At 45.8% G+C, this 121,896-nt stretch overlaps 2 protein-coding genes across 4 annotated transcripts; one reads left to right on the top strand and one right to left on the bottom strand.

Moving 5' to 3' along the window:
- The first annotated feature begins 55,463 nt into the window (after nt 1-55,463).
- Nucleotides 55,464-97,761, top strand: FAM20A (FAM20A golgi associated secretory pathway pseudokinase). Of its 2 annotated transcripts, XR_009530396.1 has the most exons (12): nt 55,464-56,248; nt 84,603-84,787; nt 85,459-85,509; nt 87,083-87,161; nt 91,282-91,374; nt 92,872-92,987; nt 93,502-93,682; nt 94,600-94,709; nt 95,180-95,261; nt 95,775-95,834; nt 96,650-97,027; nt 97,122-97,205. XR_009530396.1 is itself a non-coding variant. In XM_060081607.1 (11 exons), the coding sequence occupies exons 1-11, from the start codon at nt 55,893-55,895 to the stop codon at nt 97,341-97,343; spliced, it is 1,566 nt and encodes a 521-aa protein (XP_059937590.1). In that variant the 5' UTR covers nt 55,464-55,892; the 3' UTR covers nt 97,344-97,761. The 2 variants fall into 2 exon arrangements, 1 of the variants encoding a protein (XP_059937590.1); XM_060081607.1 differs by lacking the exon at nt 96,650-97,027 and having other exon boundaries at nt 97,091-97,761.
- Nucleotides 97,762-101,495: 3,734 nt separating this feature from the next.
- On the bottom strand, nt 101,496-119,655 carry PRKAR1A (protein kinase cAMP-dependent type I regulatory subunit alpha). 2 transcript variants are annotated; one of them, XM_060081610.1, is made up of 11 exons: nt 119,552-119,655; nt 116,199-116,378; nt 110,756-110,926; nt 109,856-109,947; nt 109,585-109,646; nt 108,705-108,751; nt 107,886-108,044; nt 106,533-106,593; nt 105,326-105,447; nt 104,320-104,401; nt 101,496-103,982 (listed from the first exon to the last, which is right to left on the bottom strand). In XM_060081610.1, the coding sequence occupies exons 2-11, from the start codon at nt 116,370-116,372 to the stop codon at nt 103,810-103,812; spliced, it is 1,143 nt and encodes a 380-aa protein (XP_059937593.1). In that variant the 5' UTR covers nt 116,373-116,378; nt 119,552-119,655; the 3' UTR covers nt 101,496-103,809. The 2 variants fall into 2 exon arrangements, with proteins under 2 accessions (XP_059937593.1, XP_059937592.1); XM_060081609.1 differs by lacking the exon at nt 119,552-119,655 and adding an exon at nt 119,148-119,291.
- Between the last annotated feature and the right edge of the window lie 2,241 nt (nt 119,656-121,896).

Here is a 121,896-nt window from a genome sequence, read left to right on the forward strand (position 1 = left end):
GTGGCAGCTCGCCCCATGGCTTGGCCTGAAGCAGTCTCTACTCTGTCCACTCAGGGTGGTGGCTGTGCAGGCAGGGAACTCTGAGATGGTGTCATGGTGGCTGGCCGGTGTCTGTCCCTCAGCCTCAGTCATTTATTCGGCAAATGTCTGCGTGAGTCCCTACGACGTACCAGCACCAGGCAGATGTTAGGGATACCCAGGGAGCAAGCCAGATGTGGTCTTTACCCCCAGCCCAACCCAGAACCTAAAGGTTAGTGTGAAGAACAGACAAGCAAGTGGTTGCAATAAAAGATGATACGTGAGTGATCTCCATGGGGAAACACGGGATTCCATGGGGCCATATTGGCAGGGGACTTGGCTTTACCTGGGGAATCAAAGAAGACTTTGCTGAGGAAGTGACATTTCCACTGAGATGGGGGTGAGTCAACCAGAGAGCAGGCGTCTTCCAGGCATGAGGAACAGCACGTAGGAAGTCCCAGTGGTGAGTGGGCACAGTGCTCTCAGGCACCTGAAAGGGGCCCACATGGCTGGAGTGGGCGACTGTGTAGGGAGAAGGGAGGGGACCAGGTGAGGTGGAAGAGGCACCAGGTGCTGGGGCGGGGGGACCTCAGACACCAGGGCAAAGACTTTAAGCTTCACCCCCAGAATTGTGGGGACCCACTGATGGATTTCAGCATGGGAGAGCCATGCAGGCTTGCCCGTAAAAAGGCTGACCCTAGTTACTACGAGCAGGGAGCGTCAGAGTATCAGAGACAAGAGATTCCAGTTAGGAATCTAATGCCACAGTCCAGGTGAGACAAGTGATGACCTGGCCCAAGTCAGGGGCCAGAGACACAGTTTGGGGGTACCCTGGAAAAACCTGATGTTTGAGCAGATGTCAGAAGTGTGGGATACAAAGGTTTCCCAAAGAGCTTCTGGGTTTCTGGCAGGAGCAACTGGGTGGGTGGTGGTACCGCTTGCTGGAATAGGGTCAGCCATCCAGGCTGACCTGGGGACCCGTACACCACTGTCTCCGACAAAACTGAATCCCCAGTTCCAAGACACAGATCAAGCAACAAACTGCTGAAACAGAGCTCATACAAAAATAGCAAATAACAAGCTCCTACTATATAGTACAGGGAAATAAGTCAATATCATGTGGTAACCTAGAATGGAAAAGAATCTGAAAAAGAATAGGTATACATGTATATCTATATACATATATATATAACTGAATCACCTTGCTGTACACTTGAAACTATCACAACATTGTAAATTAACTATACTTCAATTTAAAAAGTGAACTGAAAGACAAAAACAAAAAAATAGCAAATAGCCTGTCCATTTATGATTTTGTTATATCAGGGAATTTCAAACAAGGCTATCTCTTTATAAGCATGCCTGGGTCTCACATTATCCACATCCCTGAGAAACCAAACAAAGCAGAAAAAAAAAAAATCAAAAGGCTTGCTCACAGTTTTGTTTTGTTTTGTTCCTATTTCTTGCTGACTGGAACTAAATGTTGCCATATGCTCAGAAAAAGTCCAACATTTGCATGTTGGGTTTTTTTTTTCTTATTTAGTTTTATCTGGTCAACTCACAGAGGCTTCAGCTATGAAACCCTATAATCTGCACTTCGTGACTAGCCATATAATTGAGCAATTGCAGTCACGGCTGAGGGCTGCTGTGTGGACAGTAGTCTCGGTTTTTTTCCAAATTTTTTTCTGAATGCCGAGAAAGGGAACACGTGAGTGGAATCTCAGAGCCCCTGGTTCTGGAATCTGCAGATCTTCTTCCAGGAGTAATGAAGGTGAAGAAACAGAGCCTTGGAAAGCACAGTGAATCCAGCTTGGGAGCATTTCCCAGAGTGATCTTCTGTGTTGTTTTTTTTTTTTTAATTAGAATCTTGGGAAAAGCTAAATCTGCCCAGAGCCTACTTGAGTGCTTAGAAGCGTCTTTTTAGAGCTCTGTGCCACAGACACCACTGCTTGCCATCCATGCCTCAGGGCATCAACACCAGCCCACTGTTTGATATCTCAGCACAGAGTTGGGGAGTAACATCCTCCCCTTTTCAGGTGTGCGAGCAGGCTGGCTGTGGGTTAGCTTGTTTTACATCAGGCTGTACATAACTTACAGTGACAGATCTTGAACCCAAGCCCATGTGATGCTCAAGAAGATAAAGTCTCCCATTGTACTCTAAACTTGTGGACCTGTGAGTCAAGTGCAGAGAGGTTCCACAGCACGACACCGTCTGTACTTTTGTCCCTCTTCCCAGGGTTCTAGAATTGTCTGGGTGTCTCTAAGTCCAACATGTCCCAAACTCCAAACATCACACCCCCTCCAAAGTCTTTATTCCTTCCTCCTATATTCCCTGTCTCACTTAATAAAGCTGCCGTCTACTGTTATTAGAAAAGGAAATCTTGGGGAAGTCTTAATATCTCTCTCCCTCCTCTGTGTGTGTGTGTGTGTGTATGTGTGGGTGTGGGTGTGACCCACTTCTCTTCCTTTCTAAGCATCTTTCGAATTAACTACATCCCTCATCTCCATCCTCTCTCCACTATCTTAGCTTTAACCCTCTCCATCTCTTCTCTACATTTATGAGAGCCCCATAACAATTCTCCTTGTCAGAACTATTTTTCTGAAACACAAGTGTGATTGTGGGTCCCCACTCCTCAAATTGCTCCCCTTTGCCTCTAAATAGTAGGAGCCAAAATCCTTGGCGAGTCACACAGGGCCCTTCTTCATCTGCTCCAGCCTCATCTCCTGCTTCTTCCCACCCACCTTCTTCGATTCCGCCCCCTCACATCCACACCCCTCCATGCACACTGACCCCTCTTCACCACTGAATATCCTGGATGCTCACGCTTTTCTCTACGTTTACACAGAATCATCCTTCTGCCATGACTGTCCTTCCTCTCCTTATCTTCTGGGGAACTCCAGCGTGTCCTCAGGACTCAGCTGGAAAGTCACCTTCTCTGCGAAGCCTCCTCCCCAACTCACAAGCAGGATCCGTGCCTCTATTTTCTCCGCTGTCACAATTTTTATCTCAATGAGTCGTGGTTATCCATTGTCTGTCTTGAGGACTCTGATTTCCCAAAGAGCAGCAGTGATGTATTAACTGCCTCTGTATCCTCCTATGCCCAGCCCCATGACTGGTACTCGGTGGCTACTCATTCAATGTCTTGCAAAGAAGAGGATGACTGAGCAAAAGAAAAACATGGCCCCCAGGCTTTGGAAAATCAGGTGTGGTTTTACACTAAGGGGACAGCTGTTACCAGGCACTGGAGAAGATGCTGATGAAAGCACGAGGAGACTCAGAGGTCAATGTGCCCGTGACGGAGGGGGTGCACATGGGGTGTCTGGAAGCTCCAAGAGCTACAACGGAACGTCAGCAGGCTCCCCTGCAACTGGCCGGCAGCTTCCTTAAGCGGCACCGTGTGTTTTGTGTAACTGAGGCAGGTCTACCCATCTTGTAAATCAGAGTCTGAAAATGGCCACGTTGCGGCAATCTTGCAAGGAAACAGGAGGAAGGCTTTGTTGGGAGGCCTTCCCCTGTCAGGCTGGGCAAATCATTTCCCAGGTCTCATTTTATTTCAGCATGAATAGATTGCACACCTGTTGGCGACCTGGCCTTTTGGTCTCCACTCTGATGAAAGTTTTTAAGTAGTAGATATTCTCTCTCCACTCAGGAGATTGCAGTCTGCTTGGAAAAGCCAGCATATATACCTGGAATTATTAGAAGTCACAAGACCCTATCGGATCAGTGGAAGACTGTATAAAATCAGTTGGGAGTAAAGAGGCATCTAGAGAATGGACAGGTGGATGGATGGGTGGATGGATGGATGGATGGGTGAATGGATGGGTGGATGGATGGATGGACGGATGGATGGATGGGTGGATGGATGGATGGATGGATGGATGGGTGGGTACATCAATGAATGAGTAGATGGATGGACAACTGAATATTCTCTGGACCGAGAATTGCTTTAAGTTAATCAGATACGTGAGAAAATTTTAGTGCTTAAAGGTGCCAGTCTTTCAACACTCCAAGTTAACACAACGATTTAGCCCAATTTAAAATAGTCTATATTACCTTAAGGAGTGACACTGATGAGTGTGAGATGTGAGAATTTTTGGAAAGTTGCAGGTATTGACATTTTTTTTGGTCCCCAAATGACACCTAATTTGCCTGCAGAAAATGCTAGTCCTGTCAGGAAGTCCCAGCAGCTCATCACCACTTAGGAATGAAAATAAGCAGCAAACAGGAAACCACGTTTATTTTTTACTGCAAGTCAGCCAAACTCCCACACCTGTGCTTTGCATTTCCTCTGTTGGGTGTCACTAAGTGCAGCAAGAAAATGACACTTGCCGGCTCCCTTTCTCCCGGGAAGCTGTCTTATCGTCGCCCTGTTGGGTTCAGAGAGTGTGAGAGAATGCAGGGGAGCACAGCTGGGGACAGTACAGGGGAAAATGCTCCGTCCTCCAGCCAGGATTCCTCAAGAGAGTCATTTTGCAACTCTCCCTCCCAGGGAAGCATGTAGCTCCTTAGCGATGGCTGTGCTTCTGAGTACAAGGTAGCATTTGAAAAACCGGCCCCTCCCACTGACAACATGAAAATTATTCTGTAATGAAATGATTTGGAAGGAAACAATCGACCCTGATAGCCATGGGCCATGCTCCATGTTTCTTGCTCACCAGGACAGGGAAAATTTGCCTTCGAACGATTATCTTGCCCACGATGATTCCTTCAGTCAATGTACTTTATCCCAGGGAGTCTCTTCCTGACGTGAATACCTTTTCTAAGTTAGACTGCTCTTTCAACTCCATCTAAATTACTGTTATCATGCCTCATCTTCCATAATGATGCACCTCGGGAGGCCAAAATGTCTCTGAGGTGCAGGCCTTCAATGAGGATCTTCATCCAAGAGATATAATTTGACCCGTCAGCTGTGCAGCAATCACCAGCTCAGCTGGGCCTTGTCCCCACTTGCACTGAACTTCTCTTTCCCTCTTAAGAGGCCTTCTGCTTGGCTCTCTCCTGTTTTCTCATGGCCTAGGCATCTGAGGTGTCTTTCTGCTTGGATCTGCCTGTGCAGTCTTCAAATAGCAATAGCATCATATCCGAACACTAACAGACAGATTGGAGAAATATCCTTCTTCATATTCACAGGAGTAAAAAAATCATCATCAGGTTGTTCAGCTGACAACAAAGTTGCTTTCTTTTTCTAATTTTAATTTTTTTATTGAAGTAGACTTGATTTACAATGTTGGATTCGTTTCTGGTGTACAGCAACGTGTTCAGTTATACATATACATACATGTATGTATATTCCTTTTCATTCTGGTTTATTACAGGATATTGAATATAGTTCCCTGTGCTATACAGCAGGACCTTGTTGTTTTTCTATTTTATATATAGTAGTTTGTATCTGCTAATCCCAAACTCCTAATTTATCCCTCCTGCCTCTTCCCCTTTGGAAACTGTAAGTTTGTTCTCTATGTCTGTGAGTCTTTTTCTGCTTCATCAATAAGTTCATTTGTATCATTTTTTTAAGATTTCACAGGGAATCTATCACATGGTAAATGGATATCATATGATATTTGTCTTTCTCTGTCTGACTTACTGAACTTAGTATGATAATCTCTAGGTCCATCCATGTTGCTGCAAATGGCATTATTTCATTTTTTATGGCTGAGTAGTATTCCATTGTATACATGTACCACATCTTCTTTATCATTCATCTGTCGATGGACATTTAGATGGCTTCCGTGTCTTGGCTATTGTGAAATAGTATTGCTATGAACATAGGGGTGCATATATCTTTTCGATTAGAGTTTTGTCTGGATATATGCCCAGGAGTAGGATTGCTGGATCATATGGTAGCTCTATGTCTAGTTTTTCAAGGAACCTCTATACTGTCTCCATAGTGGCTGCATCAACTTACATTCCTATCAACAGTGTAGGAGGGTTCCCTTTTCTCAGCACCCTCTCCAGAATGTGTTATTTGTAGACTTTTTAATGATGGCCATTCTGACTGGTGTGAGATGGTACGTCATTATAGCTCCAATTTGCATTTCTCTTATAATTAATGATGTTGAGCATCTTTTCCTGTGCCTATTGGCCATCTGTATGTCTTCTTTGGACACATGTCTAGTTAGGTCTTCTGCCCTTACAACAGAGTTGTTTTCAAATGTAGTTGCTCTCTACCTCACACCCATTAGGATGGCTACTACTTTAAAAAAGAAAAAACAGAAGATAACAAATGTTGGCAAAGATGTGGAGAAACTGGAACCTTTGTGCACTTTTAGTGGGAAGGTAAAATGGTACAGCGACTGTGAAAAATAGTATGGCAGTTCCTCAAAGAATTAAAAATAGAATTACCATATCATTCAGCAATTCCACTTCTGGGTATATACCCCCAAAGAATTGAAAGCAGGGTCTTAGATGTTTGTACACCCATTTTCATAGTAGCATTATTCACCATAGCTAAAATGGGGAAGTGACCAAGTGTCCATCAGTGGATGGATGGATAAGCAAAATGTAGTCTATAAATACAGTGGAATATTATTTAGTCTTAAAAAAGAAAGAAATTCTGACATATGCTATAACACGGACGAATCTTGAGGAAATTATGTTAATGAAATAAGCCAGTCAAAAAAAGACAAGTACTATATGATTTCACTTATATGATGTACCCAGATTTGTAAAAATCAGAGACAGAAAGTAACTGGTGGTAGCCAGGGGCTGGCGGGGGGAGGAATGGGGAGTCAGTGTTTAATGGCTTTAGGGTTTCAGCTTTTCAAGACGGAGATAATTCCGGAGGCGGATGGTAGCGATGGTTACACAACAGGGTAAATGTATTTAATACTACTGAGCTGTATGCTTAAAATGGTTAATGCAGTAGATGTTGTGTGTATTTTATCACACTTAAAAATTTCTTAAACTCTTTATACAATGTGTGTCTGAGTTTTTGCACATATTGAAGAATCTAGACCATTCTGACATTTTCCCAGGTACAAAAGAGTCTGAAAACTCTTCTAAGAGTTTCAGGAAAGCAAACTGCCGTTGCTTTCAGTGTAGGAAGGATCTTGTCCTGAACTTAAGCTGTGTTTCGCTGAGGACTCAGGTATGAGCAGGAATCACTAGAGGCCTCTAAGGTTGATCAAATAATGATGCCTCAATCACTGGGAAACAAGAGGCCACGTTTGGCCCTGCAGGGGGATCTGTCACTCAGAACAACCCCTCGTGGACTTAGGACTGAGTCCCGGGAAGAAAGGGGCTACAAGTAAAAGGATGGAAATATTATGGGCTCATGGAGGCCATGATAGTGATGGCTTGGAACCGAGACACGGTAACACAAAATGGGAAGAGACGGGGGATCCCGAGCAACTCTGGCACCTCATAGCCACCAGCCAATCAGCAGCGCCCAAGGCTCCAGCGCTGAGAGTCGGAGCCCCCAGAACCCATAGCTAATTGGGAAGCAGGAAGAAGCACTGGCAACTCTGGACCAAAGTCAGTGCCCTCAGTGGAGATGCCAGGATTTTTAATCATGGGCCCCTCCCACGGCAGTGCTGTGGCCAAGTCCTTGGGTATAGCTCCACGGACAGAAAATATCATCAAAGGAGACAAGGCAGAAGGGAAAGAACATGGCAGAGGCCAAATGAAGCACAAAGATTTACTTATGAGCACATATGAGGACACCCTGAGGACACCCAGGAATAATGGGTGGGGATATAGAAGGGAGCCCTTCAGCCTTCAACAGTGAGCAGGCACATCCAAAGTCAGGATCCGTTATTACTATTTTTTTTTTTTTTTTTTTTTTTTTTGCAGCACGCGGGCCTCTCACTGTTGTGGCCTCTCCCGTTGCGGAGCAAGGCTCCGGACGCGCAGGCTCAGCGGCCACGGCTCATGGGCCCAGCCGCTCTGCGGCACGCGGGATCCTCCCGGACCGGGGCACGAACCTGTGTCCCCTGCATCGGCAGGCAGACTCCCAGCCACTGCGCCACCAGGGAAGCCCGTTATTACTATTATTAATGTGAGCCCATTCTGACCCCCAGGCAGGCTGGAGATACCATGGGTTGCATTAAGGTTCTGAAATATATTTGCTAAGTGAAAAATTCTCACCAGGCTATGTGTAGAGATGGGCGTGTGGACATTTGGAGTATGAACTACCTGTCCTAGGATAGGAGCCCTAGGACACAACGCCGAGGTGGAGATACCTGTGGCTGAGGCTCACTGGTGGGTGCTCTTAGGAGCCGTACTTGTAAAGGAGGGAGGGACGTGGGATGGGGAGAGGGAGGCTTGAGCTTGGAGGCAGTTGAAACTGCAGCCTCAGTCCCCACCCCATGGGGGGTCTTGAAGCAGAGATGGTCCTTCTTTCTAGAAAGCTGAGTCTTTGGACTTCTGCATCAAGCAGTCACTGGACAGGGCTACCCCGCGGGAGGACGTGCTTTGAGTAAGGATGCTCTGTTCAGTGAGGGGGGCGCTGGGGGCTCAATGCAACCCAGGCAACACTCGGGACATCTGTAGGGACAGCCTCTGGTCCTCAAGTGGGATCTCGGTGGCATATTTCATCGTCCACTACACTCCATTTCATGTAACTTCTTTTTACTGCCGTGCACCCGTAATCCTGAGTTATTCTGAGAAGTAGAACACAAAGACCCAGCTGAGCCTTCCAGCCTCCCTCCCCCAAACTCACTTGAACTAGAAGAGGGAAGTAACGGGGTAGAGGAGGGGATATTAAGCAGAGACCTAACTTGTTGAGATTAGACTTTGGGAAGGAAAGGAACCAGCACCAATAACCCTTAGAGACCATCACAGCATCTGCCTTTGGTACCATCTGACCTTCCTTTCTTTGTTCTACCCCTCTTCTTCCTCTTCTTCCCTTCTCATTAACGATTGAAGTCCTTCTCTTGTACGGACGGGCAAGACCCCAGTCTTCATGGAACTTCCCGTCTAGTTGGAGACACGGGTAAATAATTACAGCAGGGTAATGAGAGGTTATGACTCTTGCAGCATAGAAGGGCGCAGGGGAGGGGAATCCAGCACCAACATCAGGCAAGCCTGGAGCTGGGAGGAGGTCAGGAAATGCAGGGTGAGCGTGCAGAAGGGGAGAGCTGGAGGGCTACGCACAAGCAGACAGGACAGAGGTGCAAAGACGTCAGCACACACCATCTATGAGCCCTCTACCTGAAAATCAGTGGGATGCTGTGGGCTGTCGTATGATGAAACAACACGATAAACATGTTTTAGTTGTCATGGTCTCTGTTGTTGTTTATTACATCATTCAGACTTCCATCTAACAGCCTCCCCACCCCAGCCCTGCCTTTCAACTTCAAGTTTTTCTTTTTTCTCAATCAAAACTCCCATTCCAGGAGTGTTGCTGCTGGTAACTACGTGTGGAGTTGACGGCCAGGTTACAGCAATCAATACGAAGCTGTACCAGTGCTCACAGCAAGCAGCACTGTCTACAGTAGCCAGGACATGGAGGCAACCTAAGTGTCCATCCACAGAGGAATGGATAGAGAAGATATGGTGTGTATATACGATGGACTACTACTCAGCCATAAAAAGGCATGAAATAATGCCATTTGCAGGAACATGGATACACCTAGAGATTATCATAGTAAGTGAGGTAAGTCAGAAAGAGAAGGACAAATACCATACGATATCTCTTATTTGTGGAATCTAAAAAAAAATGATACAAATGAACTTATTTATAAAACAGACCCACAGATGTGGAAAACAAACTTATGGTTACCGAAGGAGAAAGGTGAGGGGGATGGAGAAATTAGGAGGAGGTTGGTATTAACATATACACGCTGCTAGATATAAAATAGATAACTAATGTGCTTCTCTGGTGGCGCAGTGGTTAAGAATCCGCCTGCCAATGCAGGGGACCCGGGTTTGAGCCCTAGTCCGGGAAGATCCCACATGCCGCGGAGCAACTAAGCCCGTGCACCACAACTACTGAGCCTGCGCTCTAGAGCCCGTGAGCCATAACTACTGAGCCTGCATGCCACACCTACTGAAGCCCTTGCACCTAGAGCCCGTGCTCCGCAACAAGAGAAGCCACCGCAATGAGAAGCCCGCGCACCACAACGAAGAGTAGCCCCCACTCGCTGCAACTAGAGAAAGCCCGCACACAGCAATGAAAACCCAACACAGCCAAAAATAAATAAATTAATTAATTTTAAAAGATAGATAACTAATAAGGACCTACTGTATAGCACAGGGAACTCTACTCAGTACTCCATGATGACCTATATGGAAAAGAATCTGAAAAAGAGTGGATATATGTATATATATATGTATAACTGAATCACTTTACTGTACAGCGGAAACTAACACAATGTTGTAAATCAACTATACTCCAATAAAAATTTTTAACAATAAAATAAAATAAATCATAAAAAAATAAATCATAATTGTTCTGAAAAATAAATAAATGGGAGGGCAGCTTGCAATGAATCTCCGTGGGGTCCTCTTTGGGTCTGGAATTCATTCTTTGAAAAGGTAATCAGGGACTCCAGACTCCGGAAATACCCACGTGTCCCCCGGGGGCGACAGCACAGGAGGTTGTCGGGATGTCCAGAGACCCGCTGCCACGTAGAAAGATGACAACCGGCTGCAGACACTGGAACAGAGACAGGCCAGCCCGGGCATCATTGCAATCCACCACCTGGCTAGTTTGTCTCCCACCTGGATCCACTCTCAGGTCTGACTTCTCGAGCTTCTGTTTAAAACGGAGAATTTAGCACCTGCAAAGTGAACCACCGGAGACTTCAGGAAGGTTTGCCAGCTGTTCTTTGCAGTTTGTCAAAATCATACCACCTCTAACCCCTTCCCTCCGGCCAGTCTTTATCTCTTCCCGTCCCCCCTGAAGTTGCAAACGCCACATCTTCAGAAGCTAAGTAACAGATCGGTCCACTGTGATGACTGAATAAGAAATAAAGCCGTTTGCCTTGAAGGGAGTGACATCAGTGTGGAACGGGTTCAGTAACAGTGAAGCCCAAAAGCAAGGATGGGTGAGTGGAAGGTCTATCCTTCCTTCATTTAATCACCTCCCATTCTTACCACTGTCCTGAGATTAAAATATACAAACATTTGTTTAGTCGAGATGACGTTCACCCAAAAACAAAATCTCTCACCTCTTGGTCCCCTAGATATTGACCTCATATCCAAACCAAAGGAAATGCAGGATGAGAAGACAAAGACAAGGCAGGGCTTGGACCTTAATGGCCATTTCCTCTCGCCAGATGGGTCTGTCCTTAATTTCACTGTCCTACTAATTGGTAGGTCTCTGCTGTTATGGACTTGCTGTCATTCAGGCCCAGTCTGGTCTTGATTTAAGAGAAGGAAATAAGTCACAAATCTTTGTGGACAAAGATAATTGCCATGGGCTATGCATTTCCCAACCAGACTCTTTTCCTCATTGCCACTGGATTCACGAGGACTCCATCTCGCCAGCCTTGGCCACAGTTATTCCCCCAGAGTGGGCGTCCGGGTCCCTGCCCTCTTGGCTTTTAATGTAGCCATCGGCTAGTCGTTGAATTTCTCCTCTTCCACCCTCTGCTACCCATCTCCGGAGGCTTAAGAGAAGTTTCCTTGAGAGCAACAACTCTCAATTGTCCAGAGAAAGGCTTTTGTACTTGTCCATTTGCAGTCTAACTGTTTGATTCATAAATTGATGAATGAAATGGTCTATTATCTCTCCGTCTACGTATGCTGTGAACTGGCCTAAGGGTCATGCATAACTTGTAAGCTGTTTAGGGAGATCATGGGAGCTGCTAAAGAAGTTTAGGGTGGGGAAGGTTTAGCTATTCTCTTATAACCTTCCTGCCAGGGCATAAGGAAAGAAAATCTCAGACCAAAGTCTTCCAACCACATGGACATTTACTCAACAAACGTTTCTTGACAAGCAGACACAAAACAGTTCACGCAATCAGTTCTGCAGACTCAAATGAAGTCCCAACTCTCTGTCTCTTGGGAGCTTTGAACAGTTCCTTTATTAGAAAGGTTTGGTCAAGACAGACACAACAACTCCAGAAGCAGGATTCAATTCTCTCAGTTGGATTCAGGCCACTGGAAATGTTCCAGGGTGACAAGCTGAACACAAGATTCCTCACTCTAAGAGTACTGGCTACAGGCTTGCAAGATTTTCATACCCTGGGGTTAGAAGGTACAGGTGTCTCCAAAACACTTTAGCCAACACCCAAAACCTGAATACTTTCTTTTCTCCGATGAAAGCTGATTTCTAACAATCATCGTGCTAGTTAACAAGGTACTATTTTCACCAATAAAAGTAATTATAATATCACTCTGTTTCCCAGCAATGTCTGCTGTTTTCAGCCACCAGCCTGTAGTATTTGCTACAGTGGCCCCAGGAAAATAATACAACATCAAAGGGAGACACTGAGCTGTTGGCTGGCTTCATGGATCTAGAGCTCAAAAGACTAGTACACGGGCTGCAAGTTGACAACAAATGGGTCACAAGAGGAAAAGGATGAAGCTGCCTGAGGAAAGCAGGTAGAGCGAGAAGAGAGAGTGTAATGCAGAACAATAAAGAAGACCAATCCTCCGGGTCAGAGGAAGAGCGATCTGCAAAGCACAAGGACTTTGGAAAAGTAACAAGAGAGGAATGCATGGTCTTCAGTGTGTTAGACAAAGCTCCAGAAGGAGTCGGCTCCTGGAGAACTTGCAAGGTGGAAATGAGAAATTGGGTGAGGATAAATTTTCGACACTGGTGAAATCAGGGTAGGGGCTGTGACTGGGAAGATCAAAAAAATTAATTAAGAGAATAAGATCAGGGCCGGGGTGTGATGGAGGGAGAACAACAAGATAACACAGAGGATGCAGAGAGTGCAGGGGCCAGGATGCTGCAAGTGACACACTGAGAAGACTGGCTGACAACCGAACAGCAGAGAAGCACCCTCTCAGGATGTGTGCAATCACAGCAAGCCTACATCGAGGTACATGCTCCTGAAGAACCAATCAGAGCAAGCCTGGGGCCTCCAGAATAGTCATTCTTTTGCCAGTGTAGACCTTAAACTCACAGGGGTGAATGATGCCCTAGAATTCAAACTATGTATGGACTTGCAGGAAAGGCTCCTAACTCGGATTTCCCCTCACTTCTTTTCAAAATAGAATTCCTTTGACTTGACTGAAACTAATTCACCAGTCATTTGTATTAACAAGCCCACACAGATTTGGGAGTTTTGCTTTATTCTATGACAGCGTATAAAATGCTAATGAACACAGTCTCCTAGCTACTTTTGAAAAAAAATAGAAAAGAAAAAATTCTGTTGCAAACAATCCTCCTTGAATTTTGACGCTGCTCCTACAACTTTCCCTCCGGTAGCCAAAAGTAATTGTACTCAGTTGGGGCAAAGAAATCTTTGTTTTCTCATTATAGAACAGATGTTTTACAGAAGCCATTACCCGTATGCCACCTGTAAAAAATAATCTAACAAATTGATCTTTGATTTAGATAATAGCTGTGTGATTCTGCCAGCAAAAAAAAAAAAAAAAAAAAAAAAAATCTTATTAGGAAAAAAAATGAGTTGTCATTTATATGGACCAGATGTATTTCAGAGCAGCTTTCCTTGATTTCCCAGGATTCTGAGAGTCCAGGAATTGGGGACAAGTGCCTGTCACTTGACAGCTGGTTCCATGGAAGTAGGTAAGGGGGGTGGAGGTTAGGGGAGGGGGTACAACACAATTTATTTTGACAGAAGAGGTATTTCATGAACATGCTTCTGTTGGCTCTCAGGACCGAGGTCAATCTCAAGTGATACCTGCTCTGTAAAGGTAACTTTCAACAGGATCATTGTGACCCATCATTCACATAATATTCAACTTAACGGAGCATCTACAGTCTCGGGCAGGTACCACTACCCTGTTCAAGAACTTTCAGTTGTCCCCCTCTTGCCTACTAAACTAGACATTAGCGCTTCTCCTGGAAGCTGGAGACCCACTGTGGATGCTCTTAAAGTCCTTTTCCAGCCCCAGTTTCCTCTCCTCTGTGCTCCCACCAAGCTAGACCACTCACCTTTTCACCATCCCTCTCAGCTTTCCTACCCATCCCAGCTGGAGGTGGGTCCCATTGTATGCAAGGAATGTGTTTCTTCAATTCACACATCTTAGGACCAATTAACCTGCAGCAACACATATAAAGTTTGGAGTATATATTCTCTGACCAGCCAAAGCTACAAGCAAATTTGTTCTTACAGATGTGTAGCCATCAGTTTTTCCAATTTCCAAATCTATAAACTATTTTGGGACTTTTGTTAGCCACAAATATATTTTATAAAGCATCCATTTGAAACTGTATATTTCTAATATTACCCTTTTCTTCTAAAATGTGAAAATTACCTTGTATGTTGTCCAGTAGCCTCCTTTCTTTGCTTGTTTCCTTATCCACAAATACAGAGCCACCTTTTCATTGTTAACAGTTGTTTAGCATTTCAGTGAATGAATACACCACAATTTATTTAACTTTTTTTTTCAGTCTTGCCAAATCATTTCTTCGGGTGTAGCCTGGAAATGTAACTGTGTAATCTGGAAGGGAACTGTGGGCCAAATTTTATTACCAGATTTCCATTCATCCATTCTTTCAACAAATATTTACAGAGCATGGACTATGAATAAAACCTTAAGTACTGGAGATACAGTGGTGAAGATGGCAGGCACCGACTTTGCCTTCGTGGAGCATCCATTTCAGTAGGAAAAGACATAAATGCATAGACAAGTAAATATATAAATAAGCAAGGTAATTTTAGATGGAATTCAGTGCTTTGGAGGAAATAAATGGGGTTTTGTGATAAAGAGCAACTGGTAGGTGTGGGAAGAGGGATGTGTCTTTCAGGGTCAATCAGAGAAGAGGACCAGCACAGATATATATCACGAGATTTATTGCAAGAAACCGGCTTACACAATGGTGGGCCCTGGCTACGCAAGTCCAAAATCCATAGGGTAGCCTGTTGGGAAGAGCAGGCTGGCACTTTGGACATGGACTTAAAGGGCTAAGCACAGGTGAGATTTCTTTTTCTTTATGGAAGCCTCAGCCCTGCTTTTGAGGCCTTTCAAATGGTTGAATCAGGTTCCCCGAGATTATCTAGGAAAATCTCCCTGTGTTCACATCAACTGATTATGGACTTCAATCACATCCACAAAATACTTTCACAGCAGTGCCCAGATTTGTGTTTGGCTCTAGAACTAAAGACTGTAGCCTAGCTAAATTGACACATCAAAAAGACCATCACAGTGTCCTGGGTGGGATGGTTCCAAAGAGTGACATTTGGACAAAAACTTGTGGAAAGAGAGAAGCCAAGCAGGAGAAAAAATTACCTAGGCCCTAACACTGGAAAGATCACAGTGGGTTTAAAGTACTGCCAGGAGGCCAATGTGCCTGGACTGTTATAAGTCAGGAGGAAGAAAGAGCAAAATTAAATGGAGGATACCCAATTACGTGGGCCTTTTAGGTCACCGAAAAATGTGTGCATTTTATTCTAACTCAAATAGGAAGTCATAAAAAGTTTTAACCAGCAGAGTGATCCAAATCCACACCGTTTTAAAGAGATTACAAGGAAATACCCTGACGGTCCAGTGGTTAGGACTCCGAGCTTTCACTGTCGAAGGCCTGGGTTCGATCCCTGGTCGGGGAACTAAGATCCCACAAGCCACGAGGCACGGCCCAAAAGAAAAAAAAAAAAAAGAAATGTGAAGCCGTTTAAAAAAATAAATTAAAAACTACAAAATAAATAAAAATAAAAAGATAACCAGTGGCTGTGTAGGGAGATCAGTTAGAAGGGGATGCAGGTGAGAGTGGATTGCGGTACCACTGGGCTGCTGGAGGTGAGATGCAGGAAAGCACAGAGGTTTGGGAAATATTTTGGAGGAACCCCAAGACAGACACTGCTACTTAACTATCAGGGTCCATACTCCCCTTTTCACTTACGAGTCTCACTTTTGTTCGAGGCAGGAATATTGTAATGCTTATTATCCTCAGCTATGTCTACTGCTGGAGTTGTCCAGGGACCTGTAAAGGATTCTAGGAGAGCTTTTCTTAAGGACAGACTCAACTGGCTTGATTTTTGCCCTTCCACCTTCTTCCTGCCTAAATAAGAATGCAATTTTAGGTATAGATGTTATCTTGCCATGATGAATACAAAAGCCACACTCTTAGGGGTGTGCATCTGTGCGTATATCTGTATGGAGTGCTTATTTGCATATACATTAGCATTAAGAAATGGAATCCTTTATAAATGAACTAATTTGTTGAGTCTGGACTTGAGTTATCAGAGGTAAAAGTTCTAAGAAGTCTCTTCTCTTGTCTTGACAAACAGAGCATCCGTTTGTCTTTTCCTAACAGGACCCAATTAGGCCTTGATAAAGAGATGGCAGGTTGAAATATTATGATTCCATCCATCATATTCATAATTGATGCATTTGCATCTCTAAGGAACCAAATCAGAATAAACAAACTCCTGGCATTTTCTCAAATTTTGGTCTCTGTCATTTATCTGTTAATAATTTCCAGAAGATGCGTTGGAAAAAGAAGCAATGGTTCAGCCGGGGTCAGCTTCCAAGCAACTGACTGATGTTAGCATTGGAATCTTTCTTCAGTGACATCTTCAGAAGAGAGAGGAGTGTGGAGGCATAATGCGTAATCCCCACGTATCCTGAAAGGATGCAAGACACTCAACAGAGATGTTTACAATCTAGTGCTTTTGGATTTCTTTCTTTTTTTGGCTTTGCTGGTTACTTTTGTTAGGAAGATACCTCCACCTTGTTTCACTGAAGTAAATGTCAAAGTGGCCTTTGGAATAATGGGACCCAAGAGTTTATTTGTAGCATCTCTTGTTAGGAAACTAGAAGAGTGACCCTAGAGAATCATTTGCTGCACCAGATGTTTTGTTCTCACAGCTCTGGTTGCCCAACTGTCATCTTATTTACAAACGAGAGATTAGCCTGCAGAAAGAGCAAAGGCCTAGCTTTGTAAAGGTGCAGATTCTAGGGCTAAACCTCAAACCAATAAACTTCAGGGGGGGGACCTGGGAACCTGTATGTGACCCTGATAACCTATGACTCTTCCCCACTCCTAAGATTCCAGCATATTGTGATTTCTCCTAGAAGCAAACAAGAACAAGGTTGAAAGAATAATCCAGAGGCAAAGTCTTTTGAAGGTGGCTAAATTCAGAGCTGGGGAATATGCAGGAGAAAAAGCTACCAGGCTCGCCACCATTTATTGGGGAAATCAAGCCTATTCACAAGGTCAAATGTTTCAGGAGGAACACAAAGTACCACACCAACAGAAGGAAAACCAGCCATAAATGCTAAAGGTACGAGCAGTAAAAGAATAATCAGAGGTAGAAAGGGATTGTTTCTTTCAAGAAACTTAGTTTGTTTTGATATTGGGGAAACTGCACATCTGCATAAGCAATACTGATTTGGTGACAGTTATATATTAGAATTCATTATTTTCAGCCCAGAAACAAAAGCATGACTGTGTGGGCATATAGTATAGGATGTAACATTTTCCAAGTGGAGGGGAAAAGAAACACTATGTAACAATTGTGTTGAGATTTTCCATTTTGCAAAAGGAGTTAGATCCCTCCCTCATACACAAAAATGAATTCCAGATGGATTAAATACCCAAAGATAAACCACAAGCTACAAAAGCATTGGAAAAAATAGACAAACTTTTTATAGTTATAAGGCTAAGAAAGCCTTCCTAAGCAAGACATAAAACTGAGGTCTAATTGAAAAGATCTGACAGATTTGACAACACAAAAATGGAAAATCTGCACTACAAAAGATACCATAAACAGAGTTAAAATCAAACAAACCAATAACGGCCTGAAAGAAAACATGCTCAGCAAATAAAATATAACGAAATAATATCCAGAATGTAGAGTTATTGCAAATCAATGAGAAATGGGCAAACAGCACAACAGAAGACCAACAAACAAATGAAACCAGGTGAACGGTAAGAACAGACAACAGGAAAGGAAACCAAATCATGAGCAAATATGAAAAAAATGCTAAATCTCATTGAAACTCTAGCGGGATAAAAATTATTACAGCAAATACTTTTATAATATTGATGACATCCACTGTTAGCAAAAAGGCAAGATCAAAGATACTGTCATACACTGTTGGTATGACTGTAAACGCACAAATATTAATTCATTAATGCCCATGTCCCTGGAATCAGAAATTCCATTTCTAAGAGTGTATCCTCAGAAAATACCAGTGCCAGTACTACAAAGATGCATGTAGAAAACAAAAAAGTTCACTTCAAAACAAAATGATGTGGCATATATACATATAGACATACACACACACAATGGAATACTACTCAGTCATCAAAAAGGACAAAACTTTGCTGTTTGCAGCAATATGGATGGACTTGGAGGGCATTATGCTAAGTGAAATAAGTCAGACAGAGAAATACAAATACTGTATGATACCACTTATATGTGGAGTCTAATAAACACAACAAACTAGTGAATATAACAAAAAAGAAGCAGACCCACAGATACAGAGAACAAACTGGTGGGTACCAGTGGCGGTGATGGGGGCTGGGGGAAGCCACAGTACAGGGGTGGGGGAGTGAGAGGTACAGACCACTGGGCATAAGACAGGCTCAAGGATGTATGTACAACACGGGGACTATAACCAATATTTTGTAATAACTGTAAATGGAGTGTAACTTTTAAAAATTGTACAAAAATTAAAAATTAAAAAATTAAAATTAAAAAATAAGTTAAACATTAGAAACGCCTGCAAATAGAATTCTTGATCAAGGGGTAGGAAGATTTTTAAGTTCTCTATTTTTTTTTTTTTGTAAATTTACTTATTTATTTTTGGCTGCATTGGGTCTTCGTTGCTGCACGCGGGCTTTCTCTAGTTGCAGTGAGCAGGGGCTGCTCTTCATTGCAGTGCATGGGCTTCTCATTGCAGTGGCTTCTCATGTTGCAGAGCACGGGCTCTAGGCGCACAGGCTTCAGTAGTTGTGGCGCATGGGCTTAGTTGCTCCACAGCATGTAGGATCTTCCTGGACCAGGGCTCGAACCCGTGTCCCCTGCATTGGCAGGAGGATTCTTAACCACTGACCACCAGGGACACCAAGTTCTCTATTTTTAAGAGGCATATTTCAAAATACTCTGTACATTTTCTACACAGGACTCAGGATAAAAATAATTAAACTACCCTATAATTATTTGTTCAACAATATTACAGTTCTGCCACTGTAAGCTACCCAAGGGCAGAGACCATGCCCAGCCTGTGCCTGATGGTCATTATGGAATGAGTGAAACTTTCCAAGCCTTGATCAAACACCAATTCTAATGAAATAAACAACTTCAGCTATTTATGAGAGTGTGAAACTCCTAAAAGGACCCTGCTTTGTCTAATGAAGATGGCATGAAACTAGGAATTGGATGACTTAAGTCAAATCACCTTACGCAAGCCATTTCACCTCCCTGATCTCCAATTAACATGTTTGCAAAAGAAGGATAATAACTCTCCTTCTAAAGGGTTCCTGTGAGGATTCATGAAGTAACCTAGGAGGTCAAGCTCAACGTAGATCTGGAGTTTTATCAAGACTATTTTGTGCAATAAAATGAAAATTGAAAGATACTTATGACAGGTAATTGCTTCCTTCAGGAAATTGTTTCTTCAGGGAATGGTTTCTTAGAAATACTGATTTACCCCATCCCAGCACTGGTGTTATCGGCAGAGCCAAGAGTACGCAGAATGGACAACTCATCCTGAGCTCTCAGGAAACAGGGTTATGCTTCAGGAAAAGAAACAAAAGCTTGTTGTTTTGTTTCAGTCTCAAACTGGGGTTTTGACATACATCTAATCTTCACATCACTTCCTGAGCTTGTGTGGTGGATACTTGGAAGAGGATAGGTCCAGTACCCTATGACATGTCATTGTGTCCCTTTGCAAAGTCATGAGCCCCTGGAATCCATTCTGTACACGGTGACCTCAGCCCCTGGTCACAGATGATTAGTCTAGAAAGGGGTGGCTGCCCAAGCTGGTCCAATCAGAGTATCTCTTCTAGAAACTTGCAAAAGGCCAGCCTCTCTGTTGACCAAAGCTGTTAACTTTAACCCTGAAATGGTATGGCAACTTTTCTCTTTACAGTTATTAAAAGTGGGATTTTTGCACCCCACTGACTAACCTCAGAGAATTTATCAGTAGAGGTAAGACTGAAATCACAACCTGTTATGTAGTTTTGGCTTTGATCTCTCTGTCTCTCTCCCTCCCTCTCTCCCTCCTCTCTCTCTGGTCATGCACATGCACAGGGGCGAGGCGGGGTGGGGGGGTAGGGAAATTCACAAAACATTAGTACTTGTCATGTAGTTCCCCCCCACCATGGTGCAAGTTTATAAAACAGTAACAACAGTAGGCTTCCTCATCCACAGCCCCACTCTCCTCCAGCTGTTGAAATCTTATAAGTCAACAAGACAAGCTTGTGGCTGGATGAAACAGCACACAGAAAACAGACGAAGCGCTTCCTAGGCCACAGCTCACTTGGATGCATCAGAGAACATGGTGTGGCTTTTCCTGTGCACCGAGGCAGGCTTTTTGCGGCCACTAATACATGCAGCAGAAGCCATGTGATCCGGAGCACACCACTCAATATGAGAAACAACTTTGAAGAAGACCTGTGTCACCAATAGGGAAAGGCCCCAAACGAGTATTTTAAAATAATGACTTCCGCAGCCAAGTTTATACAGATATCCTCCCAAACTCCCCCTCCCCTCATAAGTAGTTTAGAAGCTGGTCTGGAGGGTGGGATGGGAGAATGAAAAAATCAGCAAGGGAAAAGTAGAAAAGAAAGAAGAAATTCTTGTTCCGGGATTTCCAGTGGCTTTCCTGCTCCTGGTTCCTTTTTCTTTTCATAAGTTACATGAGGTAGATACAGAAGCAGCCTTAAGATAAATTGCTGAAGTTGTTTTGGGTGAGGTTCCAATATTTGTAACAAAACAAGTCTACGTTTTACTGATAGATGTTACTATCCCCCTTTCTCAGTGAGGAACCTGAGGGTTAATGAAGGCAAGTGAGTTGGCCAAGGTCAAACGGTTCTCGCCCCAGGTTTATCTAACCCCCAAGCCCACGATCTTTCCATTGAGCTGATGAGGACAGGATGTGTCCCAGCCGATAGCAGCCTGAATTATCCTGAATTATCCTGAATTATCCGGGTACACTGCCTTGTTGATTTCCTTCTTGGCTCTAGGCTACAATTTATCTAACGAGAGAATCTCATTCATTCCCTGTTCCTATGCTTCCTATTTTCCTGGTCAGGACTAGAATTCCATTCCCACCCACAGCCCTTGAAATCTCTAGGTCATAGCAGGTCAGGGAGAGAGGAATCTGGGAAAGAAATCTTTGTGTACCTCTCCTCTCAGACTGGAAGCTGGAAAGGGTGGCTACTGTTTACCCTTGTATTATTTGATGGTGCTCTTAAAAATTAAAAGGCAACAGGTAAATTTAAGTCCTTTCAAAGGTCAGCTCACTCAATCTTCCTCCCACCTTGCCTTACACACAGGGATTTCTGAGAATGGCATGCCCCCCCCCCCCCCCTCCCGGGCCCCCCCCCCCCCTACAGTTGAACAGAATCGATGCCTTTGAATTTTCTTTATTTTGGCAAAAATTAGAGGGACAGAAGCATGTATCACCCAGAATCCTACCATCCTAGCAGTACCAGTGTTAAGGGATTTGGTACCTCTTTCCCATCCTTTTTCTTATGCATCTGTTTCAAATAAAGTTGTTATGAAGGGGTCCGATTTTGTAACATGTTCTTTTTTAATAAGCATTTTCCCTGTTGCTGCATGTTCTTTACAACCATAAATTTAAGGATAGACAAATTTTAAGGATATAGCATAATTAAGATGGACATTTACAGGGGGTTCTCTGCAGGGAACTGAATCATTGTAAAAATAAACTTTACTTCAATTTTTTAAAAATTAAAAAGGTAAATAAGCATTAGGGATGTAATGCACAACAGGATGACTACAGCTACCACTGCTGTATGATATATCGGAAAGATGTTAAGATCCTAAGAGCTTTCATCACAAGGAGAAAATTTGCTTTCTTTTTTCTTTTCTTTTTTTTCTTTTTTTTTTTTTTTTTTTGCGGTACGCGGGCCTCTCACTGTTGTGGCCTCTCCCGTTGTGGAGCACAGGCTCTGGACGCACAGGCTCAGCAGCCATGGCTCACCGGCCTAACTGCTCCACGGCATGTGGGATCCTCCCGGACCGGGGCACGAACCCGTGTCCCCTGCATCGGCAGGCAGACTCTCAACCACTGTGCCACCAGGGAAGCCCCTTTCTTTTTTTTTATTGTCTCTACATGAGACGATAGATGTTAGCTAAACCTCTGGTGATTTCATATATTTCACCATATATGTAAATCAAACCAGCATGCTGCACGCCTTAAATTTATCCAGTGATGTATGTCAATTATTTCTCAATAAAACTGGGAAAATATATATACAGTTAGTGAATTTTGAAAAACACACACATCTGTGTAACCACCACCACAGTTAAGATGTGGAACTTTGTCTTCATTCCAAACAGTCCTCCATGTCTACCTTCAGCCCCAGGCAACCACTAGACTGGTTTTGTCTGCTGTAGAATTTCATAGATACCATTTACTCTATTTCCTTCCATGCATCATAATGTTTTTGAGATACAGCCATGCTGATGCAGGTATAAAGTACTTTTTGTTTCTTTTTATTGCTTTATATCCACCGAATGGATATATCACAATTTCTTTATCCATTCACTATCTGGTGAACGTCTGGGCTGCTTCCAGGGTTGTTTTTTTTTTTTTTTTTTGTCGTTGTTGCTGTTGTTGTTATAAATAAAACTGCAATAAACATTTCTGTATAATTCTTTTTGTGGATGTATGTTTTCATTTCTTTTACGTACACACCTAGGAGTGAAATTTCTGGATCGTCTGGTAAGTGTATAAACTTTATGAGAAACTGTCAGACTTTCTCTAAAATGTGTTTCTACAACTTTCCATTCCCAGCAGTAATGAAGTCGGTTCTCATCTCCCCACATCCTCACGGGCGCTGCTGTTGTCAGCCTTTTTAATTTGAAATGGGTGGAGGCAGGACCAAAATTCCAAACTCTTTCTCTGGGAAGAGGTAAAGTATTATACTACTGTGCCACACAGCCAAGTAAGCCAACTTGTGCCTTACCAGATGATACTGGTTAATTTCTGTGATGCTTGTTTTGGTGGAGAGCAGGCTAGAAAGAAAAAAGCAAAGGGGGAGGTAAGGGGGCGGAATATTAAAGAAGTGAAGGGGCGTGTGTAGGTGGGCAGCGGGGCTCCAAGGAGACATCCCAAAAGGATTAGCTGGGTGACATAACAGCAGCCAACCTGAGCTGGAACTCAGAGGTTGGCAGATGTCTGTCATTCCCAAGCTTAGGTTCCTGGATAGAAGGAGTCCATAAAATTGGCGCAGGAGCCCAGAAATCACACTCGTGGCAGCAGACGGAGACTCCTGCGTATGTATGAACTCTCCGATGATAAGACTCAGCTTAGAGCTCTGTGAATTTTATCAGTCCTTTGCTCATGGGCTTGTGAACACCTGTCTAGAGTTTTGCAACTTGTGAATATCCAGCCTCAATTACTGAAATGAACTGTGTGTTTAGGGTGAAAATACCCTTTCCTTTGCCAACTCCAAAGCATGTGTCTTGCTTCTTGGACATGACCAGTCATGATGTCAACAGGTACAGCCTAGTCTTCCCACCGCAAGCATCTGCGAATGTGTTACAAGAGGCCATGCTTCAAATCTTGTATAGGAAAACCAGGGTCTTAGGTTTGCTAAATCAACATATGCTCAAAATAAAATATGTTAGAGCCATAATTCCCATGGTGAAAGAAACAATGGCTAGTGTACATCAGAGGCTTTGCCTGCTTTCAGACTCATGCACAGTTAAATAAAGGTCTTGGTGCCTCTTGGGTTTTTCCATCTTCATAAACAAGGACCAAACAATGGACCTCCTTGATGCTAACTAAAAAGGGGAAATTTTCAGAAAACCAACCCTATCTGTATGATGATTATCATAAATTAACATTTATTCTGTGCTTGCCAAAGGCCAGGCATTCATTGCACTAAGCTCTTAACGTGCATCTGAGTGACTCATTCAAACATTTAAACAGCCCTATCCCGTACAGCCGTCCCTTGACATCCCTGGGTGACGGGTCCCAGGATCCCCTGCCGATACCCCAGTTTGCGGATGCTCAAGTCCCTCATATAAAATGCTGTCCTAAGCGAGTGCAGTCGACCATATCCGCGGGGTTTTGCATCCGAGGATTCAACCAACCCGCAGATCGTAATTTCGCGATTGGAAATCCTCCATGGGTTGAATCTGCGGATATGAAACCCGCGGATACAGAGGGCAGTTGTTGTACTCTTCTTATCCCCATTTTTAAAACTGGCGAGGTGGAGTCGCTTGCCCAAGGTCAACAATGTGAAAAGCACCAGAACCAGGAATCGAGCACATGCTTTCTCACTCCAAAGCTGATGTCCGTAACTACCACCCAGTCACAGCACACGGTAAAATGAACTTGCCACCAGTACTATCTCAATGAATGGAACTGAGTTAATTAGTTTATCTCACCTTGCTACAAACGCACATAGGTTGGGCCATTAGTATAAGCCACGTTGTCCAAAGCGTAACCCAGCAAAGTTTCCAGGAGGGTTCTCTTATTCTCCTTCCTTCTCCAGCTCCGGAGCTCCCACCTCTCCAGGAGCCACACGTTTTTAGCAGACATCGGGTGAACCTTAAGAAAGAAGGCCAAACATGAAGAGTAGCTTCTAGGAGAATTATAGTATCATTAAAATGCCTACAGGGTGGAAAAAATCAAAACACACTTAGATCTACACAAATTACATGGCAGTTCACCTGGGGCATTAGATTTTGTAGCAAGGTAATATATTTCAAATACTATTAACTTGTGTTCTCTCCTTGTGGGCCCTTTTCTGTTTTTAACAGCAAAGATATTTCATGCTTATTGGTTCAGGGGATGATGTAAAGAAGGAAGCAAAGGGAAAGAATAATACTTTCCCAACTGTGATATTTGAAAAGCCCAGGATGTTAGCGCCCTGGAAAGGACTCTCAGCTTAGACACAATATTTCTTGGAAAACAACCTGAGTAAGAGTGAAGCCAGGTAGGAACCGTGCAACAGGAACAAGGAAATCCCTACGGGGACATGCTTGGGGCAATGAAGGAAGACCAAGTTGGGTGGCCGTTGTCTCATCCAGTGCCCTTGTAACCTCATTAAAGAGCAGATAAGCCCGTGGGACATTTGGTTCCCCCAAATTTAAATACAATTCTAGAGCAGAAAAAGAAAAAAAACAATTAACCGAGATTAAATGCTTTCCACTCTGGTGAAATAAGGGTTTGAAATAGAAGTTAGATTGAATTTCAAAAATACATTGTAAGTTGTTTTCCTTGTACACTCAGGCTTCTGGGCTAACATTCACACCTATGACAATTTATACAATTGAATGCAAAACAGGCGAGCATTCCTGGCAGGCTCCTGTCTCAAAGGGTATCTCAGGGAAGGATGGAAAGGAAGACTTTACAGGCCACAAGTTTGGGAAATTTCTGAACAGCAAAAGGGACAGGCCATGCTTTACTGCCAAGTCATCTCGTATTAAAGGACAATTTGTTTCTTTATAGACATCTCAGAGCAGGGACGTCAAACAATTTCGAAACACTTCTTAGGGAAAGGGCCAAAATGTTACATAAAGTTAAATGCCAATGTGTGGCCCAAGGCCCAAGAGGATTAGCGAACCTCTCCAAATGTACTAGGAACCCTGTTTCCCTGGAAGGGGCAGCCTCCACCTTTGTGCCCTGTGGACTTGATGCCACTGCTTGCTTTTCTCTTTGAGAGGAGATAGACAGGCTACATTTTTAGCCAAGAAATAAAGGAAGGGAGAAATCCACAGAAAAACAGGTGCTACATCTGGTTCCCTTCTGATTGGCAAATATCCTGAGTGTGGATCCAATTTCATGCACACTTTTAACTCAGTTGCTGCTTTACAGACAGGACAGGTACAGAAATGACAAGAGAGGCACTTCCTGCAGTCACAAAGGATTCTGGGTCTTTATATGCAAAGTGTGGTCCAAGGATCCACAGGAATAGCATCACCTGGGAGCTTGTTCCAAATGGCTCTTGGGCCCCACCCGACAGTGGAGCACAGAGGGCTTTTAGGGCCGTGAAGATACTCTGTGTGACATTATCATGATAGGTAAACGTCATTATACAATTGTCCAAACCCATAGAATATACAACACCAAGAGTGAACCCAAAGGTAAACGACGGATTTCAGGCAATAAGTTAATGTAAGTTCATCCGTTGTAACACACGTCCGGCTCTGGTGAGGGATGTGGATCACGGGGAGGCTGTGTGGGGGGAGGGGGCAGGGGGTATATGGGCCATCTCTGTGCCTTCCTCTCAATTTTATCTTAAACCCAAACTTCCCTAAAAAATGTATGAAGTTTTTTTAAAAAAATGAGACCCCCAACTGCTCCAGCTCACAGTGGGAGCTGTGTGAAACCCTATAATAAGCACAGAGACGAGTACAGGCCTGGAGGGAGTCGGCCTGAGATCGAACCCTGCCCTCTTTATTATCAGCTCTAGAGCCTTAAGCAAAGCGCTCTCTGGGCCTCAGTTTCCTAATCTGTAAAATGGGGACAATGATGCTAATAATGGAATTTAGCTTCCAGGATTGTCAGTGGAAAGGATTAGATGGAACAAAATACATCAAAAACATTTAGAACACCTGACACAGTGAGCTCTCAATAAATGTCAGCTTTTAGCATTTGAAAGAGGAGGTGTTTTGTGTGTTGATACCTAACAAAGGAGCTGAGACCATCTTGGAGATTTCTTCCCTGCTCTTCCTTTTCAACGGCAGAAGACACAGTAAATGGTTTTAACTGCTTCTGTCGGGTCCACACTAAATGGTGGGCAGTGTAGTCAACTCTAGGAAAGAATAGCTTACATCACTGTTTCTCAAACTAGTCATTCTAGAAACATCTTCATTTTTTAAAACCATTTCCATATACAACCCTTATACATTATTTTTACATAAATCAACTTACAATGAATTTGGTTTTTTTAGAAGCCACACCCTAGGCAATAAATAAGACCTATGAAATCAGTAGTTTGATGTGCTAAGTTGTATTTTTTTTCTAATCCATGTGAAAGGGAAACCATAACTATGGAAATAAAAACATTCACATATGCATAGAAGTGTGACTGAGAACTTGAGGAAGTCTCTTCATTCCTACGTGAGCATTTTATTAGCTCCCAGAGGCAGTTCTAAATGTTTTGACATTAAATCTCTCCACCCAAGTGACTTGAGCAAAACCTTCTGGCTTCCAGCTTATCCAGCTCAGCCGGGGACCAGAATCACCAATCGATTTGCCCAAGATTTACACAGCCGTTGCAGGGCGGAATAGACCACAGCTTTTCTGAAATACAGAAGGGGTGAGCATCCTTCTTTGCCCCAACAGCACTGAGACAGCAGCTGTGCCTCCAGCCCTATTCCAAGCCTCCCCACTTGGTGACTTTGTGTCCCATTCCTGTGATTGTTTAGAACGCTTTCCTTTCACATCAGGATGACTGGTGCGTTCATACTGCAGAGCTAGAAGTAATTATTTCTAAATGTCATGGCTTTCATTTTGCAGTTTTCCAACGTCTGAGGGGCCCAATTTCTTCCAGAGTCACTCATCAAAGTTTTTTTCACAGAACCAACGCAATGGCTTGGTATTCCTGCCATCCTGCTTGTCACAAAGCATATTTCAAAGGCTGAGTCTCCTGGGTCTCAGATTCCATTCTTCTTAAACATGTAAAAAAAAAAAAAGCTAGTACAAAAGGAATGTGCGAGCAAACTCCCATGAGTGACAGCCGCCAGCCCAATTATTTCTTTTCCACATTTTTTCCTCTGTGAATTGCCTAGCAATATTCTAGCGATTCCTGACAACATTAATTAGGTATGAGGAATGAGGACAAATTAGTGGTGTCTCTCTGCTCTGCTTTAGAACAAGCGTGAAAACATCCTTGGACATTGTTACCATCAACATTCAGTTCAGTTCAGTAACGATTTTTTGAGGGTTCCAGGCAAGCCACACGTGCTAAGTGCTTTCCGGTGACAAGACTTCGATGTGACATCCTGCGGTCGTCACAAAAGAGGGATGTGTCTTTTCCATCCAACAAAAGATGTTTTCAGCTTGTGTTTATCTAAATCATGCATTCTCGGTGGGAGGAAAATCGGTTCTTAGAGGTGAAAATACCTTGGCCATGAGAACGGTGCGCGGCCCTCCGAAGCTCAACTGTACCCCACAAAATCTTAGTCCCTAGAATTTCTCTCATCAGAGACGCATTTAATTTTAATTAATTGAAGTATTTAATTGCATTTAATAATTTAAATTTTTTTCTCAGGGGCAGTGATAATGGGGGAAGAAAAGGTCGAGAAACACTGAAAATGAAATGAAACTGTACTTCAAATGTACTTCTCCTTTGACCTAGAAATTCTGCTTCTCTTATCCTCCTAGAGAAAAGGTTCCTAAAAGAAGCACGGATACAAAGTTGCTGACAGCACCATCTTTTTTAATAGTGCAAAAGTACAAAAACCTAAATGTCCATTAGTTGAAATGGTTACGTAAACCAAACTCTCTGTATTATGAGAGACTATGTACTAGCTAAAAGGAATAAGGTAAGTCTAGATACAGAGAGCGAACCACGTCATATTACTGGGTAGAAAAAGCAATCTGCAGAATTCATATGTGTGATCGCATTTATATTAGAACAAAACCACAAGATCTACATGGTTTTATATGCACATGTTATATATGTAAATACAAAAGAAAGCGAATGGTAGGATACACACAAAAGTAATAAACCCAGGTTACCTCTGGGGAGAGGAATGGATGTGATGGTCGAGGGGTGGTGGAAGAGGTCCATGGGCTGTTTATTTATCTCTTGCTTTGTGCTTTGTTTTTGCATTTTTTTCACAAGAAAGAGTCGTGAACAACTTGTAGAAATAAGAATAATAATAAATATTTACACAAAAGTAAACCCTACCTCAACCACCTGACTACTGCCCTGAAGAAAAAGTTAGTCACTTTATTTCTAATAAAACTAGAAATCAAAAGCCTGCAAGCTCCAGTTGGGTTAAAGTTGTATCTGTTTAAAAAATCAAATTATAGAAAAACATGACAAAAAGATATGCCAAGGCTTTGAAAAAAAATGTTTACCAAGATTTGATTAGAAGAAATCAAAAAGTAAAGAGCTCGATTTTACTACATAAAAATGAAACAACAGTGAGCAATATTTCTCCAGGGTGGCTTGGAAATATGTATCAAAGTGTAAACCAGCATACCTTTTAACCAGCAGTCACAATTCTAGGAATTACACAAGTCTCTATCTTATTGAGAGAGCTGCTTTAGACATATGGCGTGTGATTGTTTATCATAGATCCCTTCTGTGTGTGTCGTTTTTTTTTTTTTGGCGGTACGCAGGCCTCTCACTTTTGTGGCCTCTCCCGTTGCGGAGCACAGGCTCCGAACGCACAGGCTCAGCGGCCATGGCTCATGGGCCCAGCCGCTCCACGGCACGTGGGATCTTCCCGGACCAGGACATGAACCCGTGTCCCCTGCATCGCAGGCGGACTCTCAACCACTGCGCCACCAGGGAAGCCCCGTGTGTGTCTTAATGAGAAAGAAAATATAAGACATTTAAAACGTTGACTCTGAACGTTCTAAACCGTTTTTCAATCTGAGTCATCAACATCCACATTTTTCCACACAAAATTCAGGCGACCAATGATTCTTCTCCAGGATTTTCTTCTAACACTGACACCTGTTCTCCAGCTTTTGATGTTGGTGCTTTCTTGATCATACTACAATCAATCACAACAACCTCTCATTGCTTTGAAATTTCTTCCATCTAGTCTGTGGAACTTCACAATTTCTCCTGCCTTTAATCACATAGCTTAGCAAGGGATAAAAAAAAAATCCTTCTGTGTGTATTTCCAAAATAAATAAATAAATAACGCAGCTTTATCTACTCATCGATATAGAATGAGTCGATATCGACTCACTTTATCGAATCCCTTCCTTAGGGTCTCATGAAACCGTCATTGTTTTGCAAGAAAAAAACATGGAACTGTGGTCATTTCTCCACTGATGAATACTTGCTTCACAAATATCCGATTTATGTGCCACCTGTCTGGCAATAATTGTAAGATGCATCCTTGACTTCAGAGATGTTAAACTATGGACAATATACATCCTAGAATTGATGACATATAGTGTCCTATTTGAACCTCCCAACAGCCCTGTGAAATAGTTAATGTTTTTACAGATGAATATGCAGAAATGTAACTAGAGAGAAGAACTTGTCCAAGGCCACACAATCAGTGAGACAGAACAGATACCCAACTCTAGGACCTTCTGATGCTATAACCCGAGCATATGACCTCCACACTCTGCTACGTCACGAGTCAGTAGAGTCATCTTCGTCCCTAGCATCATGGATGAGATTGCCATCACCATGTCTCTGTCATGGTCATCATCACTATCAGTCATCTTTGTCATCGTCCTCATCATCACTGTCATAGTGAGACAGGCTGGGACCTGGGACCCTTTGCTGCAGCGCCCACACCTGGACAAACGTCTCCTCAAGCAACAAAATACAAAGAAACTATAAGGGACTAAAAATAACTGTGCGCATGCCCAGTTGGGGCAAATTCTGGACGACAAGATACAAAAAGGCCAAAAGAACCCAACTGCCACTTCCGAAGAGCCGGGAGCAACAGCAGGGTGCTGCGCAGGCCCCCTGCACTCAACACCACCAAGGGGTGGGCAAAGCACGTCAGCCACCACTCCTGTCTGACCCCCGGACGCACCCCTACCCTCACCCCATGTAAAGAGCCAGCTGCCCCCCGCCTCAGCCAGCGAGCAAGGGGACCTGTTACTTGTTCTCGGTCCCCACTGCTGTAGCAGAGGCCCCAGTAAAGCCTTGCCTGAATTTCTTGTCTGGTCTCTAGTCAATTTCTATTGATTAAGGAGGCCAAGAACCCCAGTCAGTAACGACAGTAATCACCAGCATCGTCGTCATCAACACAGCTAATATTTATTGAGCATGTATTTACCCTGTGCTAGGCTCTGTGCTAAGGTTTACATGGTTTGCCTCATAACTACCCAACAGATAGGTTTTTTAATAACCTCATTCCACAAGCATTGATAGTAAGATTCAACAAGATCAAGTAACTTGTTCAAAATTATTCATCTGACACCCGAATTCAAACCCTGGCCATCTGACTATAGATACCACACTCTTAACTACTACAGGATTAAGTACAGGACGCAGCAAACTGTAGGCACTCCATCAATGACATGTATACTGTGCCTATCCCAGGGACTGGTATGCAGGAACTAAACAATCATGACAACAGTAATAGCAGCTAGCATTTACCGAGCAATTATGACATGCCAGGCGTTATGCCAAGGGCTTCATACAGTTTATTTCTTTTAGTCTTCATATGAGCCCTAGGAGGCAGGCACTGTTTTACCCTCATTTTACAGGTGAGGAAATTGAGAACTGGAGAAATTAAGAACATGTCCAAGGTTATACAACCAGTTAGTAACCCAGCGCTAAATCAAGCCCAAGAAGCCTGATTCAAAAGCCCATGTTCGGGCCTCCCTGGTGGCGCAAGTGGTTGAGAGTCCGCCTGCCGATGCAGGGGATACGGGTTCGTGCCCCGGTCTGGGAGGATCCCATATGCCGCGGAGCGGCTTGGCCCGTGAGCCATGGCCGCTGAGCCTGCGCGTCCGGAGCCTGCGCGTCCGGAGCCTGTGCTCCGCAACGGGGGAGGCCACAACAGTGAGAGGCCCGCATACCGAAAAAAAAAAAAAAACCAAAAACAAAAGCCCATGTTCTCAAGTACTACACGATATTGCCTCCTACAAAGAGCATTATGAGTGAATTTGTTTCCACTGACTCACTCCACAAATATTTCCAGGGCTGTGTGTTGTGCCCAGTGCAATGGATACAGTAAAGAATAAGAGAAAGATCGACTCTGCCTTCATGGAAATTACATTCTGGATGAAACACCAATAAAAATGAGAACACTGAAGACCGAATAGAAAGATGGTGATAGAACACTCCCATTTGCACCCTACCCTTCCCAAAACTCTGCTAAGAAGATAATGAGATTATAATGATGAAAACTAAAATTTATCATGATGTGTCAGACATTGATATGAATGTTTTACAGGTATTATAACATTAAACTGTAATAGGAAAGAACAAATCTGACTCCATATTGGATCTGTTTCTTTTACTTTAACCTTTGTACTCTATTGCTTTTGCTATAAGTTAATCACTAAAAGAATGTTGCTTAAAGAGGGAAGAGATATGGGAACATATGTATATGTATAACTGATTCACTTTGTTATAAAGCAGAAACTAACACACCATTGTAAAGCAATTATACTCCAATAAAGATGTAAAAAAAAATGTTGCTTATAGCCTGAAATATACAGGGTAGCCCATTCTCAAGGCCCTGACCTTTATAGGTATAACACTTTCTCATTCATTCATAGAGAAAGAGTTGCAGAACAGAGAATAACATTTGTCTTGTTGGAGGTTTACAGGAACATCATGACCTGCCCTATGGGGACAGCTGCAAGAACAAAGGATTCTGACACCAAGAAGTCTGCAACAACCAACCACACCCCCTCCCCTTTTAGTATAAAAGAAGCCTGAATTCTAACTCGGGGAAGAGGATTCTTTGGGACACTAGTCCACCAGCTTCTTGGTCTGCTGGCTTTCCAAATAAAGTCACTATTCCTTGCCCCAATAACTACTTTTTCGATTTATTGTCCTTTCATGTGGCAAACAGTATGAGCTTGGACTTGGTAAAAAAAAAAAAAAAAAAAAAACCTTATAACAACCTGTTTTACAGATGAAAAACATCTAAGGCTTGGAGCAGTCAAGGAATTTGTCCAAAGCCATACAATTAGTTTGTGGCAAAGCAAGTGTGAGAGTCTAGAGCTTGTGCTTTAATGCACCTCTTTACACAGTAAAGGAACAGAAATATAAATTCTCAAGGACAGAGACTTCAGGAGAAGGGATATCCTTGAATGGATCAATAGAATCTTCAAGAATGGAAAGCAGGGCAGGAGGAGTAGCTTATTTAGCCGGGCAGAGAACACCATGAATAAAAGCAGAGGACTGAGAAAAGAACCGCTTCTCCCCAGTGCTGGACTTCACAGAGACACATAAACTGGGGATATCTGATGTCACAGAGTGTGGGAGGGGGTCACAAGGAGTCACCCTAGAGTATGTGGTGGAAGCCAATATTCATCACCATCACCTTCACCTACTCCTGTGCAGGCAAGGACCCTCCCCGCACGCAGACGTCAGCAGGGAAACATACCAACTTCCGGAGTCTCCTTCTGAATGGAGATGTGACTCACTCTTGGCCTCTCCCAAACTCTCACCTGCTCCTCCCACAGGGCAAGAATGGTTAATCTGGGAAGATCTGGCTATGCTTAGTTCAGCGCCCCCGCCACCACCACTTCTTCTTGGGAGACAGTCTGTCCAGGAGACAGCATGTTTCCTTCTGATCTTCCCTGATACAAGTCTCACCATGAGAGGAGGCCTGTCTGGGTCCAGCACTGCCCATGACTGGGTATCTAAGTCTACAAATTCTAGGGTTCAGGTCACAGGCCCACTTGGCTTTCACTCTAAGCCACATCTCAACCTGAGCTTTTAATAGTTTAAGAAAAGTGGTGTTTTGATCTCCTGTCTGCCTTAGGTTTTTGTCTTATTTCTCAATTTTCTCAGAAATTTGGTTAATTAAGAAAAACAGAGAAAGAAACAAAGAGACAGAAAGAGACAAAGGAAGAAGGAAGGAAGGAAGGAGGGGAGGGAGGGAGGGAGGAAAAGGAAAGGAAAACAGAAAATACAGGATTTTTAAAAAATGTTAAATAACATCCTTGGAGAGATATGAGGAGAATGATGTATCCATAAAACAAGAATTTATTAATCAGAGAGCAAAGAAGAGTTCTCAAAAAGTAAAGAGAAAGCTCTCAAAATAAAAATTTCTCTTCATGAACTTGAAGATAAAGTTCATCCTAGTTTCTCTCCCAGAAAGAGAACAAATAGAGAGATAAGGAGATGAAAACTATTGGGTGGAGGGGAGAGAGACATGAAAGAAAGGATCAAGCCAGAAGGTTGAACAGCCAAATAATAACAGGAGCTCTAGTTCCAAACAGAAAACAGTAGGTAGGAAATATATATATACAAGGAGAAAGGAGCCTCCAGGTTGAAAGAGCATTCTAGGAGCCCAGCATCAGAAGCAAAAAGAGACCTACATCAAAGGCACGTCATCACAGAATTTTACAAATCAGGGATAAAGAGCCAGAAAAGGCATCCCTCCAACAGTGCCCCCTGTGACAAGGTACCGTGAAAGCCACACTTTGAGGTTAAGACAGCAAACTTTCAAAATCTTCACACCTTCAAACCCCTTGATTTTCTGCCACAGCATTTTTTATTTTTTATTTTTTTAGCAATTCCTGACCCTGAATAAAGCCAACCATCCATTTTCTCTGTTCCTCTTCCCAAATGTTGCTAGAGGAGGTCCTAAAACTGTGCTGATTGTGCTACAAACAGGACTCACAGCTTCCACTAGGCACACCCTCTGGCTCACCACGCCCAGCGACAACCTTCCCATCCCTGCGTGGCTGTAAGAAGACAGTCGGATGTGAGTGTATATTCACATGTGTAGATATGCTGCTTTCATATTGTAAAGTATATTACATACTATATAAAATATAAATAATGTATATAATTCTGTATTACAAACTATATTATTACACAATATATAAAATATCTAAAATATTTTACATATAAAATATCATTACATATATTACCATATATATATACACATATGTATATACCATATATATACACACACATATGTATATACGTATATATATAAAAACTCAGGTCATGATAAAGGCTGTAAAATCCACGTTCCTCCATGAACGAGACCCTCACAAAATGTCACCCTGTTCACTACGTTGTTACAGGGACCCTTTTGCCTGGACTATTCCTACCCATTAATTAATGTTCATTCATGATAGTTAGTGTCTTCGTTCAAACCTCCCTTCACGCAGAGGCCTCCTTTGAGCCCCCTACCCCAATGCATTGTGATGCCCCGGACCATGGTAGCAAATTCACAGGGAACTCTCTGGGGTATTTTTTAATTTCAAAGGAAATCCTATGGTGGTTGACATCTGTTGGACACATAATTCCTAATTCAAGGTATTTGGCAGTTTCAGCATTAGATCACTGCCTTCTTTTTGATCAAATTTGAGCAAAGTTGGGATTAGGGCAGTTGGCGTGATCAAAAAGCAAGAACCACCTGACAGGGCTTCCCTGGTGGCGCAGTGGTTGAGAGTCCGCCTGCCGATGCAGGGGACACGGGTTCGTGCCCCGGTCCAGGAGGATCCCACATGCCGCGGAGCGGCTGGGCCCGTGAGCCATGGCCGCTGAACCTGTGCGTCCGGAGCCTGTGCTCCGCAGGGGGAGAGGCCACAGCAGTGAGAGGCCCGCGTACTGCAAAAAAAAAAAAAAAAAAAAGAACCACCTGACAATCACTGTGGGAAAGGACCTGAGAGTGGTGGGGTCTGATCTGATGCCAACATTTGAGAAGTTATCCCCAACAAGCACACATATAACGTTACCAAGTAATCATTTTTCAAAACAAAATAAAAGAGTTTTCTCTCGATTTCTGTGTATTATTTTTCAGACTTCTACTAAATTGTTAGGACATAAACCCTAAGTTTTTTGGACCTGATCACTTAACAAACAGAACTTGGGTATTTCTTTTGGCCTCGCGTGCTGGGGAAGAATTACTAAGGCACTAAGGGCTCTGTGAACCCAGAAAGTTTGGGAATCTCTGTCCTAGACCATTAGATCCACTATCATCTGTCTTTGTAGGGCTCTTTACTTCCCTTCACACAACAGTCACTGTACTTTCTTTTAATATATAAATTTATTGATTTTATTTATTTATTTTTGGCTGCATTGGGTCTTCATTGTGGCACACGGGCTTCTCACTGCGGTGGCTTCTCTTGTTGCGGAGCACGGGCTCTAGGTACATGGGCTTCAGTAGTTGCAGCACGCAGGCTCAGTAGTTGTGGCGTGAGGGCTTCAGTAGTTGTGGCATGCAGACTCAGTAGCTGTGGCTTGTGGGCTTTAGAGCGCAGGCTCAGTAGTTGTGGCTCACAGACTTAGCTGCTCTGTGCCATGTGGGATCTTCCAGGACCAGGGATCAAACCAGTGTCCCCTGCATTGGCAGGCGGATTCTTCACCACTGCGCCACCAGGGAAGTCCTAGTCGTTGTACGTTGTTGCAAGTACTTGAGAAGCAAAGTACTTTGATCTACCTGCTGCTAGTACAGACCACGCATGCGCACATGCACACACACACACAGACACACACACCTCTATCTCCTTTCACATGCATGGGAGCCTCCTCCATTTGTAATTGGCATGTGAGAGACGAAATTTGGAGAACAAACCAAATGACGATGAATGAAACCGTGTCCATGCACGGGGTCCCTTTCAGGTCCAGCAGGAGGGAAGACAGTAGAGGCAGAAACCAGGGCAGCTGTTGTAAAACTATAGACAGAAAAAGGGATATTTTGCAACCTCAGGAGACAAAGCATAGACAGACACCAGTCCAGGGTGGCACCCTTGCACTTGACATTGATGCTCCCCCGAGCACAGGTTTTTCAGGCAGTGGGAATGGAACAGAGGCATGGGAGCTGGAACGGGAGGGTCCAAGCAGGACAGATGCACTGCATGGGACAGACTGGTTTCTGGACCCATCCGTTGAGAGTCCCCTCAGCATCTGGGAAATCATTTAGATGAGGGCTGAGAGCCTGCCCTCAGGGGATGGGAAGATTTTGGATCAACGGTAAGCTGTATGAAGACAAGGACAAAACCTAACATCTTTACCCTCGTGTCTCTAATACCTAAGACAGGGCTGACCCCACAGTAAGCGCTCGTTCATTTGTTTTCGTCTATGTGTGTTTCTTTGTTTACGTCTAACTCCCTGCTAAAAGAGCACAAACCTTTCCAACCTATCCAACTCAAAATATACACAGCCAAACGCAATGTCTTCTCCTCATTTGCTCCTGCCTGTCTTGGAAGGTCCTTTAACTGTCCCACGTTCTTCAATACCCACAGACCAGTCCTCCGCTATGGTTTCCATCTCTGGCCTCTCTCTTGAATTCTGCCTGAGTCAGGTCTTCACTGCCTCTTCCTTGAGCCTCTCTTCCATTCTAGCCCATCCTGCACACTCCTTCCTAAAACTCTGGCGGGGAGGAGTATGTCTGACTCCGTGTGGATCTCTTTCTTTTACCTCTGTGCTCTGTTGCCTGTGCTTAGTCATGCTGACTCTGTACCTTTTGCAAAAGAATGTTGCCTATAGCCAGAAATATACAGGACAACCCATTCTCCAGTCTCTGACCTTTAATAACACTTTTCCATTCACACAGAGTTAAAAAGTTGCAGAACAGAGAATAACATTTGTTTTGTTGAAGGTTGACAGGAACACCACGATCTGACCTATGTGGACAGATGCGAGAACAAAGGATTCCAGCACCAAGAAGTCTGCAACAGCCAACCACACCCCTCCCTCACCTGGCCTTTAAAAAGTTTTGCTGAAACCCTTTGGGAAGTTTGGGGCTTTGGGGGCAGGAGACACCCATCTACTTGCATGGCCCTGCAATAAACCATTCTCTGCTCCAAACTCCGATGTTTCAGTTTGTTTGGACTCACTATGTGTTGCGTACAGGAACTTACGTTCAATAACTGGTAACAAAACCCAACTGTTCGTTCTGCTACTCAGAAACTTTCCATGCCTCCTTAGTCCTGTCTAATAAAGACCAAATTCCTTAATGAAGATTGTGAAGGCCCCTTCTGGCCCCTTTCAATTTCAGTTTCTCCCATTTCCCTCACCCTGTATGTACTGAATGCCCTACACTCTTGCATCTCTGTATTTTTACCCACTGCATCATGCTGTATCTTCTCTCTCATGCTATATTATAAGTTCCTTGAACCCTAGGGCATGTGTTGTCTTTATAACCCCCTGTGCCCCTGCACCCAATACAAGTGCCTTGTTTGGGGAGGGGTACTTAATACACAGTCTACGGGAACAATATTCATCAGCATGATACTCAGGGCTCTCCCTTCCCCCCATAATGACTCCACCCCAGGGAAGGAGAAAATGACTTATCTGACTCATGAGTTTGGCAAAAAGATCTGAGTTTGCTCAACTCAGCACCCAGCCCCCTCCATTCTCTCTTTGAGCAGCCAGCCACCTCTAGTTAACCTGTATTCTCACTGAATTCTCATTCCTTCTTGGCCACCCAGAAAGTTTGGGGCAGGATCATTCCAGCAAAGGAGGCCTCCAGTTTTGGGGAGGGATGCAAGTTTGATCCAGGGGCGTGTAAACAAACCTATTGGCCAGATTAACCCATGCCCTACAATATAATGCTTTGTGAGTAAGAAAGGAGATATTTTTATCTCTATCTGTCTAATTCTTATGTCCATTTTCCAACTTTCCCAATTAAGGCAGGCTAGAGGGGTGTTATATTTTAGGCCCTCTCCAAACCTAGTGTCTCATACAGACAATGTGTATCCTATATGTAGCCTTGATTTAGCTGGCTTGAATTCTGTCCCAGAGACTTATTTTCAGCTTTCTCATCCTGAGTGAGATTGAACAAACAAAGCCTTACTTTATAAATAGTACAACAGCAACATGGCATCTCTCAACTGAGGAAATTGAAACATTTGGGTTTTGAGAAACATCATTTGTTATTGCACAAACAGCAGGCGGTTGGGAAAAGCCAAAAGTGAATTTTCCATGTCAAATTCCTCCTCATCTATAAATCCTCCCCTTCCCAGGGAAATTTATAGGATTCTGGCTCCCATTTCCCTTTGGTCATCAAATTTAATTTCCCAGGAGTTTTGTTTTTCCTTTTTTTAGTTTCTATTCTAAACTTGTAAAATTTTCCCGATTCTTGATGTTCTGGATCTTCTCCTCTCTCCTCAATCTGTCACTTCTAACCTATTCCTCCCCTCTAGCTCCACTCTCCACTTTTATTCCTCTGTAAATTCTAGAAATGACCAGACCTCCTGCTTCTCTAAGATCCATTTTGAGCCTTTGCGTTGCTTTTGTTAACATCTCAAAACATCCACCAACAATTTTCCACCCTTCTCTCCATTCTTTGATCATATGCCTCTCCTCCTCCAAAGCGAGCTTTTCACTTCTACCCTCCATTGAACCCAGGAGACCCACTTTTCTCCATTCCTTTTACATCCTTTCTGTTTCTTTTTCTCCCCTGGCTGCTTCCCACCTGCCTTTGAACATACCCAGATCCCTTCGTTTTGAAAACCCTCTCACTTTTCACTTCATTTGTTGCCCACCTCTGGCTGCCTTCCCGGCTCACCCCCCTTTCATTCACTGTCAAAGCTCTAAAAGCATCATTACACAGGTTCTACCTGTATTTCCACATCACTGAACTGCTCCAGGACTCCACGACCTTTTGCTTCCAACCCAAGCACTCAGTGGAAAGAACTGCTCTTAAAGTTCACCAACAATTTCTTCATTGTCACATTCTTCAGTCTTTACTCAGCCCTTTTTCCTCTTGACTTATTTGATTCATTCAACACTGATGGCCACTTTCTACCCGACCAACACCACCGGCTTACTTATCTGTCTTTTTGTCTTAGTCTCATGTTCTTTCTCTCAAAACTGTGATCCAGTCCTGAGCCTTGGTAAACTCTATAGCAAGCATTCATGGCTGCCGTGCTCACGTGACCTGACTAATAGAACGAGGTGTTCAACCCAATCACGGCAAAATGTTCCCATTTGACAGTGAGTGGTGTAGGGATGGGCATGGGACCCATTTCTGATCCATGATAGAGGGAAGACCTCTTAGGGGTTCAGGGGAACATTTTACTTCCTATAAGAGAGGCATACAAGGAGAAAAGCATTTCTTCCTGCCCATCCCCTTTTTCTTGGGATGTCATCACATGAGAACATGAAGTATCGAGCCGTGGCATTTTGTCACCCAGAAGGAAGGTCAAGAGAAGAACATAGAAGCCAAGACTGTCCCCAGACATCAAGGAAATTCCAAGCCAATGCTGAAACTTCCCATATGCTTGAATAACAATAGGTCTAGAGGTAAGTAATCAACTATTGACTGTATTTCTATTACTTGCACCCAAATACATTGAAGCATTCTTCCAAAATTCTACCTCATCCATTCTCACAGAATATATTGTGAGATCTATGCTGACCTCATCAAAATCCTTATCTCCAAATGTCTCTCCCACCCCCAGACTCCCCGAGTCCTCGGTGTTTCCACTCGGGTTTCACGCCATCAGCTTAAAGCACCATGTTCAAATCCAAACTCATCAGTTTTCCACTAAAGTCAGCCAGCCTTTTGTCATCTTCATAAAGATTGAGAAACCATTTGAGCTTTATTAGAAGAACATGAGTTTCAACCTTGCTAGAACTTCCCAGGTGGTATGGGGGGAGGGGGGAATTATGCAGACAGGTAAGACAAAATTTAAGATTTATGTCTTAATGAGGCTTATCTCTGTCTGGGTATGCTAGGTATTTCACGGTGGATATGGGTATAAAAACATGGATGAGACACAGGACACATAGCAGGAAGTGGCCAAAGATAAAGCCAAAATGAGAGCAGTCATGAGACCATAAGAGACGCCTTCCTAAAGAGTTAGGCCTTAATACTGTAGATTGTGTAAGATTTTAAGCTATGGAACAACATGACAGATTTACATTTTGCAGAAGTAGCTTCAGCAACAGCATGAAGAATGGATCAGAAGATGAAAGCCTGAGATACCAGAGCTTTTAAGGCAGTTAACTGAGCCAGGCAGCAGTTGCCAAGATCACTTCTTAGCTAAGGCAGCCCTGACAATGACAGAGCAAAGCATATGGTGCAAAATGCCCACCAACACAGGACTCCAGAGCTCTCCACTGGGCTGGTAGAGACTATCAGAGCTTCATCGCAGTCAGATGGCCCCTTCTGCCCAGTAAATCTTGTGTACGCAGCATCTGTATCCCAGAGAACCCAACTGACGCAGAGGACATGAGTTCATGCCTATTATTCGATTTGCTTAAACAAGCCTTTAATAGGTATTAAAGTAAAGGGGTAAGAGGTTAGTGATTTCCTCAACTAACCAAAACTACCAAATACAGATATTCTTATTCAAAGCAATTCACTTTCTAATTAATATGCTCAGTCCTCCCTGGTTCTTTTTTTTTAAATTAATTTTTATTGGAGTATAGTTGCTTACAATGGTGTGTTAGTTTCTGCTGCACAGCAAAGTGAATCAGCCATACGTATACATATATCCCCTTTCTTTTGGATTTCCTTCCCATTTAGGTCACCACAGTGCATTAAGTAGAGTTCCCTGTGCTATACCGCAGGTTCTCATTAGTTGTCTATTTTATACATAGTATCAATAGTGTGTATGTGTCAATCCCAATCTCCCAATTCCTCCCACCCCTCCCCACTTCTCCCTTGGTATCCATACATTTGTTATCTATGTCTATGTCTCTATTCTCCCTGATTGTTTATCTCTGTTAACCTAGAATATAACCATATTCCATCAATACTCTCTCTAAAATATCATCAGTTTCTATTGTTTTACTTTCCTCTTAAATTTTATCTTGCAACCAAATATTACATAGGAAAAATAAACAAGGATGAATTAATAAATCACGTGTAAAAGAATTCATTCAAACCCCTTTGTGTATGTCATTACTGATTATTTTCCAGACTCAGCTATCTTATGACATAAACCACAGTCATTCAACACATAACTCCATATGGCAAAAGCTCTGTATAGTAAGGTGAACTTACAAGGCATGCATTAAATCTGTTCCCAGAACATCATGGGCAGAAGCATTGCCAATAGAATTAATTGAAAAGATTCTTGTTCCTGAGAATCTAACAATTTATTTCACAAAGACAGAGGTTCATTTTCTCTTTCTTCCTTTTATACCAATCATCACTGATCCCAGATTAATCTTCCAAAAAAAGCACATATAGCTCTACAAATATGTTGGAATTTCCTTCTTACAAGAAAAGCAACAGGGACTTCCCTGGTGGCACAGTGGTTAAGAATCTGCCTACCAATTCAGGGGACACGAGTTCGAGCCCTAGTCCAGGAAGATCCCACATGCCGTGGAGCAACTAAGCCCCCGCACCACAACTACTGAGCCTGCGCTCTAGAGCCCATGAGCCACAACTACTGAGCCCACGTGCTGCAACTACTGAAGCCCGCGCGCCTAGAGCCGGTGTTCTGCAACAAGGGAAGCCACTGCAATGAGAAACCCACGCACTGCAACGAAGAGTAGCCCCTGCTCACCACAACTAGAGAAAGCCCACACACAGCAACGAAGACCCAACGCAGCCAAAAATAATTTAAAAGAAAGAAAAACAACAAAGCAAATAAAAATCCAGATTCTAGACAGCCAGTACTGTATTACTGGTATCCTATTGCAACTTTCTGATTTTTTTCTTTCAGGGGTCAGCAAACTACCACCCATGGACATAATCTGGCCCACCACTTGTTTTTGTAAATAAAGTTTTACTGGAACACAGAGATGCTGTCTGTTTATGTATTGTCTCTGGCTGCTTTCCTACTACAATGACAGAGTTGAATTAAAAAAGCATGGCATTTTCTCACATTTCAGGTATTTATTCATTCATCATTATCCATTCACAACATTTTAACTGATACCTTAACATGTTAACATCATTGTTAATGTGTCAATCTGAAATCAGCAATGATTTTTGAAGATCATAATGAAAACTCTTCTTTTCTTTTGATTAATAGGTGATTATTATTATTATTATTATTATTATTATTTTTGCGGTACGCGGGCCTCTCACTGCTGTGGCCTCTCCCGTTGCGGAGCACAGGTTCCAGACGCACAGGCTCAGCGGCCATGGCTCACGGGCCTAGCCGCTCCGCGGCACGTGGGATCCTCCCGGACTGGGGCACGAACCCGCGTCCCCTCCATTGGCAGGCAGACTCTCAACCACTGTGCCACCAGGGAAGCCCTATTATTTTTTAATGAACCTAATTTTAAAAAATCTATCACCAAGAAGACATTTAGAACCTTGAGTATAGCACTCTATATTCATCCATGTTTTAGGCTAGCTTTAAACTTCAAGCTTTAAAACAAAAAAAGATTAACCTCCACAAGAGACTGGAAATAAAACTATAGCTTTAAAAAAATTAGATGATAATTATGCCCTAACTGTCGTGTTTTCCTTTCTTTCCTTTTGGAAAGATTGCCTCTCTAAACAAAAGAAGATGTCAGCCTTTTAAAATGCCTTTTATCCCCGGATCCTTTGACATCACAGACCTTCCTATTTTAATGGTGCAACATCTTCCTAGGAATTAATCAATGAATCATAGCCTGAGAATGAGACGGAAAAGGAGGAGGAGGAGGTCTACACTGAAAGAAAGAGATGCAGGAAGATTCCAGACCTGATCTGCTGCTATAGGCGGTGAGGGCTGCCCAGGCCACAAGTCTGCTCAACTCAGGTGCCCAGGAGGCTAAGCGTGGACGTCTGGTTACCGACTTCCATGTCCAGCTTTGAGCTGGGAGCTCTTTAGGTTTGCCCTAGAGCATAAATGACAGGTCTCTGCGTGATGAACTTGCCCCTCCACCTGAGCTGCCTGATTTCCTCCCCGTTTCCTTCTCTAAGTGGGTACAGTTGTTTGGGGTTTTGTGAACTGTGGGTTCAACCATATCTTCAAGAGGATGAGATCGGCATTTCTCAATGTAGTCCCTCATTTGTCATATGCCAACTATTTTTTTACTTATTTCAAAAGTAATACAAAGATCTTTGCATAAAAATCATAAAGATACTGGTAAGCAAAAAAAGGACAAAGGAAAATTCAGATAATCCATAAATCCTACCACCCAGGGAAGCCACTGTAACATGTTGCTATGTATTTGGTCATACATGTAGTGGGTCAAATGTGCTCATCCACGTCCCCCAAAAGATATGTCAACTAGACCTGGCAACAGGAAAAAGTTTCTGAGTGACCTGATTTGGAAAAAGTTTCTTTGCAAATGTAATTACGTTAAGGATCTCAAAATGAGAGCACCCTGGATTATCCGATAGGTGCTGAATCCAATGGCTCGTGTTCTCATAAGGAGAGGAGAAAGTACAGGAAGACAGAAGCAGAGACTCGAGTGATGCTGCCATGGGCCAAGGAATGCCTGTGACCGGAGCAGGGCCCTATGGTCCTTCTTGCCCATGTCCTCCACCTGCCTTTTGTCTGTAGAAAAACTTTAGCCAAAGAATAAGTTTAATCAGAGAAGTGAGAAAATGTAGAAGCAAAGGAAAGCACACAGGGCAAAATAATAACAGTTGAGTCATTAAACAGGGTCAAGGACCTTTGGTTCCTTCTCAAGGGCTATAGATAATATTCTGAGCCATGTCCTGTGAGCTGCCTTAGAGATACTGAAACCCCACCAGATGGAAGAAGTTAACTCCATGATGACCAGACTGTAGCTGTGACATAAGCTGCCATAATTCCAAGGCCTCAAGAAAATGGGAACAAACCTACCCTGGAACTGAAGATTTAGTGTACTTAAAACAATCAAGAGGGGGCTTCCCTGGTGGCGCAGTGGTTGAGAGTCCGCCTGCCAATGTAGGGGACACGGGTTCGTGCCTCGGTCCGGGAAGATCCCACATGCCGTGGAGCAGCTGGGCCCGTGAGCCATGGCCGCTGAGCCTGCGCATCCGGAGCCTGTGCTCCGCAGCGGGAGAGGCCACAACAGTGAGAGGCCCGCGTACCACAAAAAAAAAAAAAAAAAAAAAAAAAAAAAAAACCAATCAAGATGATGCTGATGAGACATCGCAGGATCAATTTCAAGATGACTGTCAAGCTGACTGCGCTGTCTCTACATGTAGCCCCCTGCTTCTGCCTATATACCCCCTGAAGCTCCCCTTTAAAACCTCTCTCCCTGGTTGTCAGTCAGGGAGTTGGCCTTTGGACACGAGTCTGCCCTCCCTGCAGTTGCCAGCCTCAGGAATAAAGCAGACTTTCCTTTCCACCAACCTAGCTTCTAGTGCAGGGAGCAGCCACACCCCACTTTTGGTAACACCTGGAGCCTCCAGAAGTTGGAAGAGACAAGGGAGCATGGCCCTTGTTTTCAGACTTCTGATGTCCAGAACTGCAAGAGAATAAATTTCTGTCGTTTAAAGGTGCCAGGCATGTGGCCATTTGTTATAGCAGCCCTAGGAAGCTAATACAATACATCTGTTCAGTAAATATTGAACGACAGCTGTGAACTAGATATTATACTCAAGAGTTGAAGAATAAATCACCAAACCTTTCAAAGTCTTTTTCTACCCATACACAGAAATACATGTATAAATATATTTTTAATGGGTTATAATGTAAAAGTTGCTATTAATACATCTTTTTACCTAATAATATAGACACATGTTCATGATAATAAATACATAGAGCTTCATCTTACAGATTTTGCCTAAGCAGTTCTCAACTTTGAAACATTGATCTTATTTCCATTTTTTTTCTATGCTGCAATAACCATTCTTTATCTAACTACTTACGTACACATTCGATGATTTCCTTACATTTTTAAAAATGGAATTTAGAGGTCAAAGTCTGTGCCAGTTATCAATTTCTTGTCTCAGTTCCAAATCCACCTTTCTTTCCCCTGCTTTGTGACACCAGAGCTGGATGCTGTAAATATTTCTCCTCTACCAGCTGGCACAACGTGGGGCTTTGTCAACAGAAGCTGCCGTAGGAAAACCGCAAGGCAACAGTGGCAGGAAGACACTTCCTCTGGGTCCCAGGGCCTCTTTTTTTTTTTTTTTTTTTTTCTTTTTGCGGTACGCGGGCCTCTCACTGTTGCGGCCTCCCCCGTTGCGGAGCACAGGCTCCGGACGCGCAGGCTCCGGACGCGCAGGCTCAGCGGCCATGGCTCACGGGCCCAGCCGCTCCGCGGCATATGGGATCCTCCCAGACCGGGGCACGAACCCGTGTCCCCTGCATCGGCAGGCGGACTCCCAACCACTGCGCCACCAGGGAGGCCAGAGCCTCTTTTTTTAGGCAGCAAAGAGGCCGCCCTCACAGACCAGCTCCAACCCCAGGCTCAGCCACGTGAACACCTCCACACTGTAGCTGTTTCCACTGCCACCCTGGCCATGGCCTCAGACATCTGTCTCACCTTCCACGGACACGTCTACAGATCCACACGGCGTGCTGTGTGCACAGTTTCTCCCCTACCCGTGGCTGGGTTTTCCAGTAGCGGACACACGAGCTCCAAGGAGATCTAAGTCTCAGCCTTGCGCAGGGGATGGGAGAATCCTCCTCAACCTTAATTCCTTCATTGTCCACTTCTCCTCAGCCTAGATGCAAGAGCTTCTTTTCTGCACATGCTACTTCTGGATCCTTGAAAGGCGTCCTGTCATTTTTACTAGCCAACAGTCCTTTTGATTAAATCTTTCTCATTCAAATAGCCAATGTGCTTTCAGTCTCCTAACTGAGCCTGGCTGATGACCAAGTCTCAATGCACGGACGTGACCAAATTAAGCTCCAGAGCAGTTGCTCCCATGTACGATGCCTTCCCCAGGCTCTAGCCAATTCTGGATATTTTCATTCATTTTTAGCAATGACAATAGGATAAGAGAGAAAGTATCCCTCGTCGATTGCTTTCATTTGCATTTCCTTGATTACTAGGAAGGTGGAGGAAAGACTATGTGAGCATATGCTGTATTGGAAGGAGTTCTATCCAGCCAATAATATTGTCTCCTGAGAAGGGGCTGCGGTTAACGAGAGGGAGGTGGATGGGGGCCGTCCATTTATTACTCTGAAAGCTTATAGATTGTCCAAATACCATCCACAGATAAGACGGTCATGGATTACTTCTATAATTCAGCATATATCCATCAGGCTAACAACCTGCTGTCGCAACCTCTCTCTAGCTGGTACTAGTCAGAGTGGTTATATCTTCATTAGCAGAGCTGAGCGACCGACTTAGGAAGTGCCTTATCTAGACCTGTAACCTCAGGCTCCAGCCCTCATCTCTCTAAGGCTGCATCTCGAACACGGAAAGGAAATGAGGGCCCAGCATGTGTGCTTGGTCACAGAAGCTCTACTTCCTGTATTTCGGGGGATGGGACGCTGTTAGAGCACATGTGAAACCATGGGCTGGACCCTAAGTTCAGATGTTTAGTTCATGAGTTATGGTCACCATACCTCTTGGGGAGAACAAAAGGAGAATATAGAGACCAATATAGGGTCCAAGTGCCTTTTCCCAACTATGGGGTGAACACAGTTGGAGATTTTGAATCGTGGGACTTAGTCTAACCCAGAGAGAAGAGGACATGATTAGTTCTGCATAGGGATGGGCTACAGTCATCTACCTCCTTCCAAAATGATTAGTCATCTGTCACACCTTTCATCCCTGCTTCCCAATTAAAAACAAAAAACTGGGACTTCCCTGGCGGTCCAGTGGTTAAGATTCCACCCTTCCGCTGAAGGGGGCATGGGTGGGATCCCTGGTCGGGGAACTAAGATCCCACATGCCGTGGGGCGTGGTCAGAAAATTAATTAATTAATTAATTTAAAAAATGTTTAAAAACCAAAAACCATGAAGAGTTAAGATGATGGAATTGTACTTATCACACCTGAGAATTGTATAATTCTCTGTCTGATGGGGCTAAAATATGATAATATTGTGTTACAAATATTTGAAATCCTCCTTTCAGGGAGGAAAGATTCTTTTAATTACCCAGATGTTTAGAAAGGTACACTAATCATCAAAAACCCCAGTAAGGTAATTTTCACTTCTCCACCCCCTCAAAAGACATGGACTGAAGGCAGGTTAATTTTCAAAGCTTTTTGGACTCATTTCTATTTATTTCAGCTGTGTTGATGTTCTGTGGCTGAACTTTGAGCCGGAACAAGATATTTGTTTGTGTTACATTTGTCTAATGTTTGTCTCACCCACTAGCTGTGAATTCGCATAATGGGTTAGGAAGAGTGAAAAATGTTTAAAGACCTGGCTTTCTAAAGACCCCCCAAATCCCAACTTCCCATCTTCTGAAAATAGCTATGCTATCAAAGTAGCAAAAAGTGAACCAGAGAAAACACATCTTTTGTTGTTCCGTGGGATTATAAAACTCACATAACATGCACAAGTGTGCTGCTTAGAAGAATTACATGATTTGGAAGCAGCTACACTTAAGTTTATGGATTTCTTCCAATTCAAAATAGAATTTAATACTATGCAGCTGATTTAAGTCAAGATGGTTCTCACACGTATTCTTTGCCCTCTATCATGTATCTCCTTTTTAAAGAAATGGTTCAAGTTTCTTGACGGTGGATTTTTATTAACCTGCTTAATCTGAATACCAAAGCCCAACTCTTTAGCTCAGCTGTCTCTTTAAGAAGATTGAATACCCCAGGATATGAGCCACAAGGAAAATCAAGTTTTTAAGGAAATATTGTAAGTATACAAACAAGCAAGCATAGAGAATAATATGACTAACATCCATATACTCACCACCCAACTTTGTCAAATTTAAGCATTTTGTGATATACACTTCAGATCTCTTTTTCTAAGAAATAAATCATAACCAACATTATTGAAGACCCATGTAGAATCTTCCACAATCCCACTGCTCTCACTTCAATCCCATATATAACCACTATGCCGAATTTGGTAATCATCCCTCTCATAAAGGTTTTTATAATTTCACGAAATCTATATTTATCCATAAATAATATTGAGAATTGCTTTGCCAGTTTTGAAGTTTATTAAATAGCATCCTACTACGATACACACACACTCACACACACACCTATATATCATATATAAATATTCCCATCCTTTCTCTACTTGAAGATGTATCTATGTTCAGAAAATACAGTTCCTTCATTTTAACTGCTGTTTCCCATTGTATAGCCATACCACACAATTTATTTACTTATTCTCCTGTGGATAGACATTTAGATTTTTTGCACTTCTTTGCTATTATAAGGCAGGCTGCAGGGAAAGTTCTTTTGGGTAGATGTATGCATCTTTTTTTAAATTTTCTTTTGTTTTTAATGTATAGATAAGGGAATACTAGGACCAATAAAATTCACCTTTTTAAAAAAGGTACAGCTCTGAGAGTTTTAAGGCACGTGCACACTGGTGTGCCCACCACCACGATGAAGATTCAGAGCAGGTCCATCACTCAAAACAACTCTAACAGGCTCCTCCCTTGTAATCACACCTTTGTCACTGCCCCGATGCCTGGTAACCACTGGTCCATTCTCTGTCACCATAGTTTTTCCAATTCCAGGATATCATACTAACATGGCTGCTTCCTTTCAGCACTATGCCTTTGAGATGCAGCCATGCTGTAGCGCACATCAATACTTTGTTCCTTATTATTGCTAAGCAGTATTCCATTGTATGAATGTACAACACTTTATCTATTTTGCCCATCGAAGGACATTTGCATTACTTCCGAACTTTGGCAATAATTAATAAAGCTGCTCTAAACCTTCACAGACAGGTTGTTGTGCACACAGAAGTCTTCGATTCATCTGGGCAAATACCAAGCTGCGGGATTACTGGGTCTAATGGTAAGTTTGTGTTTATCTTTCCAAATTCTTGGAAATGTACAGGTATCTTTCTGTAATTGATTTCTAGTATAATTTTCTTATCATCAGAGAACATAATTTGTATGATTTTGATTCTTTTAAATTTTTTAAGGTTTGTTTTATAACCCGGGATATAGTCTACCTTGGCGTATGTCATGTACACTTAAAAATAATACGTATTGGGCCTCCCTGGTGGCGCAGTGGTTGAGAGTCCGCCTGCCGATGCAGGGGATACGGGTTCGTGCCCCGGTCTGGGAGGATCCCATATGCCGCGGAGCGGCTGGGCCCGTGAGCCATGGCCGCTGGGCCTGCGCATCCGGAGCCTGTGCTCCGCAACGGGAGAGGCCACAACAGTGAGAGGCCCGCATACCGCAAAAAGAAAAAAAAAAAATAAAATAAAATAAAAAAATAATAATAATACGTATTATGTTGCTGTTGAGTGGCGGATACTGTAAATGTCAATTAGATCCAGTTGGCTGAAGCACTGTTCAGTTCTACTATACCCTTGTCTTGCAGAGAAGAAAAAAATTGGTTTCTAGCTATAATTGTTGGATTTGTCCATTTCTTCCTTTGGTTTTATTAGTTTCACTTCAGGTTGTTAAAAACATACATGTTAACATACATCTTGTTAAAATATGCACATTAAAGATTATTATGCCTTCTTGGTGAACTGAGGTTTTTTAGTGGTCCCTTTAGGGATTACAATCTATGAATGTAACATTTCTCAATCTACTTAGCATTAATATTACCACTTCAAGGGGAGTATAGAACCCTTACTGGCTTTATAGGTTACTTTACCCTCCTCCTTTTATGTTTAGTGGCCATTAAGTCTGTAGATGTTGTAACTCCATCAGACATGCTTTCAACTATCACACATTTTTTTTAATTTATGAGGAGAAAAAGAATCTATTATATTTTCCCAGGTATTTAGCATTTCTGTTGCTCTTCCTTCACTCCTAACGTTCCAGGTTTCCCTTTGGTAGAATTTGTCTTCCATCTGAAAAACTGATTTAGCATTTCTATTAGAGCAAGCCTGCTGGCAATGAATTCTCTTAGTTTTTTTAATTCATATTTCATCATCATTCATGAAGGATAATAATTCTAAGAGGGGATTTTGAAATTGTCTAACTTAAAGTACTCATTTTACATATGAGGAAAATGAAGCCCAGAGGCATTAGATAATCTGCCCCTGTGTCACCGAGCTGCTTATTGCCTGAGCCAGGATCGAGGTTCCTGCTTCCTGACTCCCAGCTCAGTGCTCTTACGTTGCCTCAATTATTTATTTTACACTGGAAATAAAGTTGTGCAAAAAGAGCTGGATTATTGCATGCTAGTACAAGAAAAAACTGTACAATTATCATTTTTTAGAATTGAGAAGGACCTCAGAGACGACTCATATCTGTGCTTCATGTTTCAGATGGGGAAACTGAGGCCCAGGGAAGATAATTCAGCAAAGCCGTGACTTTTTATAGCAAGATCACACTTGAAAAGAGCAGGCACTGGGGTTGCTTGTTTATCTGTTTGTTTGTGTTCCCTAGTAGTGGTGATGGATTGTGCTGGACCAAACTAACTTATACCCCTACTCTCTCTCTCTCAACTTTATGACAAGTCAGAACGCCAGCCCTGGGCAATGCATCCCAGCTGGACCGTTTGGAATCAAATCTACAACTCTGTTCTCATTAGCACTATCCTCTCAACCAATGATTCCCAAACTTCAGCGTGTATCAGAATTGGACCTCAGTGTGTGCAGAACCGTATGAGCTGGTAAGAATCAGCTTATTGAAACTGCACATTCCTGGTCCCACTTCCAAAGACCCCAATTCACTAGATCTAGGGAGTGACCCTGGATTTACCTTTTTACAAACACCCCAGGTAATTCAGATGCACAGGCTGCACTTTGAGAAATCTCTGGCCTGTGTTGAGGCATTATGTTTTGGTCATGAATAGAAAACTCTGGGCTTTCTAGCTCAGAATAAGAGAAGAGTGAGTCCAACACCAAATCAGTATCAGTTTTCTGAATCCCGCTCCATTCTGGATCTGCCATTGACAGTAGTCTAATTGCTTCTCTCCTCTCTCACTGGTTGCTGAGACAACAGGTAAAGGTAACATTGTCCTCATACACATCCATACAGTAACAAAATCTCTTAGGGACACAGATGTCTGCAGTTAGCATAGTTATTTCATTATATGTCTCTTACCTATTGCTCTTTCAATAGGTCCATCAAGATTCCTAAGGTTTAGATATTCTAGCTAAATATAATATTTAACATATTCTGGGGTCAGATCTTAAAAGTCCCGATTTTTTAAATTTTATTTTTATTTTGGACACGCCACACGGCATGCGGGATCTTAGTTCCCCGACCAGGGATCCAACCCGTGCCCCCTGCAGTGGAAGTGTGGAGTCTTACCCACTGGACCGCCAGGGAAGTCCGAAAAGTCCAGATTTTTTTAATACTCTTTTTCAAACCACATCCCGGATACCTGAGCACACAGAGACCCACATATACAAGTATCATTTATTCCACAGGTGTTTGTTAATTTCAGCTCCATGCCTTCGACGTAAGAGTTCCTATGAAAGCAGGAAAAGGAGGGGGAACATGTCGGCCCCGTACTCGTGGAGTTAGCGCCTAGTGTAGAAAACCAACCACACAAACAAGAAACAACTAGTCATGTTTTAAGTAACATATGAACATGTGCACAACAGAAATGAGTGCAACCTTCACAGATTGAAGAGCTCTTGTGTTTAAATGTTGACTGTTGTTTTCATGATGTAATTCCTGGAAATAGAGGGCTTGATATTTAGCAAGACTGAAAGGAAACACAAGTGCCCTTTGCATTTCCTCCTCCTAATGCCTGCCCGTGGCTCAGATTCCCTAATCTGCTCAGGGTCCTCTGTCTTAATTGTCTCCTGGATACAGACAGATCTGGTTTCTCTAATAACCGTAAGAGATGCTTGAAGGGAGGAACCATGTCTTGTATTTCTTCTTCATCTCCTACAGGGTCCTAAGTTGTTATTTTATTGTAACCAATAGTTCAGCCCCTCCGGGATACCAGGCTCTGTGTGAGAGGCTACAGCTGCAGAGGTATAGCCTGAGATCCCTGCCTCCAATGATTTCCCTTCATTCCTTCTGCAAAAACTTCTCAAGCATTTCCCAAGCGATAAACCCTGTCCTCAGAGCCCCCAGTCCTTAGGTAACAGTCTCCTTCTACACTTTAGGAGGTCATGCTCCAGCGAGGAATGCAGATGTGTACTGGATTCGATTGCAAGGGCTGCTGTAACTAAGGGCCACAGGCTGGGTGGCTGAGACAACAAGTATACTGCCTCACAGTTCTGGAGGCCAGAGTCTAAGATCAAGGAATTGGCAGGGTTGGTCTCCCCTGAGGGCTATGAAGGCAGATCTGCTCCATGCCCCTTACCTAACTGCTGGTGGTTTGCTAGCCATCCTTGGCCTTCCCTGGCTTGTGGAAGCAACACCCTGATCTCTGACTTCATCCTCACGTGGAATTCTCCTTATGTGCATACGCCTCTGTGTCCAAAGTTCCCCTTTTTATAAGGACACCAGTCATACACTTTACTCCAGTATGACCTCATCTTAACTAATAGCATCTGCAACGGCCCTACTTCCAAATAAGGTCACCTTCTGAGGTATTAAGAGTTAGGATTTAAACATATAGATTTGGGGGGGGTACAAAATTCAAACCATAAAGCAAATAAACCACTAAACGCAACATGAGGGACACAGATGAGGCTGGTGAGGAAGCCAGGGCCCAAAACATGGAGAGTCAGAGCAGAAGCCCAAGGGAAAGGCTCATTTCTGGGAGAGAGAAGGAGAGATTTAGACAAACCCCGAGGACAGTGACCCCTGCCTGGTCAACTCTGCCTGTAGGGTTTCCACTCTCCCACCCCAACCTTATTCACACTTCATATCTGACTTCCACACGCGGTTTTGCCCTTGACCTTTGTAGGGCAGGGGAAACACGTTGCGACAGTCCCTACTTGAGTCAGGAATACTGTTTCCTGAATTGAGCTCATACAAAAGACTCTACTGAGCGGGCAGGACCCCATGGGTGCCCAAGAAGTGAAGTCATAAGACATGTGATGGCTTCATGGCCACGTCCTCTGCCAGCCCAGAAACGCAGCCTAGTTATTATGGATGCAACACCGACCCAGGCCTGACTTCTTCACCCTCTGGCATGGATGCCTAATTAGACACATCGAAGCTGCAAAGTTTCTTAGAAACTGGAGACCAGTTCGAAATTAACTGCAGAGAAAAAGAAGAAGGTGGTTCAAAAAACCCCCCTAAAAATCCTACCAGCACACCCAGCTGAGTGGAGCAGCTGGCAATGGTATCACCTCGGGACTGGTCACTTGGACCAGGCATTTTAGGCCACTACGATGTGTTGCTGACGATGGTCCCTTTTTGGCATCTTCCTTTTCAGTACTTTTCTATTTCTGTCCCACTCACCACCTCGAACCTGTCCCGGTGTACGACAGGAACCAAGAAGTAATCATATTTCTGGCAAACACATCTTTCGCACTTAACCACGTGCTGTTCAAAGCAAGTTATAGGGTTTAAGTGGCTCAAGCCACTCAATAACCCTGTGGGGTAGGTTCTATTACCAGGTTCCCTTACAAATCATGGGGACGGCAAAGGCCACAAGGATCTCCCGCCGAACCACAGGAGCAAGAACTCTGGTCTGAACCCACAAGTCCAAGTGTGTCTGAGGGTTCTTGACTCCAGCAGGGAAGGACGGGGTTAAAGACCGGGGTCCCCAGACGCGGGAGGGAACCGCTGCTGCCTGGGCGGGCAGCTCAGGCGAAGATGCCTTTCGCTCCACATCCAGCAGGCGCGGGGCGGGGGGGGGGGGGGGGTCGGTGAGCACTTCGCTATCCCACCAGGTCATTAAACAGAGGAGCCCGGAGTTCAGGGCCAGGCAACTGCCTCTCTCTCTTCCTCAACGGGAAGATGGAGTGGGGAAGTAGAAGTGACCTCACAGGATATCGGGAGAAAGCCTGATTCATGTGGGCGGACCCGCCTTCGCACCCAGCTCACCGCAAAAGTTCGGAGTGGGGTCATGCGGGCGGGGGTGGACGCCCCCTTCCTTGGCTGCAAGACAGATTTCCTCTCGGTAGAGTGCAGGCGCAGTTGGCACCAAACTCCCTCCAAACAGGAAGTCGCCAAGATGCTAGGTGGAACCGGTGCCTTTTTTTTAAAGGTCAAACTTTTTCCTTGGCTAAGCGGCTGTTTCCCGAGCGCCTAGTACGTGCCAAGCACATGCACACGACACGTAGTCCTTATGGATCAAGTGGGTGCTCTGCGGGAAGATGCAGAGAGAAAAGACCACACACGCGCGCGCACACACACACCTGGCAAATCTCACAGGAGAAAGGCTCTCCGGGAGCTGTCTTGTTTCTAGGAAATCAACATGAAAATCGAAGGTCTCGCGCGCACACCGCGGGAGCCCCCTCTTCCCCGCACCAAGCGCCCGGCCTGAGCCCCGGGCAGGGCAAGTGGGGGTCCCGGGCGAGGGCGGAAGGCGCGCGCGCGGCGGGGCGGGTGACCAGGTGGACCGGCAGGGCCGGAAGAGGGCTCGGAGTTGGCTGGCGGGCGGCGCCGGAGGCAGGTGCCAGCGGGAGTGGGCGGGGGCGACCCGGCGTCACCCTCCTCCGGGGGCCGGGCGCGCACACCAGCTCGGCCCGCGGAGCCGGGGGCACAGGCGTCCCCGCCGCCCGCAGGAGGAGCCCGAGCGGCCGCATCCTCTGGAGAGACGCCCGGGCTCCGCAGCCGCCCTCCCCCTCCTCCGAGAGGCGAGCGCCGCCCGTCCCCGCACCCAGAGCCTCCACCTGCCGCGGACTCCCGGGCGGCCGGGCGCGGGGCAGAGAAGGCGCGAGAAACAGGGGCCCGGGAGACAGCGGCTCCCGGGGACCGCTCCGCGCGGAGAGGGGACGCCCTTCCACGCCGCCAGTCCCCGCGCGTTCGGCGCCCCGGCCCCGAGTTCAAGGGCCACCGCCCTCGGAGGGGGCTCTCCGCTCGGGCAGCGCCCCATCCCGGGGCTCCGGCGCCTCGGCCCCCCCACCCCACCCCGCGGCGGGGCCATGCCGGGGCTGCGCCGGGACCGCCTGCGGACCCTGCTGCTGCTGGGCGTGCTGCTGGCCGCCGACCTCTACTTCCACCTCGGGCCCCGGGTACGGCGCCGGCTGCGGCCCCGGGAGCGCCCGCCCGGCTGCCCGTGCGCCCGCCGCGCCACCCCCTCGGCCCCTCGGCCGGCCGCGCGCCACGTTCCCCCGGCCGAGCCGGGCGGCGGCGGCCCCGGCTCCAAGCTGCGGGCCCTCTTCGCGCACCCGCTGTACAACGAGCCGGAGGAGCCTCCGCTGCTGGGGCCCGAGGACTCGCTGCTGGCCGGCCCCGAGGCGCTGCGCTATTACCGGAGGAAGGTGGCCCGCTGGAACAGGTGAGACCCCGCGCCCCGGCGCCCGGCCCCGAGCCGATCTCCGCGCGAGGAAGAGCTTCTGGGCAGCAGCGCCAGCAGGAGGTGCTCCCAGCTCCTCTCCCCGCGAGCCCCTGGGGGTCCATCCTGAGCCCCTTCTGTTCCCCGGGCCATCGCCCCCCTCTTTCTCCTGGTCCTGATGTGGAAAGCCGCTGCCGGACTTCGGTTTTCCAGAATGAGGTTCCCCAGCAGAGCAACTCGAGAGAGAGCTGCTTCGAATCCGGCACCTACCTCTAGACCTGGGCGCCTTCCACGAACCGAAGCTACACCCCCCACCCGGCTCTTCCCCTTTGCTTATTCCTCTGCCCGGGGTCAGAGATCACGAGAGGTCAGCCGGGCAGAAAGTCAGTGGTCAGTTCCCTGAAATGGTCGCCACGCTGTGCTGTTTACAACGTGGCTTGTCCCGTGAGTGTTACAACCTGAAGGCAGTTTTATTATCGTGGGGATATGGGCACGGGGGAGATAAAAATCTACCTGGGAATTTTTTTAAAATCCAAGACAAAATATAGAGGAAAAAAATACCAAACATATTTAGGCTAATATTAAGAAGGATATTTTGTGTGTGTGAAAGGACAGGGTGGGAGGGTCCTTTGGAGAAGCTGGAATGGTCAGTTCGGAGATCCCCAGCTGATGACAGAGGCCTTCATAGGAGTTAGGACTCTGTTTTGAAGTACACACTGGTTTACAGATCTCTCAGTCCACTTTCGGACCACACCCATCACTTTTCTTAATACAAGAGATTACCAGATGAGATGTCTTCGCTGGCTTTATAGTCCCTCTGGAGGATGGGTAGACATAAATGTCTATGGAAGCTCAGCGCTAGCCCAGTTTAACTGCTCGTTATTCTGTAGTGCTGAGACTGACCAGGGGTGGAGGGGGCCTTCAGAAAGCAAAAAGAAAAAAAAACTGAGAGTTACTGGCTGAAGTCACTGTGGTGCGTTTCAGTTGCAACTGGCTGATGATTTTGTATTAAAAAGAAAGTGGTTCTCGATTCTCTTGCTGATTGGACGCAGTAAAAAGGCAGTTTGAGATTGCTTCTCAGACACTGTCATTTTCGATATTACCTTTATTTCATCAATAACGTGCGGATCAGTGAGCTAGGAAGTTTTGCCCTTGGAAAATTATCTCCACGTCCATTGCGGATTTGAGGAAGGACCGTGGGAGAAGTTGCTTGCTTTTGTCAATGTCGATCAATATTCACTTAACTCACATTTCTGTGGCCTTAAACTTCCCTACATTACTTTTGTCCTTAAGGAGAGTCGAAGGGAATATTTTGGCAGAAAAGCAAAAGTCTTTCTCACCGATCTGTCCTACAAACAATTTTGAGCTTGATTTCTGTGCCATTATGTGTCAGAAAAACACATTTACTGACCAGGAATGATCTTGGGCATTTAACAGAGGTTTGATGGGGACTGGTGACCTTGCTGTATTCGGCGCTAACAGAGTAGTTTCGTGTGGTTGGTTGAACGTGACAGTTGTGATACCTACTCATCACTACCTTTTAATACTTGAGATCTCAAGTGAGGTTTGTGGGCTGTAACAGGAGGGGAGCTACACTTACAAGTGTTGAAACCGGACCCCAGAGGCAGAGAACCTTCACCCAAACTGCATTGTACATGTCAAGGCAAGGATTTTAATACGTGTATATATACCAGGGCTAAAAATGGAACGAGGAAGACTCATTAGCCAGGGGGCATTGGAATTGCACTCGAAGTTCTATTGTGAGAGATAGTCACTCATTACCTTAAGCCCTGACGACGTGAGGACACATAAAAAGTACCTGCTTCGATATGCAGGGCCAGCCAACGCTCCGGATTTCAGTGCAGACAATTAGAACGAACAGCAAAGGAAAAGAAAACAGGGAATGACCTTGCCAATTGTTTCCCTCTTGCACAGACAAGCCCCCCTTGTTTGTAGCCACAACCCAGCCAGTATTGAAAAGCCAGGCCTTTCTAGACATATGTGGATGCCACCCTACCAGTAATCACTTAGCATCATTAACTGCTATCCAGAATAATTGTAGCAATAAACCAAGCCGCCTCACCGGAGCGGCGCAGGTAATAAACTAGCCAAATCAGCATTTCCTCCCCAGTGGCCCAGAGGAGCCCATTAGTCTGAGTGAATGATTTTTTTTTTAATTTTAAACCACCACACTAATAAGTACTGGTATGAAGTCAGAACGTATCTTTCTATAACTTGAGCTGGTCACCGATAGGAGTTAGGACACGCCCGGCCTTTCCTCCACAGCACGTCTCTTTTTGATTTCAGTGGCAGATGGAGCTTATACACTGTTTTGAATGTTTCAGGTTCTCGATCGGTATTTGTTCACGGGATGTCAACATGTAGTTGACACGATGGGTGGGGTGTGCTATCCTCGTGCTGTCAACGAAGCTTTCTGCAGACCTCCTCAACGCGCTGCTCTTCCCTCCCTTCCTCTCTTTTCCCCCCCCCGCAATGTAACTCAGTGCGGCAGCGATCCAAGTTAAAAATGCAGTCGGGGAAAATGTCTCTGTCGGGCCGTTGGCCGCTGATCAGAGCGAGCGGTCCAACACATTTGGCACCTCTCTTGCCTGGAGAAGAGGACAGCACGCAGGGGGCCCGGGAAGTGGGGTCGTCACTATTTCAGACCTTAAACCAACAAGCCAGACGAAGCCTTTTCCTTTCAGAGCAGTGGTGGAGGGCGGCGCTTACCTGGAGCCCAGGTTCATGCTGTTGCTACCCTGACATCTTAGAGGCTGAGTTCTGGGTTCCTTCCCCGCCCAGCAGCTGCCCGAGCCAGACAGCATCTGTCCTTTGACATGTCAAAGCCAGTCAGCTTGGCTTGGCCGTTTGCCCTCATATCTTTGGTCGGTTCCTCTGTAACCCTCTGGTCTGACAGTCAAGGTCAGACAGGGTCATGCCTGGCTGGTGTAAGAACTCCGGCAGCTACAGCACAGATGCAAGTTTTCCACTCTCTGCTTTTCTTTCTTGACCTCATCCCCGCGTATCAAGAAGGTTATATTGGGCTTCCCTGGTGGCGCAGTGGTTGAGAGTCTGCCTGCCGATGCAGGGGACACGGGTTCGTGCCCCGATCCGGGAAGATCCCACATGCCGCGGAGCGGCTGGGCCCGTGAGCCATGGCCGCTGAGCCTGCGTGTCCGGAGCCTGTGCTCCGCAATGGGAGAGGCCACAACAGTGAGAGGCCCGCGTACCGCAAAAAAAAAAAAAAAAAAAAAAAAAGAAGGTTATATTTTCCTGCACTTACCGAGTCAGCACTTCTAAATGTGTGTGTACCTGTGTCTTTCCCTCCATCGGATGCCCCTGTCTTCTGCCTTCATACCTCCACCGCTTGCCTTCGCTGAAGAAAGCCTGGCCCTGAGTCTCCCTTTGAAAATCACAGCAAAGAGACAGCTTTGCAAAAATGACAGCTGTTTGAGGAAAGTAAATTGGCTCCGGTTCTTCCCAGAGAAGCTATGAGAAGATCCAGAAGCCGAAGCAGTTGTAGGAGAGCAGCAGCGGGGGGCGGGGCTGGGTGGGGGGGATGCCAGAAGAGACTGGCAAGAATTCAGCTGGGCATGAGGGTGGTCTGGTCTAGGAACTGCTGGAGAAAAAGCTTCTTCCCACCGTGGCATCCGGGGAATAGGAAATAAAATCTCTTTATTCTCACCCCCTCCTTTTTATCTCTTTCCTGCTTATCTCATGCTGGCCCCAGATTGTTTGGAGCGCAGAGTTATTGAGAAGAGGCAGTTCAGCTCACAGAGCAGATAAAAGCCCGGGGTCTCACTCAGGGGTGCCGGCCATTTGTCATTCACCCAGAGTCAGCAGGACCTGGGCCCCTTTTTCGATTCTTCCGCCAGTGATGCCAGGCTGAGAAAGGAAATGAGCCTCCTGGGATTTGAAGAGGGGCCTCAGCCACCACCTGTATGTGGTTAGCAGGAGTGGGGATCTGGACTTCCATTTCTCTTTTCTCCCAGTTAGAGCCTTGCCTGGCCAGTTGGGAAAAGCTATGATTTTCGTGGTTTCTGAATCCCTGGATTTGTAGCTGGAGGAAACCTCTCCACTCTTCTCAGAGCCAAAAGCTCCAAGCAGATGGTTTCAGAGAGAGCTCATCCAGGGGCTGTTTCCAGGTTCCTGTTCCCTCATTTCCGAGCTCAGTTCTCATTGCGGTCAGCACAGCAAAGACCTAAACCAGGGAGGGTACCAGTGTTCATCCAAGGAGGACAGCACTTCCAGTCTCCAGCTGCATCAGAATGAAGCCCGTCAGCCAAGAACTGGAAGATGCTCATCAGCTGTTCCATTGGTCCCTACCACTGACAGCCCCCTTTTACCCCAACCAAATTCTCATCCATCTGGGAACTCGACTTGGTAGTTCTTTGCATGCAAATCCTCCTACTTGAGACATGCTTGGTAGGTGCCGGGTACTTGACATACACTTGCTAACTCAGGCCTCACAATTTCCTGAGAAGTAGGTGCAAGATTCCAAGATGCGCCCCCTAGAGGCCAGGCCCTGGGTGTACACACACCTCATTATCCAATCCAATGCTAATCTAGGTACTGCAGTAAAGGGAATTTACAGATGTAATTAAAGTCCCAGACCGGTTGACCTTGGGATAGGGAGATTACCCAGGTATGCCGGACCTAATCACATGAGCCCTTTAAAAGCAGAGTTTTCTCTGGCTGGTCAAAGAAGAGGAGGTCAGAGACTCCACATATGATAAGGGTTGGATGTCCCATTGCTGACTTGGAAATGGAGGGGCCATGTGGCAGGAGAGATGAGTGACCCTCAGGGTCTAAGATGGGCCCCAGTCGACAGCCAGCCATGAAACAGGGACTTCAGTCCTGCAGCCACAAGAAATGAATGCTGCCAACAGCAAGAGTGAGCACGGAAGCAGATCCTTCCCCAGAACCTCCAGGCAAGAACTCCACCTAGCTGATGACTTAACTTCACCCTTGTAAAGCCTGTGCAGGGAACTCCATCACGCTGAGCTGGATTTCTGACCTATAGCTGGGGGAGCTAATGGGTGGGTATTGTTTAAAGCCACAAGGTTGGAAAACTAATTCAGCACTGTGTTTACTTCATTTTATGGAGGAAACTGGGGATGGGAAGGTGGTTATAACTTGTCTTCTTAAGTCAGGCAGCTAGCAAACCTCAGGCAGCCTTTGCACCCAGAGGGTCTGGCTCTAGAATCCATGCTGTCTGACCAGCAGCTCTCGCCCTCTGCATCCTTGGACGTCCACGGGGGCTTGCTTTTCCACTCCTGGAAAGGCTTTTCCGACTACTTCCACCCACTCTGGTCCCTCCCTGACTAGACCCATCCTCTCCACATACCATCACGTTAATTGTTATGACCGTGCAGCTTCATGGCAGCTGTCTCATGTGAGCATGAATGGCCACTTGCTCCAGGCATGAAAAGCCCCCAGCTTGCACACGGTTGCATGAATACATCTGTTTCATGGTTCCCTGTAGGGGAGAGCCAGAGTAAACATCTGTGGGACAAATAATGGGGGACAGATGACCTCAGGATTTGGGGGCCATTAGTCAATGGCCTGCGCCCCTATGAGAGAGAAGAAGCCTTGAACAAAAACAATCTTAACCGTAAAATTATCCCACCTATAACCTGGCTCTTCCTCCCTATAAAAGTCAAAGGCAAAGCCAGCCTACTGAGACATCCTGGAATTTGGATCTGGGGTGCTCTCCCTACTGCAGTGGCGTAAATAAAATCAATTTCCAAAAAAAAAAAAAAAAAAAAAGCCCTGAAGGAAAGTTGAAAAGGTGCTGTTTGCCAAGAAGAGAGAACTTCCTCAGCTTCCTGAACTTTCTGAGGAAGAACAGCCAAAAAGTCATGCATTCAAGAAAAGTGGGAACCACAGAGAGACCCTGACTTAGCCAAAGCGATCCCCACTCACCCCTTGGTAGGTGCTGACCTGTGTTTTCCTTGTGATTATTCATTAAACTGGAGGGCGACGAGAACCTGTAGATTCTGCTGAAGTCGGCTTTCGTGTGGCTAAAAGCCGAGTGAGGATTCTAAACAGCTGCAGCTTTAGTGGACCAGAAGTTCCTAGGAGTAAGGGCATCTGCGTACCTGTCATTATAGGCAGGCACACACATATATGCCTAAAGAAAACCATAGTACGGAAAAAGAAAAGGCCTAGTTCTTTTTATGGCCTGCCACTTGGCAGGATGTCCTGTGGCTGAAGCGTGAAATCAAGACAGAACTGAGTTTGAGTGCCTTGGAGATGCCAACATCCAATACTGTCGATCCCTGGAGGCTGAGCTTGGAAGCCAAGAACTGGAGACCGCCAGCATCATCGGGCTTGAACAAGAGGCAAAGTTAAGAACCAGAAAAGGGCCTATTTTATCAGATTCTCTAGTAACAAACCAGGTACATTTGGGAAGTCACAGGGGATACAAAATAGTGCAGGACTATGGTTCCCAAGAAGTCAGGAACCTGTAATAAAATTCAGCAAAATGTGGAGAGTAAAGAGAAACTTGAGGAGTCGTTGGCACAGGGGCCGATGAACTGAGGCGCTGGACCATAAAAGACAAGATGGCCTGGGGAGAGATGGGAATTTAGACAGCTTGGGAGAGGTGGATGGGTTAGAAAAGAGCTCTGCTGGCAGAAGAAGACCAGAGCTGTTCAGCCCTGGGAAGTCAAGTTCAGCTCAGAGAGCAAACTTGCCTTCAGCTGTCTGTACCTGGGTCAAGCTCTGTAGTTTGTGGGTAAGTCCTTTTCGTGATGCTCATCAAAACGGAGCCTCTGTGGAGGGACAGATTGTCTCTCCTGGGCAATGCAGTCATCCCGGTTTCGTCCATTTCAGTGGGCTTTCTATTTTTCTGATTCATTTTCTTCAGTGGCCGAAGAGTGACAAATCCTGTAGGGAAAGTGTGTTTATCTGCACTCACAGCCCAGCTCGTGTTTTTTCACTCTGACTTAAAGAATTCTGCACAACCAGCGACTGCTTATTTATGCCTTCTGTGCTCCTCTTGAGCACTCAGAGATGCTAGGGGAAGTCAGACTGACCAGCCACAATTCCATCATCAAGTCAAGCCCTGATTAACCACCCTTTCGTTGCAGGGGTTTTTTTTTGTGTTTTTTTTTTTTTTTTTTAACTGGGGTCATTGGATCCTACTGAGTTCAAGTGATGAGGTCTCTATTTCCCTTAAATTTTATGCATACTTTGCATTCTGTGCATATGTTTATTTTCTTAGGAAACAGTACATTGTATTTGCAAAGTGTGGCCTACACTCATCAGAGTACTTTGATGTCAAATGACAGAAAACCAACTCCAACCAACGCAAGCAGTTAAAGGAAATGTAGAGAATCAAGTAACCAAAATTCGGTGAAGTCAGCTGTCTCTACTCTCCCTACGCTTAGTTCTTCCTCTTGTTTTAATCCCCTCTTGCGGTTTCAAGCCCCAAAAACCCTGGGACCAGAGAGAGAAAAGGGCTTCTAAAATTTCCGAAAAGAAAGACCCTGGGCAAAGCCACTGATTGGCCAGGCCTGGGGATACAACTAGGCTCTAGAGGGTTATGATTGGTCCAGTTCTGAGAAGGATGCCCAGGCTTCAACCAATCACTGACGCCGGGGAGGTGGAGTCATTGGAAAGTCTCCACTGAGCTCTCCATTCAAGCCACGTGACTCAGTGTGGGAAGAGCAGTTCCCCCAAACCTGGCTGGGTGCCCAGACCTCAAGTGACCCAGAAGAACTTATGTGACCAGAGTGATGCTAGAAAGTTTCTCAACTTGTGCTTGCTGCAGTTTCTGACTCTTAGAGCCACTGTTCTGGAGTTTTAATAAGACTTTTTAAAAACAAATTCATTTGTAACAGATTCCTAATGTGCAGAACTTTTACACCAACCATTAAAATTACCACAAGAAGATAGGAATCTTTATTTATTTGGCCACAGATGCTCTGATTGAGTGGAATGAGTACACAGCATCCTCTCACAAGGATTTTAAAGCTTGTTTTATAAATTTTTAAACACTTTCATATTAACCAATCTTTTGTATTAACCAATATAATATTTAGAACGATTATGAAGGTTTGTTCTTCCTTATCAGGTGTATTAAGAGCCTGTATTTTATAAACAAATTTCCAAAGGCCATTATCTGTCCATTTATCTATAAGACATCTGTGAAAATAATTGTTAATATTGGTAACACCATGAATAAGCAGAGTGCTTTCTACTTCCTGAAGCTCTTTAAACAGAGTCTATAATTAGTTCATTACTGAAAAAGATTGGGCTTTACAGCCAGTAAGAGGTTGACCGACATATCCCCATGGAAAGATGTCCAGTCAAGCCGTATTTTATTATAAAGCAGTATCCCCTGGCATTTCCCCAGGCTGGCGAGGCTTCAGTGAGCTCCACGTAGGAGCCCTGATGAAAAAACTTGGCAAGAACCACAAGCGCTGCCTTGTCCTGAGACCCTCAAGAGGCCAGACCTCTCAGAAAACTCTCCACTGAAATGGGCAAAAACACCATCAGTGCAACTCGGTGCCCTCAAAGCAACACAGGGAAAAGTGTGTGCTCCCTGTTTATTATATCCGTATGTTATTATAATATAATGGTGAGAAGCTGAGAGCTTCTCATGTAATTTGCTATTAAAAAATTAAATATGCCATCCAGGAAGGGTTTTCTACGACAAACTTTTCTGCCTCAGTAACCTGGACCCCTTTTGGAGATCCCTTTATGAGCTGCACAGCAACAGCTGGATGCCTGAGACATCCCACTTCTAGGAAGTTGGAAGTCAAGTCTTTAAGCCATCGGATCTCTTGGCATTTCCTGAGCAGGGTCTAAAAAGGGAATTCAGTCACTGTATTTGTTTCCTAGGGCTACCGTGACATATTGCCACTGTTTAAGTCACTGTTGGTGGCTTGAAACAATGTAAATGTATTCTTTCACAATTCTGGAGGCTGCGGTCTGAAATGGAGGTGTGGGCAGGGTAGCAGGCCTTCCAGAGTGTCTATGGGAGAATCCATTCTGTGCCTCTTGCAACTTCTTTGGCTGCCAGCATCCCTCGGCTTGTGGCTGCATCCCTCCAGCTCCGGCCTCCTTGATCACATAACCTCCTCTTCTGTCTCTGTCTCTCTCTTCTAAGGACACACGTCGTAGATTTAGGACTCACCTGGTAATCCAAGACAGTCTCATTTCAGGAGCCTTACTTACCTCTGTACACACTCTTTTTCCAAATAAGGTCACTTTCACAGGTTTCAGAGATCAGGTCACAGACATATCTTTTGGTGGAGCACCATGCAGCCCACTACAGTTGTGTCTCATGATGACCATAAAGGCCTTGCAGGTGCCATTTTATTTTTATTTTTTTAAAAAGACTTATCGTTTACCTAAAAGATTTACATAAGAAGAGTATTTTATCGTTTACGTTACAGATCTTGCTTTCTCTGCTAGAGCTTCTGATAGACACTGAGGGGCAGTGCATTTAGAATGAAACGCTTGGCGGTGCCTGGAATGTAGGTCGTCAGGATTGTCATTCGGAACAGAGAAATAGATCTAGTAATTAGCTGAACTTGGACATAGGAACAAAGGTTCTTTACGAAGGTCGCGGAGTCAAACGGGATCAGTGAGTGAACTCAAGCCACGGACCTCTATCTGGAGAGGGACCAGAAGGACGGGAGCAGCCTGGACTCTCCTCGGACAATTCTTTTGGACCTGCTGTGACAGGTGAGCCAACGATAATCAGTGCATCAAAGCCATGTGCCGTGGAATGTGACTGCAAAATGTTTGGCTGGAAAAATATTAAAAATAGATGATAAGCCAATGCCCACCTTAGGTATTAAAAAACCATCAATAAAGCAACCATTGGATGCCTAATGTGAGCAGTGTAACTTACCAGGGACTCCTCTGGGTTAAACTCATTGCAAACTGTACACCCCAGGTAACTGGATGAGGTGGCGTTCTGTTCTGTTATGAGCTGTAAATCCATCGAAAGGTCTGGGGGGTCGGCCAAAAACGATGATCTTGGATTTATAGCAATTCATCTGCAGCCCTTCTTTTTGGCAGGAACCAAGCTAGCAGTCTGTTTAGGCTACTTGTAATTTGTGATATTACAACCACTTTATCTGCATCTATGAAAATGCTTCTTCCTCAGTCTCCGGGCAGGGGACGCTGTGCCTAACGCACCCAAAATGTTTTCTTATTATTATTAATTAATTTATTAATTTACTTTTGGCTGCATTGGGTCTTCTTTGCTGCACACGGGCTTTATCTAGTTGTGGCGAGCGGGGGCTACTCTTTCGTTGCGGTGCGCAGGCTTTTCATTGCGGTGGCTTCTCTTGTTGCGGAGCATGGGCTCTAGGTGTGCAGGCTTCAGTAGTTGTGGCTTGCAGACTCAGTAGTTGTGGCTTGTGGGCTCTAGAGCACAGGCTCAGTAGTTGTGGCGCACAGGCTTAGTTGCTCCGCGGCATGTGGGATCTTCTCGGACCAGGGCTCAAACCCATGTCCCCTGCATCGGCAGGTGGATTCTTAACCACTGTGCCACCAGGGAAGGCTCCCCCAAATGTTATTTACTCATTAAGGTATAAATAAACAACCAGGTGGGCCAGAACATTGGGCCCCACTGGAGATGATCTGCTGACTCTTTTCCTTCAGGTCAACTTGCAAAACTGCCCACTCAGAGAGATCTTTCCTGCCCCTCCAACATAAGGGATCCCAGGACCCTCTTTTACCAACTCCTGCTTTATTTTCATCAGGGCTCTTAACACATGCCCTCTTGTTTATTGATATGCTTTGCGTATATCCTCACTAGGTTGTCAGCTTTTTAAGGATGGATTGAATCGAGTGGATATAGCCATGTCCTGATCCCCAGAACATGTCACCGTTACCTCTTTGGAAAAAAATTCTTTGCACATGCAATTAAGGATCTTGACATGAGGAGATCCTGCTGGATTGTGTGGGTGGGCCCTACATCCTATGACACGTGTCTTTGTAAGAGAAAAGCAGAGTGAGATTAGACACAGACAGAAAAGGAGGAGACTTTCTGACCAAGAAGGTAGAGGCTGGAGTGATGTGGCCGCAAGCCAAGGAACGCCAGCAGCCTCCGGAACGGGAAGAAGCAGAGAATGGATTCTCCCCTGCAGCCCCCAGAAGGAGCAGGGCCTGGCCCACGCCACAATTTCAGACTCTTGGGCTCCAGAGCTCTGAGAATGAATTTCTGTAAAGCTCCCAAGTTTGAGGTCATTTGTTAGGGCTGCCACAGGAAATGAAAAGAAGGCGGGATGCTTGTTTGCTTCTTGGGCAGTGTAACCCCGGGGTCTAAAACACTGCTTGTGTATAGCAGGTGCTTACTGAGTGTTTGGTAAACGAATGAATAAGGGAGCCTCTTGGAGGCTTTGCAGTTGGGCAGCTCTGGGTTTCGATCCTGACTCTGCCTCTGAAGCACTGGGAGGCCTGAAGCTCATTTCCTCCCGCCTCTGTTTCCTGCCCTGCAAAGTGGGCCGCATACCTACCCCTGGGGGTGTCGGGAGGGCAGATTGAGGTCACATGTGTGACACATGGGGCAGGACGCCTGCTTCCTGCGGCCCTGAGTCGCCAGTAGGTAAGTGACCACTAGTTAGTTACTGTGGTACGCTCCGTATGGGTTATCTGATAGCCACCAACAGCCAGCCACGTTCATCGATGTCTGATGCCCAGTTGGGTGGAGGAGAGGAGGAAGAAACAGCCTTTGTGGTCCCCAGATGCCAGGGAGAAGCACCCGTGCTTCCAGCCCAGCCCCTGGCCTGCCTGGCCTCAGCCTCAGCTGCTGCTGCCAGAAAGTGCACATGTTCACCTCTCCGCAGTCACTTTGACGTCAGATACCCAGAGCTTGTGGGTGGGGGAAGACACAGACCTGGGGCAGCCTGCACTTAGTCTACTGACGTCAGACATTATCCCCACGTACGTGCATGCGTGCACACACACACATGTACACATGTACACAAACATGTTCACACACGCCTCCACCACACACACACACACACACGCCTCCACATACACACATACACGTGTACATATGTATCCACATACATCCACATGTACACACACATCCTCTCACACATCCACACGCCTACACATACACACATACACGTGTACACACATCCACACGCACACATCCACACACACACACGTACACACACGTACACATGTCCACATACACACACGTACACATACACACATCCACACACACACATACACGCACATCCACATACACGCACACGTACACGTACACACACACACATCCACACACACATGTCCACACACACGTCCACATACACACACATGTACACATACACACATCCACACGCCCACGTACACACACATACACATACACACACGTACAAGTACACACACATACATGTACAGACACACATCCACACGCCCATATACACACACACACACACACACACCCCCTTCTGAGGGGACACCAGCTGCTAACGTTGCTCACTGACTGGACAGGAGCCCTCCCTTCCCTTCCTCTTCTCTCCTTTTCCCAAGGCCGGTACCAAGCCAGCTAAGCAGGGCGCTCCCCGCTGGCTGGAGGCCTTTCCCCGGCCCCGCCTCTGCTGAGCTTAGGTCAGAACCCTGGCTGTTCCTTTCTCCTTTTCCACGGACCGTGTTGCTGCTTCCACTGTGCAGACCTTCCTTTCCTCCTCTGTGGATTGGAGGGGTGATCTAGTCACAGGGCTCCTACAGCACAGGGAGAGAACCCTCAAAATACATTTGCAATAAGCTCTTCGCAAGTGCAGAGATCAATAGTATTAACTACAGCGATGCCTCCTACGTTAAATAAGCACCACAAGGCTGTGGATGAGGCATCGGGATCCATGGGTGTCCCAGCACCCTCGCAGCTGGGGGGACCATGTGCCGAGTTCCAGCCCATGCGATGTGAGTTGAAATGATCTACATCACTTCCTGGCCAGAGCCTTTAAAAGCTGGGACCTAGGGCCTCCCTGGTGGCGCAGTGGTTGAGAGTCCGCCTGCCGATGCAGGGGATACGGGTTCGTGCCCCGGTCTGGGAGGATCCCATATGCCGCGGAGCGGCTGGGCCCATGAGCCACGGCCGCTGGGCCTGCGCATCCGGAGCCTGTGCTCCGCAACGGGAGAGGCCACAACAGTGAGAGGCCCGCGTACCGCAAAAAGAAGAAAAAAAAAAAAAAAAAAAAAGCTGGGACCTAACCCCTCCAGTTCCTCTCTTTTGTGGTCCTGCTGGCTGGGAGACCACAAGCGGGGGTCTTGGGGTGTCCGTCCAGCTGATCCCCGAGTCCCTCTGTGGAGCAGAATCCCTACTGACTGACCTTCGTTAGAGAAGCAGCACAACTAAGAAATAAACCTTTGCTGTGTGAAACCACTGAGCTGTCAGGACCATGTTGTTTCTCCCCAGAACCTGATTTTACTCTCCAAATGCAAGTGTCGAAGAGATGTACCGAGGATTCCTATTTCTAAAATCACATCCAGTGGGACTCTAAGCCCATTTCCCGGGAGGTTGGTTGGAAATTCAATCTCAGTCACTGGAGTCACTGGAGTTCCTTTCCCTAGACCCCCGAGTGTCGGGGGAATGTCCTTAGGGTCTTAGGTAGCAGAAGGTGTGAGGTCCTCATTCTGTCACCTGGTCTCGTGCATGAGGGTGGCAGTGCTACTTCTGTGCCGAGCTCGGGCACGGGACTATTTGCTGGTGCCTGAAATGCGCCTTCCCGGGTGCACCGCACAGCCGCTTCCCGCCACCTAGGGTCCCCTCCAGGACTCACCACCCCAAGCCAACTTTCCTTTCCTGATCTTGGCGAATCTGCCTGTTCCCCCAAAGCGTGTGCTCCTGGCTGCACTTCCCTCCTCTCTCCCCTGTCTAGCCTCTCCCTTCGCGGAGTTTAGGCTTTCCCAAAATAAAACCATTTTACAAGCCAGAGAGGGAGTGGAGAAGCCTGTCTAAATGTCTGCCTGGTCCTGGATCATAAACACCCTCTAAGACAAGGAAACACAAAGTCCGGCCCCTTCTTAGGATAGGAGCGGGTAAAATTCCACAAGAACAAAAACCACATTAATATCTCAATAAATTATCCTACCCCACGGGTGACTTCTCATGCTCGGGAGGAAAAGAGGCCAATTATCCTCTCCTTGTGTAAATCAGATGGAAAAATAACACCATGCAAATTAGCACCAGCGCATGGGCCAAGGACTTGAAAGAATTTAATCTGTGGGGAAGCCACAAGGAAATTTGCCTACAAATCATGAAAATACGTGCCCCCAGCCCCTGCAGTCAGATCCTTCTCTCCTTCGGATGCCCATGCCTGGTGACAGGCCGTAAGGCAAAGTTCAGACACTTTTGAAAAGATGTATATTCCGGTCAACATTTGTGTATTGAAGGACCCAGCGTGAGGATGTTTAGTCTCCTCCTGTTCTCAGTCCACGCTGAGCGCTGCCTTTAGACCTCAGCTCTGCTTTTTGCACTCGGGAAAATGGTGGAGGAGAGGGAGGGTACACAGCCATCCAATTCCAATGTCAGTGTCATTTGCTAACTGTGTGTGTGTGTGAAACATATATTCGTCTATTTTAGGTTGCACAGTTGGAAGAGGAAGGAACCAGAATTTAGTAGTGCATCCTTTGCAAGTAACACGTGTGTTGATATTTTATCCATATGCTTGTTAGGTCAGTATAAGCCTGACAACTAAATGACGGCTGACTTACATTGGTTTTTTTTTTTTTACACAATTAAATAATACTTAAATTTTTTGCTGTGCAGAGGATCTCGGAGGCGTGTAGGAGACCCTGAGGAAGGCTTTTATGCTGTCTATGGAAAATATTAAATTGCGCAGAGTCCAGAATCCATCATAGCAATTTTCAGGTCATTATCAGAGGATTAAGTGCCTTCTGTGCTCATGATTCTGTATCTCCAGCCAGGGGTTTCTCGACCTCAGCACTACTGACGTATGGGGCAGATGATTTTCTGTCATGCTAGGCTCAACCGAAAATTAAATAGAAGAGGAGAACGCATTAGAGGATGTTTAGCAGCATCCGTTAGCACCCCCTCCACCAACTGTGATGCAAAAATGTCTCCAAATATTGCCATCCGTGAGGGGTGAGGTGGCCCCTAGTTGACAACCTCTGGTCTACACCATGGAGGCCGTATCCCATGGAACAACGTAGCTCACAGCTGTGGGACCTCGGCTCTGTGAATGGTCACGTCGTGATGAGGTTGAGCGTTCAGTGTTAATATTGACTGTTTCTCAAAATGCGTCGTGCGCCACACAGAATCCAGTGCATGTCGTCATGGGCTCTGTAAAGGAAAGGTTTAGGAAGTGCCCTCTGCACAGGAAGCCTGACTGCAGGACTTCTCAGAGCCTTTACTGTCTTTATGTAACTGTGACTCTCCCAGAGAGGTTGCAGTTTGCAACTCTTTCCAATTTTATTTGCACAGAGCAAGTGATGTGTGTTAGTTGTGCTGGTGCTTTGCTTTGTGCCCAGGACCAGAATCTGGGAAACATGGCCCAGCTAGAGGTTCTCTGCTAGGTCCCTACCTCGACTCTGGGGATCCCTTAGACCAGGATCTAAGAAGACCTGACACCTTCTCCAGGATGTCCAGTCTGCCCTCATCTTTGGCGATAGGTCTGGAAGTTGTTGCAGGGGTGGAGATGCAGGTCTCTCACTGAGACCATAGCCCCCGCTCCAGGAGTGTCCTCACTCTGTTAGCTCATCCCAAATCAGCAAGGTCTGTTGACAGTTGCCAAGACATGGAAACAACCTAAGTGTCCATCAACAGATGCACATATGTATATGTATACACAATGGAATATTACTCAGCCATTAAAAAGAACGAAATTTTGCCATTTGCAGCAACACAGATGGACTTGGAGGGTATTATGCTTAGTGAAATAAGTCAGACAGAGAAAGATAAATACTGTGTGTCATTTATATGTGGAATCTTAAAAAACACGACAAACTAGTGAATAGAGCATAAAAGAAGCAGACTCACAGATACAAACTAGTGGGCACCAGTGAGGGGGACAATATGGGCGGGGAGTGGGAGATACAAACTGTCGGGCATAAGACAGGCTCAAGGCTGTATGCACAACACAGGGAGTATAGCCAGTATTTTGTAATAACTGTAAATGGAAAGTAACCTTTAAAAATTGTATAGAATGAAAAATAAGTAAATAAATAAATAGGAAAAAAAATCAGCAAGGTCTGAGCAAAACGAGCAAGTCTAACCACTTTGATAAGACCAAGAAAAAAAAAAAAAAAACAAGATCACATTTTGGGTCATGAGGACCGAGGTTCCTCACTTTGTCTCGGATTTCTGTGTGAGTCCAGCAAGTCCCTTTGTCCCTATATCCCCGACTCCACTTAGTAACGTCTTCCACAGTAGCCAGCCCCCAGGTGAGTGGAAGTGGTCTCCAGCGATGCTCCCCCTCTGGATGGAGCGCTGGTGGCATCACGTGCCTATGGATCCCTCTCCCTGGGGATGAGCTGGGAGGTCAGAGGGAGCCTGGGCTCGGTGCTGCTTCCACGTGACGAGCGGAGGGTGGGGCGTGGGCCCCGGTGCCGGCCTCCTTGTCTGTGAGATAAGGCCAACAGTCTCCCTGCCCCCTCCGGCGGGGGAGGAGGGTCCTGAGCCGGTGGGTGTGGGGTGCTCATGGGAGGGGCGGGCCCGGAGCCCCGTCGGTGCTGGCGTGATGACTCCACGTGAGGGCAGAGCTGGGGACAGCCATGAGGAGTGGGCCAGACGGCCGGCCGGCCATTGCCGTGGCTCTCGTGTTCTCCTGGGAGCTTGTTTCGCTGGCCAGCCAGGTCCATTTAAAGGGCTCAGTGGGCAGCCACGTTGCAGAACTTGGGATGGGATGGAGAAGCAGTAGCCTCTCTCCAACCTATTAGCATCCACTGCCCCCTACCCAGTGATAGCTCCTGGGCATGGGGGAGTCAGTTCCTTGGGGGGAGCCCCGTGGACTTGTTCTCGGGGGCAGCGGTGCCCCAGGACCACTCCCTGCCTGGTGGTTCCCATCGGCTCCATCAGCTGTGGCCCCAATGGCTGCTTGGATTCGTTTCCTAGAGCTGCCATCACAGGTCACCACGCCCTGCGGGGCTTAACACAACAGAAATCCATTCTCTTACATTTCTGGAGGGCAGAAGTCCAAATTCAAGGTGTAGGTGAGGCCATGCCCCCTCCAAAGGCTCCAGGGGAAAATTCATTTCTGGCTTCTTCCAGCCTCTGCTGACTCTGGGCCACTTCTCTCCAAGGTCGGTCTCTGGGGCCACATGGTCTCCCGCTCTGCTCTGTGTCCGCCGAGGGCCTGTCTGATGAGGATACTTGTGGTTACCTCCAGGGCCCACCCAGATATCCGGGCTCATCACCCCATCTCCGGATCCTAACTGCATCACTTCTGCAAGTCCCTCTGGTCATGTGAGGAAACGTTTGCAGGTCCCAGGGTGAGGATATGGATATCTCGGCCCAGCACTCAACCCACCGCAGGGATGCAGCATAGAGCAGAATTCGGGGAACCGGGAAATGAAGCAGAGGTCACAATAATCATTCACGGCCCTCCTTCCCCGCCCTATACAAATGGAATCTTAGAAATCATAGTAATAACTCACCTATTAATTAATTTCATCCTCACTAAAACCCCCCTGAGGTAGTACATTTATTATTCCTACTTTTCAGAGGTGCAGAGAGGTCAAGGAACCAGCCCTAGGCCACACAGCCGTGCATGGCAGAGCTGGGACTCTGGATGAGGGACCTGCCTCTCCTACCCTCCCTGTCTCTCTGGATGTGCAGGCTCGGCACTAATAGTGACTCTGAGTTACAGATACAGCAGTATTGTCACGTGTCACCTACCCCTAAAAGTCAAGCCACGGCCCGTGGGCTCAGCGAAGCAGCTATTCCTTCGGGCTGAAGGACAGACTCCAGGAGGTGAATGCATTTCTGTCTTGGGAAGTGAGATGAGGAGGTGAGGAGGGGTTGGGGACCTGCTTTGGGGTCTGACAGGTGGTGGCAGATCCATCTGGCTCACAGCTTCCGTGGACTTGCCTTGGCCTCAAGGGCACAGGGATAAACAGAGAGGGAGGCGGGTGAACAGAAAGGACTGCAGTGGGGGCTGTGCTCTTGGAGCCCGTGGGATGGAGCAGTGGGGAGACGCCCGTTAGCATCCCAGGCCTGCTTGCGAAAAGCCACGAGATTGTTGGTTTTTTTTAATTGAAGTACAGTTGATTTACAATGTTGTGTTAATTTCTGCTCTACAGCAAAGTGATTCAGTTACATGCATATATATTCTTTTTCATATTCTTTTCCATTATGGTTTATCCCAGGATATGGAATATAGTTCCCTGACACCACAGGATTTTGATGGTGAGCCCACCAGTCTGCTGAGGTGTATTTTTGAGGAGAGTTGGCTGTTCCAGATAATTCTGTAGTGAGGACATGCAGCCTGCAGGGACCCGAAGGTCTCAGAAATAAAGTCCATTCGAGTAATAAACAGAAAAACCATTTCCAGAAGCCCACGGCCTTCTTGGCCTCCATCACTTGTCCTCATTAGCTGTTGTGCTAATGTTCTCCTATCAAGTGTTGGCTAGGAGAAGCAAGGAGGTCCTTTACGTAAAGCCCTGAGTTCCCTAAAGTTATGTGCCTGCCCGTGATATTCATATTAGGTATTCAGTCAAAAGCGCTGGGTTGTGAATTGTTTAACTGCCCATCTGAGGCAGACCTACCACAAAGCTGATAAAGCTTCAGCCCAGGGCCTCTTGCTTCCCCTGTGGGTGCAGGAAGCTGTAAGAGGGGTGAGTGGGGTGCTGACTAGGAAGAAGAGACAGTTTCTACGTTAAGTATGAAATCTCAGGGAAAGGGGATCTAAATCCTCAGGGCACTGGTGATTTGTTGATATCTTTTCTCATTCCAAAGAAATAGTCACTCGCATGTCTAATTTAGTAGTCACAGTTTTGTACTCTTTTTTCCTAGAAGTGGTCCTCCAAATGTGTAAGTGTCAGGTCCCACTGAACCCAGCTCCTTCTTACTCACAGGAGAAATAGGACAAGACGAAGGAAGACTTTTCCAAACTCGTCACCACCCAAACGAAGCAACTCTGGGAAAATGTTCTTTCTAAGACCAATGTCAAGGCTAAGAATATTGAAACAGACCCATGGATCAAACAGATGCACAGATTGAGGTCGAAAGCAGAGTCCCTTAGAGGCTCACTGTAATGCTTTTATAATTTTCTTCATGGCAGAGTGCTTTTGGAAATTCATAAGATGAGTAAGATAATAAATAAGTCAATAAGTAACCTTATGAGTCCCCTTCTAACAGACATAGAGTTCTAGTGCAATTCCTGTGTTCAAGAGATTCTTGCTCCCCCCGCCCCAAGTTTTGATACTAGTATCTTGGAGTCTGATGGAGTTTTTGCAGCAGGAAAATTGTTCAGGCATCTAAGAATCAGTTATTTATAGAACATTTCTTGCACGCAGAGCACTTTGTCAAATGCTAAGGAAGATGTAAAAATCTTAGGCAGGCTCCGGCCCTTGAGAAACGTAGAGCTTTGTTGGGAAGGAATCCCACATGGCTCTGAAATCTTTCACTGTCGCCCCATCTCCTTCCCGATGCTACAGCACAACGACCACTCAACTCAGTTTCCAAAAGAGGGAATTTTGCCTGAGTGCCTGACAGCCCCGCCTCCCTCCGGCCGCTCAGGATGCTGGGAGCAGATGGTCTGGGCTCTGTGAACCTCCACAGATGATCTGTCCTAAGCCAGGTGATGGGGTTCGGGGAGCCCCATCATACTTCTCCACCAGGCGCGGCATCTCCCAGCCATGCTGGGAATGAACAGCTCTAAAAAACAAGCAGGGGGTCAACCAATTAGAAAATAATTAATGGATTATCACCAGATTCCTCCCCAGGGGAGCTCAGTGTGAGCCCTTAAAGCAGAGAGTATGTCATCTCTCATCACAGCTTCATAACGAGAGAATGTAGCAAAATATAAATTCTCAGGCATGCAGCTGAAATAGCTCTGCTTGCGAGGGCTTGGCATCGTTGCTTTTGGCAGGGAACGTGTGTCCAAATGCCAAAGAGAGACTAGTTATTTCAGCCGGAAAGGACAGAAATTAATTCCCAGGATCAGTTCAGTCTGTCCTGACTCAGGAGAACCAGGAAATTTACGAGATGCTACGGTTAGAAAGAAGGAAGCACGGCAGGCAGGATTTCTGGAAACTTTAGCATTAGAGTGAACATAACGCTATCCAGAAAGCATGCACATCAGCAGCTCTTGAGTAAGCCTGTGATTCCCATTAATTGTCTTTCCAGAAAAATACAGAGGGTAGTTCTTACAGAGCTGTGCACCCACTGTGGGTGAGATATGGAGCGCATTCATTGGTTCCCCAAACTTCATTGAGCACCTGTTGCATACAGCAAGAACAGAAGAGATGGGAGGTGTATATGGATTTGCAGGAGCGAGAGAGAAAGCTCACATCCAGGTGCAGAATTGGAGAAGCTTCAAAGAGGACGTTCCTTGAGAGTTTGACCCTGGAATCTGGAGATGAAAATGTGGAAGTAGGCATTCCCATGGGAGAAACAACACGAGGTGGGGAGGAGGGTCTGGGAGCATTAAACATAGTGCTTAGGTAGGAAGGGAATGGGGGGGGGTAAGACTAGAAAGGGTCAGAGGGGCTCCTGGGGGATACCAGAATCAGGGCTTTGGACCAGATTTCACCGGCAGCAAGGACATGGCGAAGAATTTTGCAGGAGGGAGACACGTGCTTGGAGCTCTGATTTCCAGATAATTTGGCCGAGGTCGGAGCCTGGAGAGACGAGGGGGAAGACGTGAGTCCTGACCATCAGTTAAGAGGCCACTGCAGGCGAGGTGTATGGGCTGAGGTGGCTGGGCAACAGGAGGAAAGGGAACACTGTAGAGGTTGCAGAGGTGAAATTGCAGCTTTGAGGAATGATTTGGAGGGGACAGGAGTCAGAGATTTCTGCGCTTCGCGGCCAGGTCGCCTGAGCCGTGACTAGCTTGTTCCTAGAACTGATGGGGCCTCGACTGCCCGTCCTGGTCCAGCCCCAGCCTCTCCGCTTTATGGGCCATCAGACAGTATTCCTTCGTATTTCTTTGCACGGTCTGGTGCCAAAATTATCCCCAGAGGGCCTGACCCCGCCCCATGAGGAACCTAAATACAGTGGAGGCATCTACGCCTTGAAACCAAGTGTGGGGAGGGGGTCTATCCTACCCCTTGTCTTTCCTCCAGACCGGAAATCGAGGAACCGAGGAAGTTTTTCAGGCCTGAAGCCGTGCGCTCAGCGACTGGGAGCGTGGCGCGGGGGAGGGTGGCGCCCAAGCCTCTGAGAACCTTCCAGGTCCTTCCTGAACCCTCTGAGTCACACCTGTCTCCCCTCCTTGCCAGATGTGTTCACAGCACCTGGTCCCTGAATACCACACCCCAGGGGCTCTGCCCTGACAATCCCAGGAGGGACCAGAGCCCGGGATGGCATCCTCCACATGCTCTTAACTCCCCACACCCCAGGAAGAGGACCCAGGCCCTCACTTAGCTGGGCGGCAGCAGCTGAGGTGCCCGGCTCCAGGCTTCCCACCCAGCCCCAGGCCAGACCTGCCTGAACGGTCAAAGGATGGAGAAAGCATTTTTCTCTAATGCCCCGAAGATAACTTGGCTACTGCTTCCTTAGCACACCTAGAGACCGCAGACAAGCCACAGTGGGATTCCCGGGTCCCTGGGATGATCCGTGACCTTGCAGACGTGCCAGAGCAGGCAAAGGGCAGTGTGTGGCACAGCAGTAAGACAGAGGTCCTTCCCTTCTTGCTTACAGGGTGTTCCGAGGATTTTGCTGTGGCTTGTGAAGCCGGTGGTTTCTAGTGACTCACTGCAAATGGGATGATCTACCTGCTCTCTAGTCTTTATAAGCAATAATAATAGTTAAAAATGGCAACCATCCTTGGGCAGCTGCTGAGCCAAAGGGTAAACTCATTATAAATTTTGAAATGGAAAGTTGCCCTCTGAAAAGATGTGCCAATTATACTTTCATCAATAATGCAAGAAAGCATTATACTCGATGCTACTCAGTAAGCCTGTTTAAACCCTTTTAAGGTTTCCATTTTAAAAGGATCTTATAATTGTAAAATTCATGTAGGTAACTACACAAGTTGGTCTACATAGGAAAACTCTTAAAAAGAGCAATACAGGGGGACTAGCCCTACCAGGTATTAAAGTGTTTTATGAAGTTTTTTAAAAGTTCAAACTATCATACCGGAGCATGGCTAGACAGAACATGAAACAGAATGGAAAGCCCAGAAATAGACCCAAAAATATAAATGGAAATTTATTGTGTGAAAAAAGATGATGTTTTTAATCAGTGAGATTTTTTTTAATGGACTGTTTAATAAATGATTTTTAGAGAACTGGCTAGCTAGCTAGCGGGGAAAAAGGTGCATGCCATACTAAATATTTTTACATACGTTTTACTAAATATTTAAATGGAAAAAATGAAACCAGAAAATACTAGAAGGAACCATGATTTGCTTTGGTTTTGTATTCCTGTCACTTCAAAGTGAGACTGGCTTTTCTAAGTATAATGTAGAAGTCAGAGCCGGAATAAAAGGAGTTGTCATTTCAGCTTTATAAAAATCAACATTTTTGCATGAAAAAGATCATCCCAAATAAAGTCCAAAAATTGGGGTGGGGGAAATATTTGCAAATCATAGTAGGGAAAAAGAGCTGATTTTTTACATGTGCACAGTCAGTAAGAAAAAATGAACAACCCAGCACAAACATGGGCAAAGGAAATAGAAATGACTCTTGAACACATGAAAAGATGCTCAGCTGAGTGATCAGCTCAGCTTCACTCCTAGCAAGATAGAGATACACATTTAAAATACACGGAGATACCATTTTTCACCTATTAAGTTGACAAAGATCAAAAAGTAACACTGTTGGCAAAGCTTCATGAAAATAGTCTCAGACAGTGCTCACCCTTGGAGGAGGGCAGCTTGGTAATTTCTGTAACAATGACAAATGTATTAATGTCTACCTTTGACCCATTGATTACGCTTCTAGAATTTCACTGTACAGACATCCTCCCGCACGAGGGAAACGTCACAGGTACAGGTTAGACTTCACAACATCGCTTGTAGTAACAAAAGGTTTCAAACAACCTAGATATTTACCAATAAGGAATAAGGTGAATTCTGTGATTCCCAAACACTGGAATACTATGCAGCCTTACAAAGGAATAAGGAGCATTCTGGGTGCTGAATTGGAACAGTTGCCAAAACCTAGTGACGAGAGCAAAGCAAGTTTCAGGACTGTGTGGATTTTATGCTACAAAACCTATAAGGGTAAAAGCGGAGAGAAACAAGGGAAAAAACTGGTCACATCAGTTACCTCTGGAGACGGAAGTCGGTGAACGGGCAGACGGGGGTGGAAGGGAGATTTTTGAAATTTAAAATTTTGAACTGTGTAAATATTTCCTATTCAGAACAATTTTTGTGGAAAACTCCAGTACTTCTGAGGGCAAGGAGCAGAGTGGATTTTACCCCTCACCTCAAGGTCATGGGACTTGTAACCGAGGTTTGCTTTTTATGAATGAAAGCAACATCCCATCAACACTTTGTGCTTTATTTTTTGGTATCGACTTTATTTCTTCCTTTAAAAGTAAGGCTAGTTTAAAGACCAGGATTATCTTGGCTGATACTGTACATAACAATCCCTCCCCCCATATATATAATATATTTTTAATATAGTGATATTTACTTTTGCCACATTGAGCTGCGTTTTTAGAAATCTACTTTCTTTTTTTCCTTGGGTATAACAAACAGGTAAAAAAAAGCAGGTAATTTCTGTGTTGGCCATATTTTTTTAATTTTTATTTTATATTGGGGTATAGCCAATTAACAATGTTGTGTTAGTTTCAGGTGTACAGCGAAGTGATTCAGTTATACAGATACATATATACATTCTTTGTCAAATTCTTTTCCCATTTAGATCCTTTTTACAGAATATTGAGCAGAGTTCCCTGTGCTGTACAGTAGGTCCTTGTTGGTTATCTCTTTTACCATTTTTATGTTTGCAAGCGCACAACCATAATCAGAGCACAGGCCAGTGTGCTGCAGAACGGGCTCTCCTCTGGGGGCCAAAAAGCCCCGACCTGTCACATTTGCCAGTTTCCATGGTGTAAATTCTCCCACGACAGCAGATGTCAAGCTACCTGTCCAAGCCAGCTCCAGCACACCCCTGCTGGTTGTCCCCAAGGAACAAAGGGCACACAAACAACGTTTCTGATTTTTTAAAAAAAGAAAAAAAAATAGACAACTCTCAGCAGCTCTACCTTAACCATTAAAAAAAACCCAAAACAAACAAACAAACAAAAAAATCCCGTGAGAAGGAAGGTGGGAAGGACCCCGTGATGCCCTTTCTTTGTGCTCCCGCCCCCGCCCCGGCTGTGACACTGGCCCTGGGAGGGGCGGAATGGCTAACCAGAGAGTTATGCATCCCCACCCAACAGTAAATATGAATGTTTTAAAGAGCAATTTGTCCTCCTGAGGAAGTTACACTCAATTTGCCACATTTGTTTTTCTATTTGGAGGCTGGAGGCCCGACTGTTAGACTGTTGTTGTAGCTGGAACCCATCAGCTTGCAGCTCCGCTTAAGAAAACTCCACCTCTTCCCCAGCCCTGCTCCAAATCCCAGAATCATTGCTTCTCTTTCTGCTACTCTAGCTCAGGGTGACTAACTCAGCTCAGGACTTTGCAGTCTTTCCACCAGACTCCCAAGAGAGTCGAGCAGTCCCAGAGTTTAAGCCTCAAAGTAGCCTTGGGAACTAGAGCCTGGCCCGGCTCTCTTTTAAAATAAAAATAAATGTGAATAAAGTAAGGAAAAGCTGGCCGGTGGCCGGCAGACCTAGTAAACTGCTAGGACTGAAGCAGTTTAACATGAGACACTTCGGATAATTATACCAATAGTTCAAGCCTCCCCTCCACCCCCAGCTGGAAGGCTGCCTGCCCAGAGCTTGCTGTCTTGGGGGGACGTCCCAGCCATCTTTTCTCACCTCCTTTTGGAGAACAAAGATCTGCTACACTTCTAGTAAATTTTAAGCATACAGTACAGTGTGATTAACTAGAGTCGCCATGCTGTATATTAGATCCCCAGGGGTTATTCATCCTGCACAACTGAAACTTTGCACCCTTTGACCAATATCCCTCCATTTCCCCCTCCCTCCAGCCCCTGGCAACCACTGTTCTCCTCTCTGCTGCTATTAAATTTGACTTTTTCAGAGTCCACATAGAAGTGAGATCACTCAGTGTCTGTCTTTCTGTGTCTGGCTTATATCACTCGGCTTAATGTCCTCCAGGTGCACTGATATTGTTGCAAAAGGCAGGATTTCCTTCTTTTTTAAAGCTGAATTATCTTCCGTTGTGTGTATATACCACATTTTCTTTATCCATTCACCCATCGACAGACATTTCGGTTCCTTTTGCTACCAGCCAGAGAAAACTCTCTGCTTTCAAGAGTCATGTAACTACATTAGACCCTGCTGGTTAGGTTAATCTCCTCATCCCCGGTCAACTGTGCCACAACATAGAATAATCCTAGGAGTGACAGGTCATCATGTTCACAGATTCTAGCGATGAGGGCGTGGAACCTTGAAGGCCAGTTCTAGAATTCTGCCAACCACAACATCTCTATTTTCTCAGAGATATGTGATGTGGTTTCTCCACATTTATTCATTATTTGGCTACCTTAATAGAAAGAAAACATCTTGAATGGGGGTGGTAATTATCCTCTTCTGCTCTGCACTGGACAATCCATGTTGGGCTCTTGCATTTCATTCTGGGTGTCAGAAATAAGAGGGAAGTGGGACTTCCCTGGTGGTCCAGGGGTTAAGAATCCACCTTCCAATGCGGGGGACGCAGGTTCGATCCCTGGTCGGGGAACTAAGATCCCACATGCCGTGGGGCAACTAAGCCCACACGCCGCAACTCCTGAGCCCATGTATATGAGCCCGGAGATGTGTCCTCAAGAGAGGAGACAGTGACAGACAACAAGACAACAAGAAAGAAGGTGGCCGTCTGCAAGCTAAGGAGAGAGGCTGCAGGAAAAGCCAAACCTGGCGACACCTTGATCTTGACTCGAGCCTCCAGACCTGTGAGAGAATAAATTCCTGTTGTTGGAACCGCCAGCCTGTGGGATTTTGTTTGTGTAGCCTGAGCTGACAGAGAGAGTAGGTCAGGGATCTTCATCCAGTTACAATGTGGACACGGTGCCTGAGACACACAAAAGCTTTGACGATGCTCTGAGGCCTGAACAAAGAAGATGGATTGGCTCAGAAATGGAAAAAAAAAAATCCCAAAACAAAATGAATTAATATGTAATTAAATGTCCACAGAACAATGAGCCAGTGTTGACTTGGTTATATTACTAGATACTATATTCTTTGTTGTTGTTTGTTTATTTTGATACTTTATTCTTAACAGATTCAGAATGATAAAAGAAAACTTTCAAAAGGGATAGCAAAAAATATTGAATGAGGGGTGGATTGTAATATGTTTGACGTGATATAAGGTGAAGGTCTCCAAAAGTAGGGGCACCCAGAGGCCACCAGGACCCTGGAGCAGGTACCAAGAAGGCTGGGACCAAGAGCTGCCAGACATCCATCCTTCCACATCAGTTTATAAACCTGAGCCTCTTCCTCAAGACAAATGACTTTCACTCAGGACAGCGTTAGTATTTGACTGTATTCACACAGGGTGAGGTGAGTGCAGAGCAAAACAAAACAAAAGAAAACTCCATTCCCTCCTGAGGGTCTGGACCCTTGGAGGTAAAGTCTGAGGTGACCAAGTGAAATTTTCTTGGAAAACTACTGTTTTTTATTTAAAATGATTGTTTCATTTTCCTCCCCATAACGTGTCTTTATTTATTTATTTATTTATTTATTTATTTTTGCATTACACGGGCCTCTCACTGTTGTGGCCTCTCCCGTTGCGGAGCACAGGCTCCAGACGCGCAGGCTCAGCGGCCATGGCTCACGGGCCCAGCCGCTCCACGGCATGTGGGATCCTCCCAGACCGGGGCACGAACCCGTGTCGTCGGCAGGCAGGCTCCCAACCACTGCGCCACAGGGAAGCCCTATATTTATTTTAATATAAAAGTAATTTTAAAAACTATTTACCAGTGAGAACATTTGACACGCCAAGAATATCGGACGTGTTTGTTTGGTTATGTACCCCCTCAGAGACCTCAGAGGTAAGGTATCATGGTTTGATAAATACGGATGTATAGGGACACCCAAACCCTGCCCCATAATCCCACCTAGCCCGTCCCGGTCAGCTTCACCTTCACCGGGTCAGATGACATGTGCCGACTTGCCTTGCTTTCCAGTCAGAAGACCTCCATCTTTTCACTCAGCCATCTATTTTATCCATCCTTCCTCTCTAATCCTCAGATATACCTGTCCCTCGCCTGCCTCTCGTAATGTCCATGTTGTCCCCAATCCAGGAGCACACCCCACATCTCCCCGTCAATCCAAACACCACCCATGTGGATCCAGCTGAAGTCCACTTTCTCCCATCGGAGTCTTCCTCTGACTACTTCACCATAGAATCGTCTTTCCCTTCCCCAAAATGTTAAGGCGTTTTTGTCTGAACCCATGTCCAGCAGTTGTTTACAACTGCCGTATATTTTGCTCTGATGATTTCATAGACGTACCACTTGTCTCCCAGACTGGGCTCTGAGCCTCTGCATGGCAGTGGCATTGTTTTTCAGCTTTTTCTTTTTATCCTGGCAGAAAAGTTTCCTGAGCAGGACCAACAGTACATGGCTAATTAATTCTTCTTTTCTCATAGGACATATTGATTAATCTCACTCAGCTTCCAGCTCTCCTCATCAATCTTGACCCTCATTCTTTTCATTCTCATCAATTACCTTCTCTCTCCTACCTCCTGACTCCTAAGGTCAGGAAATATTGGGAAGTATAAAATACAGACTTTTTCATGGGAAAGTGCCGGAAGAGGCCCAGGATCACTCCCTGAGATCCCAGATTATACGAGGCCCCTAATTTGACTCTTAACCGTCTGCGCTTTTCCTTCACAGTATTTGTCATGGTCAGTGGTTAGGTATTTGTGGATGTGTGTGTGGCACTGTGTAACTGTTTGCCTGTTTCGCTCACTGGATTGTAAACTCTCTGAGGGCAGGGAAGCCCCGTGGCTGCTTTGTCCCCCATGGTACCTTAAGCACAGCCTCAAGCCTCATTCATATCAGGTGCTTCATACTCTTGCCAAATGAATGAAAGAACGGAGAGTCCAGACAAGGCGCTTCGGCAGGTCTTTGCGCTCTTGTTCCCGCAGCTGAAGAAAAACTCTTCCTGCTCTTTCAGGCGACACAAGATATACAAAGAGCAGCTGAATCTCACTTCCCTGGATCCCCCACTGCAGCTCCGCCTGGAGACCAGCTGGATCCAGTTCCACCTGGGGATCAGCCGCCACGGCCTGTACTCCCGGTCCAGTCCTGTCGTCAGCAAACTTCTCCACGACATGAGGCACCTTCCCACCATCAGCGCTGGTGAGGGTCACAGGACCAGACGGGATGGACTGACTCTCTCCCAGAGAGGCTGGGTAAACCAACCAACCAGGCCAGGCTCCAGGGTGAAATAGTAAAGGGTTGATTCTGACACCCCAGAGAGAAAGAAGAAAAACAGACAGTGATCTTTTTCCCTTTGAAAGAGATCTGACAACCGTGATCTCATCACAATCCCATAACGGAGTCACAGGAGGTGTTCCGTAGCTTACAGAAAGCTGATGGCCACTACTGATCCTGTGCTCCTTTTGAATCTCGCGACTCTCTCTTATACAGTGATCTCATGATGTAGACATTATCACTGCCGCTTTACACATGGGAAAACTGAGGCTCGGAGAGTTTAAAAGTGACCTGGCCGAGGACCCAGTGGTGGCCTGCTGCCTGAGGCCTCGAGCACTACGCCAGCCTAAGGGACACACTGAGGGATTTGCAGACACCAGCCAGCACCGGTTTCCCCACCAGCTGTTGCTGGAGCGTCCACGGAAGGGCTAGAGAGCATGGGGCCTGGATGGAGCAGGCTGGGAGGCTGCGGCCCCAAATGGGGCTCGGGGAGGTCTCCTATTGAATGCGTAAGGACCCCAGGCTGCCTTCCAGGCTCCCCCTCTGGTGTCTGAACCAGAGTCGAGGGTTCTCAGCGCCTTGCTCCTCCTTCGCAGACTACAGTCAGGACGAGAAAGCCTTGCTTGGAGCCTGCGACTGCACCCAGAGTAAGTGGCCTGGCCCCGCCCCCGGGCCCTGGCCCCGCCCAACCCCGGCCACGCCCGTGCCCTGCCCCCCCTGTGGCCCCACCCCACCCCGGGCCGGCCCCGGGCCCTGGCCCTGGCCGCGCCCCATCCCCGGCCCCGCCTCACCCCCCGGACCCTGGCCCAGGCCACACCACGCCGCGCCCATGCCCTGGCCCCGCCCAGGCCCCCACCTCCATCCCCCTCCCTCCCCTCACTGCCCTGTGAAGCCCAGTACCTGGCAGCAACGAGAAGGTCCAGCTGCCCACTCCATGGGCTCCGTCAGCAGCTGAGGAGCATGAGTCCCTCATCTCTGAGAACCTACATTTCTCCCCACCTTCCCGCACAAAAGAAAAGGCATTTAAGAGGAGCTCTTGGGTAGGACCCTGCTGGGCGGCAGGTGGTCCTTGGCCCAGCATCTTCCGTACCATCCAGGAACTTGTCAGAAATGCAGAATCTCAGTCCCCGCCCTGATTTTCTGAGTCAGAATCTGGATTTTCACAAAATCCTCAGGGGACTAGAGTACATTTTCAGATTTAGGAAGCAATGGTGCAGGATGGTGGTTCTCAACCCGGCGGCAGAGTAGTCACCCAGGGAGCTATAAAAATTGCTGCGTCTTGGTCCCCACCCCAGGGGCTTTGATTCGATTGCCATGGGGAAGCCCAGGCACCAGCATTTTATATTAAAACACTCCAGGTGATCCTCATGCAGCCAAGGTTGAGACCCCTGGGGTAAATGATGGGTAGAATCAAAAAGATAGGCATGAGATACAGCACGGTCCCTGCCAGGGCGCTGTGACTTAGGTACAGGTGTGCCTGGACAGTCACTGCCGGCCACGAGGAGCCCCCTCCAGTGACCTCGATGAACTGAGCACACGTCAGAGATTTCCGTGGGTCATGACTTGTAAAGACACAAGTTTGTAGGGCCTGGGGCTTCCGTTTTCTTTAGTTTCGCCCCTGCCATTTGCCATTTTTTAGAAGGCAAAGGTGAGGGAGGCATTATCCCGCCCCTCGCGGGGCTGACGGCAGGGCAGGGGCAGGGCCAGGCGAGTGAGGTGCCCAGGACACACATCAGGAGGCACACATCAGTACCCACTGTCAGGACCATGCACCTGCACCCCAGGTGTCACCAAGCCCCATCACAGCCCAGGTGTCTAGTCTTACGTAGGAAGAGATATCAATAACCAAGTCTAATGCCATGTAACAGGTGGCATAGTCAGAGTCTCCAAGGCACAGCTGAAGCAAAGAGGAAGGGGTCAGCTCTTCTTAGGAAAACATCCTTTGAGGTTTTCAGCAAGTGTCCCTCTGGGGAAACCTGCACTGTTTTGCCCTTTCCCTGTAACAGCAGAGAAAGTTTTATCTTGAGTCGCTGGACACACTCTCCACGGCCTGACCCGATGGACTGTACCCTGCAGGCTCTGAGAGCAAATCCTACTCTTTAGGGTCTCGAGTAAGAAGGGCGAAGAGAAGAAATGGGCTGGGTTTATTGAATGAGGAAATGATCACAGCCCGGAGCTTGGGCCCAGAAGCATCGTTAACTCCCCCTTCTCCCCAAACAGTCGTGAAACCCAGTGGGGTCCACCTCAAACTGGTTCTGAGGTTCTCGGACTTCGGGAAGGCCATGTTCAAACCTATGAGGTAAGTGACTGCTCTCCTCACCTCCATATGCACAGCTGTGGCAGCCCTGGGGGAGTTCTGACCCAAAATGAATAAAAGTGGTCTAAAACCTTTAAGCCAAGCATTTATAGACTGTTTTGGGGGCCATCTGCACAAGCATACAACTGTTTTGGTGATAATGATTCAAAATAGTAAGAGCTGGGTCTTTGCTAGTATTTCTGCTACACACTTGATATGCATTGTGCCTTTAGATCATCAACCATCTTATGAGTCTGGGACTGTTACAATGTCCACTTTATGGATGAAGACACTGAGGCCGGGAGAGGCCAGCTCGTCCCAACCTCCCAGCTGCAAGCAATGGAAGCAGGATTCAAACCAGGCAGCTGGACTGCCAAATTCACACTCTACCTCCAGAAATGAGCCTCGCTTTTTTCCAGGGCTAGGACCCTCCAAAAGATTAGAGATATCTACATAATAATACTTGTTTTGACTGAAAAACTAGACCATGAAGAAAGGCTACCCTGAAGCCAATCACACTTCTTTTAAATTTTTATGTATTTAGTTTTTTATACAGCAGGTTCTTATTAGTTATCTATTTTATACATATTAGTGTACATATGTCAATCCCAATCTCCCAGTTCATCCCACCACCATCACCCCCCTCACCACTTTCCCCCCTTGGTGTCCATACGTTTGTTCTCTACAGCCAATCACACTTTTAATTTCTATTTTATTCATAACAACAGCAAATACATGCCTTTAAAATTTTGTAGTGTGTCTATGTGGGCGAAATAATATGTATTCAGTCTACGGACAGAGCTTGGTGTGCGTATGGGTTCCTGGCCCCCAAAGGGTCTGCAGCAGAGGTTTGAGATTCCTGAATCAGGAATGGTCCCCTGGATACGACACGCCCAAGAGAAAAGGGCCCAGGAGGGGTCCCATTACCCAAGTCATGCTTTCTGCCAGAAGGCACGGTCTTCTGGTGGAATCCCATTCGGCTGACTTAGATTCCAAAACTTCCGTCAACGGAGAGGCATACTGAAGGCCCTGAAGGTGGGTCTGATGGTCGAATGAGCACTAAATAAAGAGTCTTAGCTCTGATCCCTGCACTGCCCTAGCAAAAACCCTTATAAAGCACTAAGCACTTACACACTTAGGCGTATAAAGTACTAAGGAGAGCTTTATAACACATCAGCTGCGCGTTGAATCACTTGGGAAGCCTTGAAAAACCCCGATGCCTGAATCCCACCCTCAGGGGGTCCAATAGGATTGGTCTGGGGGCCCCCTCTAATCCCAAGGCAAGGACAGCCTTGAAAACCACTGCCACACAAGGAGATCTTCCATTTTTCCATGTGAAAATCCAAAACTCTAGTTATTTGGTCCATTTAAATAAATAACGATGTATTGGGAGATTGGGATTGACATATATACACTAATATGTATAAAATAGATAATAAGAACCTGCTGTATTAAAAAGAAATAAAATTCAAAAAAGAAAAGAAACAGATGGAGTACTACAAAATAAGTAAATAAATATATAACGATGTACGTGAAACGAGGGAATATCTGCCTGTATTTAATTTACCGATGAAAAAAAACTCATCATATAAAACAATACAGAGATTTGGAAATATTGCTTCCCCCCACCCCCAGTCTCACATGTCACTTGTCCAAAATTTTTGACATTGGTCCTCAGCATCGCTGGAGTCGAGTTTGGGGTCAATGTTAAATCCATGTTAAATTCTGCCCCTGTCACCACCAGCAGCCTGTTTTAACCAGTTCAGTCGGGTAATAAAAGCAGCATCTCAGCTGAATGAATCTGTCCCAAACAAAATAAAGAAATTGAGAGGGAGCCCTTGAATACGTTAAGACTCCCTTTTCTGAGGGATGGTTTGGGGAGGGGGGGTCTCATCTTATATTCAAGCCTATTAAGTACTAAAAAGAACTGTGTACCTTTTAAAAGCGACAGCTTTGCGCACACAGGGCAATCAGCCCAGGTCCAGAAGCAGGTCCAAGATTCTTGGGTGCCACGCAGCTGAACACAGAGCCACCGTCGTGTCTGGGCCATTGGAGAGTTTTAAATGATCGTTATGGTTAGTCGTGCATGTTTAATGTATAGTCCTAACTGAGCATCAGTTAGAGAGAAAGCAGAGGAACACTGATGTAGAAACACGAGATGTTAAAGAGAAGCGTCAAAATAACGATCGATCTGCAAATTCACCATTTATCGCCAGATCCACGAATTGCATTCTCTGAGCAAAATTCATATGTGGCACATTAAGATGTCTGTAATTTTTAAAAACTGGAAGCTAATAGAAAGTGGATGAGCTCTATTTGGGGGAGAAAAATCTACTCACACTTGTGGTGTTTTATTTGCAAGAAAGCCCATGAAGTAACAGCCTGAAATCTCTTCTCTGCCTTGTCAATTATGAACAAAATGCAAAAAGTGCTCAACTGAACCAGCTCAACTGTTTCCCTGAGTATAATGCAAAAGCTTCCAACATTAGGTCACAAAAGCCATTTGATGTACACTCATGCCATAACACAAAGTTTAATCTGCATTTTCTAAAATTTAGTCCCAAGCCAAAGTATCATTTTAAAATGTATTTCTTGAAAAAGCATGCAATTTTTTTCTACAAGTAATGTAAAGTAAACAGCATTTGTCCCTTTTTAAAAAAGGAAAGTAGAAATTTATCTTTGGGTAATACAAATTATGACCACAAAGATCATATTTTTAATGTGATATAATTCAATAGATGCAATGAGAAATGCATCTGTGCTTCTCAAGCTTTGGGAAGTACTGACGTAAGGGAGAAATGATTTTCAAATTTAAAATCATGCCTAAATATGCCATACAAAAATGAAGAAATGATGGTTTAGAAAATTCTAAAGGGCATCCCAGAGACTGTGTAGTCTCTCTTTTTTTTTAATTTTTATTTTTTCTTTACCTTTTTTTTTTTTTCTTTTCCTGGCCAGGGGTTAAACCCGTGGGTCGCAGCAGTGAAAGTGCCGGGTCCTAAACACTGGACCGCCAGGGAACTCCCAGACTGTGTATTCTTACATACAGAATTCAGGAATGAAAACGAGCTGAGAACACACAGACAGTCCTTGCTGACCTGGACATTCGGCGATGCTATAAGCAGCCCTGGGTCAGGCCTGGGCCGTACTCTAAGTGCGGCTGCACCTTTTAAAGGAGAGTGCCACTCTGGGCAGCCCCTTGCCGTGGTTTCCAGGACTGGCTGGTGTTTGGGACGCAGCACCCATCACTGGTTCCATTTCAGGCGCCGCGTACTTACAGCTCATTACACAACATTACGCCGATTTACATTTACGTTGCTTTCACAGCCCTCGTGCAGCCCCGCACAGTGGATTATAAAATTATTTGAAGATCCTCCTTCTTCCAAGGATGATCTGAGGCCAGTCAGCCTGGGGCCAGCAGCCGGGATGCCCTTCATATTACTGGGAGGCACGTAAACATACATACCCAGCCGGCCCTTCATGACCAGGCAGGATGGTGCTTTTCAGGAATCTAGTAGGGGTTCTTTAACGTACATAAGTACCTATCCTCTGCATTAGCCTCCCTTCAATCTCTGGCAGGACCCGCTCTCACGACCCGGGTGAGGTGCCTCTGAGTAGACGGTCGATTCACAGACCCAGATCTTCTCGCTCTTCCGTGTCAGTCACGCTAAATTGCACCTGTAGGGCACTTTTCCTTTTATAAAGTTCTGTCTCGTACCCCACCTCTCTTAATCCTTGGCCCCCGGTGTACACAACCTCTGGTGTGTTAGCCAGTGCCCTGTCTTCTGTGTATGTGCGGAAGAATGGATTTCTTCCCCCCAACCACTGGGCTTTTCAGAGAATCAGCGGCTGTCACCAGAGCTGCTGGAGAAGGAGGCTTGGCACCGGAGGGGGGTGGGGGGGCCTCCAGCATGGTCCGCATCTTGCAAGCAGCTTCGCTCCTCCCGCCTGCGGTCTCCCCGGCTGAGGGAGCCACGGGCTGCTCCTGATGTGCTGCCCCATTGTCCGTGCATCCCTGCAAAGCATAAAAGCGTGTCTTCCTTGCCGTCTGGTCACGTATGTCAGCTCTTTCCTCAGGCTCCCAGCTGAGGTCTGAGTCCAGGGCGTGATTCCTTCCTTCCAGACAGCTGCGAGATGAAGAGACGCCCGAGGACTTCTTCTACTTCATTGATTTTCAGAGACACAACGCTGAGATTGCGGCTTTCCATCTGGACAGGTAGGGTCTGGCCCCAAGGAGGTGGCGCTGACTGTGGAGGCCAATCCCCAGAGGGTGCCCCAGGGAGACCCTGCCCCCCACCCACCACTTCTTCCTGGCACTTCATCTTCTTCGTGGGTCCCAACACGACCCATCCAACCCCATGGATCGAAAATCACAAGGCCTTTTTTGTTATTTATTTATTTTATTTTTGGCTGCGTTGGGTCTTTGCTGCTGCGCGCAGGCTTTCTATAGTTGTGGCGAGTGGGGGCCTCTCAATGCGGTGGCTTCTCTTGTTGCTGAGCACGGGCTCTAGGCGCACGGGCTTCAGTAGTTGTGGCACACGGGCTCAATAGTCACGGCTCACAGGCTCAGTAGTTGCAGCTCACGGGCTCTAAGGCACGCAGGCTCAGAAGTTGTGGCACACGGGCTTAGTTCCTCCATGGCATGTGGGACCTTCCCAGAGCAGGGTTCGAACCCGTGTCCCCTGCATTGGCAGGCGGATTCTTCACCACTGCACCACCAGGGAAGCCCCACAAGGCCTTTTTTTTTTTTTTTTTTTTTTTTTGCGGTACGCAGGCCTCTCTCACTGTTGTGGCCTCTCCCGTTGCGGAGCACAGGCTCTGGACGCGCAGGCTCAGCAGCCACGGCTCATGGGCCTAGCCGCTCCGCAGCATGTGGGATCTTCCCAGACCGGGGCACGAACCCGTGTCCCCTGCATCGGCAGGCGGACTCTCAACCACTGCGCCACCAGGGAAGCCCCACAAGGCCTTTTAATGTAATGAAAAGAGTCACTTAGTAAGAAAACTAACCCTGCCAGACTGCCCAAGCTACACCTGAACCTGACATTGTGAGTTGGCTCTAGTTTCCTGCCCTGAAAGTGGGGAGAATGTGCCCACGGCCATTTCCCCAAAGGGTCTCAAGGTTACGATATTAAAAGGTGAGAGCACCTTCCTCAATTTCCTAGCTCCCTCTGTTTGCCTGTCATTGCTACTCGAGGTGTGGTCTGGGGACCAGCTGCCTGGCCACCCCCTGGGAGCTCTTCAGAAATGCAGACTCTCAGCCTCACCCTGGACCCACTGACTCAGAGCTGCATCTGAACAAGATCGCGGGTGACTCATGTGCACATTGGAGTGTGAGAAGCACTGAGCTAAGACACATCTTGGAGGGTGGAAGCTTTGCCCAGGAGGCCTAATGGGATAAGGATTCCTTTCCCTCCCCTTCTCCCAGCCCCTTAGATGCAGGCTTGCCCTCGGCAGGGTCAGCTCTGCACTGCGGAGACCCCCGCCCTCGGTTGGGTGTGGTCAGAAGGCCGGTACATTTCTTTTTTTTTCTTTTTTTTTTTTCTTTTTTGGATCCTGCCGCTTGGCTTGCGGGCAGGATCTTAGTTCCCCGACCAGGGATCGAACCCGTGCCCTCTGCAGTGGAAGCGTGGAGTCCTAACCACTGGACGGCCAGGGAATTCGTTTCTAATGGGCGATCATCCCCCAGATCTGAACTGGCCTCCCCCTCTTTCAGGATTCTGGATTTCCGACGGGTACCACCGACCGTAGGGAGGCTAGTCAATGTCACCAAGGACATCCTGGAGGTCACCAAGAATGAGATTCTGCAGAGTGTTTTCTTTATCTCTCCAGGTAGGCTTCTGGCCAAAGCAACACTCTGGGTCTAAGAATGTGGTTGGCCAGTGTGGTCTGACCTCCCGCTGGTGGCCCCATCCCCTATCAGGTGGCTACATGCTGCCATCAAACACTCGCACCCTGGGCCATCTGGGCGTCACACAAGGTGACCTGGGGACGGGAGATGGCTGGACATGAGATGCTCACCAGCCTGGGCCCTGAACTCTGATGCCGGCCACCCCAGAATCAGATGCCACCCATCCGAACAAAGACCGGGTTGGTCGCGTGGGGGCGATGCAGCGAGGCTGGTCCCACACTGTCTCTACTCTGAGACATTTGAGAGCTGGTCCCCAGGATGCTCAGTTTAACAGCACCCACAAGCCCCTACATCGGGAAAAGGCGCTGTTTTCTTCTTCCCCGGCCTTTTCCCCCCGAGCCGTGGGCTCAGGGTTTCCCTTCCCTCCTCATGGATTTCGTGTGGCAGGAGGACAGCGTGCGTCCTCCTCTTACTGCTCTCCTTCTCCGCCTCTAGCCAGCAACGTGTGTTTCTTCGCCAAGTGCCCGTACCTGTGCAAGACGGAGTACGCCGTGTGCGGCAACCCGCACCTGCTGGAGGGCTCCCTGTCCGCGTTCCTGCCATCCCTCAACTTGGCCCCCCGGCTGTCCGTCCCCAGCCCCTGGATCCGCTCCTACTCGCTGGAGGGCAAAGAGGAGTGAGTGGCCCCTGGACCAAGGACTCGCTCGCCTGCCTTGGGGAGCCCTGACGCTGCCTCAGTCCTCCTCTGCCTGGTCTCACGTGGATCCTGGTGTCCGTCCTGTCCCATTCGTTCACGCGTTTGGTTATAAAGAGCCCACTGCGTACCCAGCACTAGATGCTGTGGGAGACAGAAAGGACAGACCTGGGCTGTCCCTTCAGGAAGCTCTGCGGTCCAGCGGGGCGGCAGACGGTAGCCAGGCTGTGAGAACGCAGTGCCCACCTGCTGTCCCGCAGAGATGCCCACGGGGAGGCCGCGGGAGGGGCCGGGTTTGCTGAGTCCATGCCGTGAAGCCGGAACCTCACGGTTGTTCCCCAGGGCATGGCACACTCCCGGGCACAGGGCAGGTCCTCAGTTAATACGAGGTGACTGAATGAATGGGCTCGTCGATCCAGACACCCCAACCGTGGTGGGAAGAGGAGTAACTGGGCCAAAATTTCTGGGGGTCGTGACAGATCCTTAGGGACTCGTGAAGGCTGAGGAAGACCCCCCCAGACGAAAAGGGACCTGGGGGCATTCTAGGCGGAGAAGCCCATGTGGCAGAGAAATGGCAGAGGATGGCTGGCGGGGGGCTGCGAACGGCTCGGGAGACCAGAGGGCCAGCGCCCGAGAGGCTGGGCGAGGGCCCGCAGAGGGAGCGGGTGCCCGCCCGGCACACGGGCAGTATGGCGCCCAGCCAAGCGATGCTCGGGAAACGCGCGGAGAAAGGGCCCCACCCCTTCTCACCCAGGGAGTCTGCCGGTCCCGCGGGTCCTTGCCCAGGTCCTCGTGGGGGCGCCTGCCGCCAGCGGCCCGGGCAGGACCGGGGGGCATGGATGCGGGGCGGAAACCTTGCCATCCGGGCTTCTGCAGCCCAGGCCCTGTTCTCCCCTCAGGTGGGAAGTCAACCCTCTTTACTGCGACACGGTGAAGCAGGTCTACCCGCACAGCAGCAGTGGCCGCCTCCTCAACATCATCGACATGGCCATCTTTGACTTCCTGACGGGTGGGTGCTGCCCGCGGGGCCCGGCCGGGCGGGGACCCTGCGGCCTGGGCCACCCGGCCTCCATAACCTCGCGCCATCCACGGGCTCCAAGTGGTAGAGGCCCCGGGGACAGGAGTGAGCGGGCTGCCCTCCTGCTAGGGGGCTGCGGGGAGGCGCACAGCGGGCGCAGCGGTGCGGCCCAGGGAAGGGAAGCCTCGGCCGGAAGGCCGCTGTGCGCCCTGGGAGGCGGCCCGGAGCCGCGCCTGAGCAGGGGCGCCAGCGCGGGTGGGAAAGGCCCCCGACTGGACAGCCGCTCACCACACAGGCTCTGCCTGCCTGCCTGGCTCCCTCCGCGATTCCACCGGCCACCTGGGGGCGCAACAGCTGGCAGCCCGGGTTCCGACTCCGGCCTCTGAGCAGCTCGCAGGCCTCCGTGCCCCGCGGGGGCTCACATGGCGGGAGCCCGCGCCCACGCCTCCCCTCCTCCACAGGAAACATGGACCGGCACCACTACGAGACGTTCACCAAATTTGGGGACGACGGGTTCCTGATTCACCTCGACAACGCCAGGGGGTGAGCGTCCCCACGGCCCTTCTCCGGCGGCGGCCCCGCTGTGCAGCGGCCCAGGGGCAGCGGGGCCCGAGCCAGGGCCTCCACGGTCGCGGCCCGCCCCCTCCGGGCCCTCCTGGCCCCATTTCCTCTGCTCCTGATCTTTGTTGAGTACCGCCTGACTCTCCTCCAGCCTAAGAGCGCTAGGAAGCAGATCCACGTTTTCCGTAACTCGCCCCACGGTCCCCTCTCGGAGACCCAGCGCACGGCTCATCCTCGCGCTCGGCCTTGGCCCTCTGCGGCCGGTGCATAAATGAACGAACGGATGCTTGCTTTTGCCAGCTGTGGACAGAGGATCTTGTGACCTGACGGAGGAGAAGGGCTGGAGAGGCAGCCGCCGTGATCCCTGGCATTTTACCCCAAGCTGGGATTCAAAAACGGCCGAGGGGAAGGCAGGAGGAAGCACTGAGGCGGGAGGTGGTGCCTGCCCCGCCCCCACCCCGGGCGCCCCCGTGAAAGCCTGTCCCCTCCCTGCAGGTTCGGACGGCACTCCCGCGACGAACTCTCCATCCTCTCGCCGCTCTCCCAGTGCTGCCGGTGAGCTTTCCGTTCAGGGACGGGTCACAACTGTGACACTCCGTCCTGCTTGCCACCAAACTGCGCAGGTCTTCATCAGCTTTCACTGGCCGAGGATGTGGGTGGGTAGAATGACAGGAACCACCTCATTCCTTATGCTACAACCACAGAACTGTCCCAGCACTTCTCACACCTTCATCTCTCAGCAGATGACTTAGGATCTAAATCTTTTAAAACCTCTCGGTCGCCCGCTTTAATAACACACTCAGATCATCACTCACTTTTCGAAGAGCCCGACAGCCTCTGACAGGACTAACCAGACCTCTGCTGCGCCCCGCACTCACGTAAGCTCATAAGTATTACTGCCTGATCACCAGCTAAGCAGAATCCTGACTGAAGTCCCATAAACTCATGTCAGATTAAAGGAAGTACTCAGGCCTCTGCCCGGCCAACATTTCTCCAGAGAATCTCTACCCTGCTTCTACACCTCTCTGGTGTTTCAGCCGAGCTGGTCAAGATGGTCCACCTGCTCAGCTGCAGTGTCCAGAGCTAATTAGAAATACGTGGCCCACACATAGCAAAACGGTGTCTATTTCCAGCTGGAAAACTCAGAGCAGAGCCTGAACTTTCTTTCTCCACTTCTTGGGGTAACTTACGTGTGCCTCCCTCCCTACCCCCTTCCTCTCCTCCTGAGTAGGAAAGGCAGGATCGTGTATGACAATGCGTGGACACCTAAGCTGCTTACACATCTGAGTCCAAGTCACATTCCCACATAAAAAGAAATCAAAATCCTAAAGGCAAGGTTGGCCCTACCCCATTTCCATCCCTGATTTTAGAATCTGACACAGAGAAATCAGAATTACAAAGCCGAGCAGAAACAACTTGGAGCCCGGCGGTACCCGCAGCCTCTGAGACGGCAAACATCTTCATCATTTCACCTACTGGAAACTTCTCTCATTAGCTTTCAATTTCCTTGAGAAGTCATTATTACATAGCACTTCTGTTTGGATTCCCCGAGGAGCAGCCGATGTGTGTGGCGTCACAGCTGTTAGAGTACAGATGCTTGACAGGACTGGGCCAAGGACTGCAAAGTCCTAGCTGTCACCCTTCATCCATTCCCTCCTTACCGGGTTTGCATTAAGACGTGCCTGAGAAGACACTGGGGGCGAAGGCTCTCCAGACGTCAGCCCCCACCACTGTCGGCGGGGAAGGAAGTAAGTTCGAGAAGTTTCTTTCTTTACGTTTACTTACTTGGTCCCCCGACTTTGTCCTTCCAGAATAAAAAGGAAAACACTCTCGCACCTGCAGCTGCTGGCCCAAGCCGACTACAGACTCAGCGACGTAATGAGGGAGTCACTACTGGAAGACCAGCTCACGCCTGTGCTCACTGAGCCGCACCTCCTCGCCCTGGATCGCAGGCTCCAGACTGTCCTCAGGACTGTGCAAGGCTGCATAGAGGCCCACGGAGAGCACAGCGTCGTGGCCAACGGCCCCACGGGACAGTCAGCCCCCGACTCCGGCCCCAGCTAGGGGCTGGATGAGTCCAACCTCGGAAACTACGCCTGGAGCCCGCGGTGGACTCTGGAGTGTGGACCACAGTGTCCTTGCGGGCCCCAGCCAGGCTGGGGTCTGGGTCAGGAGCTCACGAAGCAGGCAGGGTACTGGGATGATTCCAAAAGAGCCAAAGAAGTGGGACCCACTGCACTTTCCTCCTTGGAGCACTGCCTTGGCTCCCTCCCTCCCCAGAAGCCCTGCTTCAAGGCCACAGACCACCTGTTGAGCCCACTGGGAAATCTGGACATGGACCGGCCTGGAAGCCTGGCTCCCAGGAGAGAGCATTAACTGTAACAAATAAAATTACGGGACATCAGATGGACACCCCCAGATCTTTATTACATCTACAAGGATAATTCCCGATCCAGATTAATAAACATCTGGCATCTCACAAGCAGACCCAAAAAAAAACACCTAAATATGGTAACTCCAACTGGTTCAAAGCAGTCTGCACACTTTCTATTCATATTCTAAACACTGTGGCCCAGTCTGAACACAATAATCCCTACTGACTGGTCCTAAAGTAATTTCTCAGAAGTGTTATTACAAGAGGTGAAAATAACATAGGGATTTGCTCAGAGTATCAGAAAAGGGGTATTTCGATCCCAAGAGTAAACATCAATTGAAATAACATCGAGGCTGTCAAAGCTAGCATCCAGTAACAATAGAAGGCAAAACAAGGGTGGCCCTGAAGGTGGGACAGTGGAAGAATGGATCCAGCAGGTACGTGAGCCTGGACTAAGACAGCAGAACAGCCAGGGCTGACCGGAGCCCACCAGTGGCTCCTCCTTCCCCTAAGATTCAGGAACTGTCCCCCACCCATCCCCAAGAGCAGCAAGGCTATCTGGAGAGGTCTGACATTCTGGATGCCACTCCCCTCTGCTCACTCAGAAAGGACTAAGTTTACTTTCCAAGCCTCCCTCAAAAGTGGGCATCTCAGGGGTTTCCTGTCTCTTCAGCCTCCTCCCTGCTGACCTGCTCGTGTCTGAATAGGAGGCTTTGTTTCTTATTCAACAATCCATGAAAACACACAGGATAGGCGTGTATTCACATTAATCACTCAGCAAGTAAAAACGGCTGATTTCATCAGCTCAGCTTTTCTGGTACAGGCCAGAGGTGCAAATACCAGTATGAGTGGGGTGGGAAGAAGCTGTCGCTAAAGTGGGTATCAGGTCAAGATGCCTCTAGACGTCATCCAAGACTTCTGCCGTGTGCCCAGAGACAGAGGCGCTTCCGGCCCAGCCTGGCTGCCCCCATCACTGGTACGCTGCCCCAAACCTACGTCCCCATGATAGTGATACCATTTCCGTTCACGGAGCTCATGCTCCACGTGCGAAAGTCAAACGCAGGCTTCCAATCCTCCCTGACAGACAGAATCCCTGACCCCCAATGTACCTCCAAGAAAACTAAGGCTCAGGAAGGTTAACTAAAATCACGCAACATAATGATTCGAAACTATCCCAAAGCGTTCTTTCCACTGTAACACAACTCACCCAATTTATGCAGTTGTATTTCTTGGCTTTAAAACAAAAATCAGTCTTCAGTAGAGGAACCTCAATCCCAGAGCCTTGTGTTACTGAGGCATCTCTACTGCTGCTCAAGGCCTCCCACTTCACAGACAGTTTCTTCTACTTCAAGCCTACATTTCCTCTTGGAGGGGGAGCCAGGTAATCACACACAGCGGAGCGAAAGGAGAATATTCAGGCAAAGGTGTTCAGAGACTAGCACAAAATGGTCTGAAATTCCAAACTGCAGAGGCTCAGGAAGGCAGGCCCAGCTCCACCTCGAGCCAGCCTCTTCCGTGACAACAGACTAGTTTTCAGATGGCCTATAATAAAAATGCTGGCGTACTTTACAGACTGAGAGTAAGAGAACTGAGTTTGACCACAGTATGTCACGTACCTAGATATCTCATTATTCACCCATCCATTATTTTTTCACTAATACCAAAATTAAGCCTCTACCATTGGTCAAAAATACCAGAAAACAAAAGACCCCAGTCTTAGAACTATCACATTCTTCCAACACGCTCATTTTGGACCACTGTTCAATTTTCCATGACATAAAAACTCTCCTGTCTCTATGTAAGAACTTTTCATGTTTTCCTGTCAGTACTACTGACAGCAAACTAAAAAATGAAAGGGAACGGACAGCCCATGAGCTGGTGGAGAAAGGGGTCTGGAGGAACTCACTTAGCCTCCCGCAAAGTCAGGAGGACAATCTGAGTTTGAAGACGGTAAAAAGGGTAGTTGACTCTTACCTGTGTAGTTTTATGGCTGATGAGGTTGCCAAGGACACGGAATTAGCGGAGACAGCCGTCTGCCCCTAGAAGCAATACAGGGCTGTAGGTTCCTGTGAGAGCCTCTGGTGACATTCCTGTCAACCCACCAATACACGATCTTCATTCCTGTGTTACGGTGTGTTGAAGACACCTCAGTTAGTATCCACTGTTGCTTCACGAACGCTGAGCTCGGCCAACAGCACTGCCGCTCACGCCTGAGAGAAGCTGGCTAACACATACCCCTCTAGAGGCCCACCACAGCCTTCTCACCCTCGGGACCCCCAGCCAGGACACGAGCACTCCTCTGGGGGCCACTTTAAATAGAGAAATCACCAACAGGAAGTACAAAAATGCAAGAAAGTGGCACTAAATAGACCAGAACAAGGGCATCTGATTTCAGCTAAAACTAGAAGGCAGAGTGTGCCTGGTCTGACCTCCGCCAGGCACTTGCGTGTAGGGAGACGCGGGCCCCTCTCCACTCAAGTCCGGGAATGACTGTGACAGTGCCGGGAGTGCTGATTTGGGGGTTACAAATGAATTTCAGCAAGTACGCAAATTTGCAAAGTTTGCAAATACAGCATCCGTGAACAATGAGGACCAACTGTAACTGACTTTGAGGCTAACAAAGATGATAAAAAGCCCTCCATCTAGTGGTGACTTAGAAAACCACAAAGCTACTTAATCTACACTGGCAGAGAGCTTTCGCAAAACAAACAAATTCTGTTCATTAGTGGTCTGGGTTTTTAGGCAGCATCAGGATGAAGTCACAGCTCTGGACTTCTGTCAGTACACAAATTTTAACCTTATATGTACACAGTAACACTGACTGCTGTGTGAAATTCCTTAGGGTAAGAAGGGAGAGATTTACCATTCTCCCTTTTATGTTCTCCTCTCCACAGTCTTTACTGATGGCTATTATGATGGTGATCAACACACTGCTTCTCCATGTTGTTTTAGTAGTTTTAGTCCATCTAGAAATACACTGCCAGGGCCTAACAAAAATACAAAAAGGGTTCAGCTGTTCATCTGTGGTTGGAGATAAAGCAATATTAAGAAAACTAACATCATAATACTACTTCAATTTTACACTGTCAATATTTAAGTCATTAAAATACAAAAAGGGATTTCATATAAGCCAGTGTTTTAGAGGGAAAATTAAATTACAACCAGTACAGTCAACCCAGGAAAATTTTCTTCAGTTATACTCTGTTGTGACTCAAAAGGTTCTAACTCCAGCGGGTTGAGGGAGGGGATTACTGAATCTGGACAAAGTGCATGTGTTACAAAGCAGCACAACTTAAGCAATGTTCTAGGCAATGCAACATTATCTCCAACTTCATTGGATGTAAAGAAATTAATTCCAATATGCTAATGAATTCAATTTAATCATCCCCGCCTCAGAAATCTGAGAAATAAATGTTAGAAATGACTTTATATGTATGCAAGATATAGAAGCATACCTAAATATATGAATGCACATATTAAATTTAAACCAAAGAGTATGCTGACCTAGAAATGACATCCCCCATTAAGTCTGGGAAAGTTCCAAAGCCAGAGAACCAGTCTACCCTCAATAAAAAGGAAATCTTTGACCTCTGATTTAATGTTTTCCTTCCATTGCTCAGTACAGATCTGCTACATCTCAATTACCCTTAAAGAAAGGTTTTTAGATTCATTCTTTGACAAACTGAATTGGAAAACAAACATATTATTCTTTCAAAACACCAATCCCCTAATTCACTTTCGATTTTCATTCGTGCCCACCGGATTAGCAGCTTTGGGGGGTCGGGGGGAGAGGGAGAAGAGAAGCAAAGGAGAAAGGGAAGAAAAACTGATTCGTTAGAGAATTAAATTATTTAATCTTTTTTATTACTTGACCTACCATTGAGACAATCTATAACAAAAAGAAGAGGGTATATTAGCACACACAGTATAATCAGACTAGTGACCAGGAAACAATACAAAATGGTCCTTTGGCCATCTCTGCTTTCTAGAGCAGTGGAGCTCATAAATCCACTTACCAAGCCCAGAAATAATGACTTCTAAAGCCCAGAATATCCACTGAGACAAATGATGCCAGTCGTGATTTCTCATATAGACTGCACAAAGATAAGGCTTTAAATGTGATCATTTTTAAATTCAGACTTAAATTTTCTTAGATTAAAAACTACAAAAGGGAGTAAACAGCAAAGCCCAATGACTTAAGAACAAAACTCATTTAGAAATCAGTGTTATGAATCTAAATATACATGAGCATGATTATATACATATATGAAACTCTGCAAATTTATGGCATTCTAAATAATTTAGTTAAGTACAGTTTTGGCATTTAAACAAAGATCAAATCAAGCTTTAAGCTAATAAGAACATAATTTTTATTTTTAATCTTTTAAATATAAAAAGCTAAACACAAAATACAGACCAGAAAATCCTCATTTAGTAAAGATTATTTTGAAAAATAAAAAATTTGAAATAAGGTGGCTTTCTATCCCACACTAAAATGTAAATAAAATCTCTTTCCCAGATTTATACTCCAAACGTATTAACAACCCAAAAGCTGTTCAAATCTATGAAAAAAATTTACCATGACCAATTTAAATTACCTGGGAAAGGGGAAGGAGAGGGGATTAAAAATCAGAGCCAGATGCACACAGATGGAAAAAATGCTTGCAGTCACCCCAATATAACCCTATATATTATATAAATCACAATGCAAATAAAAGTGCCTACATTATGGAACTGTGAAATTTTGTTTCAAAAAATAACAATAATAAAAATAAACAGTTGGGTATCATTGGTGCACATGGAATAATGTAACAACACATAACCTTGATAAGGCTGGAAAATACTGAAATAAAGTTAAGACTCAAAACACTCGTTTACACAAAAAAGTTTGCCAGAGAAATAAGCTGGTAGATAGGAAAGCAGAACTTTTCAGAAGGATGGCCTTTTAGACCCATTTGAAACACAGACACATCCTACCCCACCCCCCAACCCACCATAAATTCTAGTTGATGTAAAAAGGGGAGGAAAGGTTAAAGCAAAGTAAAAAACTTCTTCCTAAATCTCCTGCCCCAGTGAATTTAGTGGGGCAAACCTCCCAACACTGAACTGTGTCCACCTGCCATTTCTCCCTTTAGCAAGCCCACCTCCATTTTGCGGTTACAACATTTAGTCTGTCTACTCCCAGTAAATCCAATCTCCTGGAATCAGTGCTTAAAGAGCATAAGAGATTATTATCCTGGCCTCAACTGAAGGATATACATTAACCAAAAACTCTAAGTTAACAACCAAGAGTGCAGACCTCAAATTCTTATTCTCAGTTCAGCATCTGACGGTCAACATTTGGCACGAGCTGGATAAAGGAAGGTGTAATCAGAATTTGTGAGCTGAGGCAGATGTAGTTAAATCATTACCCAATATTTGCAGCTTATGATTTGGTGTGAACCTTAAAAGGCAGGTAGGTATAGACAGCCACACCTCAACATATTTTAGAATTGGAGAGGAAACATTAAGAACAAGATAGAAACAAAACCAGGCAAAGTTGCTTGACAAATAAAAATTCTTGTTAAAAAGAAAAAAAAAAAAAGAACTGATCATTTCCACCTGATAATTAGCAAAAATGGGCGTTTTTCCACCCTTAAACTAGTTTATATACAGGCAGATGTCTTTCTACTATACTAAGATTTTTCTATAGCTGTTTTTCCTAATCCTCAGAGCTTAATGAGAAATCGTTTATTCTATAAAGAAATATAGCATATATGGCCACAGTCTAGAATCTGCTTATGATAACAGGAAACTTCTGTCACTTGAAAGGCAATCTTGCACGGTTACATCATGACTCTACGGTAACTCATGTGGCGCAGGGTCTGCCCTCACCAGAAAGCATGGCACGCGCGGCCCAGGGTGAACACTAACACTGCACAGAGAGAAGCAGGAACAGCCAAGTCTCCACAGAACTCTTTCTATTTATTTAACTGTGTATGAGCACTCAGTTAATGCTCCAAAATAAAAACGGTGCAATAAGAGCAACTTTTAACAGAAACCGACAAGAAGCTGCGATGCCAGTGGCCACGTGGTGCTGCAAAGAGGGGCCAGAGAGCAGTCTGCATGGGGAAGCCTGGACAGGGAGAGGCGGAAGGGAGGCACGGGAAGCAGGTTTCAGACGGACAGGGACACAAAACTGTTGTACTGCTGGATGTTCCGTTTGAGGATGTCCGAGCACGGGCCAAGAACACGTTCAAACCTCGGGCGGTCCAGCTTGACGCACTTCAGCGGGCCACGGGCAACCACGGTGGCAGCGCGAGGACGATTCATCAGCAGCGCGATTTCGCCTGGAGGAGGGGAAAGGGCCGAGAGTAGGCTAGCTCCCTCAGAAACGCCTCCTGAGGGGCGCCCTCCGGGGAAAAGAAAACCCGTATTTTCCCTCCTAGTAACTCAGTACAGGCCACACTACATCTGCACCTCGGGGAAAAAACCAACTGACAGATATGAGACAATCAATAACTTAATTACTATCTGAGTCAAGGTCAAAATCTCATCCTCAGAGTCGAAAACTAAAATAAAAAATAAAATTCAGGAGAAGAAAAGACAAGATTATGAAAGACTGTGATAGCTCACTGAGAAGTGACTTACAGAAACTATGTGTTTATTGTGAGGAAATCCACATACCAAAATAATCAGAAGGCCCCAATCTTCCGACTTCAACAAATTCTTCATTTTCTGAACGACGCTGTAGCACAGCAGCTGAACCCTGTAACAAAATCACCAAAAAGCAAAACACATTAATACTTTCAAATCCTGGGTGGCATTTTAAATATCCTATGCAATTTTAGCTACTCTGCAAAAAAAAAAAAAAAAAGGACTCAGCAGTTATTTCAAATCCTGTGTTCATGTGATAAAAGGTAATTGAAAACAGTCACTACAGGCTTGATGCTTATTTACCCCAGCAGTTCCTGCTAGGAGGTACTTCTCATCACACTGAGGTACTTCGAGGGTTCAGACTCAGGTTAGCAAACTGTAGAAGGAGGGCCAAATCCAAGCTCACTGCTTTTATAAATAAAATTTTATAGGAACAATACACCAATTCATTTAGATACTGTCCATGGCTGCTTTCCCACTATGACAAGAGTTGAGTCTGCAACAGAAACACTATGGCTCATAAATGCCTAAATTACTTACTGTCTGGTCCTTTACAGAAAGAGTTCCTCGACCCTTGGTTTAAACAACACCGATTAGCATCTACTGAGCCACATTCACAACAAATCTGCTCTGTGGATCTCCTTGGCTGGCAAGAGTATCTGCTATACATTTCCATGGATTGTGACGATATAAAACATGGTAACATTTAGAATTTAAATACCTGCCTTTGATCCTTGTTTGCCAAATTAGCCCAAATGCATGATTTTAACAAGAACGGTGTAGTACATCACAGCCTGTGTGCTAAATGGCTGAGTTCTGTTTGGCTTCTGTGAGGAGAATTAATTTAAGTAGGTCAGAATCCGGCTATTACTTCATGCAAAGCCCTCATTTAAAATGTGGTGGCCTGGCTGAAAACCAAACGACGACATTTCAAAGGGAATGATAATTTTTAAATAAAACTGTTTATCTTAAGAACGGTAGCTGTAAATGAGAACTGGTGCCCCCTAGTCCCCGCCCGGCGCTGCCCCATCTTTACCTCTAAAATAATGAAGAACTCATCTCCCGGCTCCCCCTGCACCACAATCTTCTGCCCGTCTTCAAACTGCACTGGTTCCAACGCATCAGCTACCGTGAGACGCTCCCACTTGTCCAGAGATTCTAAAAGACAGGAATCAAAAGAACTTCTCTGCATTATTTGGTATTTTGCTAAAAAAACAAAAGGTATCAAGAAGTCAACCAAAATACTCTAGTAGTGGCTCTAATCCAATATGGCACCTGTCTTCAACTACCTCTCATCTCACCAAAATCCTCCTGTTACTTACAGATGACCCTAGAGCCTTCTTTCAGTAGCCCAGTGGCCAGGTTAACCTATACCAACTGCATCCGATGGTACAGGGGTAAGAAAAATGTAATCGTTAAGTATTCCTAAAGACTGCCATCAGTGCAAATCGAACCTACAATTACAGGACCCAAAAGTAATAGTTCCAGAGATTCAGAGAAATAATTTATCAATTTAAATCCTCAGTAGAATTAATTTACAAAACCAAAAAGAATAACTAGAAAATAACTTTTGTTCCCAAAGGCCAAACTAACACCCAAGACACTAAACAAATGTAACCATTTCAGCGAAAGGACAAATAAGGGCAAAAAAGTCAATTCACTATAACAAAGCAACAACTCAAGACTATATTACCTTATAAAAATCGCCATTTCCCCTCCCGATGAAGGACAGCTTGTAATAATGTCTCTAAGTCCACATAACAAAATATGTAGAAATGCCTCCAATTACCCTACTTTACTCTAAATTTCCCCACACTTCTAGCATTTTTTCAGAGAAAGCAAGCAAATGACACCTATTCTTTCTACAGAGGAAATGCATTCTTGGAAATACTCACTTTCCTGAACCAATAAACTCACTGATGGAGCAACAGAGAAACAAGTCCCAGGGGGAATAACGGTGAAAGTCCACTCAGGAGAACACTTCCAGTCTTTCTGTCTCTCCAGGAGGAATAAGTAACACTTATTTCTAATTTAGAGGTCTGTCATATACTAGCAAATTAAACACACTTTAAAATTACTTCTAACTTAGTCAAACTTCAACTCTGCATTCCATGTGGTTTTTGTTACCATTAAAAAAAGAAAGAGTTGATAACTGGAGTAATCTTTATGAAATACAATCAGTTTCCTTAAGCATTACTAACACTTCAATTTAACAATTCTCCATGCAATCTTCCAGAACTTACCTAAAATAGACACTTTACTAAGAAACTCCTCATACATCTTGCGCTTTCTCAGCGTGCTTCCCTATAAATGAAAAAAGAAAGTGTAATTCACATAATGCTGTGGAGTAAGAAATACTGTTTCAAGTAAATGAACAACAACAGAGAAGTCAAAGCTTGCTGCTGCTGCTTGATACATGATTGTTTTTTTCCTGTTGAAGATGGTAAGCCCTCTGTTCAGTTCAATCAAAAGCTCTTAGTAACTTGCTCCTAAAAGAAACACCAGGTATATGCCCAAAGAATTCACAAATTAGTGAAATGTCAAAAAAGCAAACAATCAGTTCTCCAAAAAAACAAAACAAAAAAACAAAAACCCAAGTAATATATGTGACTACAGTCGAATATATTTCCAGCCCAGCGTCCTTTTCCACAACCTTGATCCTCCACAGAAGGAAGGAAATACAACTGCTACCATATAAACAACATCCCACCCTGACAAAAAAAAGTACCGTAACCCCAAACTAAACCAAAATGTCTTATCTTCAAGGTTTGCTAAATATATATCTGGGGGACAGAAAGGGGGAAACACACAGTTCCTCTATAATAAACATCCCTTACACAGTAAATTGCCTTGGCAATTTATATACTTATAAATCTATATGTATAATATGTATTTATATTATTTAATATTTATAATATGTATCTATTACATAAGTATATACACAATAGATATACATATCTCCATCCCCCAGTCCAGAAAATTTTCTAAGTACGTCCAACCGCGTACTGTCAAACAGCCAGACATGTAATACACAAATTTAAGAAAGCCATTTAAGATGACTAATGCCATTTACTGGGACTTAAAACACCCAAGCTACTCCATAAATTTGTCAGAAAGTTCTGAGAGTCTAATTACATCAGCAGAACATTCCAGTGCTTTTATTACTTCGTTTATTCCTTTACAGTGAGAGGGGACATGAAACCTGCATCACTGCTAATCTCCTTTCCATTTAGAGAAGCTGATCGCTTCTGAGTAGCCTTCAATAACGTCATGCACTCGGAAGCAGCACCTCTCAGGCCGACTGTAATGTGTAAAGATCAGCTAAGGGAAGATGCACTGACTGACAAATGGAGAGATTCCCAAACATAAGCTGACCACTGCGTATACACATTTGTTTCCCATGTTATTTCTGGCCAAAGTTTTGCTCTAAAAGATCACTGTCTCAAACGGTATAATGAATAATGCTAAGTTGGGCTTAATACAAGCATTCAATCGTTAAAAGTAAAAAATATTCTCATTTTAATGTGGTGATACTATTTAAACATTAGTTACACAGTCTGGATTGTGAGCCACACTCCAAAACCCATGTATCTTACCATAAGGATTCTTCTATAGCTGTCTCGGTCGATACCCCACAATTTCACATTTGTCTTTGCCTTGACAGTGGCTGCTCTGGGTGTTCCATAAATCAAAGCAAGTTCCCCAAAGCTCCCTCCTTCCCCAACACTGGTTGCCCACTCATTGTTGACATAGACCTAAAATACAAAAGCATTGTTTTTTTCTACATAGACAAATACGTAAGTATTAAAAACCTGCAAACCTTTTTAAGAGGTCAGAATCCTGAACTTTGTTTTAAAAAATAAAATGTGTTACATTTTCGGTACACAATGGAGCAAAACAGCTGACTTCTGACAATGAGTTAAGTTCAGAGTGTCTGTAATTTACCTAGTTTAATTATCTGATACGAAAAAGGTCCTCTGTAAGGATGACCAGGGCAAAAAAAGTGAACTAAGCATTAATATGAACCGTATGTATTTACAGGGCACTGTGCTAAGCAAGCATTTTACCTGCAGGAGGTACCGAGTTTTCTAATAATCTTATGCGAGCAACAAGACTTCCAGAACCAAGAAAGCTGTACCAAGTCTCCCAGCTCATGACCGGTCTAGACTCTCCCTGACACCTGTCTTATTCCACAGCACACACACACGCCTTAACCACTAATCTAGCAAAAGTTCTGAACTGTAGGTCTAGCTAAAGAAATTACCTTTAGAAAGTATCAGTGTCAGTAAAATATTTGGCAAAAGGAATCGAACATACAAGGATGTAACAGCCCTTCAGAAACGCTTAGAAGCAATGAATATCAACAAGTTGACTTTTAAGATTATCAACATATTTTTGCAATTATTAAATCTTACATCCATCTCTCCTTGATCAATCACATAGAAGTTATCCCCTTCATCACCTAAAAATGAGGAGAGTAAAAAAAAAAGTTAGAAGCATATTAATTAAAGAAGCACAAATCAAACCAAATTAATGTAAAATAATGAACTTATGTTAGAGAGGTGCTGTGAGAGAAGAGTTTACAAATTAACAGAACATTTCAAGAAAAAAAGTCCAGCAATTTATTTTAAAAGTCATAAAACTGAGTTTTTAGTCATCTCGTGGCGAAGAATGCCTCTGGAAAAAAAAAAAAAAGCCACTTGTGTGTACAAAGACATTAAACATTACATCATCTATAACAACAACAAAACAAAAAACAACTCAAATAGTAAGCAATAAATATCAGATTGTCACTAAACAAGAAAACATATGGATTATGAAGACCCATGAAAATATCGAGAGTAAATAAGAAAGGAAAAAAGAGAGGATACCAAAAGATGAGATCCATGTTACTATATATGGTCAAAAAAGGTAAGAATCAGCAGTAGAAGGCATAGAACCTTATAAAGAGATGGGCTAGATGATGAAGAATATAAGTGTTTTGCTTATTTTCTACTTTATTTTACTTCGTAAGTGGTTAATAATCAATATAAAGGATATATGAAATATGTGTGGTTCTGGAATTCCATACAAAGTAAAAATGCATGAATTCCCTTTAACAGTTACCATAAACAAAACTATATCAGATGTTAGGGAAATATTAGTCCCTTAGGCAAGGTGTGCCTTTTAGCTCAGAAGATTTTAATTAAAAGAAATAAGAAAATCCAGTAGTGTAACAGAAGGAAAATGGTAGGCTTAAAGAGAAAAACAAACTTCAATAATAATAGTGCGTGCCATAAAAGCAGCAACCCTTACCTTGCTGAATAACAGTCTCTCCAGCAATAAAGGAAACCGGAAACATGGCATCAAAAATATCACTGCAAGGGAGAGAAGGCCTCGCGTTACATTTCATGTGCTGCTTCTGTGGATTTCAAACATTAACCTTAGAATTAAAGCTCCCAGATTTTCAGCCTGGATTGTTATCAGGTGAACAATTACTAAGAGCCTTAAAACTTGCAACAGTGATGAGACTAGTTTGGGACACCAACTGTACTGGAAAATAGTATAACAAAGTACCTGTACCTACCTTCTCTCATTATCATCAAGATGTGAAAACAGTACATTCTTTTCAATGGCTTTGGCTAAAGCAGCCATTGTCTTATAATCTTTTGGTATAACCTAAGAAAGAACAGAAAGTCAAAATGACAATTCCATAAACCAAGACCACTTCATGTTTGCAACCTCAATTACAATGAAATGTCAAGCTACATTACGGTATTTAAACAAGGCTGCTTTGAGTTAAATCTTTTCAACACAACACTCTCACACTGTCTTTGATCCACAAAGTACTCAACAAATATTGACTCAATAATCCCCTTTGCCTACATCTAGGCCTGTGTTTAAAGGCTAGTATTTGGTTCCTAGTCAACAACTAAAGGAACAAACCAAAATCACCTTGCCCAAGGTGATTAGTGAGGCAAAACTAAGCATTTTATGACAACTGGTCATTTTCTAAACTGTGATCACGTACTGTTAGTCTCACAACCTCTTGCGAGCACAATTCTCTTCCCGCTTCAGGCTAACAGCGTAACTCGAAATGGCAGACTGGCTCTAAGAGCCAACTGAGACAAATGACGCTTGGGGGTAAAAGGTTGAAAGCCACAACATGAATTACAGGATGTCAAGAAACTGACACCATGATTCAAGAGAAAAAACTGCCTGCTCTTCTACTGCAAAACAACATGCAAAAGAAAACCCCCAAAACTCACTTATGCACTGTTTTATAATTACTGATAGTTATTTCCTGTGATGGCATGCTGTTACAGAAACCTGTTCCCCAAGTACCCAGGAACTGTCCAGGATAGAGTACGATCCACCCTGTTTGTGTTTTACTACTCAAAACAGTACACGCATTCATCAAAGGAGACTGGATGACTACCACGTGGGTCCCAAAACCATGTCCTCAGTGTTCAGATATCAAAACTACCTTCCTCACGTAGGATGCAGCATCCTCCTCCGTGTAGACCTCGGCACTGATGGCACCTCGTCGCCTCCGGCCCTTTACCGCTGGGTTCGGTGGAGGAGGAGAGATTTCATCCTCCCTCGAGTCTGCACGAGAGCTCGCTTTCTGCAGAGTCTGGATCTGTTTTGCCTCCTCCTGAAAACGATGGTAAGTTTATAAAATGAGACCCTTCAGCATGGCATTCTTCAGCTGGTATTCTCATACTCCAATGACGGTCCTTCTCAGTCACTTCAAATCTCTCCCTCTATTACCAAGGTGAAAGTTAAGGGGCAAAGGTCAATTACAAATGGGGGAAAAAGTGGAGAGTCAAGCTTGAGAAGAAATACCCTGGAAAGACTTTACTGTTTCTCAGAGGGTAACAGATGCTATATTTATTAATGAACAAAAGCCACTGGTACAGGGCACGTAACATGCAAATAAAAAATTATATACTCATTATGATAATATACCGACAATGATTTGTAATGCACTCAACAGTAATGAACTGCAAAACAAAAGGCTGGTGAATTAGTGTGAGATCCCTGCCCCGCCCAAGAATGCCATCTAGGAATAATCACTCAGGCACAGCAAAGTGACAGAAGAATGTCTAGATTACTGTGTTACTCCATTAATTCAATATGTATTCTCTGGATCTGCCACGCCAAGTCTACACTAGGCAAGGGGAATATAAAAACCAATAGGAGGGTTTCCCTGGTGGCGCAGTGGTTAAGAATCCGCCTGCCAATGCAGGAAACACGGGTTCGAGCCCTGGTCCCGGAAGATCCCACATGCCGCGGAGCAACTAAGCCCGTGCACCACTACTACTGAGCCTGTGCCCTAGAGCCTTCGAGCCACAGCTACTGAAGCCCACGCGCCTAGAGCCCGTGCTCCGCAACAAAAGCCACCGCAATGAGAAGCCCATGCACAGCAAGGAAGACCCAACGCTGCCATAAATAAATAAATTTTTTTAAAAAACCAACAATAAAAAAAAAAAAAAAAAAAAAAAAAACCAACAATAGGAGAGAGTCCTGAGCCTGTGGAGCTCATATTCTAGCTGGAGTCTCAGGTATAAACAAATAATGAAATGTGATGGTAACCTAGAATTTAACTAAGATCGGATGTAACAATACTTCTCCTAACAGAGCTGGAAGCATTCTTTATGGTCAGGGTTGACACCTGAAGTTAAAACAAAAAAAAGTTTACCTGCTTTTAAAATCTTATTAAACCAATCCGTTTAAAACTGATATCAACTACTTAACGTTCTTATTTTTCAGATCTAGGGCCTTAAAAAGAAATTCCTCTCAGGTCTTCAGTGAAGAATGAGTTATGCCTGACGTAAAATCAGAATGAAAAAAGCCAAGAATGGTGAGCTATTTACATTCTCATTCATCTGACTCACCCTCCATTATTTTTCTAAGCCATCTTTCAAATTCTAAATGAACTCAGCATTTACTATTTCTGAAAATTTTTTGATAAAAAAGAAACTAAGGAGCTGCCTACTTTTTCTCCTGAATGGTACTCAGCTCTGCATTTGGCATCAAGACAAATAAAAAAACATATAAACGCAGCAAGGAAAGTCTAGAACGATAACAATCAAGGCAGTAATAGTGTTTATCTCTATTATAGACTCATGTTTGATTTTTATTTTTTGGAGGGAGGAATTGGCTTTATTTTTCTCATTTCTCTAGATTTTCTAATTTTCAATTAAAAACACAGTAAGAAAAGCCTGTAACAAAAACAACTTTAATATATTTGCATATTTAGTTACAAATGCACTTACCTGTTGACCAAATAATCCAGTAAGTCTACTGCCAGGAATTTATTCTAAAATATGCATGTGTGTGAAATGACAGCTATATATAGTTACTTATTATATCATTGCTTTTAATAGTAAAACACTGGAAACCACCAAAATGGTTGTCAACATGGTGATTAAATAAACTGTAGTACATCCATACAATGGAATACCATGCACATGCTAGATATGAATTTGTAAGTGCCCATATATTATCCCTGGAACACAGGCTGCACTCTAGGAAGACAACGAAGTGGGAAAAAGACTTTTTATTGTCATATCCTTTTGTACCTGCAGAATTTTGAACCATGTGCAAATATACAACCATTTAAAAAAAATACATTTTTAAAGAAAACCCACTTCATTTTCATTCCGGTAATTCCAGTAAACAGGTAAGGTTTTCCCATTCCATATTAACAGAGAACTTTAAAACTCAAGTCTCCCCCAAAGTCTAAAGTTCAAGAGTATAAATGAAAACACAAATTCTACCCCCAAAACCTGTCACTGATATTTCACAAAAATTTCATGGAAAGTTTCACAAGTAATATCTCATTTGGAACTGTCTTCTATCTAACTGAATTTTTAAGACCATTTTGAAGTACCAAAAGCATTTTGATTTTAACACTGTTCCATAGGTTTTCATCTTCAATAGCAATCAGCTAGAACCTAATCCTGGTGACTCAGAGCCATTACTCAGATCATCGATTTCTATTACATGTTTTTACGTCCTTTTTCTTGCTGTTGTCATTCATCCTATGGTCCTTCTCCTCCCTCCTCAGTTCTCTCACTTATTAAAACAAAAACAGACAAAAGAACCCCTCCCAGTCCACTTACTGTCAACATATCCTAGAGTATTAAGCTCCGATGCTGTGCCCACTGCTTACTTAATATGCTTTCAACAATCACTATTTGTCCCCTCCCTGCCCCTACCGTTCCATGCTTCCCTGTAGGTGAAGTAAATATCCCGTCCCACGGACTTGGGGCTGGGCATGTGGCTTGCTTTGCCATAGCATGTCCTCTTGTAAGATCTGACTCTGGCCCCCGCAGCATCCGATCCCCCTCGGCCTTGGGAGCAGCTCCTTCCACTCGACCCCAGAACAAGACACATAGAGCCAAGAAGAGAAGGTCGCTGAGCCCACAAGAGCTCCACATGACCAAGAAATGAGGACTTCTGTAGTAAAGGAATGAAATGTGGGGGTCGTATGGTACTACAACATACAGCTACTACCCTGTATGACCACAGCCAAGTTACTAGATTTCTCTTGGTTTTACCTGCTACCTCTGTAAAATGGTGATAATCACCAACCTCACACCTCTGAAATAATGAGTATGTATGTATGTATGTAAAGTGCTCACACAGTACCTGGCACGCAGAAGACACTCCATGGTCGGAGCTGTTAAAATTCCTCTGATCTACCAGACAGGGAGGTTCTAATAAATATATGCAGAAAAGAGGATTCAAATTACAGGTAACAGTCTGAAATAAACCGCAGAAGCTTTCAATGGAGTTTTTTGGTGCATTTCTTATTGAGCAGTTGAGGGTACCAGAAACATGACCCCTGGTTAACACAGGGAAAGAGGTGACAAGAGTGTGACCATATTTTCACACATATAACCTAACACCTAATGCACAGAACAATGAACTGTTGAAAACCTAGTTACTTGAAAGTCCAGATATTTACATTCAACCCTGGCTAAAGGAATGTATGCAAGTGAACAAAGATCCTTGAATTATAGGAAAAAGTGTTAAGCTGTGACTTTCATTAAAAGGCAAAGAAGCCAACACACATTAAATTAAAAAATCCCACGTGCAAAGAAACTACTTTAATGATCATTTCTTGTTTTCCCCTTGGTCAGTGCTTAAACAGGGCTATGAGAGTACAGGCTCTGAAATGAGCACCACACACTCAACACTCCCTATAAAAAGACACACCCTTCACGTCTCACCAACCTCACCCCTCATCAGATGGCTTCTATTGATGTCCAAAGAGAAGAGGGATCACCTTACGGTGATCAATTTCAGAATCAGGTCTCCAGGAACACACTTCACTTCAAAACAGGGAAGGCCCACAGCAGCCTGGCGCTACAGTACTTCACTATCAGGAAACTGCTTAAATAAGAGAAAACCAGACTTTCTACCACAATTCCAAGACAGCAAGGCTACATTCATCGGGACTGGTTAGGTTTGTTTTGTTGTTGTTGTTTTTTGCGGTACGCGGGCCTCTCACTGTTGTGGCCCCTCCCGTTGCGGAGCACAGGCTCCGGACGGGCAAGCTCAGTGGCCATGGCTCACAGGCCCAGCCGCTCCACGGCATGTGGGATCTTCCCGGACCGGGGCACGAACCCACGTCCCCTGCATCGGCAGGCGGACTCTCAACCACTGCACCACCAGGGAAGCCCCTGTTGTTGTTTTTGATTAATCTAATCATGGTAATAGACACCAATTTCAACAAACAGCTTTTCAAGAAAACAGTAGAAAACTCCTGATCACTGAGTCACCCACTTTTTTAAACATTAGTAAAACAGACTTTTTTACTAATAAATTATGCTGGTTAAGAAACTGTCCAAACCAGTGGGATATATTACAAATATTTCTGCAATACAATTAGATAATTAACAATCATATACCTAAGAAAATGCCTCCCAACTGGTTCACAATTATGAACCACATCAAAACTTCAATATGCTTAAGAAAACCTGTCAATTTATCTTGCTGAATTTCAGAAGCAAATCAAACAAACTACTCAAAACGTTCAACAATCCAAACTTTCTCATTCATCATTTTTTGAGGGAAGTGAACTGAAGCATCCACCTTGATGGAAAATGATCATTTTGCTTAGAAAAGCACACACCACATGCTTAGGTCCCACTGACATATACAGAATGAGGATGAACAACAACGACTAAAAACTGCACTCATTTTTTTTCCAGAGGAAACAAGTCCTGACCAGAACTGTAAAGTAAAAATTTGACAACCATCAATCTTGATCTCTCTGCTCTAGAGTCGATTCACCTGAGACATATTCTACAGTAAAACACACTTCACTAATTCAGAGTTTCTGAAATATCAGTCACAAGCTAGACTCAACTGTTTCATTACAGTGATTTCAAAAGGTGGGATAAAACTTATAAGTTACTTGTTTTGCTGAAGAAAAAAGCATTAAATGCTTTCAAGTACTGTAGAATTTCTCACTTCATACCACTGCTGTACTACTTTTAAAAAAATTTTTACTGGAGTATAGCTGATTTACAATGTTGTTAGTTTCTGCTGTACAGTGCCGTACTACTTCTGATCAACTGTATCTAGTCAGTTATTTCATTTAGTCAGTTTTATGTACTAATTAAAATAGTTACAAGGAACTATGTTTGGAAAACGAAAACCTGTTAGCCAAGTAAACTTAGCATACAGATTGGTTTTGGTAAGTTCTACTGATTACAAAGTTAAAAATTACTTCAAGTGCGTTAACTACACTTCTTTCCTGAGGTTCTATTTTAGATGATGATGATTATGATTATAAATTATGATTTCGTCAGAATTCCTTTTCTTCCAAAAGATACAAATCAGCGACACTCTTACAGCATCCCCTTTAACAACCGTCAGGGTCATCTCACGCTCTGCCCATTTATTTTTACCTTCTCCAACCTCTCAAAGTATTCCCTGAGGAATGCCATGGGCCTCTCGGGCCGCGCGGTGCACAACTGCACGATGGAGTCCTTGAGCAGGGCCTGGATGTTGTGCTTCTGCACGTAGAGCTCGCATTCCCGGAGGCTGCGCTCCTCCTCGCTGGCGGTGCTGCCAGACGCCATGGCTTGCTATGGGGAAAACACAAAGATGCTTGTGAAAACTGTTTACAAAGAGCAAATGTCAATTTGGCCTTTGACCTAACAAATTCACTAGGCAACTGATTCACAAAGATTTCTTTCTAAGTAGATTTTTTTTAAAACAGGGAGGTGAGGGCTAGGGAGTGAACTATGTACAGAAATAGCATTCTCTCAAAGTAGTGTTTCACTGAGGTCCTGCTGCACAGGATCTAGGCTCTGCAGGCAGCAACAGTGAGAAGAACCTCAGCTCTCGGAGGAAGTATGAGCCACTTATCCCGGCAGAGGCGGGGTGCTGAGGAGTCAGGCCCTTAAGGGAATTTCATTCAGTTCTCCTCCTACAAAAGAAATCATGACTCCGTGCGAAGTGTGTACATGGCAAACGGGACAGAGAATTACAAGGGCACACAAGTCGGCTCTAAGTGAAAGCAAGAAAGCACAAGAAAGAACATCTGACATTCCTTATACGTAACCTGGATCCCAGGGGAGTGTCCTAATCTCACCCAGCAAACCACTGGAGCAAAGGCTCTGGTTAGCCAACTACTAGCGCAATCAACATTTTTTAAAACACAAAAGAAACCCCAGATGAGTTATAAAAGCAACTTTTAATCCTAGACTCTTTTTACCAGATTCCAGCTCTAGATGATAACACACTTACCCACTAGTAAGAGGGCAAATCCTTAATAGAAAAAAAAAACCCACATAAACAAAGAAACACCTTACCAAGTAAACGATAAAAGATTTGTACAGGAAAAAAAACATTTTATTCATCTGGACAGGAAAATGTTAAAACATTAAGTTTTAAACTCACATGAAGACTCAATAGATAAAACTGCATTTAGTTAATTTTAGAAGGTTCAAACTACCTCGATGTGAAGTAAAATAAACAAATATAAGAATGGGCAGCTAACCTCACCCTGGAATTAAAAGCTTACTAATTTAACAAAGGAGCCATAAACTGTTTTCCCTTCAACTCCTAATTATAAAGTAATTAAGATTAGAAGATAAAAGTGAGGTCTCCTCCACTTTGCAACTGAATTCAATACTAGTTGGTCTTTTCCAAATGTAATGTCACAAAACCACTGAGATGACATTGTAAATTTCAAAGGAGAAACAATCAGCAGAGTAAAGAGCTACAGTGCTGTTAGGCATCTTGTTTTGACAACTTTCATGGCAAGGGTCAATAACAAGCAAACTAATTAACAGACCATGAGAAAGTCTGTAGCTCCCTGACAAGCCCGTAAATTAGAGGCCACAGAAAAAGACTCATGCTGCTACTTCAGAAATAAACACTCTAATACAAACACAAAAAACAAAACAAACGCAAAAAAAAAAAAAAAAACACGTTACTTTCGGATAGATTTACACCAGCCTCTTTTCCAGTTCAGACAACCACACGAACTGAGAACCCACTTCAGTAGGATTTTCTGCATTTGAAAAAATACTGTACTGAAAGCCACCGAGAACAATGATCAATCAGATCTTTTTATGCTTCAAAACATTCAGATCCATCTCAGGAATATCAATACATGTATTCAACGGATCAGAGAAATCATTCGAAGATCAGGTCTGTGGTAGAAATGAGAGAACTGGGGCTAAGCGGTGAGACTGGTTTGTTGTTTGCAACAATGTATTTAAAACACCGAAAGGAGGACACTGGAAATAAGGTAGCATATTAACATAAATGCCCAAGGACTGGCGCAGTCAGGTCACCGTGTGAACCCTGGAATATCCCTATGTCACAGTCTTAATTTTTTAATCGAATACACCTAGATTAAGTCCGTCCTCGTACTTGGTTGTAAAAGCCTAACAATTTAGCTCCCCCCGCCCCCAATCATTTAACTGCTGCAAAACGTACACTGCATTGCCTCTCCTCCTAAAAAAACACTGAGATTCTTTCTTTCGGAAAGTCGGTTTTGACACAATTCCGTTTCAAAGGGATCACATGCGAGGCGCTATGCCAGACACCTTGAGAAACTCGCTGATTCAGGCCGCAGACCCTCAGACCAGCCAGGAGCCCTTCCTGGGGGTCATCCTCGGAGCACCGAGAAGACCCATCTCTCGGGCATCCCTCCGGTGGTGACGCCGTTCGGCGTCGCACCTGCACTGAGCTGCCGGGGGAGGGGGGCGGGTCACAGGTACCGCTCACGTTTCGGGGGCAAGGACACGGAAGTGCCCTTCACTCCACTTAGGCCACAGTCACGGCCACGAGCGGAAGGGAGACCCATCCTGCATCCCGCTCTGGTCGGAAGGCCAAGAGGAGACCTGGGGGGGCGGGGACCGGGAAAGGGGGGCAGAGGAGAGGGAACAGAAAGCCACAGAGCGGCCGGGCGACGACCACCGCGAGGGCGGGGCGACAATCCCGGGAAGGAAGGGGAAGCGCCCGCGGGAGAGGCCGGGGAGGAGGCCGGAGGGAGGAAAACGAGGACCGCGGGGTCCCCAGAGCAGCCGGAAAAGCCAGGGGGCGATGGCGGATTCCGGGGACATCTCGCCACCGTCCTTCAGGAGACGCGGGAGGGCGAGCGGGGAGGCCGCAGGGGTGGGGCGGCCGGAGCGGGCCCCGGGGTCTGGGGGGCGCAGACCCCGGCCAGGGAGCTAGGCCCGCGGGAGGCCCTCTGGAGGCGCCGGGCCGGGAGGCGCAGGGGGTGCGGCCGTCCCCCGCAGGTCGCTCCCCGCGACGCCATCTTGGATCGGCCCGGCGCCTCCAAACGGGCGGCTGGCGGCAAAACTGGGCGCGCGGGGGCCCCCGCCGAGGCCTCTCACCTGCGGGCGGGCGGCGGCGGGCTCGGACTGCGGTCGAGGCGGCGTCCGGCGGAGCTACCTCAGCGCTCCCCTCCCAGCCCGAATCCACTCGGCTACAGCTGCTCCTCGGCGGCTCCACCGGAAACGGCCGCGCCGCAGCCAATCAGCGCCCGGCTGCTGACGTCAATGCGCCTCGCTCTGGCCAGAGCCGTCGCCTTGGCAACCTTAAAGGGGCAGCGGCCCCGGGTCCTCCGCCGCCGCTCGTTGAAGGACCCTCGCCCCTCCTCCGCCTAGAATGGTCCCCCTTCTACTCTTCTTTCCGTCCTATCTCGTCCCTCGTACGCAGCTCTCCTCGCGCTTACCTCTGGTCTTCTCACTCTCTCTAGCCCGGGGCTTCCCTCCTCTGTTCACCTGCCGCCCCTTACCTGTTCCAGTCTGGACGCCACAGGTCCTCTTTTTTCTCTCTGCTGCTCTTCGCTCGCTCTCCCCGCGGCTGTGGGCAGCTCCCCTCTCTCCTCCTCTCCTCTCTTCTCCCCACCCTCACTCCCACCTCCCTCGCCGCCTCCGCCTTTTCTCCCTGCCTTCAACCCCCGCCCCCAACCCAGGCCGACCCACGTGGGGCGTCTCGGATGACAGGTGGGCGACTCCGCCCCATAGCCCGGGCCGGAGGGGGACGCGGGGCCGGGGAGGGGGAATTCCTGCCGCTTCCAAGCCCCGGAGGAGGTGGCGGATCCGCGGCAGCTGCGCCAGGGGCCGAGCGCGGGCGGATCCCGGGATGCGCACGCCCGCCGCTTATCCTGTGCTCGGCTAGCGCCGCGGCCTCTGGGCTCCGGGCCGCCATCCGGTCCAGGAAATCCGAGCCCTGCCAAGTGTCTACTTGGCCAACCGGGCCGCTCTCCCCTCCGGGGGTGCTGTCGCCAGTGGAGGCCACACAGTCCCTATAGGCACAAAATGCTGGAAAGGACTTTGTCGGGGTCCAAGAGAGGCCTGAGTCCTTCTAGCTCCTGGAATGCCCCATCCTCGCCCCGACCCCGCATAATGAGAAGTACAAAACGTGCAGGTGGGCACAAACCGTCTGTGACCACACGAGAAATCCCAACCGCCTGTAAAACCTGCCCTCATCGTGGGTGATGGAGGGGAGGGCGGGGGAGCGACTTCTTTACTGCTTCAGCCATTTTTTTTTTTCCCATGCAAGTATCCGCCCGTGGAAGAGGAAAGGGGATGAGAGGCAGGGGACGCTTTCGGACATATGAAGTAGCTAAAAGAATAAAGGCCCTTGGAACACACGTATCTTTGTGTCTGGCTGGTACCTGTTGTACCCTTGGGGTATATAGCTCTAGGGCAGTATGTGTAAAATACACAATGGATTTAACACATAATACACAAAATATAAAAATACCTCTAATAATTTTTATACTGATTCCAGTCCGAAACCGTAATATTTTGGATATATTCGGTTAAATATTATTAAGATTAATTTCGCTTTTGTTTTTTACCTTTTTAATATAGCTATTAGAAAATTTTTAATTTCCTCTATGACTCGTGTTTATCGTATTTCTGTTGGACATCACTGTCCTAACAGGCCAGCTGCTCCTCTAAATCCACCAGTATGATAAGGCCCCTGCTTATCAGAGTATTTCTTTTATTTAGTTGTGGTTATCCCTCCCCCTATTCCCCCCCACCCCCCCCACCCCCTACCCGCCGCCACGGGCTTTCTGAAAGTCAGAGGAAGCATAGGCAACATCAGAAAGGCCAGATTAGGCCTATAAGAGGGGAATGTAGGGGGGAAGTTTCTTCTCCCACCTACGCCCCCAGGGACTTTCGCCAGGGATGGGTGGAATGGGAGATTCAAGGCACAGCCTCAGTCGTATATACGATTTCACCCTTGTCAGTACAAAGAAAGGCTAATTAAACTGAACCCTAAGCTGGCAAGCAGGAGAGGGAATTCGATAACCCTGAGCAGGCCCGGTCGCGTTCTGAGAAGAAAACACTGCGGTCGGATAAATCTGAGTTTGGTTTCAGGCTCTGCCATCTCTGGTAATTGACTTAATCCCCATGAGCCTCAGTTTCCTCAATCATAAAGGATGAGCGGGGCTGTGCTAAAATGAAGCAATAAAGATAATACCGGCACACAGGTCTATAGCACTTACTGTGTTCCTGGCAGTGTTCTAAGTGCTTCACTCATAATAATTAATTGAATCTTCATAATAAGCTCTAGCATCAGTATTATTATTATGTTATTGTCATGGAAGGAGAATGAGGCCTGGAGCAGTTAAGTGACTACTGTGTTTCGTACCTAGGCAGTGAGCCTAATCACTCTCCTTTGCAGCATGTATGTGAAGAAAGTGCCCAGCACAGGGTGGGATACAATCGATAAATATTAGTTTGCTTCCCAGTTGCCCTCCCCTTCCTCAGGAGCTACCCACCACACTCCTAGGTTAAGACTGAGTTGCACTGTGTCCCATTCTCAGTATTACCTTCCTAAGAGAGTCAAGACGCTTAGTTAGAATAGGGAAACCAGCAAGCTGGTGACATTGAGCCTGGTGCTTTGAGTGGCAGCTGACTCCGTGCTGAGGCCTGGCTGTGTGTCCCCATTCAGCTGCATTCAGGCGCCAGTCCAGCCACTGGCCGTCGTTTCCTGTGTCTGTCGCACTCAACCTTGTTCTAGCTGCCAAATCCTCCTAGGCTGGGGCTTTGAAAGACCAAAAGGGAAATGTGCAGCAGATAGTTGAGCCTGGGGAGAGTTCACTGAGACAGCTGCTGCGAAAAG

Source organism: Mesoplodon densirostris, chromosome 18 (genome assembly GCF_025265405.1).
Source record: "Mesoplodon densirostris isolate mMesDen1 chromosome 18, mMesDen1 primary haplotype, whole genome shotgun sequence".
Lineage (NCBI taxonomy): Eukaryota > Metazoa > Chordata > Mammalia > Artiodactyla > Ziphiidae > Mesoplodon > Mesoplodon densirostris.

What these genes read in the sequence shown, in the direction of transcription:
- FAM20A (XM_060081607.1), top strand. Translation starts at nt 55,893, where the DNA reads ATGCCGGGGCTGCGCCGGGACCGCCTGCGGACCCTGCTGCTGCTGGGC. An exon ending in GCCATGTTCAAACCTATGAG is followed by an intron (nt 87,162 to 91,281) that starts GTAAGTGACTGC and finishes CCTTCCTTCCAG; the next exon opens with ACAGCTGCGAGATGAAGAGA. An exon ending in CATCTTTGACTTCCTGACGG is followed by an intron (nt 94,710 to 95,179) that starts GTGGGTGCTGCC and finishes CCTCCTCCACAG; the next exon opens with GAAACATGGACCGGCACCAC.
- PRKAR1A (XM_060081610.1), bottom strand. Translation starts at nt 116,372, where the DNA reads ATGGCGTCTGGCAGCACCGCCAGCGAGGAGGAGCGCAGCCTCCGGGAA. An exon ending in GCTATAGAAGAATCCTTATG is followed by an intron (nt 106,594 to 107,885) that starts GTAAGATACATG and finishes TTTCATTTATAG; the next exon opens with GGAAGCACGCTGAGAAAGCG. An exon ending in AGTTCTTCATTATTTTAGAG is followed by an intron (nt 104,402 to 105,325) that starts GTAAAGATGGGG and finishes ATTTTGTTACAG; the next exon opens with GGTTCAGCTGCTGTGCTACA.